This window comes from Anopheles marshallii, chromosome 2 (assembly GCF_943734725.1).
Source record: "Anopheles marshallii chromosome 2, idAnoMarsDA_429_01, whole genome shotgun sequence".
NCBI classification, from domain to species: Eukaryota; Metazoa; Arthropoda; class Insecta; order Diptera; family Culicidae; genus Anopheles; species Anopheles marshallii.
In genome coordinates this window covers 12,926,767-13,045,249 of record NC_071326.1, presented here as the reverse complement: position 1 = coordinate 13,045,249, position 118,483 = coordinate 12,926,767, and the positions used below count along the sequence as shown (strand labels likewise).

At 45.9% G+C, this 118,483-nt stretch overlaps 10 protein-coding genes across 10 annotated transcripts; 7 read left to right on the top strand and 3 right to left on the bottom strand.

Annotated features, from left to right (window-relative positions):
* Positions 1 to 938: 938 nt before the first annotated feature.
* Positions 939 to 8,931, top strand: LOC128709162 (uncharacterized). Its single transcript, XM_053804147.1, has 4 exons — positions 939 to 1,272; positions 1,358 to 1,537; positions 8,684 to 8,799; positions 8,863 to 8,931. Exons 1-4 carry the CDS (start codon positions 939 to 941, stop codon positions 8,929 to 8,931), a joined length of 699 nt encoding a protein of 232 aa, XP_053660122.1.
* Positions 8,932 to 10,622: 1,691 nt separating this feature from the next.
* On the bottom strand, positions 10,623 to 12,103 carry LOC128710158 (26S proteasome regulatory subunit 6B). The gene is made up of 4 exons (XM_053805200.1): positions 12,071 to 12,103; positions 11,885 to 11,968; positions 11,259 to 11,809; positions 10,623 to 11,193 (listed from the first exon to the last, which is right to left on the bottom strand). The coding sequence occupies exons 1-4, from the start codon at positions 12,101 to 12,103 to the stop codon at positions 10,623 to 10,625; spliced, it is 1,239 nt and encodes a 412-aa protein (XP_053661175.1).
* Positions 12,104 to 12,633: 530 nt separating this feature from the next.
* On the top strand, positions 12,634 to 13,728 carry LOC128707774 (surfeit locus protein 6 homolog). The gene is made up of 4 exons (XM_053802731.1): positions 12,634 to 12,736; positions 12,806 to 13,192; positions 13,255 to 13,409; positions 13,507 to 13,728. The coding sequence occupies exons 1-4, from the start codon at positions 12,634 to 12,636 to the stop codon at positions 13,726 to 13,728; spliced, it is 867 nt and encodes a 288-aa protein (XP_053658706.1).
* Positions 13,729 to 24,103: 10,375 nt separating this feature from the next.
* On the top strand, positions 24,104 to 32,798 carry LOC128707435 (serine/threonine-protein kinase par-1). Its single transcript, XM_053802388.1, has 14 exons — positions 24,104 to 24,790; positions 25,664 to 25,780; positions 25,869 to 25,932; positions 26,256 to 26,371; positions 26,455 to 26,625; positions 26,703 to 26,826; positions 26,891 to 27,132; positions 27,203 to 27,405; positions 27,488 to 28,025; positions 28,501 to 28,891; positions 28,970 to 29,227; positions 29,323 to 29,485; positions 29,598 to 30,594; positions 32,664 to 32,798. The coding sequence occupies exons 1-14, from the start codon at positions 24,104 to 24,106 to the stop codon at positions 32,796 to 32,798; spliced, it is 4,206 nt and encodes a 1,401-aa protein (XP_053658363.1).
* A 5,599-nt stretch (positions 32,799 to 38,397) lies between these two features.
* On the bottom strand, positions 38,398 to 39,904 carry LOC128707194 (TNF receptor-associated factor 6). Its single transcript, XM_053802143.1, has 4 exons — positions 39,854 to 39,904; positions 39,510 to 39,643; positions 39,132 to 39,432; positions 38,398 to 39,057 (listed from the first exon to the last, which is right to left on the bottom strand). The coding sequence occupies exons 1-4, from the start codon at positions 39,902 to 39,904 to the stop codon at positions 38,398 to 38,400; spliced, it is 1,146 nt and encodes a 381-aa protein (XP_053658118.1).
* A 502-nt stretch (positions 39,905 to 40,406) lies between these two features.
* On the top strand, positions 40,407 to 42,114 carry LOC128706800 (tyrosine--tRNA ligase, cytoplasmic). Its single transcript, XM_053801742.1, has 2 exons — positions 40,407 to 40,610; positions 40,693 to 42,114. Exons 1-2 carry the CDS (start codon positions 40,407 to 40,409, stop codon positions 42,112 to 42,114), a joined length of 1,626 nt encoding a protein of 541 aa, XP_053657717.1.
* Positions 42,115 to 42,577: 463 nt separating this feature from the next.
* LOC128718991 (elongation factor-like GTPase 1) lies at positions 42,578 to 62,230 on the top strand. Its single transcript, XM_053812611.1, has 3 exons — positions 42,578 to 45,056; positions 45,120 to 45,233; positions 61,857 to 62,230. The coding sequence occupies exons 1-3, from the start codon at positions 42,578 to 42,580 to the stop codon at positions 62,228 to 62,230; spliced, it is 2,967 nt and encodes a 988-aa protein (XP_053668586.1).
* On the top strand, positions 45,601 to 48,286 carry LOC128718992 (pre-rRNA 2'-O-ribose RNA methyltransferase FTSJ3). The gene is made up of 2 exons (XM_053812612.1): positions 45,601 to 47,948; positions 48,025 to 48,286. The coding sequence occupies exons 1-2, from the start codon at positions 45,601 to 45,603 to the stop codon at positions 48,284 to 48,286; spliced, it is 2,610 nt and encodes an 869-aa protein (XP_053668587.1).
* LOC128718993 (uncharacterized) lies at positions 51,065 to 99,085 on the bottom strand. Its single transcript, XM_053812614.1, has 5 exons — positions 98,066 to 99,085; positions 61,360 to 61,440; positions 61,073 to 61,134; positions 51,432 to 51,661; positions 51,065 to 51,348 (listed from the first exon to the last, which is right to left on the bottom strand). The coding sequence occupies exons 1-5, from the start codon at positions 99,083 to 99,085 to the stop codon at positions 51,065 to 51,067; spliced, it is 1,677 nt and encodes a 558-aa protein (XP_053668589.1).
* Positions 53,019 to 53,723, top strand: LOC128718994 (uncharacterized). Its single transcript, XM_053812615.1, has 2 exons — positions 53,019 to 53,118; positions 53,212 to 53,723. Exons 1-2 carry the CDS (start codon positions 53,019 to 53,021, stop codon positions 53,721 to 53,723), a joined length of 612 nt encoding a protein of 203 aa, XP_053668590.1.
* Positions 99,086 to 118,483: the final 19,398 nt, after the last annotated feature.

Sequence of the window (118,483 nt, the reverse complement as noted above, 5' to 3'; positions counted from 1 at the left end):
CGATGGAGCAGCCCAGTCGCTCGTGAACTGCCGTCATCGTAGTAACCCTAGACACCGTGTTCGGGCAGGGTCGCTCGGTTTAATCGTATACATCGTCAGCATTAAATTACTTCCGCGCGGTGTCTTCATCTGGCGTTGTGTTAGGTTTGCTACTTCTCTCTGTAAGATGAGAATGAAAACAACCGTGTGAAGTGTGTCGATTAAATGAAACGAAAAAAAAGTATTAAAACCTCAAAAACCATCAAAATAAATCGCACACACGTGTTTACGTGCCTCTGGAGGAGAGTTCACCTTCGGTGTGTATGTGTGTGTGCGCTTGTGACAAAAGTTTGTGTCGCTGTGTGTGCTCCCAAGAACGGTAAAAATTGATTGATTCAGCAAATGGGACGTGAATGTTTATCAGAGATCGGACGCACACAGCAAAGCGGGAAGCGCGTTCGAGCGTCACCGGAAGAAAATTGCTCTCGAGGTTGCTACTATTGACATAGGCAGAGGAAACCATACCTCCAAACAAAAACAAAAACAAAAAACACCGAAAAAAGCCCACACGCCGGGACCCACCGGAAGGTGGGTGGGATGGCAAACCAATAAAAGTTATCTTCAGAAAACAATTGGGACTCCGTCCTTCCCGTGCCTTGTGCCTGTGATGTGATGAATGGGTGAGCACAGAATTTCCAATCGAAGCAACCACGGGACTGGTTGAAGTGAGCGCGTGCGAAGAAAGGGACGACCGTTTATTTAGTTTGTCGCTCTGTGTTGTAATCGTTTTGTTGTTGCTCTTGACGTTGCCAGCAGCTATTCAGGCACGTTCCTTTAGGCTTTCCCCATTGATTTTTTTGTTGCAGGCCTAGCTAATGAATATAGACACCGACATCAACAAACGGCAGGACGTGCGAAACCGTGTGGTTTTTTTAGGTGGTGAACAGTGAAGCGAAACAATGTTATTACAATTAGATGATGCTATTGAAGCGACGTCCTCGATCGAACGATTACAGCGTAGCGGTGGCAGGCAGTACCAGCAAACGAAGGACACCATTCTAGCGGACGGTCGGCGGAATGAAGCCATCAACAGTACCGTTCTCGGCAGGACAGGCCAGAACGCCACCAGGTCTACCGGTGGGCGAACGCACACGCACGTAACCGTTGCGATGGCACAGGGCAACACCACGCTGGCCGCGGGTCTCGTACCGAAGGTACCGACCGCCACCCTGACAGCCTCCACACCCACCGAACAACCTGCCCGTAAGGCAGACATATTAATCTATCCAACAGGTGAGTCATACGCTCCGTCCGTTCTTTTCTGGAACTCTTCAACTCACCTTACTTTCTTATCGGTGGTGGCGCACCCCTACCACAGTATCACCGGAAACGATCGTCGTACCGATCCTGTCCTGCATAGTGGGGTTTCCCATCTTTGCCCTGCTGGTCATCTGCTGTCTGCGACGCCGTGCGAAGATTGCCCGCGAACGTGACCGGCGGCGAAATTTCGATCTAAAGGCCAACACCATTACGCTGGTACGCTTCAATTCGCACCACCGTAAGTATTTTCCCTTTGTTTTCCTCCACCCACTGTTGAGGTTGTATAATGCTTGCTGTGTGCATGTAACACTCATGTTGACCAAAAAAAAAAATCGCTTCATGTCCTTGGCCTTCCGCCGAATGTGGGTTGTAAAAGTTTTTGGTGGTACCAGGAAACTATCATATCCCGTGGGTGGAAAATTAGTTCGAGGTTGTACCCGTGAAAACTTCCTCCCACATGTGGAGGAATAGAGTTGCGCTGTGCTAGAATAAACTTTACCTAACTGTGCCGTAGGGTCGGTTTCGTCGGAAGGAACAAAAAACAGAGACAAGTTAGTCTAACGAAACGAAACAACAAGCGAAACGAAACAGCGCTAGCGCTCCTCTTAACACTAGAACTACCAAGCGTGTTTTATTGCTGATATGCTTTACAAACTATTTCGAAACTCTGGGTTATGTTTTGTTTTTGTTTGGGGTTGGTAATAATGTTGAAATAGAATTTATGCTATTTAAATTTTATCCTACGCATTTAGCATCTTGCCCTTATTTGTTCATTCTAATAAAATCTTTAAAAAAACTATTAAATGTGAAAGTCATGCTTGTTACTAGCTACTTTAACTGTTTTGATCGCTTTTTCGCTATCCGTAATTCGGAAGCCACAGTGTGTTTCTAGTTCTAAGACCATCAGGCTTGCCTATCAGGTCTATAAGCTCATCTAAGGTTGTGGAAAAAATTATGGTGTCAATTTCACTTGGTAATACCTTGGCATAAATATACTTTTTGTAACTTTAACATTAGTTGGTCTAGTAAAGAGTTACTGAACTGGTATCGCTAGACTATCTCTTTAGGTCTGCTAAATATACTTTCTTCTTCATTATCGGCACAACAATCGGCTGTCATGTGAAGACCGGCGCCGCTACCAATACACCAACGGGTCGCCCCTATTCAATTGTCTTGGGCCAAAATGTCTCATAACGGATACCTCAAAAATTGAACGAAGAAATGCAAACTTTTCATCAGTTTGGGTCAAGAGAGTCTTTGACATTTTTAGAAATAAATTCAAACATTCAATGCACATTGAGTTCTCAAGATGAAGAAGCTACGAGTAAGCTGATTGTTGTAAGTGCGTACTGCGCTGGATTCATTCCCGATAACTAAAAGTCATGCAGAAATACTTCAGCAAAATTATTTAATTCCTCAAACATAAATGCGACTAGAAGAAACCATCCCAACCAAATTGACTGATTCGGTAGCTCTAGTGTTAAAATTGCCATCTCACTCAAGGGTAAGGGCTTTCACTAGACCAGAGCACAGCACTTCTGGTAGCAAAGAATTCGGATGATAGCGGAAATGGAAAGCATTCAGCCAAAAGTATGTTTCGGCCAAGGAATGTGGCACACGCTGGGACGCCCATTTGCATGTCGAAAGTTGGGGGCTCAGGCTCTCTCGGCTCAAAGCTTCGCAACACCCGGCACACCTTCCGCGTACATCGCGTCACGAAATAGTTCAATTAATTAAATTTTCATACAAAAGTTACTGTGGGCCGTTGCTGTGAAACTTTCGGTCGCTGCCTCAAGCAAATTGAATCAATTATTTTGCCGGTGAGTGGAAACAATTTTGTCAAACTTTTTTTTTTGCTATACTGTGCAGATACACGGTGGGTTGGTACCGAAACATCCAACCCGAACAGCCTGCCGACAACACGGCCGGTTTGCTCCATTAAACGCCTCATTGTCAACGTCAGCGTCTCGTGCTTATCAGGCCGGGTTTTGTCTTTCGATTACAGCGTGATTAGATAAAGTTTTCACTAGACGAAAGTTTTGCTGAAAATCTGCACCGACCAATGGACCAGAAGATCAGTCTCCTACTTGCCTGGCGGGTGGGTGGAGCAGCATCGCTTAAAAGTTGCCACCCGGGAGACCTGTCTGGTTTGCTTGCCGTGGAGTAGTGCGCTGAAACACGGAAGCACGGCAATCGTTAGCGATGTGGGCGAATCGGGCAAATGCGAAAAAGGCTAGCACATGAATCACATTTAATGGAAGACAATCCCGCCTGGGCTGGGCCAGGGTTGAGCAGCAAGTGTGCGCGAGCGTACGATGTGCGATGCCTTGATTGAGATTTATTATCTAGCGCAATGGATCCTTTATTTAGATTAACAGGAGTTTGACTTCAGTTCGGGTTTGGCGTTCCTTGACGTACCGCGGTTCTCATAACGAGCACGGGCGGTAAATTGTAAGTGATGTCCCGTCGAACGATAGTGCTGGTGTTAACAATTGTCCGTTGAACAGTGCGACATTTACCACACAAAATACGCACTGATACGAAGAGGAATGGTTTCGAATGACCGATTGTTATGGTTTAATGATGCAAACACTGCGTACATCTTAGTTATCTTTACCTCCAAAATCCACAATCCTTAGCAGTGTTGGATATTATAAGTGAGTTTATTAAACTCTTAAGCTTTCTTACTTATTTATCTGAAAGCCTGGGACTGTTTGCCGGCCTTGGTTTGCCCCAGAAGTCCTTTAAGCAGCTGAAGGTCGTGTGCCGTCATTAGAGGGTCCTAGATTATACCGACCTTTCTGGCACTTTATGGCCTTCTCTATTCAGCCTGGACGGACAAAATAGTCTTCAAGGGACTGTGATCTTCCGGTATCATTCGGAGAGATTATGTTTTCTATATTTTCTCTACATGAAGCGACCCGGTCGTATCCGTAACGGCAGGACTTGGAATGGAAATTTAAACGCAGCAACTTATAAATAAGGTTGAATAGCATACTTTAGTGGTCAGAAGTTTTCTTTTAATCGTATTCTTGATAAAAAAAAAAAATCTAAAAATCTACCAATTCGTATGTTATTGTAATGTTTGAATAGAAATGTTGAACACATGCGAGATGTTCCAGTAGTAATGCTCTTATCATGCAATTATAAGACCTTCCAATAATTATTTGGTACTGTTTTTAGTGACACCAGTCTTTAATGACAGAATTCTTAACTAACTCGAAGGTATCAAAACTCCAACCTATACTCTACTTAATCAGTAAACCAGATCCTTCACTGTTGCAATATTCTTTCAAATGAATTATCAGTTAGGCACTCGGCTACGGAACATCTCTTTTACCTAGCATCGTCAACTCTCTACCAAACTTTGCATTCATTTGTTAAAAAAGAGAGGAAAAAAACTCCATTTGATGCGAACTCCCGAGCTGCAATTACTGAGCGAAAAGGATTCGAAGGTAAACGTAATTGTTGGCCACTTGATTGAAAGTAAACAATCACCTTGATGGAGCCGGATTGAAAGTTGTGGAGAACAAAAACAGAGCGAAATACCAGCTCAGTGAACGATGAATCGTTCGTTTTCAAGTTTGTGACAGTGGTTTGGCTTTATGTTAAGAAGGGAAAGTGAGTTACACTACTTTAAAAAATTTTTGTTTTGTTTTGCTTAATTAATTTTTTGAGAAGCATCTGTAGTGAGGAATTATTCAAATCTGGCAACGACCTTCAAAAACTGTACGTGGTGAAGGGGAAGGGAGGGAGGGGAGTGCATGGAGAAAAAGCTCATAGGGTGGTGGGGTGGTCAATATCATAAAGAGGTCATTAATATCGGGTGAATCTCAAAAGAACTAGTAAATCCGGCTTCTTAACTAAATTATAATAAAAATGAGTCACTTAGGGTGTGAAGTTATTGAAGTATGGATTTATAGTTGTCTGCCATATGTCTAAAGGACCTTTTTTTCTATAGAATGAGTTTTAATTGCTGTAATACTTCGATATAAGTCCTACTTCTACACGTCGAGCACATTTCCGTTATGTGTTGGGTTTAACCTTCAACACACTCTATACTTATCAAATGGCGCATAATTTATGGTTCCGTCGAAGCTAATCACAAGCTCCTTAAATTAAACTTCCACGAAAAGCAATCCATTCAAAACGAGGTCTAGTGGAAAAGATTATCTTGATCCGTAAATGATATGGGTAGCGTTATAGCGCTTACTATACTCATACCCCCGAAACCACACAACTTCCTTCGACCAGCCGTTCGACGAAACCGCCAGCCGAACGGAAATTCTGCTCACGCACGCAGCTGTGGCACACGGCGATCCGGCAAAGTCCCGGTCCCGGTCGCATTAATGAGCAACCGATTGTTCGTGCGACGCGTTCACCGGCACCCCTAATGCTGATCGGATTAGCTTCGGTGCTGTAGTTCGTCCTCTAACGCGGGGTCGCGTTACCGACAGGACAGGACACGAGTTTTCCGCAGGAAAAATCCAAAGCTTTTGCTCAGTGCATACATTTTCATCTAGCAGCGGCCAAACGCAGACGAGCGAGTGTACATCCTCGCGCTTCATTGTGGTTGCATTCTCGGTAGCAAGCAGGCAGCGAGATAAAGGAACTCCATCTATCGTCCCGAATACGCAGCCCAATCCCCGATCCCGACCGGATTCGGTAATGAATGTGCAAATAAATAAATGAACAAGTATATAAATAATTGATTCACAGCCACCGGCATTAGCTACTTAACGGCAACGCACGCGTGGCATCCTGGCGCCGTTTTGATGTGGTGCGTGTGGGTGTGTGTTGCCTTTACGACAGCGCCAAAAACCTGGCTGGGAGGGGGAATGAAATAAAGGCCAGCCTCGTCTTACTTCAAAGCCCAGGCCTAGTGCGAGTGTGGTTAACGAAGTGGCAATTACTCCCATTTAGGTCGTGCTTTAAGGGATGGGATCTTCATTCTGTCCCCCCGTTCCCCTCCCACCCCTCCCACCGTTCTGTAGTGTTTTAATCCCCAGCTTCCGCAAACTTCCACCGGTGCGCTCACGTGTCGGGAATGGGAAACATCGCGGAGAAATTTCACGAGCAACTTGCCCATTATAAACATCGCATCGTTCTGAGCCAAAGCCGAGCCGGATTTTAGTGCATTAGGGCACAAGAATACTTTGTGGGCTGTTTGTTGGTTGTTTCGCGTACACAGAACTAGGGTACGCTGGCCATTATTATTATGCTAAAACGGTCGTCTATTTAGTTGCTCCGGGCTGGCGCCCAGAGTCGTGATCATACGGCGCACTGGCAATAACATATTTCTCCCCATTGAAGATGGGATTAGAATGAAGCATTGTTGTTCATTTGTTTGTTTGTTTGAGACACGATTCCAGTGTCATCCCGCTGCTACGTTGCTGCTGCTGCACTACAGCTGGCAATTGAACTGCCCTGGGCCAGTGGCCCCCGGATCGCTATCGTTCTAATGCTACACTGATTTAATTCCTCTTCAATCATACGTCGATACGCACCGAAAGCGGTTGTTAAAGTACGGAATGTACCGAGTGTATATAAAAGCAAAGGAAATGGAATCGTCCAGCTCCATTAGCATGTTAAGGAGCCGCCGGGCCGCCATTCCTCCCATCGGCGTTCCGGCTATTGATAATGGGGGGGAAGGGTTTTTCTTTCATTGTGTGTGTAAATTTACATCTGGCAGCAGAGATTCTGGACACGATGGATTGCAAAGTTTTTTTTTGGCAATTTTGCTTTCCGCACGGTTCGGTTGAAATCGTGACGATTGGCGTGCTCCGCCCCTCGGGGCGAGCTGAGTTTCGGTGTGAAAATCGCAATCGACACAAAAGGTTGAGGTTAACTTTTGAAGTTTTACATTGGGCTTCGTTGAAGCGGGAGGGTGATTTGGTTTCATAACTTTCGTAATCACTTAAGTAGTGGATGAATTGGAAGCATCGAATGCGGAGATTAAGTTATGCCTGGAAGCCTGGCTGGAACATCGACGTATCGACGGCTTACCGGTCGGCATTACGGCAGCCGGTCAGATGAAAAAGTAATTGTCAGCTTGGCGATCCAATGGGGTTGTTTTTGTGTCGGAGCGGTTGTAGACGAGCCGAAAAAAAAAACTTCGACATCATGACATCTGAGGGACATTGCGAGGGTTGGCTCAGTGTTCGATCAAAAACCATCCTCCAATGTTATCTTGGCGTGAAGGGCCGAAGACACCGAGGAGTTCATCCTTCTGGTGATGCTTTTTGATGGAGGACATTTTTGACCATATCCCAAATCGTTTCGGATCGGACGTTGTTAGGGTAAGAACTCTTCCCTTTCAGTGGTTGTTGTTCCATTGCGTCGTAATCGTCAACGCTTATCTTCTTAGTGCAGGACATAAAATACTCACAGGGTCACGGGTGTCGGGTCTTGGACTGTCGTCTGAATAAAATTTCGGCAGCTGTTGGTGTCGGATGATGTCGGCTTTGGCAGTACTACTTCCAGGGTATTTCCACTTCCCTGTTTGGCCAGTTGTCCTCTCGGTGGAACGCCAATCTATCTTCAGTATTAAGATCTCAGATCGACTTTATCTGATAGCTTTATCTCACGTTGAAAAGCTTCTTCGCTTCGGATTAAAGATTACAGACTTCAAGAGCACAATTCTTCAAACTCAATTACCTGACAATGTTCAAATTTACCGAATCACAGCGACAAATTCTGCCTTTTGCCTCACAGATCACATGGAATTCGGACGAAAAATCGCTCTAATAATTATGAATGTTAATCCTTAAGCAACTTCAGTTCAACTTTAGTAACATAATTACGAAACTCCCCGTTACATGCTGCGTAAATACAGGATTCAAATCGACCATTTAGCTTGTGGTAGCGCACGCTGAAAGAGCTCTAATTAAATTAGATTCAAAATGCAAAGCAAGTTCGCCCTTCCATTGAATACATCGCAAATTAACATTCGCCGGCCTGGCCCCGGCCGAATGGAAATGATGTGCGTCGGTGAGTTCGCAATTCCGAAGGGAGCAAACGATGCTATCCATCCATGCAGCGTTTGTGCGAACCGCGGAGCCGGTAGCATTTGTGGACCCATTCGTTCCTGTTCTGTTCGTTCCTTCGACAACAGGCTGGTTGTGTCGGGCCGGGGCAACATTTGTGTTCTATCCTTCGGCAAATCGCGCCCTCGCTTGGAACAGGATGGATGTGAACAAAGGCATTATTGTTGCGTTGTTGTTGTGGCAAGTGAATGGAAAGCATTCTTGGGACAGCATCTTTTAACGTGCTGGTCCCAATTCGGGATTATGAAGCGACTTGTAGTCTTGTCGGCTTTTCTTTCAAAGGAAATATTTGTTAGAAACTAATGCTTCACACGTTGTACGATTTTAACTCCTACCAGTCAGCAATCAGCGCTCCATCCTGCTACAGTCTGGTGACAGCTTGAGCCGTGGATATCCGTCGCTCGATCTGGACACGGTGTACGAGGAGAAGAGTGACACGCACTGCAGCAGTCAGGTAACTGTTCCACAGGGCGATTCGATCATACCGCTCAACTGACTCTTCTCTATCTCCGCTCAGCTCGACTCACCGGCCGCCCATATGCTACTGACGGACTCAGCGCCCGATACGGACAACGAACAGTGCTAGCAGTCCGAGAGTCCGGTCCGTTCGAGGGCTCCCAGCCCGGAACAGACCGGTCCGTTGCTGCCCGGCCGCACCAACACGATCACCGGCACGATCGCAACGGCAGCGTACGGCATGTACGGTAAGGATCGTGACGACACCGTGCTGGAGCTTGTGCGTGGCAAACGGAAACGGTTCCGAAACACCAAACACAAACGCTTGGCCGTATCGCACAGTGAAACTAATCTTACCGGGCTGGGGCGTAGCGCGGCGGATCGTAGTCCTGCGCGAGCACGTGATGGAATGAGCGGTAGCTGCAGTGGCAGTACCAGCCAAACAAACGCCAGCTTCGACGAAACGGGTAAGGATGGGAAACCGTCCAAGGTGCGGTACGGTTCGCGTAAAAAGGCACCACGTGTCCAGCGGCAACGGGAGGTGTGCGAAGGCATCAGGGCTCCGCTGTGGACCACACTCACCCATGCACAGACAATAAGCGATTATGAAATCTAGACATCTTACTGCTTTCGCATGGTACAGCACTGGTAGGCAAGATGTGCCGATGTCCGAAGAAGCGGAAAACGCAACCCATGTGTGCGTGTGGAGCACAAGGAATTGACTGGTAGATAGCAAATTGTGCAAGATTTCATACAGCCAAACAGCAACTTTACATGCGAATCAACCGTACGCCGTACGCAAGGATAATTAATGAATCATACTACTTCTAGTCAAATGCTGAACCATTGTTAATTATGAAACATTTATGTAGGCTAAGTGCGACATTAAACTCCATTGACACCAGTGACACAGAAACTACCGAACGGAGATGATGAGATTTGATGAGCAATAAGCGGACGCGGGTTAGGACAAGTAATTGCAAGGTGTAGCTAACATTGTTGAACCATTTAACAAATTGCTGATAAACTTTAAACCGAAACGTGGAAAACTTACAACCATTAAAACCGAACAGGCCAAACCAAAACCGCATAATAACAGCAAAGAGGACAAATAATCCTATTAATCGTTTGATTATACACGTGCAACAGTTGCTATATACATACATACATATATATATCTACATATATACCATGTTGGAATGATATATCTATACAATTTCGTTTGCGCTACATAAAGTTTGTATACTACCAAATTGAACGGTTTCCTTAAACTTTCGGCGTGCTGCTTGTTAGTATTGTACAGCTAAAGTTGTAGAGGAATTTTAAAAAGAAATATGAAAGTATGGCAATAGCACGGCAAGACTTAATACATGTACAATTTGAATACAAGAAAAGAATTAAAAACAAAACAAAAAAACAGCCAAACGTAAAGGCTCCTCTTCATCCAGTGTTTGAGGGCGAGCCATCGAGACGGGTCCGTTTGTGGTTTCAAAACAATGCTGCTATCGTAACTGTATGTATATGTAGTTTCATTACAAAACAATGCCAAAATAACAACTTTGTGGAACGTCAATGTTAAACAGGAGGAAAATTCTATATATATATATATATACACTCTTTCTCTCGGTACATAGATGTGTGTCTGTGTAAGAAGGTGTCCGTTTTGGGATTTTGGTTTTGGAATCGTGTCCGAAAATGTCAAACTGGAAGAACGAAATTAAGAGCATCAGTGCCAGACAAAATCATTTTATTCATACGAACCTAGATATGATTCGTGCAAACGAATCTAAACGAAAGGTAATACACCACAACGCACGCTTCCTACTTGTAGAACTCGTGCTCCGTTTCATCCTTTTTGATATTGTTTTTGTATCCCTTTTCAAAGTCCTTCGCTAGCACAATGTAACGATTTTCACGTACCGCGTGCATGCCCGCCTCCTGGCAGATAGCGTTAATGTCGGCACCGGAAATTTTGTCCGGCCGGGCAACGAAATCTTCCAGATCGACGTCCTCGGATAGATTCATCTTGGCGGTAATGGTGGAGAAGATCAGTCGCTTCTGTCGTCGATCCGGCAGCGGGAATTCAATCTTTCGATCGAGTCGACCCGGACGCAGCAGGGCAGGATCGAGCGTATCGGCACGGTTCGTTGCCATGATGACCTTCACATTGGTGGTTTGATCGAATCCATCCATCTGGTTGAGCAGCTCGAGCAGGATACGCTGTACCTCCCGATCAGCACCGGTCTGGGCATCGAAACGTTTCGTAGCGATGGCATCGATTTCGTCGATGAAGATGATGGCCGGTGAGTTTTCCTTCGCCAGACGGAACACATCACGCACCATACGGGGTCCCTCGCCGAGATACTTTTGCACAAACTCGGAACCAACCACACTGGTAAAGACGAAGGAAGGAAATGTTACGCTACCGTTTCCATTACCATTGAAATGATCACTTACCGAATGAAAGCAGCCGTTGTATGATGGGCGACAGCCTTGGCCAGCATTGTCTTACCGCATCCGGGTGGTCCGTACATGAGCACACCCCGCGGAGGATCAATACCGATTTGCTTGTACAGTTCGAAATGTGTTAGCGGCAGTTCGACCGCTTCGCGAATTTCTTGCTTCTGCATATCCATACCGCCGATGTCGGAATACTGTACATCCGGCTTCTCGTCCGCATTGAGCATGGAAATTGAACTATCTGCTTCCGGTGGCAGAACATCCACCAGCGCATTACTGTGTTTGTGCAGGGCGACGCTAGCCGATGGTTTCAGCAACTCCCGGTCGATGGTGGACAGAATGCGAACATAGTAGTTGGAACCCGTCGTCGAGCCAACGATACCGGTGTTTTGGTCGACCGCTTCCAGGAACTGACCAATTACGAGCGGAACCGACTGGATGCGTTTTACTTCTTCCTGCGCGTGCAGATATTCCTTCTTCAGATTACGCTGCTCATCCTTGATGTACTCCTCCTGAACCACTAAGAACTCGAGCATCTTCAGCAGTTTCTAGGTAGACAAAGAAATCATGGGAGTTTATTAGAAAATCCCATTCCATGGCTACGGCACATTCCATTAGCTTACTTTGTATTTTATGTACAGATCCTCCTCCTGGGGTTCTTCCAACGGGTTCACTACGTCCTTCATGGTTCGCGTATCGGACTCGTCCTGTGCGTTGGCAACCAAATGAGACCGTTATTGACGATGATGTATGCAAAGCAAGCACTGCACCGAATAAGCCAGCTGTTGCGACTACACCCTCGCACTTACCTTATCAGGAATTACCATCTCGGCGTCAATCATTTTCACTATTTTTTGTAAGTTAAACAAGCACAAGTCGAACAACGGCAACAAATATTGCAATGACTCGGATGATTTTTGACAGCCTGAGCGTGCGTCAGCTGTCGCTACAACAAAGCTTGACAGTTGTGTTCTTTGTTTATTGCCAAGGTTGATAGAAAGGGAAAATCGACAACGGATCTAAACTTTTTAATCATTCAGAGAACTCAAATTTTGTGTTGAAAAATGTCTAGAAAAGATGCTGTATTCTTGTTGATTGTTGAAATATTAGTTCAAAAACGAAGGCTCGATTTTCATTCGGTTTCAATTGGCCTACAATCATGGAGCGGATCGTATGTTCCCGGATCGCAAAGGTGCTTGTCATTTGCCTGTGCCCATCTCTATGCTACTGTCAATCGAGTCGAGTTTCCCGTTCAACGCTGCGTACGTTTTGTTTTGATTGGTACCACGCGGACGAAGATCGAATTGATGCCGGAATTTGGTATCTTTGAATAGAATTTATAGCTTGTGTACATTGCATCAAACTACCTAAAATGGGTAAGAAGGTTGCTCCCGAGCTAAAAACTCGCTTGCAAGCGATAAACGATGAAATGGAATTCTACATGGAACTGTTCAACATTCCGGAATCCAAAAACGGTATGTATCATAATGTAAAAATTAGACTGCAATTTCTTGCAACACCTTTCTTATTGCTTTGCTTCACAGACGATGATGATGAGTCCGACTATTTGTTGGATACCGATGATGAGGCCAAAAAACAGCATATGAAAAAGATGAAAGAAAGCGAAGAGGACAAGGAACACCGGTTGGAGGTCAAGAAAAATAAAATCGCCGGGAAGCATATGGGCCGCAAAAGCAAAGCGGGCACGGACAGCAACAAAGCCGAACGCAAGAAACTGAAAAAAGAAAAACTGTTGAAGGAAAAGCTAAAATCGATCAACATGATGGCCATAAAACAGGAGCGTGGCAAATTAATCGAACATAAGCCGCTGGATGTAAAGAAGGAAAAGAAACCGGAACCAATATTCAATGCGGAAGGAAAGATTGTGTTCTCCAGAGTTCAGTTGGACGAAAGCGATGTTCAGAAGAGAGGTAAGTTGCTGAGCTGCTCGGTTTCGAGCGAAGCGGTAATAACTTGCACTTTTACTCTTTAGGAATTGAAACGGATACGAAGAAACTGCTGAAGAAGGTCATTGACAACAAAAAACAGCTGGCCGAGTTGAAGCAATCGGGCGATTTAGAGAAGTACGCGGAAATAAAGAAGAAACAGGCATGGGAGAAAGCATTGGCAAAAACTGCCGGCCAAAAGGTAATGTTTAGCTGATTTGTGCATCCTGAGTAGGAGAGATCGTAAAGAAAGCGTTGCAATGATTAATATCTTCAATTCTGTTTTTTTTCTTCTATAGGTACGCGATAATCCGGAACTGCTGTCGAAGAAAATCATTCAGCGCAAGAAGCAGATTAAAAAATCAAAGGAAAATTGGAAGGAACGACAGCAAAAGGTCGAACATCAGCAAAACCAGCGGCAAAAGGAGCGAACGGCCAACCTGAAGGAACGTGCTCAAAAGAAAAAGAACACCAAGCTGAAGAAAATGGCCAAGAAGGGTCGAATTATACCTGGATTCTAGAAATATACGCGTTAAGTCGGCGGAAAATGATGCGGGGTTTGCGCTTTGTTTTTATATCGCACTTCCGCATCTTTAATGAGCGCGTGCCTATAGTTATCATTTCAAAGGGTGCGTCACATACGTGTGAAGTATTGCTAAGAATGTGAGCTCTGCCCTGGTGCGAGAAGCTTCTTCCTACGCTCTAAAATAACTAACTGCGCTTCCGTTTTTCCATCATGCACCGGTTGAATGAACTCTAAAAATATTGGTTTAAACGTACGTTTCCCTTTCCGTTCGTCATTTGAACGTACGTCATACGCTGTGCACGGTCGTTTCGCGTGCGACCTACAAGTAGCGTGCTCGAAAGAACACACTGGAGTGGAACAGGTCGTGTAAATGTTTAAGGACTTGTCGCTTTAATCGCTTTACACGCTCCACACGGCTCTGTCCTACTCTCGTTGCACTTGAGACACACACACACACTGAAGCAATATACACACCGCGCACCTTCCGCGTTCCCGTAGATGTCGCATCGTGCTATATTTAGCTGAGACAAGAGTATGTCTTTTTTCATTTCCTCGTTTGTCTTATTTATATTTAAACAGGATGAGCTAGATTCAGGACGTGTATTTTTATGGATATAGTAGACAACAACCAGGCGCGTGCTGACGCAGGCAATACTGCTTCGCACGCAGTGACAAAACATTCCGTTAAAGGAATGGCCGCAACGACCTAGAACAGACCAAGCTGCGATCATTTGCATACCATTGCAAGCCAGCCTGTTGGGCGCCCTACCGCATTGGCCCTTGGTGGCGCCGTGACCTCTCAATGGGTACGAGAGTGTCGTCGGTTTATTATCATCTTTACCCTGTCGGAACGGCAAATTGTCCACCACGTAATCACCAATCACCCTTCGGAAGGGCAGAACAACACGCGTCCCAGTGTGCTGCCGTGATCGAAGCAGGCACGGGTTGCTAAGGTAGGACGCAATGTTTCGCATTTCTCCTTTGTGCCGACGCGGTTTACGTCAACCGCGACCGGCACATCGAACACAACACAGGACGGGGGTGGAAATCAGTGGGTAGCCCTTGTCCCGCTATTCAGTGCGCATGCTGCAAAGACGAGGATTCGTACGTACTAGAGAGGATGAGTGTTTGGTTTGGCGCTGGTACGCCCGTACTACTACTCTTTCTATCTTTTGCTTTGGTTGATTGGGGATCGCTGCTACGAATAATCCCGGTACTGTCGTCCGCTGTTCTGACGTCATTACGCTGACACACTGTCTGCTCTCCCTCTCTTTCTTTCTCTTGCCATGTTCTCTCTAGTCTCTCTGTTCAGTACAATTGACGGCTGTATCGCGTATCAAGAGAGTGTGAAACTACGACCCAAGAGAAAACAGGAAATTGAGCGAGCAACCATGCGCCTCCATCGTGGTAGAAGAAATTTGATAATCACCCTGTCGAGGGGGTGAGTTGTGAAGGAGGTTTTTGGTTGGAAAAACAATGAACGATGATAGCAAAAAAAAAACAAGAGAGAGCATACCATGGCTAGGAGAGTTTGACGGCGAAAGAGAGCTACGGAGAGTCAAGTTGCTTCGGAGATTATATTAACTGGCCGGTTGCTTTGGTTCGCTTGATCATTCAAGAGCGTGGCAAGCCAAAATAAATCCCCCCCCCCCCAGCAGACGGTGGATTGAAAAGTGTGTGGAGTATGGTAGTTTTTTTTGTCACTACACATTACTATTAAAGTTTGGTTTGTTTTTATCGAAAGTTGAGAAATTTCGGATTGAATTTAATTGATGCGATATTAATTAATAATGTAATGTAATCAATTGACGCACACCATCCCACAACAGACGCTTAGTGGATTGAATTGAAGTGGATTGGGTTCATTCCATCCATCACAAAGCAATTTACGTAGCAACAGTAGGCTGACAGCGATAAAACAAAAAATAAACACGGTATCCATTGCAAAATATAGGTACACATGACGCGAGAGAAACATTCGGATGGCGGCCACCGTGAAGAAGGAAACTGTTTTTGCGAGAGGAACATTTCCCGTTTCGCTCCCACCCCGAACCTGGGTTTAGTGAGCGGTGTTGGTGTTACTCCATTGCCATTGTTATTGTCTGCCGTTGGCGAAGGCATCGAGCAACACTGAGCTGGGTGCGAGTGTGTTGTGAGCAGCGCTAAACTTTATCTCCTCCGCCGAAGGTCCGAGCGCGCGCTGGCTGGAGCGCAAAACCCCAAGCATTTTCGTGCAGCCTCAGTGCAGGTTTAACCGTCGGGGCTCGCGCGTGGATCACAGTAGGCTTCCGACCGAGATCCGACCGTTTGTCTGTTCCCGGTCCTTCGACAGCGAGGTGTCCTTCGCGCAACGGTCTGTGGCCCAGCCAGGGGAATACCCCGGGAAGGTGTCCAGCATCGCCACCGACTCTGTACCAATTTCACCACAGTGACACCAATCGTCGGTTTCGGCCGGTACGGCGTTGCGTACAATCACCGGGCCGTGTAAAAGTGCCGTGCATTACTGGAGGCGTGTGCTGGATGTGGAACACCAACAAAAAAAGGGTGAACCGCAAGGATTAAGTTCTGGTTAGGCATCGAAAATTGGGGTTGTTTTTGGAGCTAACGCAGCAGCATACATAATTGTTCCTTTTTTTGGCATTGCATTCGTCTTGAAGCTCGAAGCTTTTCGCGTGTGTGGGTGTGTGCGTGTGAAGAAAAGTGAGGAAAATACGAGTAAAAAGCAAGTGGGTGAAAAATTCATCAAAGTAGGCGAGAGTTGTGTGTTTTTTTTTGGTTTTTGGAACAGTGCAACATGAAACGGCCGTTATCGTAGACACCTGAAGGCGTGTTTTTTGAAAGAAAACCAACGTTAAAAGTCGCCAAGGAGACTCACATTCGGGGAAACATTGCCTCGAAAAGAAGGTAAAATATGTGAAAACCAGTCATCTGTTAATGCAAATTTTACACTCTACACTACGTTGGTTATCGTTTTGCGCAGAGCGAGAGACAGACGAAGCGTTAGTATGCCGTCGTGGTATTTTCCACGGGATGTCACCCATTTGCAACCAACTGGTGCGTTATGCACCAGTGTAAAGAGTAGTCAGGATCACTCAGACACCTCGGAAAAATGACTCCACATCGTGTAACTATTCGCTAAGACGTGACTGTGCCAGTACTATTGCAGTTGAAATCATCTTTTCCCCATAATCTTCTCAATGCTACATTGTCCGGAGCGTTCTGGTGGTTTGTGCCCCGTTGGTCCTTCCTATGGTTAACGATTTTCCGATCAGATCCGTTCGTTATTCATGCTCAGCACGATGAAGGGCCAGCAGAAGCGAACCAAAAAAAGAAACAAAAACGCACCCCGTCTCGTCGATTCGCAATCGATTTTCCTTCCCATTTACGCCACCTTCCATCCCTTGTCGCACAATCACGCTCTCTCTCGCTCTCTGTCTCTTTCTCTCTCTCCTACTCTCTTTCCTCCCCGCTGGAGAAAACACACGAAACACCGAGTTTCACCTAGTTATGGTGCATCAACTCCACTTATTCGCTCCCTTTTTCCGTCTCGCCCCCCCCCCCCCCCCCTCAAAAAAAAAACACTGCCCATTTTCCATCGCTTTTCCGTTGTTGTACTGTGTCCCCCGTCTTCCCTCCCCTTCCTTCCCCGAACAGCCGGCTCTGGTTGGGAGCAACTAAGCAGGAGAACACTAAACAACGGTATGCTGCTATGTTTGCAAAGCTCGCGCGACCGAAGCAGATCCGCTCCAGCAGTGGGTGGCATCGCGTACGGTGCGGAAGCGAGACGCAAGATTAAAAGAAAACCCATTAACCATCGCAGCTCGTTGTCTCGCTTACTCCGTTTACTTTCTGCTCACTATCGCTCTCGCTTACTCCCTCTCTTTCTCTCGCTCTATCTTTCACTCTCCCTCTCCCGGTCTTACAAGCTCGATCTTTCAGCGCCGCCTTGCGAAATGGTGCAAATCTGGCTGGAAATCTTTCACCCAAAACCCCCCGAAAAAAACACTTTTCAAGATTGTTTGAAACAATTTTTTGGAGGTTAAGTTTTCCTTTTTTTTTGTTGTTTGCAATGACTCCCTTCATTTGCCTTCCACCTTCACCCCCGTTCCTACCAAAGCCTGATGGAGGTGCCTGGTGGCGCATGGAATAAGCGGCTCCACAACCTCGTCTCCATGTTCCCCATTGTGCTTGCGCTGGTGGAAGAAACAGTTTTTTTTCTTCTATTTGCTCCCTGGGTGATGATTCACAAGTGCCATTTTCCGTTGCGTCTTCAACAAGTTTTACGCACTTTGCTGTTTTATAAGGGATGGTGGGGGTGGGAACGGGGGGTAACATTTTTACCCATGGCCCATATTAACGTGTGGGTGTGAATGTGTTTCTTTTGGGGTGAGGGATCGATGCTTATCTGGTGGAGAAATGTAAGTTTGCCCCCGGGGGGACACTTGATGCAAATGTGATACGCTGAAGGAATCCAGCCCATTGAGGAGCATTACATAATTGTGAATCATGTTTTCATCAGAATTCACCAAATGAAAAAGTGTCCTTTTATGGGTAGCCTCTTTTGCAAAGTTTCGATTTACAACAACTGCCTTCTCGTTCGTGGAACACCACCTATTACGCCACGCCACTCCAATGGCTTACAGCAGGTAACAACAGCCGCCGCCGGCTATATTAGCTGGAATTGCAAAGGTTTCGCAATCTATCTTCGCCGCAAAGCACAAAAATCACATTCTCAAACACGGTTTCTGTAAAGGAAAACAAAAACCCCCACACACACACACACAGCCCCGTGCGCTACCGGCAAACGCGAATAGCGCGCACATGTGTTCACGCCGTGATCCGGAGGCAATGGATGCGCGCGTCAAATCGTGCGTCTTGCCGGCAGTTTGTGTTTCCCGGGTCCTTCTCCACCCTTCGCCCATCGTCTGTGTTTGCACGGCGTTCTGTTAGCCTCACGCGCACACAGCACCGTGGGCAAACGAAACATTACCACACAGACGCGCCGGTGTGCGACACCGGCAGCTTCTTTCTCAACACACCACAGCCACGGATCTGACGACAACCGGGCGGCCGTCACTGTAATGGACACAGGCGCGTGTTGGTGTGGATGCGTTGCTGTTGCTGGTTCGTGAATAGGAATTCCCTTTATCGGCAAAAACGGGGTCGTACTTTCGTCGGTGGTTTGATTCAATCATAACCGACGGCGGGATGCGCGTGTGATTGTTGGAGAGCGTGTAACACGTGCGCTTGGTCGGAAGATCGCAGTTGGCGGTGACGGTAGCACTGCCAAACCGCTTGTGTCACATATGTCACCTCTGGCGGAACTGCTCGCAAGGTGGAAGTGTGCGCTGCTAGTGTTGGATCAGTCATTTTAGTTCCCTCCGCTCTGGACATACGATCGCACACAGCATATTGTTTACGTGCATCCATAAAGCAGCATCCGCCAAACCCCGTGCTTCCGGACTAAAGTCTGCCCGCGATTGTTCGGTGTGTGTGTGTGTGCGCGCGTCCGTGTGCTTCAGTTTCAGGCATTTTTGTGTTCTCCCTTTATAATGCTGCCGGGGTTTGAGTTTGTTTAGTTTAGACGTGCAGAACACGCTCGTTAATAGGATGACTGATGGGAAGGTAGCGTGTGAGCAAGGGGATGCGGGGATGCTAACCCCCATACGTTGGGGGGGGAGGGTTGGGGAGGGAGCGAATGTGTGCAATGTCAAGTGTGTTGGTGGTTAATAGAGAAGTTGGGAGAAGGGGGAGAGTTGAGTGTGAGGGAGAAGGGGACAAGAGGGGGGAGGAGGGGGGGGAGACCAGTGTGACGCAGTGCCCCGACCGCTAAAATCGTTTACCTACGTCAATCGGGTACGGAATCGCGCCGCTACCATTCGTCAGTCCGAACGCGCGCGCAAAGAGAGTCATTCCGTACCGCGAGCGTGTGTGTGTGTGTGTGTGTACCGCGACTAAGAAGAAGAAAGACGTCGAATGGGGAGCAAATACAGCCCGCCAACCTCCCGCACACCCTCCCATTCCGCACTATGTATGTTTCGCTTTACGTACGCGGGTAGACACGGTGGGTGCGCGCAGTGGACGTGAGCGCGGAGCATGTGTACATATTGAGCGGTGTTGCTTGCATGCGGTAAGCAAACCGTACGTAAACTTACCATGCTTACGTATACGCAAGGGTGTATACACACACACAGGCGGGGAGGGCACGAAATTACACGATGCAAGAGAGTGACGCCGGTTCAAACAAAACTCATCATCATCATCGGGAACGGTTGGCGGTACGAAAGGGCACACACAGTCTGACGGGGCTCTAGCTGCATGCAGTTGTTGTGTTGGATAGTTAGCAGCCTGCTTTGCTTTCGGCTGGTTGACATTAGTAGCGTAGTGCATCACCACGCATCATCGGCGGTCGGGAGGTGTTGCCTGGCGCTGGAAGACGGTTAGAAGCGAAAGATGTACGTGTGAATGACCTCCCGGTGTGTGTTTTGGTGCAGGGTACGGAAGGTGTTTGGAGAATACGAACTCTCTTTTAGTTTAAAGTACCACACATTACGATCAACAATGGTGAAGAATGTCGCGCGAGTGAGTGTGTCGCATTGCTATAATATCTTCCGACAGTCTCGAGCCCACGCGACCCCTACCGAAACGGTGGTGATAAAGTGACCATATACAGGAAAGCAGATTTATTTTTGGCATCCTCCTCCTCCTTCTGCTCTAAACAATTCCGGCGGCAGTTTCCGTCTTTCGTGCCAGCACGATCTCTGTTGTGTTCCACAAATGTCACGGCGGGCTGCTGTTATACCGCTACCTCTAATTGGGTTGCCAACAAATCGAAACAAACGAAGCAAAACGTAGCAGAACAACAACAACAAAAAACGGACAGTGAAGAACATGAAAGTGTACACAGAACCCAAGCCCCCTCTCTACCCTCCCCAGTCTTCCCCCATCCACCCCCTCGCCCAAGCCCAAGATATCGCGTTCCTGCCCTCGTAATCGATATTCGATCTTTTCGCGATGTGATGTCAACAGCGAAAACTCATTCGAGTGTGTGGAAGTTTTCTTGGTTGGTGTTGTTTGTTTTGTTTTGTTTTGCTCGGTGTCCACCCACGGGAATATGTTCCGCTTCGGGGTGGACAGTGTATCAGTTGTAAGAGCAACATACCATTGCAAACGTTCGCGTCTTAAAGGAAGGAAAAATGGTTGAGCAGCAGGAGAAAGCGATTCTTCACAACTGACGCAGACGAAGCATCATAGATCGCACTAGATGGCAACCGTGTGCAGGAACGGATTTGACGCAAATTCGGGCAAAACACATGCGATATAAATCATGCCCATGGCTGGCGGTGTTGGTCAACGAACGAGTTCGAGTGGGTCTGGCATATAGGTGATGTTCCGTACCGTGGGACTCTTCCTTCTCCTAAGTGAGGGAAGAATCTGAATGAATCATTGAAACGCATAAAGGACTCTGAACCTTTATTATGAAGATTTATGAATCATCATCAGATTCAAGAGTCATTCCAGATTCAGATTCATACTCTGGAGAAGTCTCTAAGAATTTATGATTCTTCCTCTCATTCTTTCTCTCTTTTTCTCTCTTTCTATCTCGAACTTTTTCGATTAATTAATCATGGAAGATTCTTGATTCTCTTAGAATTGATTGATTGACCTCTCCTGTTGACTCGCCAGGCTCAGGTCATTACATTGGCTTTAGTTGCTCCTAAACCCTCAAGGATTCATGAATCCTCTGAGGTTTGAATCTTTTGGAGCGTCGACTCAAGATTCAAGTAGACTCAGTAGATCGACTTCAGTAGACTTCAAGTTGTCTACCAGTTGTGGGTAACAGGTTGATGATTGCAACTGCCAGGACAATTCGGAAGTTAACCCGGGATTAATCGTCCTTAGGGCGGCACATCGGACTCTGCTCCGGATTGTTTTTGCACTGGGACCCGATTGCGGAGTCGTGGGAGATTCGTCACTCCATTCCGGATTTCCCATCACTAATTTCTACCCTTGGCAAACCATGCTTAAAGCAGGCTGGGCAGAAATCTGTCCACTTGAAATCACATCCCCGCGAACCGTGTTTTGTTTCATTAACCGGTGTTGGCTGTGCGGTTAGGTATACCTGGCAGTTTTGGGACGCCTCGTGCCACTAGGTGGGTTTTTTTTGTTTGTTTGTTCTCGATTACCGTGCCGTTTGTCCGTTGTGTGCGTTGTTGGACGTGCCGATAAGATAACACATGGGAATGCTCTTATTGAGCTGAGAGTTGAGTTTTTTTTTTATTTGGGCAATTTTTGTTATTGTTGTTGATATTTACTTTTACTATCATCGCACGAAACGTCGTCGACTGGCGGGACGGTCCGCTGAGGGGGAGAGGTAAACAGTAAGCTCAATCGGTCTGATAAGAGACAGCAGGAAACCTATGCTGCCTATCTATTTTTTAATGTGTAGCTATGTGACCATAGTCGTACGGTCGCCACACGTCTTTCTCCTTCCTTCCGAGGAGAGAGGCATTGAATTTAACCTGAAACTGCGCATCCAACTGTACGATGATGGTTTTGATAACGCAACGCAATGGCAATTAACTTTGCTTAAGGGCAAAAGTGTTTGTATGATATCAATTAATATCACTACCTTCCTTTAAAATGTCAGCTTTGAGTACATACAGCTCAACCTAGTCAATATGAATAGTTAGCTATGTTAGCAGCATTATTAGTGTGTGGCTATATTCGGGATGTTGGTAGATATATCGTCACATTACATAAACTACATCTGATAGCAGAGTACCTCAAGTAACGGAGAATTGGTATCTATGCGCAAATAAGTACACTGATAAGATAAATATCTCTGGTCTACCGCAACTATTCTATGGACTCTATTAGTGTTGGGTGACTCTGATTCAGATTCTGGAGCATTAATGAATATTTGAACTGTACGAATGCATCTGAATTATTATTCATGAGATGATGAGTTCCAAGATTCTTGAATTCTCCAAGATCCAAAGAAAGGAGCTTATCCGTTATATATCTCCCTTTTGATCTTCATTTGCCAAGAAATGGTGGAAACAGGCCAAGGGACTAGATCCGCCATTGCTCTGAGGAATCATGAATCTCTTGAGAGTCTACACCTGATTTGAATGTTTCCTCACTAAAGATTCATATGAATGACTCTTCTCAAAAGATTCCTTAAGCACAGCACTAGTGTATATGTATTTATTTTTATTTGAATCGTTTAATGCTCTCCCAACTCCAAGAGACCTTGGAGCCTTGGACCTTGGAAATATGAAACTAAATATTAAACTGACGTATTGAACCTTTTTAGTATATTGAGTATTGTAGTTGATATTATTCTTCAAATGTACAAGGATTTGTGTTTATATTTTCATATTTACTTTTACATTTTGTATTGCTAATTTATAATATCATAATATAATACTGCATCGTAAAATAATCCTGAAAGTATCAGGCCATTCTTCACGGAAAAACAATGTTCCTTATTATAAAACAAACGTTGCTAGAATAGCTAGCCAACTCTTTTAAAGATTAAGTGCAAGATTAAGTGCAAGATTAAAGCACTTTCACGTTCCACATCTTAAATCTTATTTAAATCACTGTACGTAATTGAGCCTTACCTTTCTTTAAAAATTGGTAGCAAGTTGCAGTGCTCAGCAGTTGCGAATTCTTGGATTGTTTTTAGCTCATTGCTACAAACTCCAGTAATTATTGAGAGGTCAGTTTTAGATCTTAAAGTATCCGAGTTATCCGAGACAACGCCATGTAAAATGTCAGCAAGGTTAACAAGGGATAAAGAATTTCGGACGGAAGGCCCCAAATGAAAAATAAGAGCTGCATGTGACTTACGAGCCACCCTTTGCCAACAATTGGGTTTGTTAGATAAACCGTAATGTTAATATAAAATTATGGCTATCGTTAAGTTCTGAACTAAAGGAGTATTGCTATCGCCAGACTAATTGTTAATTTGTAGCAGAATGCAAGTTTTTATATAGTTTTTTAGGTTTTTTTCTTATTTAAATACTAATTATTAATCAATGTGCGTCATTTTTCTCTCTTTCCACATCTAGCCTGCATAATGGAACACATCTGCAACGGAGAAGTTGCCTACATTTGAAACGTTGCCCATTTTGTGACATGCCAAGGATTTAACGGAGCGACGCCAAGCACGGGGCCCAACGCGAAACCGAAAACCCAAATTCGTTTGTTCTAGGGCTTCCCAGCCCGACCGGACGTGCGGTGAAAGTGTTTTGCGGGTACAGAATCGATACACCGACCGGTACGGTGGTGGAATCAACGCCTGAAACGAGCCCAACCGCCGCCACCGACCGGGCGGATCTTGCTGTTGCGAGACGAGACCGATGGGCGAATATGGCACACTGGACACAAACACCATCACCAGCAGTAGCAGTGCGTCCTCACTTACGTCAATTCTGATGCCGATGCCAATGTCGATGGCAGCAGCCCCACCCACCTCCGCAGCAATGTCGGTAACCGCTACCGGTAAACCGACTCCATCTTGTTCCTCCTCCACGGCGGCCCCCACCGGCGGTGTACCGTCCGTCGCGATGGTACTGGCGGCCGCAGCAGCAGCAGCAGCAAACACCACTACAACGAACCAAATGCCGTGCAATCACGTCCAAACCTCAGCGTCTTCGTCGTCGGTGGAATCCGACAGCTACCATTTTTATCACAAATCCACTGCCGGTGGAAACGGTGGAAGTAACGGTCTGCCCGGGGTCGGCGGTGGCACCGCCGGCGCCAGTTCCGCCGGTGGCCATCATCACAATGGTGCGGGCAAGGGCAGTGGGAGGGGTGGCGCGGGCCACGAATCTACGTCATCGGCTGGCGGTGGTGGGGGTATGCCACGACCGTCCGTGGTAGCTGGTGGTGGCACCGGTAGCAACACCGGCGGTAGTTCGAGCGGCAGCGGACGAGTTAAGTGCAAGGATCCGATACGTGTCGGTTTCTATGAAATCGAGAAAACGATTGGCAAGGGTAACTTTGCCGTGGTGAAACTGGCACGCCATCGAATTACCAAAAACGAGGTACGTACTACGGCCGGCAAACGATACTATTCTTAAGTACTTCTCAAAACGACTTATGTACGTACGTGTCGGCCACCACTTAGAACGTGCTGTCAACAAATTCCTAGACAAAAGCGGGAGACACGCTTAAATGAATGTGCATCCTTATGATGGAACTCTTCAGGGACCAATTAATACCTGCCGCAGTCGGGGGCCACCGTCTGTCCGTCCATTTGGAAAACAACGGTTCGGGATGTCTAAAGCCCAAATTGCGTGCAAAAAAGGAAAGGGAAAGTGAGTCCCGCCTTCAAAGAACTTTCACTTCTGTTGGCCAATCGAAAGGTTCAGTAGCATCCGATTAGTTCGTCCGCACTGGTGCTGTGTTTTCGTGCTGCGTGAGCCGTTCTCGGAGGTTATTTTCCAAGAATGACTTCCATGAACATAAAGTGCTTCCGACAGGAAAATAGAAGAATGTAATTAGTTTGACTATTTCGGGAACGGCCGTAGCATGGGCGAATAGAGTTTTGGATGCCTTGGTCAACCTGGATGTACTTGGCGGTATTTCTTTTTCGGAATATACGAAAGATGGATGAATGCTTCAATTATGCGTGTTGCTTGATGATGATAGGATACGATCTATAACGCGTAGGAGTAGAGCAATGTTGGACCAACATTTTCAGGATTCTCGCGAAACACTGCCTAATCTTAGTTGTTTAAGGACGGTTTCCGAACACAAGAGATACTTTTAGCTCCGTTGGAGATTCCTGGACATGCATCAAGATCTGTTTGTTTGTGTTGCTATTGAGGAGAGGGCGCGAGCACCTCGCTATATAATCGTTGATGTGTAATTATTAATGAAGTATCTTAATGTCTTACGATTTCTTCCATTAACAGGTAGCAATTAAAATTATTGACAAATCCCAGCTCGATCCGGGCAACCTGCAGAAGGTGTATCGCGAGGTTGAGATTATGAAACGCTTAGACCACCCGCACGTCATTAAATTGTACCAGGTGCGTCAGCCGAACCGGGTCCTGTAGACGCCCGACAAGTGCAGACGAAATTAATATGCAGCTAAGTTTCGCTTTCGTTTCGTTACAGGTTATGGAAACGCAGAGCATGATTTACATAGTCTCGGAGTATGCTAGTCAGGGGGAAATTTTTGGTAAGTTTTCGTCCGACCGTTACGTGCAGGGCACTCAGGCAGAAGCTTTCGTGGTCGTGGACGTTTATGAATTTGTTACCGATTCGAACAGCAGATTAGTCGCAAATGCAGATTTCGGTAACAAGTTCGTTCGTTTTACGATCAATTCAAAGTTTCTCGACGTGCATTAGTAATTAAGGTCACGGGGAACTGGCCCAACCGCTGGCTGCTGTTCGCCCCTTTTTTTTTTCTAAGGTTCCAGGCCACGATTGTTTGGTGGTTTGCACTAATGTGCTTATTTAGTTACCATACCATTCGCATTCCTTTGCCACCCTCGCTTTCAGATTACATCGCAAAGTATGGACGACTTAATGAACGTGCAGCTAGAAATAAGTTTTGGCAGATCTTATCCGCCGTAGAATATTGTCACAATAAGGGAATAGTACACAGAGATCTTAAGGTGGGTTGAAGCCGCGTTGCCTAGCGACCTTTCACCGTGACGATTAATCACATTGCGTCGCAACGTGTTTCCCGTGTTTGTAGGCTGAGAATCTACTGCTAGATTCTAAGATGGACATCAAAATAGCGGACTTTGGGTTTTCCAACTTTTACAAAAAGGGAGAACTGCTTGCCACGTGGTGCGGTTCCCCGCCGTATGCTGCCCCGGAGGTGTTCGAGGGTAAGCGCTACACCGGGCCGGAAATTGACATATGGGTAAGTGGAAGCCGGGTTTTTGTTGTTGTGGCGGGGGTTTGGCTAGAGTGGCATTACCCCATTCGCTTTGCTTCCAGTCACTGGGAGTGGTGCTGTACGTGCTGGTATGCGGAGCATTGCCTTTCGACGGTTCAACGCTACAGTCGCTCCGTGATCGTGTACTGTCTGGCCGTTTTCGGATCCCGTTTTTCATGAGCTCTGGTGAGTAATGGACATTGCAATTCCCTGTTTCTGCTTTACCAATGTACCGATGTACCCGCCGCAGACTGTGAATCCCTCATCCGGAAGATGCTCGTACTGGACCCGTCCCGGCGTTTCTCAATCGACCAAATCAAGCGACACCGTTGGATGATGGTGGAGCTTATCGACACGCCGAAGATTAGCAGTATCGTCATCAATGGTAATGTCAGCGAAGTGAGTGCACTGGAGACGGAACCGAACGAACAGATACTGAAGATCATGCAGAACTTGGGAATCGATATTCTCAAGACGCGGGAGAGCCTCAAGGTGCGTGCTCATAGCAAGACACCCGTCACAGGATCTCTGGCCAGGGTTTAACCCAAACGTCTTCTCTTAGCTTCACAGCTACGATCACTACACGGCATTCTATCTGCTGCTGCTGGAAAGACTGAAGAGCCGCACGATGTCGCACGAGAGTGGGAACGCCGTCGCTGGTTGTGTTGGTGGCGGGAAATCGGCCATACATGAAACGCAACGCCGCCGTCCCAGTAACGTTGCCGAACAGGCAATGCGAAAACTTGCGATCAGTACGCAACACAAGTAAGTGTGTTAACCCGTTCGTCGCATGTCATCTTGGTCATCTTCAAACTCACATTACCTCGGTTTGTTTTGCTACGCCTAGGGCTGACCAATCCGGTTCCTCGCCGAAACATCAGCAACAAATCTCACCCGCTATATCGTCCGGCATGAGCAATCAGAGTTCGGAAACGCTGCACGGGTTGCTTAGCGCCCAGGTGGGCTCGGGCGTAACCGGTGCGCTACCGACGATGGCGCCCGGCGTTATAATGCTGCGTGATACGAGCATCCGCGAGCAGCAACCGGTGCTGAAGGATAGCTCCTACTTTCGCGGTGTCTCGTACACATCCAGCTCGGGGTTTACGGATGCGTCGCTGTACCAGCTGGCATCGTTACGGGAGCGCGACTGCAGCTCCACATATCTTACCGGGTCCGGTGCGGTGGGGTTGTTACCGTCGTCCCTATCGTCGAACGTAGCGGCAACGCTGGCGGCGTCGGCCACATCCCGGGAGAGCAGCTCAATAGTGCTGCGCGAGTCGGGCATCCTATCCAACCGCATCTCCTCGACGCGGCTGCTGTCGAGCAACATCGATAAGCGGATTCTGCAGCAAAGTACGGAGGATTGTCGCCGGTTGCTGCAGCAGGTAAGTTTAACCTCACTGTAAAGCGGACGGTGTCGTAGTCGTAGCGTAAGCGTAGTCTTACTTTGCACGAAGGTCGTAAGTACGTTGACTTATAGATACGTTAGCCAGTAAGTAGGAACAGACAACAAATGGAAGCACTATTGCAAGTCTCTTACGGACAGATTATCTCGGCTGGTAGAAGGCGTTTAGTTACTAGTTGAGTAGTGTAGAACTGGAGGAAAAAGACTTAATAAAGGAATAAAAGATCCTTTGATGTACGTAATCATTTCTTATGTTTGTTTTATGAGTTTTACCATTCAGAAGGTTAGACAATTTCTCCAGTAGGACGTAACGATTACCAGCGTATCTAATATCACCCGTTGTGGAACATTGTAGAATCACTGTGGTTAGTAGTAGTAGCTGTGCAGTAAAGTAACGCACCATTTACCTGGAAACGATTTAAAATGCTTCGTTTGTTTGTATGCTTCGTTTCAAGGCTCGTCCCGTGTCGATGGGTGAATCGAATCGGTATACGAAACCACCGTCCCATTCGCCGGTAAACAACGATCTCCACCAAGCGTCTCAACCGCAGCAGTCCACAGTAACGCCCTCAATACCCCAGTCGCAACGCTACTCGGATCCGCTGAACGGCTTCAGCAAAGACTATCTAACGAACGCATCGTCCGCAGCGAACGAAACGTCTATCACGGTACCGCCGTTCAAGGACTACATCAACAACATGCAGACCTATTCGTACCTTCAGCATTACGAACCGAACCTGACCGTTACCAGCTCGTCGGCGAGCGGTCACACAGCGCCACAGCCCACATCCATTACGGCACAGTACAGCTCCAGCACCGACGAAGGATGTGAGACAGATCTGGGAGGTGAGAATGATCGTATGCGGTGGGTGGGTTTCTGGAATGCCGTTCACAAACAGTGGTGGTTTTGGATTCTCTTTTTAGACGAGGATGTTCAACAATCAATCGACAAGTCAATTCAGCGGCTCAACTCCTTCGCCAGCTCTAGCTCGTCCAGTGGAGTCGTCACCAACATTCATCCGAAGAGCTTAAGTCAAAATTTGAGCTGCGATTCGTCGCGCAGCAACTTTTCGACCTTCGAAAGTCTGGATCTCAACTTATCCGATTGTGCCGAGCTGGCGGGCAGCTTACCGTCCTGTACGGCCACCACGGAAGCGTATGAAGGTGTAGCGAAAGATGAAGGTGGTTACCACTACTTGCTGTTCTGACTGCTAACTGTTTGTTGTGTGTGGTTGGGACTGGCGTTGACTAAACTGATTAATATGCCTTCGTTTTAGCTTCATTTCGTGCCGTCACGAGTTCGGCCTGCATCAATCAACCGCAGTGTGTGTACGCGATGTCGGATAAGGTGGTTAGTTCGTTCCTGAGAGCCAACACGGTGTACCAGGATGTGCATAACGGTGACCATCGCAGTATTACCCGTTCGCCTGTTGATTTCCGGTAATGTTCTGCAATGTTCGGCTGTAAGCTACCCAATAAGTAACGCTTTCTTTTTTTCTTTTTCGGTGGTTTTCGGTTTTTCTTTCTTTTTTTTCGGTCCATATTCACACAGTGAGGGTCGACGTGCCAGTGATGGGCTGGTTACGCAAGGTCTTGTGCACGCATCGGAGAATCCGCTCAATTCTCCGGTTGCGTTCAACAGCCAGCGGTTGAATGAAACGTGCAAGGCGAAAGGTGTGCTGGAGCTTCATCTGCTGCAAAAGGAGGCGGCCCAGCTGAAGGTGAAGTATCAGGCGAACGTGCCGCAGGACGAGCTCAATGTGCGCCAGCTACAGCACAGCCAGTTCCGGGTGAATCCGCTCGAGGGTCTCATCCTGAAGTCGTTGTCGGCCTCATCGCACAGCAGCGCCTGTCTCGACCCGTCGAACGGTGGCAATGCCGGCTACTACAACAAGGTGGCCGACTACGTTGGGCTATCGCTGGGCATGAAGGCGGCAACGGTGGCGGCTGCAGGCGGTACCGACCAGCAGATGGGGAAGCTCGAGGCGGAGCAGCTACTGCTGCGGGCAGGCGTCGCTCGCTCGGACCAGCTAAGTGCTGCCGCCGTACAGCAGCTGCAGCAGAAGCCTCCGCTGCAGCAGCAGCTGATGCAGCACCGGTTGCTGCAGCAGAAGCGGCAGATACTGCAGAAGCAGGGTGCGATGGAGGCGGGCCTGAGCCGCAGACAGATGCTGCGGCAGCACAGCTATAAGATCGCACAGCAAACGCAAATCCTGCCGCCGCTACCGTACGGTGAGCTGGCCGAATCGGTTGACGGGGCCGGGTATCCGACGCTCCAGTCGGTACGCGAAACGGCCATCCTCGAAACCGAACCGAGCCAGGGTTTGAAAGATCCGCTAGATCTTTACACCCATCTGCACGCGCACCATTCGCACCTGCACCATCAGCAGCAGCAGCAGCAGCAACAGCACGCCGCCGCACATCTGGCGTCCGATCGGGGCACACTCTGCTCCTGGAGCACGTTGCCGAGTTCGATGAAAACGTGCCAAATCAGCGAAGGAACATCCGCCACGGACAGCCCATGGAATGTGGCTGCCCTCTACCACCAGGTACATACCACACAAAAGTAGTAGACACCGCTGTGCTAGAACCGTTCATATACCGGCACCATTACCCCGCGCGTTATCATCATTAGCCACATCATTGTCCACCATTGTCCGGGGCCCGGGTGCTTTTTTGTGGGCGCATTGTCCTTCCCTCATTAGATCTTAGTCCGCAAAACCGGCATTCTTAGGGCGGGCCGTTATGTCGGTTCCTCTTTAGATGCTGGTGTGTGAGTGTGTGTGTGTGTGTGTGTTTTGTTTTTTTCGCTACATGGCAACATGGTTACCGTTGTCCGAAGCACTTAAGCACATAACCAACGGATACCAACGATGGCCAGTTGCGCTGGTATAGCGGCACGCTCGCACGGGACTGGCGTTAGAGTGGAAACCGCCCATGCTTAACGCCATCGAATGTAGATACAGCAGCGGTGTGTTTATAGATGCCCTAGGCCCCAGCAGTAGCTGAACCGTTTTGTTTGTGTATTGCTAGTGAACAACATTACTCGTCCGTTTGTTTGAATCCGTAGCTGTTAGATGATACAATTACATAGTACATGCATAGTTTGTTCGTTCGCCATGTTCATTTCTTTGTTTGCCTAATAAGCTAGGGTGTTGCAATGCGTAACGATAAACATAATTAACAGTACTAATAAAACATTTTTGACCGTCCTACTGATAAACAGCCATGTTAAGGCGAGTACAGTGCAGGGGTGTCGGTTGAACAGGCACGAGAACAACACACTAACTGTACACGAATAATTTGTAGCAAATGTGCAACGTTGGCGATTTGTTGGGACATATGAACGTAACGCACAGCAAGCAAAAGACGGTTTGAATGTGTTCGATAAAGTATTTCTGGTTCGAAGTAATTGTTAATGCCTTTTTTTTGTTTTTGGACGCTCTTGTGACGATTGTTAGGACAGCAAATCAGTATTACCCAGTTTGCCATCAAGAAATGCTTTGGATTGGCTTCTACATTTCTTAAGTGAACACTTTTTTTTTTGTTTTCCTCATTCTGCACGAAACCACCAGCTATGCAGGGTTTACACAGCCAATCGGACATCGTATATCCACTAGATGTCGTCATCAACAGTAAACTCACAATTCGGCAGCGTAAATCCAACAATGGCGTTGACAACTTTGAAACGATCATCGTAAATACCTTATTTGGTTGTTTCGTTTTCTTTTCATTCTGGCCTATCAAATTGACTTCACTCCCTTGTTTTTATTTACGAAGTAATTGAGATTTCATTTTAGTGAAATTATATTTTTCAAGTTTAAAATTACCAAATGCAACCTTTTTATTTTACACTCTTATTCTCTTTATTATTCTCTCATTTGCTTTACAAATCCAGATATACTAAAGCAAACTTCAATGCAACTTCAATCTGATGTACTTCAACAAACCCAGATATAATAGAGATTTTTTAGTATATCTGGGTTTATTGAAGTTTGCTGAAAAATATTCAAAAATTTAATATTATTTTTTTAAAGGTGGAGAATATTGCTTATAATATTGCAATATTAACCATTTTTTTAACTATGGTATTGAATTAGGTAGGCCAAATAAGATATTTACGGTAAAAGATGTAAAGTTTGCAATGCCATTGTTGGATTTACGCTGCCAAATCGAGGGTTTACGGTGACAAAGTGACTGTGAAAACCCTGTAGTGATTTACTTGTTTATTGCCAACTGTTTTGCCAACGTTTGATCATTTAGTTTTCGTTCCGTTTGTCTTTCCCGATTCTAGTGCTTTACTTTATGTGTTTTGTTTCATTCATTCCGGTAAGGAGCTGCACCCCTTTCTTTGTTTGTCCGTAGCAAAACCGAAACGCTGCTACAATTAGTTTCGTAAAGGCTGCGCCATAGTTTGTTGTTTACTGTAGCTTTCGGTGTGTTTTTCTCGTTAGGTCGTGTTGTAAAGTAACAATATATCATACTGATCATTAGCAAAGCAAACGGTAACCATTATAAACCAAACCGACAACAAAAACAATCGATTATTATCATCACGCAACAACCAAATACCGACAAAATGAAGCGAGCATTCGTTCCGTGTTATCGTCCCTCACAGAATGTGCCGCCCGGCCCGTTATATACCACATCGCAATGGATCACACCGCACACGTCCACGATCCAGCACTCAATGCAACTGCCCCTGAGTGAAAGCCCCATACCGGAGCTTGCCGAACAGATGGAGTCTATTTGAGCGGTGTGAGTGTTTTTTTTTTTTTGGTTGGGGGTTTGGGGCTGCGCGCGTACGAACGGTACGCCATAGCGATGTAAAGTGAGAGTGAGACGCTGCTGAGGTTGGGTTGTATGCGAAATTAAACGCTAGTTCGATGATAGCAAGAATTAGCACGTGCTTCAATAGTAATCCTTAAGCGGATGAGGTAGCAAATTTGATCTAACAGCCGTAAGCACATTCGTCTTGGAGCTCACTCAAGATAAATTAGACAATAGCAAGTGTTGGTTTGGCTGCGGACTGCGAAGTGTTTCTACCAGCTGGTCACGGATTGTTTTATTTTTTGCTACTAGCTACAAAAAAACGAGTACTTCGCATCATAGGTAAATTTTAGGCGTACCGGCACAACAGCCCAATTATTATCGTATTCTCGTCAAATTACTTTGAAGCGAAACAGGCATTACATGCATTACTGTAACAAGTCAATACGAGACTGGTTCAATGTCAATTTTATGAAATTGAAGTAACGTAATGGAAGCGGCAAGGTGTAAGATTAACATTAATCATAGAACAAAACGAATACAATATTGCAAAAAAACATACAAATTACAATCATATACTCGCATAAAAGAAAACATACACCCCTCCTAGAGCACACCCCGCCAGAGATAGAAAGAGAGAGATAGAGAGAGAGAGAGCGAGGATCGTTTAGCGAACTGCTTTCGTTTTACAAGGAATTCGAGCACTAAAGGGTGGAAGGTGTCCAGCTAATCGAATCGCTCCACGAACTGTAGCTCCCGCGACTGATCCAATTCACCAACGGGAATGTCTCTGCGATAGGTGAATAAGCACCAACGGCGATTGCAATTTTATTGTAGTTGATCATCCCCACCATGGGAGAATCAGCGCACCCAAGCTGGTCAAACTTTGGCGCTTCTGTGTGTTTGGTTCGGCATTATTCCGGAGATGGATCCGGAGATCCATCCAAGTCAAGTAAATGCTCGTCGTACGTCGGTTTTATTCACACGCATGGCAGTAGTTGTTCAGGATTTACATTTACGATGTGATACTCTACGAATCTAGTCGATAAATGATTGATAGCACGGTGTTCCATAAGTCCAACCAGAGTTTGATGCAGTAAAAGAGAGAGAGAGAGAGAGATAGAGAAGAATCATCTTTTGGGCCCCGTAAGGTGTGGGCTGTACCGCTTTAGGGAAGTGTCATCAAAGTGTATTACGAGAGCGCGTTGTTACCAAATGTTGCAATCCGTTAAGGTAATTTAATTATGGGTTTCTGTGTTGCAACGTGTGTAATTCTAATTTATAGTTAATTTTCGTTTTAGAAAATTTTATTTAAAAAAAACTGCCTGCCATCGTCAAAGTCGTGTTTAGGTTTTATTCGTTCTGTAAGCAATTATGTTCTTGTATCGTGCAAAAAGATTAGAAAAAAAGAAAGATGGAGAGAGAGAGAGAGAGAGAGAGAGAGAGAGAGAAAGAGAAGTTTTAACGAGTGAATAATTACGAATATGTGTTTGTTTTTGTTATTGAATGTATTTTGTTTTATTTTAGCTTTAATTGTTTAATTAAGTTAGTCATTCCAGTACGTTTATGATCATAAAAGAGAATTAATAGAAGAAAGGAGGATTTGTTCACTATTCATTTTTGCTATTGGTATGGTAATGATTGAGGTTTGAGCGAGGATGCGTCAATTCATCTCATACAATCGCGCCCGTAAACAATTCAGCGTCCAGCGTGTAAAGTGCTAATTAAAAAAAAAACAAACAAACAAACAAAATGTCTGCATGTTTTACTACAACTACGGCCGTATAAAATCGATCGATTTTTTTTTTGTGAATCCTTTTGTCGTTGCGAAGTTACGGGTGGCGCCTTACAGCACGCTGTAGTTCTGTTCACAACGTTAGCAAAACATTAAGCGAATAACGTACCAACTGCCAAGCATTTACACATAGCAAAGAGGAAGAAAAACAAACCTATTTAACGTATCGATGTCGCTTTTTGGTCGCTGGAACAGGTGGCGGGACTTTTGTAGAGCTTTTAGAAATACAGTGACGGGCACCACCGTAGCAATCACGTCAACGTTGTGAAGTTTGTGAATGACTCTCGAATCTAATCGTGCATCGATAGAACACATCGAAATTGTATTCCCCCGAACGTATTCGTCTGGCCCCGCCACTAGTGTGCGTAGAAGAAAGGTGCATTTTGTTGTTGTTGTGTTTGTAGTGCGAACAAGCAAGCGGTGAGAGCAAAACATTGATGCATCACCGTGTGTCGGCGTCAGGAATTTACTAATCTATACTGTGTAAACCGAAGCAATGCGAACAAATGAATAACCAAGGGACCGGATGTCGGTTTGAACGAAACAACTTTAGTAAAACTAGTAAACCACATACAAACACTCACGCATACATTCTCACGTACAATAATTCCCCGGCAAAACATGCTAGACAAATATCCTAAAGAAAAATGGAGAACAACCATGTAAAAAAACACACACACACGTGTCACGTGGAGCCAGTGAAGTAAAACACTGGCAGGAAGTCGCGATACCCACCATCTACACACGCGCCCAGAATGGAAATGCCGCCAATACAATATATCTAGTCATATCAACCAATACACACGTGCATATAATACATATTACGAAACGGAGGTAAACAAAAATCATTGTAGGACAGACAAGTACGGTCGTGCACCAGAAGTTACATTTCATCATTTCGATAGCGGAGACATATTCATAGGAACGGGGGACCCTTCGGGCCAAACCCAATACCATTGTAGCAGCGTTAGAGTGGAAGCGTAGATTTCGTAGTAATTACACATAAAGCCTAGTGCAAAGGTTTAGCGTCGTCCACATTTACTCTAGTCAAAAGTATGAAACTGTAAGCAAAGAAGTTGGCGGATAAAAAGGAAAAAAAGAACACAAAAAACATACACACACATATATATATATATATATATATATACTAGAAAACAATGGCTCCCCCTTGCGGAAAGGGAGAGCACAACAATAGTAAAAGTGCGCTTGAGTGTATGCGCCCTCTAGCATCTAGAGTAGAGCAACCATATGCAATCAATACTGACAACGAGAGTGAAACAATCGTTTGATAACAATTTGCACATTGCATCACGATAAGTGAGTGTGTGTGTGTTTGTGTATTGCGTAAAACTCGAAACACTCGCCCCCAACCGTCCCATATTTGAGGCAAAACGTGGGCGATGACAGTGCAATGAACAAACAACCGGGCGTCTCCATGAGCGCTTTTGAATTGGCGGGAAAATTGATCGGTTGTGTTGAAAGCATTAACGCACGCACACGCACACCCACATGGTGTAACATGTGAAATGTGCAGTATTTTTCGATTAGCGAGCGAACGTGTAGAGTAGGGTTACAATTTTGGGTCTATTAAAGCGGCCACGCGGTTGATTGGTACATGGGACCGCTGGTACACGCGGATGTACGCTGTAGATACGTGTTGTGAAACGCATCGTAACGAATAATCATGATAATGGCATTACATTCAATTAAATCTCCTTCCCCCCTCCCAAAAAAACACACACACACACATCTCTCCCATCTTCCCCCGTCCCAAAAGGCATCGGATAGGAAAACATTTAGTCGCTATAATTAAACGAAGTAAAACTACAGGAATCGTTTCCATAGAGACAGGCGGTTTTGATCAAGTTAGCAAATGAAGCAACCAATAAAGAAAAAAAATGCTAAATAGATAATGTCCGAACGTATTTCGTTACTGGGGGAAAAAAAGAAACAGAAGAAAAATAAAAACACTTAGAGCCATTGGTGGAGTAGCGAAACACTAGCGTAGCGCAGCAAGTAAAGTATTAGCAAAAGCAGCATATTTTGTGTGTGCGTGTACCCGACACAGATTTGCAAATTGTGCATCCATTGCGTATCGAAACCATGTGCATTGTGCACCGTTTTGCAGTCGCCGGGCTGTGCACAATCGACCGTTCATACATGTGTTCCACCAAAGGTATGCACAAAAGCACAACACAAACAAAATTCAAGCAGACGCCATTGAATGTCTGCTGACGAAAGAACCAAAACACACTCACTGGCTAGCTGGAATGCGCAAAACAGAAAATAAACAGGATGCGAATATCCTTTCAAGTCGATCTCCAAAATGCAGTTCGTTGAGGGCACGTGGAAAAAAAAACAAGGAACCATCATTATCTCGTCACTTTACGTACAACAAACTCACAAATACATATACAATAGCAGCCTAAACATACTAAGCAAACAGAGAGAGAGAATAAGAGAGAAGAAAATCCCACTACAAAACAGTCAATCGCAAGTGATAACAGAACATAAACGTTTGTGCTGCACTGGGGAGGGAAGATCTAGCGGAAGATGAAAAACGGATGCCACAACATTGAACTAGACGAGCGGGAAAGTATGCGAGATGGAAATTGAAGTGTAAGGCGGAACAGTTGCGTGGAAATGCAACAAAATGGATAGACACACCCGGATCAGGACGCAAGGTGGCAAGTGGGATGTGAACGAACACATATTGGTTATTTAGTAACATTACATTTACAGGAAACGAAAACAATAACATTACCCTAGATCATGTTTGTAAGGAAAGCAAAAACCGAGAAAAATACAATTAAACCGTAGACTAGTTATAAATTACTTGATATACATTTTTTTCACAAGGAAATATACTTATAATCACGGACAAATAAAGAAATATTGTGAACGGGACATGATGATGCAGTTTTGTGTAAAGGTGGGAGGGCAAAGAAAAACTCCCTCCCATGGGGAAAATGGGCATAAACTTTTCTTTCTACTGTTGGCTGAGTCAAACTTTTGAGAAGGATGGGAACGCGCGCATATTTCCGTTACACTGGGTTGGAATACACTTTTATTACTTTTACCCTTTGCCCTGTTCTGTATCACGTTCTAAAATTCCTGTATTCTTGTATATTAACATCTAAATTTTTGTTAACAAAAAAGCGTTCAGAACGATTGGTAGGTTTGTTTGTTTGTTTGTTTGCGTTTCTGGTTCCGGTCTGATGGTGTGGATGGCATAATGGAAAGGATACGACAAAGAATGCTACGGGAACGGATCACCAAGTGATAAATAATACAGACTTTTGAAGACTGCAACTCCAACCAATTATTGTTGTTGGGAAGCATCTGGGGAGGGCAGGATATTATAATACCATTCAATGAAGGTTTGGCACGTCCGTTAAGTACTAAGAGCTTGAGCTACCGGTTACGCGGTGGATGTCCTACGTACTGCCTAACTAAATCTACAGATCTTCGGCCTCTTCTACATCGACGTGTATAGGCCCACATGTAAAGCAACTATCTTCTAAGACAATGCACAAGAATACACAAATATACTCGCTCGACATATATCGCTAGTCATAAAAGGGGATTTTTTGCGTTTGTGTTCAACACATTTTGGAATGGGCAATACTTGCATTTGAATACTTTTTTAAGCGAGATAGAGAGAAAGGGAGATACGTGCATAGGGCAGATCAATACCGAACCAACTTCTCATCATCGGTACGCGTGTGTGTGTGTGTGTGTGTGTTGGTGGAATGTGTAGTTGTTGGCCGTTCCGTAAAAAAACTTGTTACACAATGTTCATCTGTATCTTAATCACCACCGTATTATTGTCGGCAAACTTTGCAAAAATGTCCTTAATTTTAGCAAACTCCAAAAATCCAAACCCACGCGGACTGATGTCCTGGTTCGGTCGGTGGAATGCAAGTATTTCCGGCTTCGACATGATCGTATCATGCTGCGAAAGTTCGGGTGAGCGTACGTTCAACAGCGTTATCTTTATACGACCCTTGAATGGCCACTCGAGATGATAATCGTTCTCTGACTGCATCAGGTGCACGTGCAGCCCGATCGAGTCTTTTGTGCGCGGGGACACATTGATGCGGGCGCAAAATTTGTATCCATGCGGCGAAGTGTACGCTTCGCCGCTGTAAAACATGCAGTTACTGTTCGCTAGCATGGAATCGATTTTGTTGGAAAAATCTTCCAACTTCCACAGCAACACACCACCACTGTACCGAGGATCGATCTCGTGATTGATTTTGGTTAGCTGGATCTCCTGCTTGGATAGTTTGATGCGGAGAATGTGCACTTCCTGCTCGAGAATTACGATACGCTCGTACATTGAGCGAACCAGCTCGTTGGTACTCATTTCCGGCACACTGTTCTTGGCCGGTGGATCCCAAAACTTGTACCGATCACTGCTTCCCGTGTACGTTTCCAAGAGTAGCTGCAAATAGGGAGAAAGGGTTTGAATTAACACCAGCCCCTGATCATTATGCTTCTGTTCTGTGGGAAAACTACCTGTAAATGCTGCTGACAGTCGGAAGCAATGTGCGCGTTAAGTGCATCTTCATCCGCAGCAACAAACTTGCACTTTATCCGTGCGAAAGGACACGGTTGGCTTTGACGAGACATCGCGAATGGGCACTGGCGCAGATGCGTATCAATTTCGGTGGGTGAAAACTGATCGACACAGCCTCGCATTGAATTCGGGCACGGTTTCTTGATTTGCGATATTTCACGCCGCGTACAGTTGTCCGGAAATATGTCGCACTTGATGTCGAGCGGTTCGTTGTCCAAGGGGCAGTTGGAGTTTTTCTCACTACACAGTGTAACGAACAAACGAAACAACTCATTAAATGTGATTATTTTGAAAGCGTTACAAGCCAAAAGATATACTTCAACCAATCCGTAATGCATTTCCGACAGAACCGATGGCCGCACTTGGTGAGGATGGGCTCGTTCAGCCAGCAGTAGCAGATGGGACATTCATATCGGGCTTCAAGCGTTCCATCGTCCGCTTTGGCAGCACTCTGCGGGAAGATTATAATGATCATAAAAGGGGTGAGTAATGCAATAAAATTTGTCCGTGCATTCCGAAGGTAGCATCCGTCTAGGCCATATCAAACGGTCTAGCGAGCAGTTGTTATATGAGTCATCTTGATACATCCGGGAACACACGACGAAGACCCCACATACGAGGATTTGACAAAACACTTAATCCGGCTCCGGCACTCCCTTACCTGCAAACAATTTTCCTCGGCGGATACTTCTCTTTTCACGGGTCTACTCATTTCTTATCATAATTAGTGTACGAAAATATTGCACCAAACAAAGCGATTTGTGTATTTTCCGTTTGTCAACTATTTTGTGTTGTGCATGGTCCCACGGTCGATACGAAAGATGTGATATATATGCATTTTGACAGCTGTTTGTTTATCATATTTTTATATATTTCACTGTAAAACTTAGTACAAGTTTAATTCAATTTCGATTTTGAGTAAAACAATGTGCAAATATTCCAATTGTATTGATCAACAAAAATTAGAAAAATAAAAAATTAACATCGGCAGCTTCTCTTTAGACACCTTGGGCAAGAATGACGGAGTTGTCACTGCAAACGTGTACAACATTCCGCTGATTTCGTTCGCTCTTCCTGGCCGTCTCGGAAACTTGGTGTGACGATCGCATTAATCAGCGATCTTTGCCATTAATTCCAAAGGCTTTGCATCGCGTGCATTGCAATTCTTCCGTTCGGACGTAGTGCAAATTGTGGGGTACTAAACGTGCATCAGAATGGCCGCTGCATTAACACCAGAGGAGAAGGAGCATCTGATCACTCGCAACCTGCAGGAGGTGCTGGGACAGGATAATCTCCGCGCGATCCTGAAGGAGCGTGATCTTAAAATATACTGGGGCACGGCTACTACCGGCAAACCGCACATTGCTTACTTCGTGCCGATGTCGAAGGTGGCCGACTTTCTTAAAGCCGGTTGTGAAGTGAGTGAAATAAAACACCGACCTTGCATAAGCCTCAGTGGTCGAATGTTATCACTTTCACTGCGCTTATCTCTCGCCGCAGGTAACGATCCTGTTTGCAGATCTGCATGCGTATTTGGACAACATGAAGGCACCGTGGTCGCTGCTGAAGGAACGCACCAAGTACTACGAAGCGGTTATCAAGGCGATGCTTTCGTCACTGGGAGTCCCATTGGATAAGCTGCGGTTCGTGTGTGGCACGGACTATCAGCTGTCGAAGGAGTACACACTCGATGTGTACCGGTTGTCCTCGGTAGTGACGCAGCATGATGCCAAGAAGGCAGGTGCGGAGGTGGTTAAGCAGGTGGAACATCCTCTGATGTCCGGGATCTTGTATCCTGGGTTGCAGGCTCTGGACGAGGAGTACCTTAAAGTGGACGCTCAATTCGGTGGTGTGGATCAGCGTAAAATTTTCACCTTCGCTGAGAAGTACCTGCCTCAGTTGGGATATGCCAAACGCATCCATCTGATGAACCCGATGATCCCGGGACTGGCCGGTGGCAAGATGTCATCGAGCGAGGAGGACTCGAAAATTGATCTGCTCGACAGTGCGGCGAAGGTGAAGAGCAAGATCAAGAAAGCGTTTTGCGAGCCGGGTAATATCGAAGATAACGGGCTGCTGAAGTTTGTGAAGCACGTCATCTACCCGATGTTTAAGGAAGGTGAAGCATTCACGATCCATCGTAAGCCGGACTTTGGTGGAGACCTGGTGTTTGTGGAGTACGAAAAGCTGGAAGCATGCTTTGCCGCACAAGAACTGCATCCCGGCGATTTGAAGGCAGCTGTGGAGGTGTACATAAACCGTCTGTTGGAACCGATCCGGAAGTCGTTTGAGAGTGATTTCTATCGGGAACTAACCGAGCGTGCTTATCCTGCGCCGGTAAAAGTTGTGGCTGGAAAACAAGCAGCCGGAGGAAAGCAACAACAGGGCACGAATGCTACAGCGGCTGGAAACGGTGCTGCGGGTGAAAATACACCGGATAAGCTGGAACTGAAGGTGGGCCAAATCATGGACGCCGTGAAGCACCCGGACGCCGATAGTCTCTGTGTGTTGACGGTTGATATCGGAGGCGGTGAGCGGAAGGCGATCGTGAGCAATCTGATGTCTCACTACACACTGGAGCAACTCCGGGAACGGTTAGTGGTGGTGCTGACCAACATGAAGGCGTCCAAAATACGTGGCGTTGAAAGTGAGGGTTTGGTGTTGTACGCGGCCGGAGCGGAAAAATGTGAAGCATTGGCGGTGCCAGAAGATTCGAAAGTTGGCGAGCGAATTATTGTGGAAGGGTTCGACAATACGAGCAATCCGGTGCCACCACTAAACCCGAAGAAGAAGGTGTGGGACAAGATTCAGGCCGAACTGCACACCGGTACGGATGGAGAGGCATTGTGGAAGGAATTCTCACTGATGACTCTGAACGGTGATCGGGTGACTAGCACACTTGCTGGAGTCAGCATCAAGTAGGCTGAAGGTTGGAGCTTTGCTGAGTACCATGGCATTTCGCAGCTTAGCTGTTGCGCTTTGAGAGATTTATTTTTTGATCATTTTGTGTCCCGTCGATCGTTCGGATAAAGAAAAAGTGAGCGTTCACATTCGTTTCGTGTTTTGCAGAGTAATTTATTAAATTTGGCATCGCATACAATCGAAAGAGGCGTTTTTTTTTGTAATGAAGGAAAGAAATTTCCCTGGTTCTCTGCTGAGCTATTTGGATAACAAACAAATTGGCAACACTGCTTCCCATCTAGGCAGCACTGGTGAAATGTAAATAACAACAAGTGCACGTTGTGGGAAAACTGTCAAAATCAGCTGTTTTTAGCTGTTGGTAAATTGTTGTGTTGGCCGCGTAAAAGCGGTCCTTTTCCTTTGCTGCGAAAGTGAGAAATCGACAAAACTGTGATAGAAGTGTATTAATTGCATTAAGATAAACATGGTACGTGTGGATTTATCGAAATTAATACAGCTACAAACGAACGCTAGCCAGGTGCGAAACATCTGCATTCTGGCACATGTGGATCATGGCAAGACGACACTTGCCGATAGTTTGATTGCAAGCAATGGCATCATTTCCACGCGCTTGGCCGGAAAATTACGCTACATGGATAGCCGGCCCGATGAACAGGAGCGACAAATCACCATGAAAAGCAGTAGTATCGCGCTGTACTTTCGGAACGAATCAAACGAGAACAATACCACCGACGAATATTTGGTAAATTTGATCGATTCACCAGGGCACGTGGATTTTAGTAGCGAAGTTTCGACCGCCATTCGGCTGTGTGATGGAGCCATCATCGTTGTTGATGTGGTTGAGGGCGTTTGTCCCCAGACCCGTGTATGTTTGCAGCAGGCGTACAACGAGCAATTGTCGACCGTTTTGTTGTTGAACAAAGTCGATCGTTTGGTGCTGGAAAAGCGTCTCGAACCGGCAGAAGCGTACCAGCATCTGGCGCGGGTGCTGGAGCAGGTTAATGCCGTGGTGGGAAACCTTTTCGCGACGGATGTTTTTGCAAGGGAGCAAATTAGTACCGCAGTCGATCAAACATCCGCCCTGGAGGAGGCGGACGATTCCTTTCTGTACTATTCACCCCAGCAGGGCAACGTACTGTTCGGATCGGCTCTCGACGGATGGGCATTCGATTTGGCAACCTTTGCCCGGCTATACCAGGGAAAGCTGGAAGGTGTAACGGACAGTGGAGCCCTGTTGAACGCGTTGTGGGGTGACTATTTTTATTCTCCCCGTAAAAAAGCGATCGAATCTGGTGCAACCGAAAAAGGCCGTAAACCACTCTTCGTACAGCTGGTTCTAGAGAATCTGTGGAATATTTACGCGCTGGTAGAAAATCGAGACGAAGCCAAACTACGTGCCATCTCGGAACGTTGCGGCGTGGTACAGAATGGGCGCGATTTGCGGCACGCTGATGGACGAATTCCCGTACGGAATCTGCTCTCCGGGTGGTTGCCAATGGAACGATCACTGCTGGGGGCGGTTTGTCGTTCGGTTCCCAACCCAAGCGGTATTAGTGAGATGAAGGCTGAAAAGCTACTGTGCTCTAGGTTGGCCGATTTCGGATCTTATCCACCGGAAACCCAAGTACTAAAGCAGGACATTATGCATTGCGCTGCGGACAGTGAACGGTTGATTGTGTTCGTTTCAAAAATGTTTCCCATCGAGCATGGATCTCTGGCCGCAGCTAAGGACACGTTGGAACGGTTAACGAAGGCTCTTTCCTTAAGCGATGGAAGGGAAGCTGATGATGAGCACGATGGAGCAACGGAGATATTTCTTGCCTTCGCTAGAGTATACAGTGGGACACTTAGGAAAGGATCTCGTGTGTTTGTCATTGGACCGAAGTATGACCCACGGACGATGCACTCGAACGATAGTGATGCTATAAATCCGCACCTTGTCGAGATCGAGGTTGATAGTCTCTTTCTGCTGATGGGACGGCAGCTAGAACCGGTTGATTTGGTCCCGGCTGGCAATATAGTCGGAATAGGAGGTTTGCAAAACGTGGTCCTGAAGACGGCGACACTCAGCAACACGCGGTTCTGTCCACCGTTTGTCGATCTTCCCTTGATAGCGACACCGATCCTGCGAGTTGCCGTTGAACCGAAGGATATTCAAAAAATGCCTCAACTTGTACGTGGACTAAAGCTTCTCAATCAAGCCGATGCGTGTGTCGAGGTGCGTGTTCAAGAGAGTGGCGAACACGTCCTACTGACCCTAGGTGAAGTACACCTGGAACGGTGCATAAAGGATCTGCAGGAAACGTACGCCAAGATAAAGCTAAACGTATCGAAACCGATCGTACCGTTCAAGGAAACAATTGTGCCGTTCGTGCCAACTTCGGAGGATAACCCGGAGGAAGAAATAGCGAAGGACAGAGAGAAAGATAAAACCGTTACCCTTCAGACGCCAAATCGTCAATGTACAATAAAACTAGTAGCGATGCCAATTTCACACGAGGTGGTGGATCTGCTAAACGCTAACGAATCGGTGCTGAAAGCGTACGTTAGAGCACACGAAGTTAAACAAAATCTTCCACAAGCGCTGCAGGATTCAATCCGTGAGCTCAGATCAAATCTGATAAAACATTTACCCGAAACGGTTCCGTTCGATCGCATTTGGTCCTTAGGGCCGAAGAAATGTGGTACTAATCTGCTGATTAATTGTACCGATTTCAAGCACACTTCCGTGTGGTACGGAAATGAGGCAGACGAACGACAAACAGATGATCCGCGGACTCAGTACGAGTCGTCATTTTTGAACGGGTTCCAGATGGCATCCTTAGCCGGACCATTGTGCGATGAACCGATGCAAGGTGTTTGCTTTTTAGTCGAACGCTGGGAGGTTGATGTAACGATTGGGGTGGATCTTGCGTCTGTTGCTTCTCACGGACCACTCTCGGGTATGTATGATATAAGAAGAATTAAAATGGAAGCATTTGGTGACCGATTCTCACGATCTACAGGACAAATCATGTCAGCGGTTAAGGAGGGATGTAAAAAGGCTTTCCAAAATCAACCCCAGCGGCTGGTTCATCCAATGTACAGTTGCAATATAACCGTAAAATCGGACGTACTCGGTAAGTTTGTATTGCTGTTGTCTTTTTCGTGTAAATAATATCGTTAAAATTTATAACAACCAAAGGGGAATATATTTTGAAATTATTCGTGTTGTTGTCATCGTGGATGGCAACACTGTCGGTTTGTTTGAGATTCCTACCCCTTGTCGCGAGTAGGAGCTATTCTGTCAAAATGTATTTTTCCGAGCTGTCAAAACGAGCACATGGTTTGTTGTCGATAGAAACAAACGGCGACGATCGAAAGTTCCTCTACTTTTGCCGACCCGGGAAGTGAAAACGTGTGTTAAAAGTGGATAATATTATAATTCTACGTTTTCGTCAGTGCCGTTTGTAGTTGTAAAGCTAACTCATCTAATCCACCAGAAAGATGGGAAAGAAAGGAAAAGTAGGAAAGGATCGGCGCGATAAGTTCTACAAACTAGCGAAAGAATCCGGGTACAGGTCGCGTGCCGCCTTCAAGTTGATCCAGCTGAATCGGCGTTTCGGATTTTTGCAGCAATCACAAGTATGTCTCGATCTGTGTGCCGCCCCGGGCGGTTGGATGCAAGTGGCCAAGCAAAACATGCCAGTTTCCAGCATTGTAATCGGTGTGGATCTGCACCCGATCAAGAATGTACCGGGTTGTATCAGTCTTATCGGGGATATTACAAGCGACAAAACTAAGGCAGATTTGGCTAAGGAACTGAAGACCTGGAAAGTGGACGTTGTGCTGAACGATGGTGCTCCGAATGTGGGTAAAAATTGGCTGCACGATGCATACCAGCAGGTCTGTTTGACGCTTAGCGCTGTGAAGTTGGCGACACATTTCTTGCGACCGGGCGGATGGTTCATCACGAAGGTGTTCCGCTCGAAGGATTACAATGCGTTGATCTGGGTACTGAAGCAGCTGTTCCGCAAGGTGCATGCCACCAAACCGTCCGCATCGCGTAAGGAGTCCGCTGAAATCTTCGTCGTGTGTCAGTACTTTAAGGCGCCGGATAAGATTGATCCTCGCTTTTTGGATTCGAAGTACGTGTTCGAAGAGTTGGACATTCAGTCAACGGACATTTCGTCGAGTAACATTCTTAAAGATTTGGAGCGTAAGACGGCCAAGAAGCCGAAGGTGGAAGGATACGATGGTATGGATGTGAGGAAGATCGTCACCGCGCTGGAGTACATGCAGAACGATAAACCACTGGCCCTGTTGAGCCGGGTAACGGAAATTACTTTCACAGCCAAGGATGAGGCGATTGCAAACCACCCCCGTACGACCACAGAACTGAAGGAATGTTGCAAAGACATTAAGATTCTTGGGCGTAAGGATATAAAGGAACTGTTGCGCTGGCATAAATTGTTAAGCCCAGAGTTTGTAAAATCGAGCGATGAGAAGCCGGACGACAATAAAAAGAAAGGCGAAGGCAAGGATGGTTCGAAGGATGATGATGAGACGGATGTGGATGAGGACATAGTGGAGTTGAAACAGATTGAAAAAGAAATTGCCTCCCTGCAGGTTGAAGAGGAACGTAATTCGAAGCGAAAGCGCAAGAAGACTAACAAGGAGCGTTCGAAATTGAACGAGAAGCTTAGCCTCAAGATGGTCATCAAGGGTGACGCAGGACCGACTGAACAGGGTGAGGATTTAGTGTTCTCGCTAAAGGATGTTGGTACCAAGCAGCAGCTGGAGAGCATGCTCGACCAACCTCCCGATACTGTGGTGGAGGATGAAGAAATGTCGGACGATGAAAGTAAAGACGATAGGTACATACGGTATGATCGTGAAACGAAGGGGGATCTGTTTGAGGATGATACACTGCTTGCCAAAACAGCCGACAGCGATTCGGAAATAGATTCGGATTTCGACGAGAAAGGATTGGCAATGGGCTCTGATGAGGGAGAATTGAGCTTCGAAGAGGATGAAGATTATAAGGATCCCTCGGATGATGAAGATCGCAATCCGTTGATAACCGATCTGGACTATCGGAACAAAGCGGACAAGCGAGTCCAGCGGGCACAGCTGTGGTATGAGCAGGATGCTTTCAAAAAGCATAACCTTGATACGAACGATGAAGAGGTGGATTTCGATTTGGACAAGTTGATCGAGGCGTACAAGAAGTCCGGCGTGAAGGTACTCGGTGCGGAGAAGGATGAAAAGAGTAAGGAACCGCTTGGCAAAAAGGCACGCCGACGAGCAAAGCATGACTTGGACAAGACGGAGTCGAGCGATAACGAAACGAGCAGCTCTTCGGATGAGGAAGAAGATCCACTGGAGGCGAAGGTGGGCACGATAGTACACAAGATGGTCGAAACAGTCGGCGACAAGAAAAGTGGATTTGAGATTGTTTCCTCGGAAAAGGTGCGCAAGCAGAAAAAGGTCAAACTAAGCGAAGAGGAGCTGGCGCTGGGACAGATGCTAATCACGGGAAAGAAGATGCGCCGTGATATCATTGATTCCGCGTTCAATCGGTATATGTTCAATGACGCCAATCTGCCGGATTGGTTCGTGGAAGATGAGCTGAATACGATGAAACGGCAACTGCCCGTACCGGATGAGGTGGTTGACCAGTACCGCAAATCGAAGGATGAGTTTAACGTACGCACGATCAAAAAGGTAATGGAAGCGAAGGCGCGCAAAAAGCGACATCTAACGAAGCGTTTGGAGAAGATCAAGAAAAAGGCGGAAACGATCATGGAGAACGTGGACAACTCGAACCAGGAGAAGGTTCGTCTGCTGAAGAAGTAAGTAGCGAGAATGTGGTATATCTTTTATTTAGAACTTAACAGTTACTAACCATTCGAATGCTTTTCATTCCAGGCTCTACAAAAAGGCGGACGCAAAGAAGAAGGATGTGACGTACGTCGTGGCGAAGAAGACGGGCGTTAGTGGCAAGAAGGTGCGCCGTCCGAAGGGTGTGGAAGGCCGGTTTAAGGTAGTCGATCCTCGCATGAAGAAGGATCGCCGGGGCGAAATGGCGAAAGACAAACGTTCCAAGAAATTTGGCAAGGGTTCTGGTAAAGGCAAGGGTAAAGGAATGGCAAAGGGAAAGGCAAAAGCTGGCGTAGGTCGACAGAAGTGATGTGTGTAGCGTATTTGAAGAATTATTGCACGAAGAGAGCAATTCACTTCAACGAAATATAAATGTTAAATAAAACTACCTACACTTAGCCGTTACTTTTAGTTCATGTACAGTCGAATTTATTGTTTCCTTTGAGTTGTGTACATTCCTAGTCCCGGAGATTATCAGTGCCTCCAAAATAGAATAACGATCCAGAATATTGCCAAAACTTCCAGCTGTAATGAGAACATGCTTGCCTTCGAGGGTGTCTTTCGTACGTTAGAATCCTTGGTGATTGGTATGATCTTGGGCGACAAGGTAGAATGGATGGACGAAGTGTTCGATCGTACCACAATGCTCACGACAGTCGTCGAAGAACCCGTTTGGGAATGTTTTGTTGCCTGTGGTGAAGCTTTCCCGCCAGAGCTTTTCGATGCACCATCAGCAGTAACGGATGGCGTTGCCGATTTCGGTGCTGGTTTGTCGGACATTTTAACGGTCGACAGCTGTCCCTCAATGCCGTTTGTAACTATGCACTGGCTCAATACCTTCCAGCCTTCACATATGTGACTGCCCGCAAAGGAACAACCCATGTGATAGTTCCAAATACCGTCGGTAGTGTAGTTCACCTGGAAACACTGATACTTGCTTGCCGCAGGCACCTTCCCGAGGGATGGATTGTGCGGGTTCAGCAAAAGATGGGTCATGTTAACTACTGCATTGCTACATTCGACTAGCCCGGCAGAATTAAGGCATTTGTTGTAGTTGTTGATCGATTGACAGAATTTGCAGCTCACTGCAGCAGCTGGAAGGCAAGCGGGACATTTAGCGTACAACACGGAAAATAGGGTCTTAATGAGAGAAGTACCTTCGTTGGTGAATATGCCGACCAGCGGCAGTAGAACGCAGATGAACGCATGCCAATTGCGCAACATCACGGATGTGAATTGGAACTAACGCAGCAACACCGTCCTCGCGCGAGAGTACGCGCTGTAGTTGATGCGATCGATGTACGTACCGCGGCCAACGTGTGCGAAGTTGCATGAACAGAATTTGTTGTTTGGTGTTGATACTCCGGTTTCAGTTGGGAAAAAATACAATCATTGTGGTTGTTTCTTTCAAGTTTACCATGCGAGTCATTACAATCCACGGGCTCTAATTAACCACGTTGAAGGTGTTTTCCTCATTAGGGATGTTTGTTCACCAATTTCATTAGAAACGTGGAACTTTCGGTTCGTTTTTTTTCGTATATCGCGTTTTTATTAATAATATTGTTACTAATTTTACGTTAGTCTTACGCATCTAGCATTGTAATTAAATAGTGTGTGGGGGTTTTGTGTTTTTTCTCGCTAGTTTAATTATTTGTTTTAACTTTCTCTCGCTTTATCCTTCGCTGCATAATTCCTTCTTATTTCTTCTTATATTCCTTCTTATTCTTCTGCTGCTTATTCCTTCGCTGCATAAACATTAGTGGTAGAAAAGTGTCAGTAAAATCTTTCCTTCGTCGTCACGTTTACGTTTTAAAACGCTTCGATGTCGATACGACCCCGTTTCAGTTGCTCACATTACCATGCTTTTAATGTTAATATGCTTACATCAACAATGCTTTCCCCCCTTTTAATAGCGGATAGCCGCGGATGCGTGGAAATGTTTGAAAATACTATTTACAACAAGAATGCGAACAATCTTCCATCAACCATCCTGCTTAGGCATACTCTCTCCGTACCAGGAGGGGGGCCTTCCGTAGTATGTAGTAATAGCAAAAATACTACCGTAAAACAAAAATCGATTCGTTAAAACAAAAATATATCTTTTTTTCCGGTACCACATTGCAAATGTTCGAACGCCATCCGGCGGCCTCCGTGTGGGCGCACGCCAGCCCCAAACCAATTTCGCCCCTTGTTCGCGAAGGTGGGTTCGTTGGGTTGCTTAATTCTCTTTATTGTATTGTAAATTTAAAACAAATAAATAGTAGAATATTAATAAATAGGCAAGTTTTGGGAGAGAAATTGGGTGGCAGCACAGTTCAAGCGCCGCCTAATGTTCTACCGTAATCTACCGGCGATCTCGTTCTTTCCATCACTGGTGGCCATCGTTTTGTTTTCGTACTGGTGCGCACATTAACATCCTTTCCTTCGGTTAAAATTCTGTTCCCAACCTGCTGTTCCCGTTTTTGGCGCAGTAGCGATGAAAAGAAAGAGATATCGGAACAGATCGGACAGGTGAGTTGCACCGTCCTGTGCTGTACCGTGAACCGGACCATAGCTGAAAACGATTTCAAGATGGTGACCGTTCGTCTGCTCGATCGTACGATCGCGATCGCGGAACCGTTTTTTTGCGTCTGTGTGTCCTAGTAGCTACCGTTCGATTACTGGCGGTGTAATGGAATGAATGGGCGTGTAATATGGGGGTGCAATTGCTGTCCGTATGGGTGCATTGATTAAAACGGATAGTTACGACTTGCTCTGTACGACTACTAACCTGGCGCCAGGTCTTTCTTGCATACGAATATAATTAACTATCGACAAATAAATAATGGAAAATAGCATTCGAGTTCGATGGGAATGAGAGGCTCTCGGAGGTACAAACTAAAGGACAGTGAATGAACGAGATGGAGATGAGGATGATTAAGTTATACGCGTGTAGGACACTACCGGGGATGCGGGCGGCTGCTCACGATCCCCATTTCCAACTGGCATGGTGAGCGGTTTGTCTTAACGTTTGTGTCGAATAGTGTCGCCATCGCGTCAAAGCCAAGCACCACATGCCCACGACATGGTGTAGTCGGTGGAAAACGGTTTAAGCTTCGTTGGCCAGTGCCGCCGGATCCGTGGTGCTCTGGTACGTCCGGGAGACGGATTCAGTCTCGTTGTCAACGGCAGCACTGATGGCGGCAGAGTTCGCACGGTACGACGATACCGGCTGTCGCGATGGGATCTTCCACTTGTTGTACACGTTGGCGGGCGTTTTGGCTGGCTTCGAGGCGTAGTAGCTGGAGGTTTCCGGTGGTACGCACAGCATACCGTACACGTTGATACCGGGCAGTCCGGCGTACGTTGGCTGATCGTGAGCCAACGGTCCCTCTGCGCGGTGAGAATGAGGTCAGGTTTAGTTTTTGCTTTTGCATTTGCCATCAGAACAATCGATAAATGCTGCCCAAACTTACCGAGCCGATAGTGTGGCGGGCATTTGCAGATAACCAGATAGTGCGACTTGCCGGTTCGAGTGTTTTGCAGCGCGAGAATCGACCAGTCCTTCGGTGCACGGCAATCGCGCAGCTCGTTCGTGTTTTCGCACGTCTTCGCCAACGTAATGGCCCGCTTCTGCTGATTGCCAACGAGCTTGATCGTGTGGTTGTCGTCTTCGTTCAAACTAGCCGAGCAGGGATCGCGGTATCTGGTATTGCGAGAAAATGGGGCGATACAAAATGTGGAGAATGAGCTGGATATTTAAAAGACTCAATGGCAAGATCGGAAGAATTCGATGTAGCGAGATTGTGTGAGGTATGTTAGTAGATAAGGCTACACAAGAGTTATAGTAGCAATGACGAACTTCACATGACATAACTAATAACTAATACGATGTGTGAACCATTCCTCCTTGCGGAAGGTAAAATCAGAAAAAAAAAAAATCAGGGCAAACCAAGATTTCCTGAGGTTCTAACGCCAGCTAGACCTTCAATTTCTGGAAGAGCCGTTTCAAACGTCCATGATCGAGCGCTACCCAAGCTCTCAACTACTTAACATTATTACGTTACCTGAGTAGGTCTTTAAGGCCACTTTTGTGCCATGAGGAAATAATTAAAAGATTTTTTTATGAATTAGTCGCCTGTTGTCATTCCAATGACGTGTCCAGAACACCGAAATCTTATACGTTATTCGACTAATTGCATAACTAGCAGTAATCGTCATCAGTGCAGCTTCTCCATTGTTATTCTGAGACTTTTATCGTGCTAAAAGCCCTTCTGACTATCTTCCTTTCGCATGCGGGCTAAAGGATTTTCGTGAACTTTGGACAAAGTTCATGTCCCAGAGGTATATAAGAGTGAGGACTTTATAATTTTTTTTATAATCCAAGCTGCGATCGTGACAACTAGAATTTTGAGAGAAGTTTCTACAGGCTCTAGAATAACGGGTTGGTTGCCATATCCCTTGGACGTATCTGTTGGAACCACCCCCGTGTAGTTGGAACTCCAATACGAATACGTTGGGACTGAACTCCAGTACGTTGGAACTGATCGTCCCAATACCTCTTGTAACTCGCCTTACGAACTCGGATTCTAATCCAAGATTAAACCAAATTTACTACATTCCCACTCCAATTCAATCTCAATTCGCAGCTTGTGCTGTTGATCTCATTTGGAATACTTCGATGATGATATACTACGGGGGGTTTTCTAGTTAAGGTGGTATATTTGACACCATTTCTGAATGCTTTTCAAGCTAACCTCAGCGATCTTCTCAGGTATTTTATGACCTTCGCAAGAGTCTATCACATAATATTTTAGAACCATTTCTCCTAGGCACAGTGTGTGTTGGGTTAATGTACATGTGTCACCGATCGGTAGACTTCACCTTCAGCAATGATTCATGGCTCCCATTTCCCTGTTGACATTCTTTCTTCTAAAACGAAACCGTCTGTTCAAACAACCGGCATGCATCCCAGTATTGGTAACATTAGGCTGTACCGATGACGAAATTCTAAATACACCATGATCACAGTGCCGTTAGCCATAGTTTCAGTTTTTCGGCAAATGTCTTCGAAGCAACAGGTGGTCCAACGCTCGGTGTCCTCTGGGGATGCTGGGCGCCTTACTGTGTCGCTGCTCGTTGCAGTGTGTCTCGTTGGCAGTGGTATGTAATTGAATTTGAAGGTGTATGCGTGTGTGTTTGTGTCTGTGTTTGTTGGTTCTCTGACGACACGTTGTGTATCTGTTCCGTTTGCAGCGTTGGCACTGAACTGTAAAATATGTCAATCGACCGGCGATTACGAGGCCTGTCTGCGTAGTCCGTCCGCACCGTGCACGGTACCGCTGGTCAACACAACGCATCTGTTTCTGACCTCAGCAAACCCGACACTGCGTAACGTTACGTACCAGGGTGTACCGATGTTCCAGTGTTTCCAGGTGAACTACACCGTTGGGCCGATGTGGCACTATCAGATGGGGTGCACCTACATCAACACCAAGATCTGTGAGGGTTGGCGAGCGGCGAGCAAATGTCTTACCACCACGTCGAACGTGATGGGCGTACCGGGCCGGGTGAAGGTTCCACACATTGCCGATTACAACCCGCACGGCCCACCAGTCCTGCCGCACACGAACGGTGTTGTGCAGCCGTCGGTGACCGGGATGAAGCGCAGCTCCAAATCGGCTTCCGGTAGGAGTGCCGTACTGGTGGAATGTCTCATGCTGACCATGGTGGTGGGTTGGGCAATCCGAAAGGTGCTAGGATACTAATAGTTGTACTGGTGTAATGTAGCGAATACTGCGGACGACTGGGTATTGCAGGATATCTCTTTTCGTAGAGCGAAAGGTACGTTATCAACTTGGGCGCAAATAATCAATTTGAATAAAACTTAAGAAACAACCCCAGAGGGGAGTTAAACGGTTAAGTTGTATTATTTTTTCCACGTGATCTACTAAGATGTTAGTCGACGCCGTCGACGTCCAGAAGTGTGCTAATCGTCACGGATACGACAAAACGTATGTTTGTTGGTGAATTAGAAAGCTTCTTGTAGCAAGCCCCTGTCCATGTGGTGCACAATTGTATCGAAAGTATTTCTCCATTTGATCGCTGTGCTTACCATCAGATCATGCTGTTAAACGATCCTCAGACTGCTTCTATGAGTGTACCGAACTCCTCTGCTCCTTCGTCTCCCGCTTTACCCCCCCAACCAAGGGTGTACATTTTGAACCAATTATTAATCGACCGCTTTCCATCGTGCGTGTGCCCCATCGATGGCCCTGTAGTAATGTTCATTAACTTCGGCTTGGCGATCGATCGAAATCGATGCGCCCCGTGCACTGGATTCCAGGTCACCGGAATCCGGGTTCGGCCAATCGAACACTTACTTCCGGTCATTGAATCCGATCGGGTACCGATCGTTGCGGCACCCGCGCTTCAATGCTCCACCGAATCGTAATCACCAGCGTGTGTGTTCCGTCGAACAGGTGTGTACCATTTTGTGGGTGGTTTTTTTTTGTTGTTGTTGTGTAGTTCCATACTTACGATCACCACCTTGCCAAGCCAGGAATGGGAGGGGAGGAATTTCTTCACCCCTTGCTTGTATCGGCCGGAAGGCGAACGTTTCCCCGTACGTGGTGTAGGCCCAGTAACCTGGTTGGCTACGGGACGCAGGCTATTGTAACCAATTTTCCACAATAAACACACACACACACACACACACACACACACACACACACACACACACACACACACACACACACACACATGTGGCGTTAAAGCCATGATGGTGGCGAAGTTTGCGAGATGGCTCGACGCATTTTCCATTCTTCAAAAACCCAATTTTCCGGACCACAAAATGTTCAAAGGGAGAAATTTTTGCATACGGCCACTGTACACTGTGCCGGTGTGCTAAACTAATAGCCTTCGTGGTGCAATTCGATTCGATTATGAATTTCGACTCTCACATCACGATGAGCGATAGGATTGTGGTACGCCGGGGGCAAGATGAGTGAGTGATCGCAACAAATCGAATAACGAAAATAATAAACACACACACACACACACGGCACAAAGAAATCAAACAATTTGAAGTGTTGGGAAAGCTGGGAAGGCATTCTCTCGCTCTCCATTCGGTGGAAAAATGTTGGTGAAGGCATTGTGAAGGCTTATTAAATAGATCTTTCGCACCACAAAAGCCCTCCCCGCCCCAAACCAAAAGTGATTTGAAATTTTTGGATTAAAACGATAAGAAAGATGGATAATTATGATTTCCGGACCCGGTGTAAGGTAATTGCGATGTGTTTTTTTTTGTTATAGCAATTTTAAATTAAACAATATAATGCTACCAAACAATGCAATGGCATCTTTGAGATGGCAAACCGTATTATACAGAGGTTTCCATTAAACGTTTTGTAGCTTTAAAAAATGTATAAATCATATCTTAATGTGTGGAATATGATATCGATCAAATGGACACCTTGGCACCGAATCGTTACCCCGAAATTACCAACCTCTGGAGCACAGGTCGGACTGAATCGTTTGCTTGCTTATTGTTGACTTTGAGCTTAGAGATCTGCACATTTACGAAACTCTCCAGTAGAAAGTTTCGCCGGGTCACTTGATCTTGTGGCAAGTTGACATCACGAAAGAACCATGTCCGGAAGTTGCTTGGGCAGTATGTTGATTCGTACATTATGTGGCACGTAGAACTGTCTTGAGGGAACTAAAGATGGGGCATATATTTCATTCGAAGGGTTCGAAAATATGAGTCAAAGTGTTAGAATAAAGATTAATCTCTTTAACTTACTTAATATATAACATATTTCAACAACTTTAAGCAAAGGAGGGAAGAACGGCAAAAAAAGATTGATTTTTTTTTTCTTCAGAACCATATTTTCCCAAGTTCCAAAAACGTTATCAATTCACTTTCCTATGGTAGCAACTCATTCACTGCGAATTAAAAATGTCAGCAGTAATTTAACTCATTAACTTCTCGCGACGACCTCACGATTTAAATCATAACGAACTCATGTGTGAGTTAACGCAGGATTTAACTCTTCGTGGCGATCTTCAACTCATGAATTAAATCTTGAGTTAGCTCATGTCAGGATTTAACTCTTGTCGACTCACAATTGAGTTAACTCAAGATTTAAATCATGGGCTAAAGGTCGCCGTGAAGAGTAAAATCGTGAATTAACTCACACAAGGATTTAAATCATGAGTTAAAGGTCACTGTGAAGAGTGAAATCAAAGTGGTTTTGAATGATTTAATTCTCAGCGAATAAGTTAAATAAAAAAGAGTTAAAAAAGAATACTCTTCTTGGTGATTTGAATTAACTCACTCTCTTCTTCTTCTTTATCGACACAACAACCTCAAGAGTTCTAGGCCTGTTCTTGAATTTTGAATTTTTTAACTCACTCTCTAGAATTATTTAATTCATTGCTTCATTCTGAATCCGTGTGCACAAGCCTAATTGGTACCAAAATTATCCAAAAACGTCTTCTGTTTCTTTTGCCGGAATTGTTCTCTGTTGTTGATGGTTGGTGATTGATCATTTTCTTATTTAGTCATCCAGAAATTAATCTCCTCTAAGAAGAGGGGGTTTGTGGCAACATTTGGGTCGTTATCTGTAACTATTCTAAAGCCCAACCGATGAAAAATTCCTGGATGAAGTTGATCTTCAATTCAATTCTTCCAAGTCATCCAAGTCTCGAAGTTGCACTCCACTAACTTCAGAGTTTTGGAGTGCGACTTGTAGAATCGACTGTTTTGAGCGCATGTGCTTCTAATAATTTTAGCATGTAACAACAACGATATACTCGTAATAAACTCTCAGAATTAGGCCATCCACATTAGATTCTCTTTGCTCTATTAAACTTTAAATTTTAAATAGTCAGCAGTGTGTCAGCTGATCATGCAAACAACTAGTTATTCGTTTAACCATTTGCAATAAGCATCGTTTGCTCTTGGTAAACTATCCACTTGAGGTAAGTCAATTATTAAGATGCTCAGCCTCCAAATCATTAGAGTCGTCTAGCTAACAAACACCCTGCGGGATCGTTCTTCTATTCACCGGTTGGAGGTCACACCCCCCGTACGGGAGAGAAAGCACTCGCCGCGAGGAATTTGTTTTCACTGATTATTATTTTAGCGCATCCATTAAGGATGCCCTCACGATGGTTCGCGGCATGGGGTTTTTGCGCCTCCAGCGTACGCCAACTGTCGGATGGGACGGTTTTCCCATGGGGAGCGCTGGGCATGTGGCGAATAATTGCCGATCATACACCGGGCAGCTCGCATTGATCGATGGTGGTGGTGCATTCATTTCCCGCCTTCGGTGCGAAAAGCCCCAGTGCCGGGAATCAATCGGGAAATCGATAGCTTCAGGGTTGAACGTTGGTAACGGGGGGTGAGGTACGATAGTTGTGAAATTAGTCACGATCGCAATGGGGCAGATTCGTCATCTGTTGCAACGATATATGCCCCACTGTGTGCGCCCGATGATTGATGTTGTGTAAGCGTAGTTGTGGCATTGCATTGCATTGTGGCGCTGGACAAATACGCTTTTGCTTTGTATGCGAAGGTTAAGGAGCGATTGATTTTTATGATGTTTTACCCCGATCCTAGAAAGTCCGGTTAGGGTTAAATGAATCTTTTCACCCGGGGCAAATGGTTGCCATTTGCCATTTGCATTCCCCACGTTTGTGTGCGGGGATGTTTAATTAATGTGTAAATTATAATTTCTGCCAATGATCCGCGGTTCATTGCCTGCTTTTCCATCGGATGGATTAGTGCGCTCAGTGCGATCAAGTTCGTGCGATTTATTTTAATGAGTCAATGGCACCGTCGATCGATCGGCGGTATGCATAAACATGGGCATTAAAATAGGTGTGCTATCTGGTACATTATCGGAGGCATTTTTGCATGTTGCAGTGTACTATCTGGTGTGGAAGGTGCTGATGAAATTTAATTGGTAGCTTGTACCGTTTGCAGGCGCCACACTAAACCTCGTATGCAGCGCGAAACGTTGCCCTGTGGGAGTTTTTTTTTTTTTTTGTCGGAGCCACCGACAAAAACTTCTGCATAGCGTTGATGTATCACTGCACACGGCGCCCAAACTGACCAATCTGGGACGGGTCGTTGGACGGCAAATGGTGTCGAAACCCAAGGTACGTCCGGATGGTACGCTCACTCACCAAACATCCCGATATGCTAATACGCGAGCATATATTTACACAATCGGATTAGCGTGGTGAAACAACGGCGTTCAAAAACTGGAGCTCTTGGACGATGGTGATCAGCAAAGTCCACACACTGTTGGGCACTGCGGCTGGTTAATAAGCAGCTGTTCGACGGAACAGGAGCGGATGGGGATTGTAATCACATGCTGTAAACGTTGTGCCATCCTTCTGCTCACCCTGACACTTGGTTTTGTTTGCAAGCGCTTCCACCTTCCGGGTTTGTTCGGGGACACCATCGAATCTAAATCGCCTCTCCCCCATGGTGGAAAATGAGGCTGCTACCCGTGTTCGTGGTGCGCCGGGACAGCTTTCATTATCCCGCGCAGCGCACCGTTGCAAACCGAGCGTTCTTGTTGTGCCTTGTACGATCGTGTTCTTATCCGCGTGCAAGGCGCTCTTAAACCTTTTCCGCTTGGTCGTGAAGATGTCGCGATCACAGTGCGGCAGGCTGGGAAGGCAAACATATTGCATATTACATAAACATTATCGTACGGCTTGGTGCAATGTTTTTGGGCTTGATGATGATCGTGGTGGTGGCGCAGCGGGCCGTGTGTGTTCCTTTGCACACGCTGAGCGTGTAGTTTCGGTGTAATTGAACCTGGCAGGGGTCCGCTTTCATTAGACCCCAGAGCCGCAGTAGGTTAAGTGTGCTACGGCAGGCACTTCCCGCGTCCCCGAGTGTATTCTGAAATATAGATTTTAACGGAATTCTGTGGCGCAGAAGGACAATCTTCCAACGCGAGGTGAATTGGAAGTTTTGCATTCCCGGCTGCAGGAAGGAAAGGTTGGATGATCGTATTGTAACCTGACCCGTGGCAGGGCAGTGGTTCGGTGTGGCCACCCAAAACGAAGTGTTTCCCAAGTGCATTCCGGTGCCAGTTTCCTTGTGTCTGGTGGGTCGTGTTTCCTGGTGATTTAATTAAATACGTGACCGTTGGATACACCGGCGGGGAACATTAGCAGAATTCGCTTCGTCCATTGTCGTGCGCACCCAGTGGGATATTCCCTCCTGGCATGTAATGCTAATAAACATTAGAAACATCACAATAAAATGGTCCCTTGTGTAAGGTCTAGCGAGAGAGAGAGAGAGAGAGAGAGAGATGCCGTAGAGGGTAACAGGAGGGTCATCGTTACAGATTTATTACTAAAACGATCGCTTATGCTGTAAGTATGCAATGGTAACGTCTAGTAATGGATCTTGTACTAGCAAAATTATTAACATTCCCAGGAGCGTAGATCATTTACATAAGCACCATTGTACGGGAGGCATATTTCATCCTCGATCGTGTACTACAGTGCCAGTTACAATTTAGTGTGCTTTTCACCCTTTCGGCTGTGTTCAAATGGTATCTGCGGAATGGCGCATACATTACAATGTCCAATGCCTCTGCACACTTGCACACTGGTAGTAATGCAATCGATCAGAGTCGATAAATCGACACGGGTCTTGTTTACTGCAGCGCGCAAGGTTCATTGAAATTTGAGGCAACTATTAACCGGATTGGTTCGGACCTGCGATAAACCTGTCCGGACACTAATTCGATTACCGTGTGGCAAGATTTATGGGATCGGTTGTTGGGGCAGGGTGCCGGTAACCAACCCGGCCCAGACATGAATTCATACGCTTCCCATTCCACTGCACGTCAATGGCAAGAAATTCAATAAACGCCATAACTGTACCCAAGGGCCTCTCCGCTTTTGTTGTCAGCTTTTTTTTCACCCCTCTGTTGTTTTTCCATCCCCTCCTCACGCCCTCGCTTTTGGAAGGGCGGTTTACTTTTTTTTTCGCGTGTGAGAAACGCTCCAAGCATACAAGGGAAGTTCAGTTCATCGCTGATGCGCGCCTGTCATACATCATGTTTAGCAGCTTGTTTAGCTCTTGCACAAAGCATAATGAGTACAGGGGGGGGGGGGGGGGGGGGGGCTCCAATGCGGGGTTTGCAACGGTACGGACCGGCCACGGGACCACGGGATGATGTTTCGAAACGCCAGCAAAAACTCGCACGGAAACGGGGCCCCCACCGTGGGTGTTTTGTGGCCGCATGGTGACGGTCCGAAAAGACCGTGAAGCTTCGGAAATGCTTCGAAGCATGATTGATGAGGGTAATTGCTTTCTGCACCATCACCAGCCCAACAACGTACCGTGAACGGTCCTTGTCTGGGGTGTGGTTCGGGTGGGAGCCGTTGGACGATCTGCTCCATGATTCTTCCCTCGTGCGTTGGGAGATCTTCCCCCTGCCGGGACCGTCACGGCTTTTCGGTGCGGAAAGTGAAAACCAATTGCCTTGAAGAACCTAGTTCGAGGTACAGGAAGAACATTACATGGAGACATTTCGATCGGTCAGTATAGCTACAAGTTCCCATCAAGCATGGGTAATGTGGAGCTCGGTGAGAGCAATTCTAACAAACTCAACCATGTACACAGACGCTCGATCGGCCAAACCGTGCGCTCCAAGGCGTGGTAAATTAATCAACGATCAATCCGGCCTTCAGGGAAGGGTTTAAGTTCAAGGTCTTGATCTACAAATTCGCCACACGGCGAGGTCATTCGCTGGACGAATTAGTTCGATGACTTCACGATCAATGGTCGAACGGAAAACGAAATTAATCGTGGATACCCCGGGGGAAGGGGCATTCTAACCAGTCATGTCAATTGATGATGTGGACGAACGGTGTATTACTGCGTCCACGCGAAGCTCGTTACACTGACTACACGAAGAATTTTAATGGGTTCCAATAAGCTACGGGTAGGGTGTGTGTGTGTTTTGTGCTGGTTAGAACATTGGCAAGAATTCATCTCGTTTCCGAGCGCTTTCGTTCGTTGTTTGTTAGATGGGGTGAAACAACAACACCAAACAACCCAGAGACGTTCACTTACCTCGGTGGGCAGGCACACAGTGGCTGGGTGTAGTTGAGGCGCACGTAGACAGCATTGCAGACCTGCTCTCGCCACGGGTTTTTCGTAACGCGATGGGGCGGGATCCGACCGTGCCAGCATAAATCGGGGGAAAACAAAAGCGAAAAATGAGCAAAAAATAGAAAAAAACCAACACAAAAATCCATTGAATATTGATTAGAACACGCTCAACCGACGGCGCGGAAGCTTTCTAACGGTGTGCGCATCCGCGTATGCAGATGCCTGAGAGTGAGGCAGCATAAACCTACCTGCTGGATGGCGCATTCTGGCAGGAAGTAGATGTGCTGATTGTGCGGATAGTAATGGTACTTGGTCGGTGCGAGGCCAGTCTGTAAAGAGTGTGGAAGGTGGGTTTTTGTATCGATTAATTCTTCTGCCGAAGGGAGGCTGTCTGAGCAGGTGGCGCAGATGATGAAGGTGGATGCGGTTGGTGGATTTTTTCGGGATCGCTTTCCGTACTGCGCCCCTTTTTGGGGCTTAGAGCGTGTCGGGCGGGTGTGCGCTTTCCATATCTTAGCGTGTGAGAGACCGGGTAGCACGGTCTTTAACGGTGGTTCTTAGAGAATAGAGAAAGAATGAAACCCTCGCAGCTTGCAAACATAACTTTGTTTCTTGCAACCTTCTGCAGAAGAATGTGCGGATAAGCTTGTAGTTTTGTTTCTATCATCATAAGCAGCATTAAATAACGTTTTTATTCTCTCTCCCCTCCCCACCCCCCTTTCGGTTTGTCCATCTCATTTAACAGGCAAATTGTACGCGGTGATTGGACGGCGACATGGCCGCATCCAGTCGGCGGATCTGATTGAAGGCAGCGGCCAGTTTGATGTGACGGCCGTCATCCCGGTGATTGAGTCGTTCAATTTTGCGACCGAAATACGGAAGCAAACGTCCGGTCTGGCGATGCCCCAGCTCGTGTTCAGCCACTGGGAAACGGTCGATATCGATCCGCACTGGGTACCGTCGACGGAGGAGGAGTACCTGCAGTACGGCGAGAAGGCAGACTTCACGAATGTGGCCCGCGTGTACATGGATGCAATACGCGAACGTAAAGGTTTAGCGGTGGAACGGAAGCTGGTCGAGTTTGCCGAGAAGCAGCGTACACTATCGAAGAATAAGTAGTTAAGAGGGGCCACAAACGAAAGCTATCGTAAGTAACTTCGCTTGACTATTTGATGTTTGTGGACGCATTACAGGGTTTTTTGAGTTCCAGTGGCAAAGTTTAATCGATTTGTATATTTTTTTCCAAAGCAAACTAGAATATCGAGAGGTAGATGACAACCTTTTCACGATTTTGTTAGCATTCTGACAAGAACAAGACAGGACGGCTAGGCACAGAATCAACTACGTTTTGAACATCATCCAGAAAGTGGGATAGAATCATACATCTACCTCCACAGATTCCAGTTCTACTTATAAAAAATTCAACTCTGACTTCAACATCGTCGACTCCAACTCGAAAATCTTCTTGGACAGGGAAATTAAATGCTCGGTTTTTAATCTTCACACTCAATTCTACAATTCTTTTCGTTAATATATCACATGAAGCAGATAAGAGCAACTACATCATTTTAAATTTATGGAAGACGATCGAAATTCGCACTTTAAGAACACGCTGTTGATGTTTCCAAATAGAAACAAATATTCATATGACACAGTCGCAGATTGAGGAGGTAGTGTCGAATTCGATTGCTGATTACTTTTGAGTTCATTCCACAAATTTTGAAGTTCCTCATCTTTTTTTTCATAGTAAATAGACAAAAATAGGTGAGCGGACTTTCGAAGTCGTCTAAAATGTCACCTGTCTTGGGACAAAAGTCAGCACTGACAATAACATTGATGTTGAGATACGCGCTAGGGTGCTGGCTGCCAACCGGTCTTTATACAGTCTGAGGAAACTTCTCCACTCAAAACATATGACGCCACGAACGAAGCTGGGATTGAAGAGAACGTATATAGTTTCATTACTCACATACGAAACCCTCTTAGTTGCGTTCCAGAGGAAGATGCTCCGAAAGATGTTTGGCCCCATATGTGTGGAAGGACAATGGAGGAGCCGCTACGAATGACGAGCTCTATGAGCTGTACTATGAACTCACTATCGTACAGCGGATTAGACTCGCCAGGCTCCGGTGGGGTGGTCACGTCATGAGAATGACTCCGGACAATCCAGCCCGTAAAGTCCTTTTAGATCGTTTACATGGACAGAGGAGGCATAGTAGTCCGAAATTGAGATGGAGTGATGGCGAAGATGCGTCCGCCAGAAAGGGCGGGATAATGCATTAGTTGACGACGGAGCTTTACAGTGAGCGACTTAGAGGACTCCTGCAGCCAAGGCCAATACCGCGAAGCGGTTGTAGCGCCTAATAAGTAAGTAGGTAAGTAGTATATACAGTCAAGTCTCTCTAACCTGCTGAAGGGACCGCTATCATAGAGAGACTTGCAGCTTTGGGAAACAAACACACTTGGATGGTATACTATTTATGTATGGCAAAAGCCTTCAACCATACTCTATAAACGCAGCCAATGCGAGCTGTCATTGTCATATTAAAAATTTGTATTGCGTCTTTCGTTTTCATCTGATGTGGGATTCAGAAAAGGCCAATAACAATCATGTTTAACATTTCTCCTATCTCGACCTTAATGCTGCCGATTGTTTCAAATGCGAAATGTTATACGAAAGCGTATAAAATAGATCAAACCATCGCCGTTTTGTAGGTTCGTCTACAGCCTCAGTGCAGTTTGAGACCACAGCGATTCCACGATTATTTTCGGGACGGCATCCTTTAACGCGATGCTGACCTAGAAAGTGAAATGCCAAATGCTCGCACCAAACCGTACGTGACGGTTGTGTTGTGCCATCTGCGTTCGCATTCGCGGAAGGTGGATATTTGTGGTTTAATTTTCCGCACCGACTCGATCCGGCTCATTTTGTTCGGGCCGGGAATGTTCCGGGACACGCTAGCGCGCATTGTGGTTTGGGGCAGCAATCTTTCCCGCTATCACGTATCGCATTTCCGCTGACAAACTTTCCCTCCGGTGGTGATCTCGGTACGATGATGGAAATGAATGAAGATTCGCTTTCCTTCTTGTTACTGGAAGCAGCTGTGAAGAAGCTTGGAAAAGTTCGCGTCCGTTTGGGTTTGTTCTGGGATTAGAAATCATCACCATCACCGAGGGAGGGTGGGGCGGTGTGTTATGATCCCCTGCCACCCAGGTGCCTCTCGTTTGGAGGTGCTTCAGACTAATTATACGTGCATCGGACGTGGTGCGAGGCAATAACAGGCACCCGAACAGGCTGGGGAAGTACAGGCGCCCAAGCTCCCCATGCTTGAGTATGTCAATTAGCAACAGCAGTCACAATGCTGGGAGATGCAACCGCAGCAGACCGGAGCGTGTATTCGGGCTGGTACACGAGCCAGCATCATTCCCACACGCAACCGAATCCCACGTGTGTCCCAGTGTTGCCATTTGCCAGATTTTCCCATCGGGTCGGAAACGGTAATGTGGATAAGGCGACCGTGGATAATACACTGCCGCGCTCGGTGTTCACCTTGATTGGTTTCACTTTCACGTATCGATGCACGGATTTACATGCGCATCGCGCGCAAAAAAAGCTAATCTTCTGCAGAGGAGGGGACGTTGACAGGGAAAACGAAGTTGACACGGTGAAATGCGAGGGTTTTGGCTACAGCGTTAGAGCTGGTTAGAAGACGAAGACGAGGGCAAAACATTTCGCTTTCGATGACGGAGTCCCAACCTGGGGGTTGGCGAGTTTCCCTGGTAAGCCACGATCACCGTCCTCGCGTCACCGTTGACGTGCGCTACTGATAGGGTTATCTTGATGCGCCGTGAAGCGGGTACGCGATCACGACCCCGCTCGAGGCATTGAGCAGAACTCGCACAAATCACGCTCGGATGCGTACGGAAAACGGTGAACTTACTACCAACGCGCAGAAGAGCGCAAGGACGGAAGTTCGGGAACCTGATTTCACTCGGCAGCGCGTAACTTCTGCGGGCGAAAGTTAAGAAGAAAACCCTGTAAACTGAGGAGGACACGGGACAACCGGTAAGGTATGGCTAACGAGGCCCGTATCCGTAGCGGGCGCTTGTATGTCTTGAAGAATTGCCTCAGACCACTGGGTGTACGAGTGTACCCCCTGTGCGTTCGGGTGCGTTTTCTGGTTCCGCTGGGAGCGATGCCAATTAACGGTGCACGCGGGCAGAATGTCGTGGCCGCATAGTTCGCTGCGTTGCGCGGTATGTTTTGGGCTAATTAATGAGCTGCGTAATTGGGTGTAGGTTCCATGTCCAGCGTCAGGCGAACAGGCTGCAATGTATACCTTTGGCTCAAGAGTCGTCCAAAAGGAGGGAAACATTTGCTGCTGTTGGATAAATTACTAAGACATTGAGCAGCTGATGAGAAATGTCATTTATGTACTACGGGGGGAGGTATAGTTCCCGTGCAATGTAACCAAATTCTTGAGGTCCATAGGCTAGGTATTGTCACTTGACATGTACAGAGCAGCTAAATGGATTAGCAAACATTTTCTGGATCACTTCCAACTGAAGATAGACATCGAACCTCGGGTGGAATGTGATTCTCCGCTGGGCGCACGGGGAATGCGTCACATTCAATCGAGTGACATTCCTTCTGTTCCCATTCCAACATCCTCCAATGTTGATGTACACCCACCTTCCCGTACAGGATCGATTCGTGCCGGATCAATGTCCGGGGCCGTCCCAGCATTCTTGCACTGTTGGTCAAAGCAACACCTTCATCGCCGTGGTTGAAAATTACAAATTTCACACTCCCGAAGCCAAGATCGATCGTGATCTGCAAAGCGGACATCGATCCGTCCGGTTTGTCTCCGACACGATCGTGATCATTCCGTATCACGGGCCGGTGCATCGGCGCTGGGAGAAGACTGGCAAACCATGACCAACAGTCCTCCCGGGATGAAGCATGCTTAGACATGAGAACTGATCCCCTCCATTAAAAGCGCAACCGGCGCAATGTCCGCGAATGAGGTCTCTTTGGGGTATAGCGTTTCGCAGAGGGCGCAAAACTGTTACCATCGCGGCTGTGACAGTGACAGTGATTGGCAGTGGCAGTGACCACCGTCGATGTTAGCCACCGTTAACCCACTGCGGGCATTCGTGCAAAAAAAAAAAAAAACACGGCGGAACGGCGCGAGTACACACGGGGAGAACCCTGTGATTGATTTATGCCGACTCACATTACGACGCCCCGCGGTGCTCAGTTGGTGATGGGCGCGCACGTCCAGAAGCAGGGCGCATGGTGCGAGTTCCCGCACCAGCAATCCAGCGCTATGGGTCTAATTAATAACGTTAGCAAGCGTACGACATGATCTACGCCCGGGTCTGACATTGGGATCGGAAACCCGCGACGCTTCGGCCGTTTGACAGCAGTCGGCGCTAGTGTCATAATGACAGATCGTTAACCAATTATTTTATTAGCGTGTGGGCGATTTACTATCCCATTGGTGGGCGGCTTTTAATATTGCTGATGGCCACTGCTGTTCTCCAGTTCCAGTTTTTTTTTAAAGGCTAAACTTATCAGCCAGCGAAAGAGTTGATCCAGATTCTTTGTTATGCTTTTTGTTTTCTTCTTATTGTTATAATGCTATTGCTTATTTTTAATGATTGGTTTACCTTTTGTTCCAGTGATCTAGAAAGGTAAAGTTGGCGAAATTGCCCCAGCTCAGGGTGAGTTAGAAAAGTAAACATAGGCAACAGCGACAATGGCCCGGAAACTAAGTTGCTCGGTTACGTTCACAAGGAACGGAACACGGCTGAATCAATTCGTACGTTCCTTTAGAGTGTTTGCGGTCTCTTGCACAGGTGATGTGATTCGTTGCGGATGATCCGTACCCTGTGTTTAACCTTGATCGTATCGGATTAGTACGGACCGTAGTGAATGCAAACCGGAATGCTTACACCCGCGGACGGGTCCCCATCGCACCGGGTGACAGTTGGTCAGGTACACTTTCTACTCGCGTCGCGTTGGGCACCAGGAGGAACTTTTCTTCTCAGTGGGCCAAGGTGACGACAACGGTGTTGATGCGCGCACAAAGTTCATTGTGCCATTTACGCGAAGGTGTGCTACCGCCAGCACCACTATCACCTGCTGGTACCTAGCTTATGTGAACTATTGGTTCACGGTCGCGCTTATCCGTGTGAATCACGCGCGATGGTGCGGTGCTGCCGAGTGTGGTGGTGGGAAAATTTGAAACCAACTCGAGAAGATAATGGCATGCGAACAAACGTACCCCGTCGGTAGAAAATTAGCTCCATTTTTTTCACCTCCTCGGGTGAGAGTTTCCAACCCCCGCAACGGTTTTTTTTTACTCTGTATCGCATTTCCATAGGCCTGCTTCCGTACGTAGACGCATTTGGATTGAAAAAAAAAATCAGCAAACAGGGCAGACGTTACGAGCGCCAGGTGTTTCCAGAGATGCGTATCGGTCGTGGAAGTCACCCGTGGCGTGGTAAAGGAAAGAACGACCCTCGCTTCCCAAGCCCATTATCGGAAGCAAACACAGCGGGGCATGGCAGTTGTCGATCGGTTTGAGAACGTCTTGTTCACCCGCGCTGCTGATGCTTATTAACGGTTGCTAATTTATTCTTCACTTTCGCACGAACAAAAGGGTGCGCCACCAACTTTTCCTTTTGTTACGATTGCTCGGGAAAATGGTGTAAATTTGCTATATTTCATTGCTGTGAGAGCTATCAGTTGGCTGTAGGGAAGCGATGGTAATGGGTGGATCGCTATTTTTTTTTTACTATCTTAGTTTTGCGATCCAGCGCCAGATTGTGTGCATTATGGGAAGAGTCGGAGCAAAAGAGAGAACAGATTCTTCACACTTTAAGATGCGTCACTTATAATGGCAGGGCGTTGAAATTTTAATGCGTTGCTGTTAGTGAAAGTGATCGTGCTTTGTAGATGCATTGAATTTGGTTAATAGTCTTTTTTATTATTACTGGAAGACATTCAGTAAAAAAAAATATACAAAGAAATGGACGACATCTTGTATACGGGTAGTTCCAGAGAAACACTGTTAATGTGGATTGTGGAGACATATGGATCTCCTGAAATTCCGCGATTGTTAATTTCCTGAGCAATATCGTTTATCCTTGAATCTTAAAGAGTCTTTCCTCATCTTCCTGTAGTGTATTTAGCATATTGGATGACATTTTGAAAGGAATCAACATAAATTGATTGAAAATAGCTGGATATTTGATGGATCGCCTTGAAGACTTGATTTGCCTTTTTTTTTCCTTTGTCACAGCAACCTACCTTGTATCATGGCAACCACCTGCATATGTATGTCATATTGATACTCATGTTGTACAAAAACAATCAAAGTAATACATATTTTTCCTCCCCTCTTGCATATACTCCCCGTAGAAACAAACCAAACACAACCTTTTCGTGCAGCTCGTAGTGTAAATGCAAAACCCATGTACGGTACTAATCGTATCCAGCCGGGACCGTTGGTACCAGTGTTTTATCTTGGTCACTGTACACATTTCTCTTGTTTCTTTTATTGCAGTTTGTCCTCGCTGTCCCGTGTTCACGCCCGCAGGGGGAGAATGGTCGATCATTATTGCCCGGGTTGTTTGCAGTTGTCGAGTCAAATTACATCCAATGTACATGTGGGGCACGGTCACTTTGGAGAAAGAGGGAGAGGGGGAGGGAGGGGAGGGCAAGGAAGCGAAAGGACAATTTATGCGGTTCAATTTTCAATTACTTCTCCCGTGCGCAACCCGCTCTATCGATACCGCAGAACGTGTAGGTCAAGGTTTGACACACCTTCCGTACGGGCGTACAGCCCGAGTTAGACGATGCGAAAAATCTTTTCGGATGGCAAACCGGTACAGATGGAAGATTTTGCTTCGAAACAATCTGCTCCAAAGCGTTAGAGAGAGGGGCCGGTCAGATAAGCGGAGTAAGAAAATTGAGTATTTTGAAGGAAAAATCCATCAGCTCTGTGCGCCCGCGTTGCAGATAGCTTGCAGATAGCGCGGAAGGGCTTGTACATGCGGGAAGATTTATGGGATGCCAGCACAAAGCCGTGATCCGTGTGTCCCCGTTTCGGATCGCGCTACGAAGGTGCATTCGGTGAAGTTTAGAAGGGGGAGAAAGAGATGTGATCGCTCGTTTTTGTGTCATAATATTGCTAAACAAACTGATCCGCTTACTTTGTAAGGCAGAAGTGGCAGGCTAAAACCCACCACAACCACAACGAATGGGCAAGAACGCTGACGGTTGTTTGTGGTATGCTAAAGGACACAAAGCACAAGGCTTTTCAGTGGATATTGTGTAGCAATTGCATTCTTGACCTCTTGAAATATGCAGCATTTAGATGCATTCTGAATGCGACCAACGGATAAACGGCATCATTTCTACACAGCTGTGAACGTCTCACCCCTTCCCGACGCATTCTTAAGGATAGTGAAGATCCCTCTGCCCAGCAATAACGGATCCAGCAGTTGTCTCAAAGCGATGGACACAGAGGAAAAAAAGCCTAATGGAAAAACAGCAACTTACAATTGTTTTTTGTTCTCGGTGTTCCTCACCGTTTTCCTCGTCGGCTCGTTCTATAGTGGAATTTAAAATTCTAATTTTCCGCCAACATCAACTGGCCGCTAGTTTTACGGTCCACTGGGTCCGGAATGCATCCGGAACGGGTGGGGGAAATGTTTTATTAATAAAATTAATCTTGCGGGCTAATGCGAAAGCGGGCGTGGGCCAGTTTTAGTGCAATTTTAATTACATTTCCGCGGATTTGACATGGGAGAATGTTGCTGAGCATGAGTTTGTTTTTTGTTTGCCGGTTGCATTCTTGCCGGGGTGCTAGCATAACGCGGAAACAAGATAACTTGCCCGTTACTTGGCAAAGTGACCGAACGTGAACGCTGCAGAGTTGCAAATATAGGAGAATGTATTAAAAAACTCGTGAAATATAAGATACAATGATTAAAATTCTTATCCGTTAAGATCATCACGTATATTTAGCCAAATGTCACCTGAGGTTAAGCTAAACTTACTTGAAAGAATGAGTTACTTTGGTGTTCCTGTATTATTGCTGACTTCCAAATAAAATAAAAGAATCGTCACGTAAGACATGCACCTAGACTGCACTGATATTTGCTACATATGATCTTCAACTCCTCACCACGCTCCCTGTTCAAAACCGTGCAAAGGAAAACGGTTGCAATTCCTTCGGTGCGAAACCACCCTTGTCCGGGCGTGTGAGCGATGTGAACTCCGGCTGGACGTACGTACGGCTGGAACGAGCCACACGAGTAGGTGGATGTTTCTTAACGAGCTTCGAAGCATACCACATTGGTACCCTGCTCCGATGCTTCTGCTCCGGTGGATGTGATTACAAGTTCGCGATAGCCGGCCTGATCTTTCGCCGAGAACATGGGCGGGAATGGGCATGAAATTAATAATTAACTACCCATCAGTACACACCGGCCAAGGGGGCCGTCGACCCAACCCAAAGCCCTACCATGCACGTGTGTGATGATCGTGGGGACGCAAAATTATTGCCAATGGAGTCTCAATTACTGATATCATTGTGGCTGATTATTACTGTCGCTCGCTGTCGGGAGTAAATAGTGAACGTTAATGGGAAATGTGGATGAAAGCGAATGGAAACACCACAATGATACGATTGCCGTGGGTGACAACATGATACGTAGCACAGAACAGAAGTTACGAATGCGCCAAGTGCTCCGCAGCTCTGGGATGAATGTTGCGAATGTTTGTCACTGTTTTTGGAGCGTGTTTGAGCAACACAAAGCGCAAAGCATAGTAAGAGCCTAGATAGCTTTTGCGGTTTCTGTTGCTCATACGTAAATTTTTCAATCCGAAACAAACCCATTTGCTGCGGTTAGAATGATGATAACATGATAAGGTGTACACAAACTTTCCTTTGTGCCGGTGTGCTTCCCTAGAATAAAATGCCTCAATCATGACCCGGCCATTGTTTGGTTGAAATTTCTCCTGCGGTTGCTGTTGACCCACAATCTCGCCGTGCATACGGCAAGTCATAAATCAAACATTGTAACCGCCCATCGATGTGGGGGTTTCCGTTTCGTTAAGGAAATTGGCGCACGGCGGTTGACTAGCGTGAGCGCGCGCGCTCGATCACGTAATGAAGATCTGCATTTTTGGTGCAACGAAGGGTACAACGTCCCGAACGGGGTCTCCCAAATCAACCCACTGAACTTCGAACTGGCAGTCACACACAACGCCAGTGAGTGGGGGTTTGCGTTTGTTTTGTCCCGGACCTGCCACCGGGAGGTAGCAGCAGTCTCCGTGGGAGACTGGCAACAAGAAGAAATAAGTGAAATCAAATGTCACGATCAACGTATCGTGGGTTACGGTGGGGAAACGGAGATCTTTTTTTTTGCGTGTGTTTTTAAGTTTGCAGACAGATTCGTATTTCTGCATCGCACTCCACCTTTCCACCGGCGGGTTCGTTGTTTATTGCGGCGTCCAAGTCTTTCGTAGCAGAACGAACGTTTTTTTAGCTGGGGTGGGAAGTTTGTTTTTGCTTCAGCCTGCAGCCTGCAGCCTGCCAGGAACATTATTATTTTGAACCGATGAAAATAGACAAACAAAAAACGCGAAGGCAATGCAATAGAGCAATGCTTTCCATCTATCTATCTTTTCCCCCGCCATTGGCGCACGGGGGTTTCTGTTGCATGGTGCTGCTTCGTGTTCAGCACCACCGTCTGACAAATGAAGGGAGTTTGTTGCTTGTTTTTTGCTACGATAACAGCAGACGCTAACACACCAGGATCGATGACTGTGGCGGTTGTTGGCAAAACACGGTACATGATCGGTTCGATAGGCCGCTGCTCGCTGCTGTGGCCGCAGCTACTCGTGGTGTACTGCTAATGAACCGCTTGCGCTTGACATTGACTGCGGTGCAGTAGGTTTGGTCTTTGCTCTTATGCTTCGATTGGCTGTGGACACTATGGCGAAAAGGGTGGTAAACGGGTGGGCGGCAAAGTAGCAGATGTTACCACATATCGACTGGAAAGCTGTCGTTGGTGTCGTGAAGCTTGTGGCTGGGAGTTGGTTTTTAAGATGATACCAGGCGTTCGACAGAAGTTCTCAAGTTCCGTTAGATCAATTACAAACCAAAAAAAAAAAAAATGGTTCATCCACTGAGTGGGATCTTTTGATTACCGTTTGACGTGTCATTTCTTTGTGGGCGATTGTGGGCTGGGAGCTATTTGCACTGAGAGTTTTATTGTACAATTATTATTTTTTCCATCCCCGGCAATCTTTCTTGCGGTGAAACATTAACCTGAAGCACCTACTGTACTGTACAGTGCTGATGTTATCATTAAATTAGGTTTATAGGTCCCTGACAAACCGTTTCAACGCCACACATCCGAATTGAAAGATTTGCTCTACATACGCCATAAACATCTGATACCAATAATCACTTCCTCCGATCGTATGTTTCACTTTCAACGTTTAGCCAGCGGGCAGCCAGCTACCTAATGAACCCATGTTCCACGTGCAGCAGCGCATATGTATTACTTTCGCTGCTGCGTGACAGATCAATAGCCTGAAATCAGGTTTACCCGTCCGATCGAGTGCTCTGGTTGCCCTGCGGGCGCCGAAGTAACACGCACATGCACACATATATCGGTCAGACGGAGTCTGCGCGGTAGCTGCCTCGGTGGCAAAGATTACAGTGTTTACCAGTGTCTTAATAATCATCATCCCGAACATCAAGATCACCAGATCGCGCCCGGTTACAAATGAGCAGTGGAAAGAGGAAGACCAAAAACAAAAACAAAAACAATCGATTGCTTGCTTTATCCGGAAATTAATCGCCGACGACGGTACGCCCGTGGGGTCAAACACAGTCGAAGAGAAACGAGAGAAAAAAATTAATTAACCAATCGAAGCAACACACGGTCTCCGCACATCAATTAAAGCGACAGCGATCTGTCGTAAGAATCGTGTCCGGCCGGTGAAGTTTAAGTCACTCAGAACCAGCCTTCTTTTAAGCCCTGCGGGCAACTCCGAACATTCGGGACAGTTGGAAAAGGTGTCAATAATTGGTGGCGGCAGCGGAAAGCGCAAATCGTGGCCGATCGTGTGCCGATCTGATGTCTAAATTAGCGGACTTTTAGGAGGCGGTCAATCATCGTTCATTAATTACGGAGCCGATCGGGCTAGTTAATTGATGATGTAGGGGTTTAAGTTTTGTCCGCTTCGTTATACTATTTTGTCTATCTTTTTTCCAGTTGGAAGTAGAGGTTTTTGCTCATATGATTGCTCCAAAAGTACAGAAGCAGTGGGCGAACAATCATTACGGCTCGGTACGGCTGGGAATGAAGTGGGAAGGTCTAGATTTGTTTTTTTTTTGGCATATGATTTAAAATTTCTTTTTGCCACTTTACACCATATGTGCTGCCTGTGATCTAGTTGTCGAAAGCGACGGGGTCAGCTGATCCTGATGTATCGCTGGTTCGCATCTTGCAGAAGCACTGCTCAACTCGGCTTGATGAAGTGGTGGACTTTCATATTCGGGCCCTTCCCAACCGAACGGCTTCATTACGCTGTGTGAGCTTAATTGTTGTCTTTAGGTTATGCCTTTCCCTAGACAATGTCCGGCTCACAGCTCACCGTACTTAGGAAAACTGTTCACTGTAGCAGATGCTTCATTAGGCGCACAGAGAAGAACCATTTCTCTGTGTGTCTGCTGTAGTACAAACAAATGCTTCGAGCAAGTACGTGCACAAGTGCTCTGATACAACGAAAGCGTTCGTTTAAGTGGTGAAAAGCGCTTGAGATGTTTAAACTAACTTTACCCACAGTCACGGCTATCACTCCACTTGGAACCAGACGTTTAGACGACCTTTGTTCTTCGAGAGAGATATTTCTTTTCTCGCGTCCTTTTGTATATCAGTTAACCATTTAGCTTCGAATGATTTAAACAGTTTTTTTCTTCTTTTTATACCCTGGCGATGCTAAAGGAACACATCTCAACAATGCCACCAGGAACGTGCTTGTTCCGTTCCGGATGGTAAAGCAAATTTATGGTTATCCACGAGTGCGAAAACGACTCGTTATGCAGATATGCTGTCACTGCTCGATAGTGTGACCCGGTGCTAATTTATTTTCACGCCCAAATTTGGCCACACTCCTTCGAAGCAGCGGAAAACAATGACTTGCCGCGGATGGACAGATCACCCTCCCCACCGAAACCGAAACCCACAGGGGCGCCGTAAGTTCCAGCGTGCCAACGAAACCCATTAATCAACACCCCGTTTGGTCGGCGGACGGCGGCATCTTGGTGTCGGGTCGGGTTTGGTTGTTGTGAGCTGGAAGAGAAATAAATTAGACAGCTTTAGAGCTTCCGTACACGCGGGGCATCCGTGTTGAAATTGTGGAAGAAGGATGCTGTTCTCGTGCCGGCACGTGTTTAATCGTGGCCAGTACTGGTTGTCTTTCTTCGCCACCATCGGCACTCCGGGTGGCTGATTGGTGGGGAGTGTAGAATGGGCACAGAACCCGGCACCAGTGGTACAAAACTAAGGATGTAAGATAAGATCATCGGTTCTGCTTCTTCTTTTTTTTGCTCCTGCCCATCGGACAGAGAGGGCAGAGATCACCACCAGAGGTGCATAAATTACACACGAATTTGTTGTGAACGAGTTTAACAATCGGTGGCGGATTTATTGGGCTGCAAAGCGTGCCTCACGACGGGTGCCAAGAGAACGAACGAAGGCAGACATCGCGAAACAGTTATTCGTACATTGTGTTGTGCTCGGGCGGCGTGTTCGTGTGGAATGTTTTCGTACTGTGTTGGACACACATATGCCAAAAGCTGTGTTGGCAATGGCAAAGGATAATGATTTATGGTTTTGGGGTGTTTTAATGCGTGCCCGCGTGACTTGGCAGGGTCATAATGGCTTGCTCAATAGTTCTATTCAGCGGTGAATTTAATGATGCGATTTAATGTATTTATCTACTTTGTACCTTTATGATGTGTTTAAGTTTTTTTCTGATGTTTGTCCTTCAGCTGTGCATAACGAATTGATCAAACTGATTGACCTATTTCTTACTTAATTATATACTTTCTAAAGAAGTGAACGAATTTTTTTCCTTCGAAAAAAGTAAGCCTTCATGATATCGAGCCATCTTTGTATCGATGTCCCTCGATCTTGTGCCAGCTGGTGTGAGCATTAGTTAGGAAAGAGTTAATGTTAGTATTTACCTCATATTCGGCTATGTTTATCACCCCTCTTCAGACTCAAAATTTTGGAAAATCTTGATATTGATGAGTGGAAAATTATTGAAGAAGAAACTCCGTTCGAAGCAAGTTTCTTCTAAGATTGATCACTTCACAGGGGCTATCAGTCAGTTGGAAGTCTTCGGCAATGCGCTTATTTATCAGTCCATCTTCTCCTGTGAATTCTTGGCAAGATTAACCAAGGTCAGAAGTAGGTGGTAATGTTCGATAAATATTTTCCGAAAGGCACATGATCATATCCCAATTCTTCGCGAATTCCGATGGACACAAATTTTCCTTTTCGCTAATCGTCTAAAGTCTCGATTAACGAACATTGTCTTTCTTGTACCGATACTTCTTCACTGTTTGGATGACTTTGTTACGATGATGTCACTTTGCTCTAGATCTTCCCCTTTAGGCACTGCCACAATGCGAGGACATGTGTGTTGTTGAGGAGCCAAAAGTTCATTTCTGTGCGACGTTTTTGCCTTCCTCCAGAAGTTATAAGATACACACAGTTGCCACATCAACTATATCCCGAGGATACACATGCCTTTCCCCTTCCAAAAAAACGTCGTTAAGTCGAACAGATTGCATTATCTAGCAGACTAATTGATTCAAAATTAACGATAATGAATGATAAAATATTGACTCAGCAGAAACACCAATCTAGTGGTACAATTCAAATGATATCCACAAATGTTGTGCCACAAAATGTAGGCCAAAAAAGAACAGACTTTACAGAATGTGGTTAAACCGCAAGTGAGGATTAACTTTGGCTCATATTTCGCATCCCAACTGCCCATTCATCATCTGCCGGACCTGGCCGGGAAACCGCACGTGGAACAATAATCCGCCAATGTTGTTGATTAAAATGGAGCAATTTGTTTGCTGGCATGTTTTCTCCAACCAAAGTTTCGTTTGTTCGACACCGCTGGTGTGGGGAGAAAAAAGAACCCGACTAAGTTTCAAGCCACCATAAACGCTGGTACGCCTTTTTCTTGTCGTGTAACATATTTTCGCTTTATCTATTTCACCCGACCCCGAACGTTTGTTGGAATCTTAGCAAAATGTGCTACGATAAATAGGACCACAATCGGCAACGATTGGCCAATGTTTGTGGCTGTTGTTGTGGTGGTGAACAATTCCCAAACAGTGCCCGCAGGTTGGTGGTGGAATGTTTACACGCAATAGGGGAAATAAACCATCGCAGGGAATAACATCCAGCATTAAGCGACGATCGACGCTCGTTTGTTCGATTTTGTTAGCCCATGCTTATGCTAATTTATTTATCGCTTCCTCACCATAAAAAAGCAGATCACTGCGCGGATCTCTGCTTTAATGCAAGCGCCACGAGCTGGTGCAATGACTCTATTTCTATGCGCTTCGTACACGCTACGGTTGATTGCCCCCCGAAGTACCGCGCTCGTATTTCTCCCGCACAAGACAGATCGTACAGCGTGCAGTAGAAATTTGCATGCAACGATCGTTTTGCTGGCGACGGGGCTGAAAGCTTCCCCCGCGTTCTGGCTTCCACCATTTCATATCGCAACGGAAACGAATTTCAATTACGATGATAACGATCAGCATAGCCGTCACCATTGTCTTCCCAGCCCCCCCCTTCGATCGGACGTCGGGATGATCATCATCATCATCGCACGTTTGCAAAATCATCGATCGATTGCCACCACGAAATACAGCATAAGGATGCTGGTACCGCTGTGCATGCATGCCGGCGATCGATAGAATTAATGCATTCAAACGCGACCAAAAACTGGCAGAATGCTGGACGGTTAGGGCAGACATGATGGGACGGTGGGTTCGTAAAATACCAATAGCTCCATTATTTGCGCCAACAGCACACTGTTGGCTACGGTTCATATATTTTGTTCGCTCGATACCATGCGAGTATCTACCAGCGATCGTCATTGCTGCTAGAAAAAAAAAAAACAGTAAAGGAAACACAATCCAGCGATCCGGTGGAAAAGCCAAACAAAGCTACAATAAAAGAAAAGGCGGAAGATTAGCCACGGTCTCCAATAGCCGCAGCGTCGTTTGGTTTCGATCGGAGTTCTCGGTTCGAACTGTAGGCATGTTGTAGGTAGCCCTGGCCGTTCCCGTCCATGCCGTACAAATGGTAGATAAACAAAGTCCACGCCGGTGGTGGACGAAGTTTATTGATTGTTTGATTTATTGGACCAACTCATCATATTGAAAAACATGGTACGTGAGATGGTACGGTATTGAATTATGAATGCTGGAGGAATATGCTTTGGCTCCCGTACAGCTTTACGCCACTGCGGAAAACTGTGCACTGTGCAACCGGTAGTTGCCGGAAGCTGTCTTGCGTTAGGTTTGGAGCTCGGAGCGGCGCGTGACAAATGAATAAAAGTGCTATGGCTGGGAACTTCACTGCAGACGACTGGAGGTTAAATTAAATTTTAGAGAGGCGCTGCTACTTGGAACAACATCGTGATCGTGAGCAGTGTCCCAGTTAGTTGTGCATTGTCATCTTTGCCCTGCTTAAACATTGATCCAGTTTTGTTTTTCTACTACATAAAATCAATTTCAAGTAGGACAGCGCGATGAATCATCAAAATTGATTGACAAATGAATAAAAGTTGTCAATAAAGTGTTTACACACAAATAAGTTTTTTTTTGGCGAAGGGTTTTGCAGTGATGACCCAGAAAGTTGTGCCATTAATCAAACAAATTTTGGATGTGCAAAGTAGTACACAAAGTTCTCCTAAACAAATCCCCGACCATCGCCATCATCACAGAGAGACCGCCTGGTTGTTTGAGCGTTACAAAGCCATCCAACCACATCCATACGTACGTGTGGTACGTGATACGATCATCATCAGCTCGATCGTCGACAGATCGGGACCGCCGGCAAATACAAAACGCTAATACATTGTAAAAGCGAGCGATTATTTTGCATATAAAACGTATGCGCTTGCAGCTGCTCCCGGCACGATAGAACGCCTCGGTTTGTGGAAACGATTTAATCGAAACCGGGCGATCAAGGAAGATCCATCCGACCGGGCACGTACGCCTCAGGGATATGGGTTGGAAAGCAATTTGTTTTCCATCCCGCCACGGTACCAACGGTGCCGGAAAGCGCGGTTCTGCCCTTCCAGGCCGAGAAGATTTTGCGCCCCGGCGGTACAAACGGTTCTGCGGTCGGCAGATGCCACGTCCCACGCCCGTACGACTCGGTTGATCTAAAGGTAGTGCATTCTTTCCTAGCTACCACAATTTAATTGTAACATTGGCAGCAAACCGCACATTACAACGTTTTACCGGCAATCGGGGTTCGGGGTTTTGGGGTGCAACAATTCTTGTGGCGGAACTTCTGGTCTGTGTTGGGTTGGGTTGGTTGGCTCCGGCAAAGGAGTCTTTTGATCCATTGGGGACGCAGGAGTAGCACGGAGATGGGATCGGTTGGCGATTTCTGTGCTATTTTGTTTGCTTCACCGTGGAGCACAATCGCACAATATGAAGGAATCTCCATCGACACAGCTGCTGCAGTTCAATGGCAGTGTTGCTGATTTTTTGTTCTCTCCTTCACCTTGATCGAGCCTGCTAATTCTGGTTCACCATCACTATTTTTGCTCTGCTTTAGAATGCCGGCAGGGGAGAAGAAACATTAAATCACGCATCAGCATCAGTGGCGGGATGGATTGTGGAGTGCGGGCAATTCCAACAACAATTGAACCATGCTTATAAACTATGAGGAAAATCTTTGGAAGATGCATACAGCACGGCCAAAAAAAAACAGAATAGAAGCATAAAAGAGGTTTCTCTCGCCAGCTGGAACGAGATCGGGGTGCGAACGGTACGATAACCCTGTGCGCCGACCGAAAGCTACCGCAGCAAGTAAACTCTCTCGCCCTGGACATAATGATGCAAATTCCCCGTGATCCCATTTGTTCTCGTTCGCTCGGGATGATGCTGATGCTGAAGATCGATCTTTAAGACGGGTGTCTCCGATTCAAACGTTCGAAGATGAAAAGGAAATCTTGAATGGAGTATGTTTCGTACCGATCGCACAAGAGGATGAAGATAATGTTACGCGCTTGAGCATGGTTACATTGTGGACCTTTTCTTAAAGCGCATAAAGGATGGTTATTTTGGGTTAGTTTTACTTTTTCGTCTGGCAGAAGGTCGTCAGCTGGAGCGGTAGGACGCGTACAGCTTGGTCGGATTTGATCAACTCGTGCGTATTTTCTCTTTCTCTCTGTGTCTGTGAAAGGGCATGTGGCAATTGAAATAATGCCGATGAAGCCAGCACATCATATGGCGGGCCTGAGGGTACTGGAACCGGTGTTTAAAAAATGTGTATCGAACATTGGGATGATCTTAGAAGGTAACGGTTGTACGAAACATGCGTTATGTTTTACACCGAGCAGAGCCAAACCAAAACCGTTGCTTGGGATGGTTCATGTGATGTAAGTGGGTATGTTTGATTGATGTTGTAAAATGGCGTTGTTTCACCGCAAGAATATTTATCTGGTTGTTGTGTGCTATAGCTCAATCAGGGTGGTTTGTGATTTTATATTGTGTGTTCCTATATTGTGGAGCAGATCTTCAAAGCGATGTTATTCTTAGAGTCTTGATTCTTCGCGAAGGAAGACATTTTTGTATGGTGCATTTAAATGCGAGACTGCGGATGTTATGCGATCAGTAACCGGGTTCGGTAGCTTTCTCAAGATGTTCGATCAATCTCGTGCACTTTCTATCTATGTTGCACACAAATGCCATCTGTCTTCGGCCGTTATCCCATCGCGTAACGTGTCAGCAGTGAACGAACGACTAGATAAACAATCCTGAATTGTGAACGGACAGCAGGACTGAATCTCCATTTTCCCTGCCTATACAAAACACGACCCTGGTTAAAAGACGCACAACACGTGCGCATTTACAGTCGCGATCGTGCTGACAACACGTTAACTTATGAGCACCGTCTCTGGTGCGTTTATATGGCTAGGTTTTGGACATGCACCGGACATCATTCAACCGGTGGAGGACCATTCGGATTGCTTGCACTGTACTAGACGCACGACAAGAGGCCCCGTGTAGGTAAGTCGATGGCCACAGGAATGACACACACGCTCAACAAGCTCTCTTGATCTCGAGAAATCAGACTCGTGGTACAGCTCGACCTATCTTAGCGATCGTTTGTGCCATTACCGAAAGAGTGAGTACAATGGGAGGATGGAGAAAAAAAAAACATAACACTAAGTCGGTTTTATTTTCTGTCGGCTTCCGTCCGGTGGCGTCTTAATTACTCCATTCAATTACTGCAGTAGCTCGAGCCACTTGTGGGGCATGCAGTTGAAAGATGTTGAAAGCATGTGGTCAACTATGCGACTTGGTACACTAAATGTTGATTTTTTTGTGCTTGTTTGCCTCTGCGAAAGTAGCTTCTCTAAACTGTTTATTGTTAGTGTTTATAAACAATAAAGAGCACTCCCGATATAATAGATAAATTTTAGGAGTACTTTAAATACTTTAACACTCATTGCTTTACGAAATCGAAACAATTTACCACAGAAAGCAACCATGAAGTCATTACGCTAGTAGCGCACGCGAAATGAAATTAATTTGACCTTGTTACTGAGAACTGTAGTCTATGACTTTTCATATGGCCCGTTGCATACTGTCAGACAATACTGCACTTAATTCCAGCAGTTATAATACGATTCAAATTGCTTTAAATTGTGCAGCTTGCGTAGCGTAGGCGCGCGATACCATTTATTCCATCCCCAACCGCGCAAAAGCGGATTAATTAAAACCATTTTTTTTTTCTAAGATCGCGGCGAGCAAAATTAAAAAGAGCAAAATAAAAAACGGCTAAACCGACAGTAGAGAGTGCTGCGGGGTCGGCAAATGAGGGCTGCTGTCCCTTTCTTTAAGCGATCACCGTGGTTCCGGGCGCGCGTTTCTATGCGAGAGACTTTGCGTTGAATTTACTTTCTTTCTCGGGCCCTCATTTCACCGTTTGTGCCCTCAGCGCGCCATGGATGCTGTACCTTCAGGGCCCATCGATGCAGGCTCAAGATAAATGGCAAAAAATTAAATGGACAATTTAGCAGACAGTCTGCCCCCGCTCTCGGGGGCAAATGAAACATAACACGCGCAGGAACGGGGAGCTACCAGCGTTTGCACTCTAATTATGTGTCTGCGTCCGTGGGGGCACGGGGCCTATGGAGCATATAAATGTGCAAAAGAGTTGAATGAGCAAACAAAAAAAAAACAGATCGTCTATTGCATTCTCTCCCTTTTCTCTGATGCTGTACGCAGGCCATAAACGCACGGCGCTTAACGTGGAGTGCTCCGAGCGGGTGTAGTGATTAGGGATTTAAGTCTCGGGGTTTGTGGGCGGTTTATGTGTTCGCTAATGATGGTTTCCTTTGACTTAGAACACTACGCCTGGTCCATGCCGGAGGATAACTTCCCGAGCGCTGCCACCCGAGTTACAGAGAGGTTGCGTTGGTTGCTGATCTCTGTTACTTACGCTCGCCAGCACACCATCCCCATCCACCACGGCAAACTTCATCCGCGTTAGGTCGCGTTAGGCGAAAGCATCGATTTTGCTTTCGTTTCTATCGCTTACCTGCAAAAGGAAACATAAAAATGAAACATCAGTACACGGCGGTAAGCGCAAAACAAGGGAAGAAATGCATCACAAACACGACAGCGAAATATGGCAGGAAGATTTAAAGTGGTGGCGTAGATTACGTTTTTCCTTTCCACGCAACGCACAAACGGAAGCGTGAAAGGAAAATTAAATACTGCACCGGAAAAATGTTTGATGTAAGTAAGCGGCCGCACGCAGCAGCTAGCCTTCGGTGCGCTTTGAATGCTAATGTGCTAATGATAGGGATTTCGGAACGGGGGGAAGTAAAGCTCTGGTTGAAAGGTACAAAGCTATACGTGCAGCAAAACATGATAAAACCCTTCCCGTGCTTATTCTTGGAAGAAAACGGAAAGTGGTTCTTGGTTTAGCGATTCTAACTAATCGCCTAATCACGTACAACGCGATGGTAACATGTTGCTGATGGGTGCGCGGTACGATGCTAACAAGGCACCCTTACCGTGCGGTTTAGTTGGCGAGTGTAATCTAAAGCGGTATGTATGATGGGGCGTGTTAATCAGCATGTATTTGATTACACTTTCCGGCAATTACGGAATTTTTAAATTTAATAGAATAATTAGCTGCAGCCCGATAAAGCTTACAAATTTGTGGGGTTAGTAACTTTTTTTCTGATATAAGTAACGTTTTCTCTGTTGATGCATAAACTGTTCTTCCTCTCCCATTTTTGCATAAACAGTTGCAAATAATTCAAGTAGAGGTAAATTTAATTTGGTGTCTAAACCGTAAAGAGCGGGGTTTTTTTCCATTGAAACACTCCTTCGCAATAATTAAGAATGCATTGCACATATTCTGAGTATGTTTTTGCCGAGTTCTACCAAAAAGTCGAAATTTCACCGATTGCTTGGATATTATCGTTGACCGATTTTCATTCAAATTTCATTTGCTATAGTTAATTATAGTACCATATGAACATTTCAGTCTATTCTATGCAATTTAGGTGTTGTCAATTATGTTTTCCTAAAATCCTAAATTTAAATCTTCTTGTTGTTGGTGATAACATAAAAAATTAAATCATTATATTAAACCTGCAAGAAATTATTATAAAGGTAATTTCTGCAAGACTTACAACTCCTCTATTTTGTTGGATGACTTGTGTCTCTCAGTGTCTTCTTGGGTACGCTTCCATACTTTAGTCTTTGGTTCGCTTGTAAAAATAGTCCATTGATCGATTAGCTTCAAAACCCTTTCCCATTCAAACGCTCACATCCTTAAAATTGGTTTCCGTCTGACATACGATCATTGCTGATCTCGTTGAAATGATCCTTTTTTTTCAAGCCCGTCGGCGCACACCATTTTTACATTCCCCAATTGTGCCTCTCTGCGAGATAAAATGTTCCATTGTAGCTCCAAAAAAATAGGCCGTCACATTTACCCATTTTCACGCGGAGAAGCGTTTGAACGGGAAAAATGCATCGTTAGCGGCTGCTAAGGTAGCCAGGAACTAGGTTTGTGCTATATTTATGAGCTGTTTTATGTTTTTTCTCTCGCTCGCTCCCCAATCAACCGAGCCAAACCGCGGGGCTGCTTTGGTTTGCAGGGGGGTTTCAGCTGAAAAATTTGATGCCAATCCCCGGCCATGCAGACCATCAACACATTATGTTTTCGTGGTTTATGCGCGTTGGCCGGTCGGGGGTTGTCCGGCCACCGTTTCCACTGCCTTGCGAGGTCCCTCGCCCGGTTGTCCGGATAAATCCAACAATACAGCCGCTGATGGAAAGCTGCCCCAAGAAAATCGAGAGAAAGGTGCTAATGATCTCATCATCCCCATCATCCTTACCGGGCTCTGGCATCGCGATGGCTTCAATACCCCGATGCGCACGGTTACCGAGACAATTACGATCGAAATCTGTACAGCCGATCAATGCGGTCGAATACCCGCTGCAAGTTGAGAGGAGAAATATTGTTTTTCTTTTCGTCGGGAAATGGTTTTTTTTTTGTGTTGGGACAGGTTGCAGTTCGGAGTTCGGTAGTAACGTTTTCGAATGCGAAGGAATCCTAATTTTTTATTCTAGTCTTCGCATTGAAATCCCTCCCAAAAGGGTAAGAAATATGATCACCCCCGCAAGGGATCAAAGTGAGTGGCTCAAAAAGGGAGAGGAAAAACAAAACCAACCATTTAATCTAAATCGGTCTCCGCTGAACAGTAATGAGTGTGGCCCACAGCGGGTCGCAACCATCGCTCGTTGCCCTGATGATTGTACTACGCGTGTCCAACGCGTTTCGAGGCGCCCGTTTGTGGTAAACCATCTCAATCCGAACCGATGGATAGTGAGAGCCGGACTGAACCACAACGGCTAACTGAATTATAGCTTGTTAATAGATAAATTTCATTAAACTTGTTCCCTTTCCGGAAACCACTTCCCACTGTCTTGGCAACCGTGGGCCAACGGGTGATGGGTCCTGTATCGGCAACATGCTATCGGCGATTATGCTGCTGGTAGTGTTAGTTTTTGCGTTGCCTTTTGATTCATCGTTTTGTTGTTCCTGGTGTTTTTTTTTTCCTCCTTCATCTCCAAAGGGACCACATGTTCTTCGACGACGATACCCGGCATCAGCATCAACCGGTTGAACAATAAACCTAACAGTACTTCCATCGGAGTACCTTCAACCACGCAAGTACGCACGCAAGGGCGTTGCTGCCCGGGGAGGAGGACAGGTGGCGCAGGTGGGAGTGGATAGAAACAGGCGAAAGTGGTACGTGGAGAGTAGCAAAATAACACTCGTATTATTGGCCGCGCTATCGGTGCGCGAGCGTCAAGACATGTGGCCGGGAAGATGACTTCCTCGTCGCTTGTGCGATCGTTGAAGTCTTTTGGCGCCAATCGTCGACGGTGGCAGCGTTGCGAGGCGGTTGAATTTAATGATAATCGCCCACAGTCATACAATCAATCAATGGAAGTTGGTGATGTGGCGATGGGTGGTTAGAAGCGTGGAGCCACCGAGCGCATGGAGCATTCCGAATTCCCTATCCCGTTGGATTGACCGGTCCATTGCACTGTGCCGCATATGAATAGCTGAAGAAGAGCGGTGAATTTCTTTACGCGAATTGCTCTGTTTTACGGAAGGAATCTTGAGCTTGGTCTGTGTTTTGGTTCGTGTTTAATGTTTAATTTGAAACACTTTCATGCTCACATTGAAGATGCACAGTGGAGAGAATCTTAAGAGTGCTTCGAGTACAGCAACTATTTGTCACGATCATATTTAAATTTATTGAACCGATTCAAACTGAATTTGTACGTTGAAATTTTCCAGTTATTTAACTAGAATATACGAAATTTCTCTCCGGAATTCTCGCAATTGTTTTGAGCAGAGCTGTGTAATTAATATTCATTTTCCACTCAACTGTAATCCATACGCCCGATAGTGATGGTGATCGCACGCTACCCAACGATTGTTGTGATTTGCATAATTGTTAAAGTGAAATGATTAATCAAGACGATCGGAGCATAATTTTTTCACTATCAATATTCGTTATTTCTAGCGCGTACAGCTGAACGATCATCATTCGGGTCAATTATGTTGCACTCCACTGTAGCAAACAGTGATTGTTGCCGTTAATTGACCAGAAATGCCCGAATACGTACCGATCGTTTCGATGCAGCGATCGATATCGTACGCCTGCCGAGCGAAATGTTCGCCTTTTGCGGAGAAAATGGAAATATGTCTAAAACACTTTGACCACGCGGGTGTGCTAAATCGGGTTCCTCATCAAAGTGCAAACAGCAGCACCATAAGTATGTAGAAAAAAAAGAAACCCCAAAAACTAGTTGCTATCTTTCGTTGCAGAACACGCATCACAACCGGAAGGCTGGGACGCGCGCAGCGTGAAAGTGAAACTTGGCGGAAAATCTTTTACCTCGTCCAATCTGGTGCTTTTACTTTGCAGCAGCTTTCGATTGAATGGCCCAAGCAGCGCCCAAACGCTTTTCGCAGCAGTTAATGGTGATCGGTGTGTGTGTGCGTGGTGCGATGATTATCGGAAAGTGCGCTTATCGCAATCTATGACCCACCCCCCCCATCGATCGGTCCATTAGCCGCCCGATCATCAATCGGGTTGGGTCAGACTCGCCGGCTTAACAGGTGGTCCTCTGTCGATTGCGGCAAAACTGTACGGCAGAAAACTGATGCGATGCGCCGATACACATACCGGCATTATTGCTAAACGGGAAGAAAAAAAAAAACAGATCGCCCCGGCGGGCGAAGAACGAAAGTGAGAGCATGCCGCACTTGGCATATTGAACGGGGCAATAAATTAGCCGATTGATTTTTCACCTGTCCAAAGCGAGCGCGGAAGAGTGAGACTTGTTTAGCATCGGCCAAGCGTTACCAGGCGTGCCGAAAGCGAAGCGGTTTGGTTTGGATGTTGTTTCCCTGCCTTCCACGGAACGCGTTCCGTGCATTGCGAATAGCGAGCACAAGGCGGGATGAAGTTGAAGCTGCTATTCCAAAGTTCAGTCACGGAGTTTTTGGCATCACGGAAGCGTTTGCCAACCCACGCTGGCGAATTTCGACGTGGAAGCCGTACCACGTCTACACGTCTCGGATGGTTCATCGTTTCGACATCTCAATAGGTCGACGGCTGACCGGTGGATGGTTTGGCGTTTTGCATTGTGTTTATGATAATTTTTAACACCGCCTGCCAAAGGATCTGGCCGGTGGTGTGCGATGCGAATTCCGTGTCTGGTTTGCTTTCGATCGTAAATCAATCCAAAGCAGATGCGAAAGCTATCAGAAAACGTTCGCTTTCCATTCGATGGAGCTATTGGATATTGTGGGCAGAGGCCGCACTTCGGTAGCGCCTTTTGCGCTGATTGCTCTGTCCGGTAGTCGAATTCTGACAAGATAAACTGCTAACGTTTCATTGTGGGTAAAATAAAAACGCTGAATTGGTGGAACCTTTTTTTTTGGGGTTGTAACGTTAAGGGTTCCAAAACATTGCAAACGTTTATTGCCTTCGTACTGCTGTAGTATTTCTTCAAGGATTTTTGCCTTATTTTGCCAATACCCATTACGAGTTCGAGTGCGAACGCGCTGAACTTTGCGGTGTCGGACCACAGGTTAAGGAATCCGTAGGCAAATGAACTCAGGCTAATTAATTGATTGGTGAGCAGAAACGGTACGATCAGTGCTAACCACCGGTGCAGAGGTTATCGTCCTGAACGATGATGATGCTGTTTTTTCGGAAGCTGATCTCCTACCCACCGGGCAGTGCTTCGTTTATTGTGTATTCTTGATGATCAAACGGCGATTTGGCTCTGTTTGTTCTGGGTTGAACCCGATAAATTCCGATAATTTGCATCGTTACGGGGAGGTGTGTGTGAGTGTCTGTATACTTTTGCTTCTGAACTCTCCACCGTCATCTTCACTTTAGATGGTGAAAGAATGTTTGTAGCAACACTGATCAACGATAGCGTGAAATTGCTTCCGATTGATCTTCTGGTATCTTCTGGTATCCGTCACGAATGAGGTAAAAACAGAGTAATGAGATTTATGTGCAGACCGGTAGAACGCTTTCGTGGTGTGTTTACTTGCTGACATCAGTTAATGGTTGGTCTAATGGTTACAAATTGTTCTAGAACGTTGTGGAACTTTCTACGACATAGAGATGGAGCTCCAGAATTCGTTATTGAAAGTTAATTCTTTGCACCAACTCCTATGTAACTGCTGCGTATTTAAACATAGCCCGTATTGCCTTACCGCAACTGAAAGCAATGGTAGGTTGATCGTTGCATACGGTACTGAATGTTCAATTGAAACGAGCAAACTAGATCACAAATTCATGCTCCGAGCAGGCGATACACTTTCACTACCAAACCGATGCTTACTTATCAAACGCATTCGAAATATCATTTTTCCACTTTTCCCGCCCACCATCGTGGAGGTGTTCGCAATGTGGAGGAGGGGGGGGGGGGGGGAGACCAACCCCACAATCACCTCCATTCGCTACGGGGGGGTTGGAAAGCTGATGGTACTTTGTCTCAAATGAACCGCGAAGTGGAAAATGGATGGTCCGTGCGATGAAGATATGAAGATATGGTAAAATGGCAGAATTTCTAAACCAAAAACCCCGTTGACCGCTAATCAGGTCATTAGATTGTTTGGTCGCCACGGTTCGCGTAGTGCAACAATGGCCAGCAGGGCCCGAACGTGGGGGTTGCTTTTTTTCCATTCCAACCAATCATAACATTTTCTCTAACTTGCAAACGTTTGTGGGAAATGCACAAACATGAATCGACTCTATATGGAGAGAGCATGATCGGGTGTAGTCGCTATTGATATGATCAATTTCGTGCGATAATTCAAGGGTCCGAAGGGTTGCCTGTTCCGGGAAAACAAGACATTCGGTGCATATAAATCGTTTAAAATGCTTTAGATTATGCATCAGTTTGACCGTGCCGTGACACAGCATGGCTCGCTGTCGGGATCATACAAAACACGCAACACTCCAGCATGATCGTTATCCCTGCTATTGTATGGTGGACCTTCAATCGAAGGATCACCGCGCGAGATGCGGTAGATAACGGGTTATAATGGTGGTATCGTTGTACCTTCAAACCCTTACTAAGACTGACCAAAGATCGTACACAAACCGTAGCGAAACTCTTTCCTTCGGCTTTCATTTGACCTTCGGTTGATATTTTATGCTAATTCACCGTAAAAATTGGTGCCAACTCAGCGGTGGAACTGTTGAAGCAATCGTAATCGAAATATTTGTCTTCTTTCTCCCTAGCGTTGGGTTCTCACCAGGTGCATTCAGCTGGAAGACGGTCTTCAGCATCGGCTAAGGGTTGTATCACCCGTGCGCTGGGACCGTTAATTTGTAGAGTGGTGATTAAAACGATAATCACTACACAGTTAGGAAAGCAAGCAGTTCGGATTTAGTGTGGAAGGGAATTCGTGCAGTGCATGTGTGTGTGTGTATGTTTGGATAAATTGACCCAAAAACCTATTCCCCAGTGTGTGCAACGGGAAAATCTTTCGTTTCGTGCACAAGAACGTGATAGCTCAGAACATCAGGGCACGAGGAGTGGACCGACGGGATGAAGGGCAGCAAAATCAACAAAACGGAAGAGGTTTACATTTTTTCATGACTCAATTACGTTACGTTTGCGTTTCGGTTTCATCAAGTGTTTATGAGGGGGGGGGGGCTTTCCCGTGGTCAGCAGATCTTGTGCAGAGGCGAAGATTGGGAGATGGGAACGGAGTTGATCAGATGCGCATAGATTGTAGACGCGTTGCATTAGTTCCGACATGAATTGAACATTCACCAGTTCCGTTTCTGCTTTGTAGTCTTGCGCATACCAGAGAACGGTTCTGAGCTCGTCTGCGAGCGAGATTTAACGGACGCGTGTCATGTGAATTGATGTGCGTTTCAAATGTGGTCCGTTTCTCGTTGGCGAATTTTTTGCAACCAAATCGGCGGAATACACATGTGGAAATGAATGGATTTAAATTGCCTTACTAGCCTTTGCTTGGAGAGCAGCATGCAATATACAGGCCACAAGATGCGCTCGCTTTGGAAGCACTTCCAATACAGGGTTCGTCGCTTGTTTCCCAGTAATGTACGAAATCGCTGCGAATTCTTTTCATTCATTTTCTTCACACCCGTAAGGCTAAGTTGTAAATTTGTTATGGTTGAAAATAGAGGAAAATGTGAGAAAAAAGGAGAAGCGTGAAAAAAACAACAGCTCCCCGAAACAAACCCTAACAGCATATTAATAATGTTTTATGAGGTCAGATTTATGAGTCCTACGTGGTGGCAAGGTTGATTTCGTGGCTGGCTGCCCACTGCCCCAAAACCGTAAACGGTGACGAACGATCCCCTCCCCGACGGTCGGGAAGGAAGGTAGCGTAACGGATCGCGGCCCCGAAGTCGACCACCAGAAACTGACCCCAATTTTAATCACCCTAATCGGTTCGGTTCGGGTCTCGCGGAAGAAGTGTGGTAATAATAATTGTTCTGCGTACGTACGGTCGGTTTGATTCGCAGTGGTTGCCAATCTGCCACGGTCTCCGCTAAATATTTATCCCGCTCGCGAAAACAATAGCGGCTGCGTTGGCCACCACTCGCAAAAGCCACAATCTTTCACCGTTCTGACACGACGCAAGCCTTTCGCGAGCGCTCACAACAATTTCGATTCGGTTGTTTGGGTCAGCTATCTTGTGATGTGGTTTTGGAACGGATTTTTCTACGACCATTAACGCATCAAGAATGTTTTCCCGGGCGTTCGCGGCTCCAAAGTTTTGATCACCGTTCTGTGAAGTGAGCATTTCATTTTAATTACCGTTCCATCCCAAAACACAAAAGGCGGTGTGATTGGTGGGGGGAACCAGCCGGGGTACGAGGTACGAACGCTTTTGTTTGTGTTATTTATTTATTTATTTCTTTTCTTTTTGGTGCGATTGTGGACTGTAGCTGTGCCGTGGTTGCCGTTCCTATCTGGCGCATGCAGTTCCAGCTGTTGTTGAATCCCTTTTATGGGTCAACAGTTTAATGGTACACATGGCCCCACGAATCGCACCACAATGGCCTTGGTGAGCCAATCGTTCGTTACCGCTACGTTTTTATTCTATTGACGTAACGTCAAGAGTGGAGCTGTGGATGTGTGGTTTTTCTTTTTCGGCACATTTCCCAAGAAAGTTGTGCAATTCCTGGACGTTTTGTCTAAGCGCAGGAAAACACTATCTCACGGGTACGGAGCGAAAGCGTAGTTAAGAATGCTTCCGGTTGCTTGAATGTTGGCACACTGCGGATGCCGGTGGGAAAACCCCTTCAGAGCAGTATTGTGCCATAAAAGTGGCATTTGGTTTGTTGCTTTCGACAGTAGCATAAAGCTTTTTTTTTCGCGAGAAAAATAAAAAAAAACGGTAGTGAGAGAATTGTCAACGAATTACGATCATCCGGTGAGTTAAATGGATGGAGCCTAGAACATCCGCTTCATCTCACACTTGAATTACCAACAGTACATTCGTGGATTGAAAGATTGGACCAGTGAGTGGTAAAGACGATGATAATTCATTTGTTCTGTGCAGTGTTCTTCCAGAACGGATGCGTAGGAAATGATCTACGAATTCTTGATGATCTTCTGGAGGAGAAAAAACCCCCTTTTGGAACATCTCTGTACTGAAACTGTCATCATTAGGTGTGTACTTTTTGCTTGGGCTACCATTGACGTGAACGTACTTTAGGCGTACATCTCGACACAGCAAGCGAAAACCACAAAGGTGTGAACCAAAAGGTCGACATTAACCTGCCGATCGTTGGGAAATGTAGACGAACCTCGCCCAATAATGCAATGCGACAGAAATGGTTCTCATCATTTGTCCACACCGGCACTAACAATCATCATTAAGGTTTAATTTCAATCGCCGAGTAACGTTAATAACGCGACCGAGGTACGAAACTGTACGAGATCGTGTACGAGAAACGTTCCATTTCGCGCCTGGCTGTGTGACAGAGGATAAGCATCGTACAGCGCGTATCATTTAGAGGTGATACGTTTTTTTTTCTTCTATTTATACTTCGCCATAAACCCCTTTTCGCGACACTTGCGGGTTGGTAGCGATCGAAGATTGCGTAGCGAAGGACTTCAATGAGGCGAAGGTGACGAACATGGCGTGTCATCCGTGGGTTAATCGATCGCAACGCGGATTGAAGGTGGTGTGCGAGTGGTGAGAGCGGGCGCGATGTGCTCTCGTCGCCGTAAGATAAGTAGTAGTAGGCCGTTTCGAACGGTTATGCTGTAGATAAACATAAATCATCCGTCCCTAGCACGGTTATTATTACCATTATCATCGTTTCCCTGGTCAGTTTCGCCTGTGACGCGATCGTCCTATCATCTGTGTTTGAACCCCCACCATCGACGTGGTGGGAGCGCTAGTGAAAAAAACATTTCCATCCTTGCTTCATCTTCATACGATCGCAGCTCGGAATCTCATTGCAGTTTGAATAATTATTGGCAGAAATGAGGATCCCGGTCCCGAGCGTACCATTGCCATTTGAATTGCTAATCATAACGTTTCTCGGGAAAGCTTAGGATGAAAGGAAATCTATCACGGAAGAATGCTTTCGAATACGGGCGGCATTAAAATTCCTGCAAAAATCAATCCAAAGCACCCATTAATATGTCAGCTGCTGGTTGTACATCGGTGTGTGGGACGGGAAAATCAATTTTTCCATCGTTGATATTTGCTGCTGCCTGGAAATAGTCTGGAACAGTCTGGACGAAAAGATACCGCTTGCCTAGCGTAAGCAGTAAAAACAAAACGTTAACACTCGTTGAATGACAGCCGAAGCTTTACAACGTGTCGGCCGGTGCAGATAGAACATTCCTTTTCTTCTCAAGTATTTGTAGCCTGGTTCAAGAGAAAATTGCATTTATCAGGTATTTTGTTCTTTCCTGCGTTCTTTTTTTTTTTGTTAGAATCAACAAGTGTCAACTTGTCCCGCGGAATCAGAAAGGTTCTTTAAACTCTCATTCACAATCTGCAGAAACCAGCTTTTACAAAGAACGGGCAAGTGGTTCTATCCACTCTATCGGGTGATAATGCTGCCCTTCCAGAGCAGTTTTTCTTTTCCTTCCGCGGTGAAAATGGAAGTTAGAATGAATCGGGCAGCCGGTCGTTCATCATCTAGCCGCAAGCACATTAATTTGCAGGTTTGAAGACTATTAGTGGCCGGGGGATGCCGGCACGTTGCACCGACCGGCCGGTGGTATGTCGATCACCCGGTCGGAAGCCTGCGTAAACCCGTCCGCAAACGGCACATCGGTAAACATTTGTTACAACCGACAGCTCTACATCAGCTGCAAGCTTGCGCTGTGGATGCGCATCGATGTAACGAGTGAAGCAGCCAGGCACGCGAAACTGGATCCGACTGGACCGGTTCGTTGGTGGTTTCGATCACGGGGTGGATCTTTCGTTCTACGAATGGATGCGCTGACGAGGAAAGGGATTCGACCTTCGAATCGAACAGAACGGGAGCTCACCTTGCCCCAGCGGAGGCTGTCAGAAATCATTCAGGATGAAGCCATCTAAGGGTACTGCTAGTTTCGATCCAAGTGTGTGCGGTCGTGCCGATCAATTCGATTTATGTACATCAATTACTAGCTTAGTGGTAATGTACTGATCGTAATCTCATTCATTGGACGAGAAATAGAAAATGATGGACCTGCGATTGCTATTTTTACACCGAAAGAGATGCAGTCTTTCGTTGCTGTTGTCCATTACGCAACGCTTTTAAACATGTTATGTAAGAAAGTTTACATTCCGCATCCAACAGCCAACAACATTTTTGAATTACAACAACATTGCACTGCCTCCCATGCTCAGTGCGGATGAGAATAGGTAAACAATAAAGGTTAAGTGAAGCGATGGATCGTCTATGCAGCGAGGCAAAGAACGTAAGCACATCACAGAACAGTACCATGTGAATGTACATTTTATCGCTTCTTTCGGTGCCCTCGTTGTCCATTCCCGGATCACACAAAACGCTACTCACAAACGCTCCCCAACTGACGGAGGACCCGTACAAAATGAAATAATTAAAAGAGTGTGATTTTGATGGACCGTAATCGTCATAAAACTGGATCGTGCACACTTCGTTCTGCAGCGGCCCTTGTTGCTTGCAATCGCTCATGCACGAGCCACCATTACGGCGTGGTGTTTGGGACACGACAAAGCGACGGCACTTCCCCGTTTGGGAGAGTGCACCACGAAAGGGCGTTTATGATAAACGTTAAATTTTATGCTCAACCTCCGTGGCGTGTGAAGTGTGTCAGCGTTGTAGCAGGCAGGAATCGACATCGAAAAAAGCAGCGCCATCACCTGAAGCCGGGCCCGTGAGAGACGCTACCGAAACGGTGCCAACGTTCCAGTTGTCTTTACGGGCGGAACTACGAACCACCGGGCGTTCGTGGTGGAAACGCTGGAACACAGAGCACAGAGCCCGTGGTTTCGGTATCGAAGTATTAACCGGAAATGCGATGCCAAAACGGGGCGTGAACTGTCACTGTGCCTAGTTAACTGTAGCTTCAAGCTGATCGATATCAGACACCGAAGATCTCCGGGTGTCCGATTGCCCGAGGGCTACTTACACTGCGTGCCGATCACGTGTGGATGCAGTGTCTCGGGCAGCTGCGGTTTGCTTCATTGATATTGGAGATGGTTGTAAGCACATGCGTTGATGAGCATATAAGCGACCCGTCCGGCGCTGTTCCGGTTGGCTAGATTACATCGTACGCAACGGAATGGACGCTACGGTATTGGACGTTGATTAGCTGCCGGTCCGCTAGTCCCAGCGGTAGAGATGATGCGACGGTACACGTTTGATTAGATCATCCAATTTTGTTTAATTAAATTTAATTCGTAGCGTATCCCGGTATCTCCCGAAGCGGACAAAGGGGAACGGCTTAATTTCGAAACCATCGCCAATGGAGCGCTTGCAGAGGAGAAGTCGATTTTACCTACTCCAGCAGGCTATGCTGAACTTCTGAACAAATGGCACTAAATGTGGACCCAGCCGTTGGGCCTGTAGATCTAATGTGATTCTTTCGCTGGATCCACCAGAAGGCTTCTCCGGTGGCTACCCGATCATTATCCAATTAGGTGGTACCGTAGGCTGTGAAGGTGATCACCACAACCGCAGACACCACGAATGGTACGGTTTGGGTCATTCTTCATTCTGTCGGAATCCGTTCGGGAGTTGAAATGATTCTACACTCCGTCAGTGCCAGTCAATTACACTTCCTCCCTTCGCGCGGGAAGCGAACACCAGCGCGAACGGTTCGCGAAATGCGTACTATCCTCACCTAGTTCCAATCCAATTGCCTCCCAAGGGCGGAAAACCCCACCGGAATGATTGGCTTCGTTTGTTTACACATCACTTTGCTTGCTGTCCTTGCCGGAGTCGGTGGGCGATAATTGGACAGCAAAATTCACAGCTTGCGAGATAATATTCTGGCAAGATTTTGCCAAGCTGGCAGGAAGCAGGTGAATCGAATGGGAGGTGTCGAATAAGAACCCATGGGAGAGAAAAGAGCTAGGTGATTTGACAGCGATATGAAGGCAAGATGTACCGATTGGACAATAGAAACATCATCCAATTTCATAGTGGTTAGAAGGTTTAGAAATCTTGGCTGAAAAGGGGTCAAAATAATTGTAATGCATTGTAGTTTTCTAAAATTGGAGAGCAAAACATCCTGGCGAGTTCTGACTGGCGAATAACATTTCAAAATTTGAAGGGTGCCTCGCTGGACGTTTAGTGAGCTAACGGTCTTTTTGTTACTTTTGATTGCTTCACCGCTTGTAGAATATTGCCTTTTGTTAAGAAGATCATAAAAGTTGTTAGTGTCGGATAAGAAGATATGTCATTGGAATCAAATATTGAGGGGAACTTCGAGTTATTCTTCACATATAATACAGAGAATATTATTTTAGATATCCACAAAAAACACCTTTAATAAGCAGTTCAATATTAGCCCACGGAATGTATATAAAACTGACACATTGGTCATCGAGCAATAAAGTTCTGATGCTATGGAGAGCATAATTAAAGATTACGTAATGCCTTCCGTGCTCTGTTTACGCGGCAGCATAGAATAGACTGCAGGAGCTAATGATTTTACGAGCTTGTTGTTGACCTAGCCCAACAAACTTAGCTCCCCGGCATGCCTGAAACCGCCGCTAACTGTTCACATTCTTCGGCCCACTCGTCAGAAGGTTCTTTCCCCCTGGACAACACTGATAAAGCGGAGGAAAGCATCGTTCCACGGTTGCGGTTATGCGTCAAGCCCGTTTTGCATAAAGACCCTTTAGCGTAGCAGACGGTACTACTAGGCCGGTTCCGGCCCTGTGACGGAGTGACACAATTTCCTCCGCAAAGCAAGGCATCTTGCCCAGCATACTGTCAGCAATGACCACAACCTAACGGTGCCGCAGAAACTCAACCGCTGGGACGAACGACAGCGCGCGTTGTACAAATTACGGCGACCCGAGTAACAGTCTCAGCCTCGTAAATCTCGTCACCGTCAAGAACTCGGCCAGCGTTCTAGAGCAAAATTGCACGATCGCGCTCCGACGAGGCGAACTTCACAAACCAAGACCCGCCTACGGCTCATTATCGCTCGACAATCGTTTCCGTCTGCTGGTACTTGTGTCTGCACTCGTAAAGATCTGCATGCGGAAGACATTCGCTTCGGCCCGGTTGCACAATGCTACACAGTCACACCCCGGGGGTAGTGTGGCCTGTTGCTAGCGTCTAACATCCATCGGGACGGCCCGATACGGCCAGGGCGATAACGATTCAATAGATCATGGCGATTGATGTGTTCTGCTGCGCGCATGCTCAACAGATTGAAGTCATTGAAGATTTATCTGCCCACCTCCGTTCCGATCCTAACATGCATCGGGACGCCCCGGTAAAGGCGGTCGATTAATTAGCGTATCGTTGATCGCTGCAAAGCGGATCGCGTGATGGCGGCACTTTCTTTAGCTCGTGGTCAATATTCGCCGTAATGGAGCTGTTCTGCTCGAGGAAGTGTTCTGCTAGCCTTTTGGGATAGCTTCTTGATTAATTCCCTCCTGCATCGGGACAGCTCGGAGGGATGGTGAGTGAGTTCCAGTGTCCCAGGCAACGTTTGCCAAGCAGTGGAGCGGTCCAAAACAAGGAACCGACAAGGCAGGCTCGCTTTATCTTAATGCAACCGTCCAAAGGCGTCCACTTGCGTTGAGCACGGTGCCCGTTCGTTTCGGCAGCGATTCATTCGCTTGCATGAACCGTTAAGGAACCGTTCGATATGCTGAGCTAACGAGGTGGAAGCGGACGACGATTGCGGCGCGTAGAAAGCCACAAACCCGGGTACGGTACACGGACGGGGGGAACCGAAACGTGGTTGTGCAGTTAGCCAGGTGGCTTCCCGCATTTCATCTTCCACCCCTTGACACAGCTAGTTTTAGATGGTCCCGTGCCCAGTCCAGACTATCCGGTCGGGTTTGGTTGTTTCTGTTGTTGGTCTGTTTGTTTTGTGGGCTTAAATGGGGGCTTTGCAAAAATAAACGCACTTACCGGCAAACAAGCTGCCGCCGCATCCCTCTGTTTGTGGGTGAGTGTGTGCAAGAAGAATGTTGCCCCGACGCACCAAGAGTACAACTTTCATCGGAATGAATCGGCGTGGGGATCATAAATTTAATCCCATTCCCCCAGGCATAGTGCACGGGACCAACCTACTTTTTTGCGTACCCGAGAATAGATATAGGTGAGCTGGCTGCTGATTTGTTCTAAATTTTAACCAGCCCCGCTTAATGATGTTGCAATTCATTAGACGCTTTATGGCAGCCGGCAGCGTACGGTTAAAGTGCTTTAAGTTGTTCTTCGCCATCGTTAGGGGTGAGAATGAATTGGGGATTGTTTTGCAATAATTTGCTCTCGGCGCAGGTTAAAATGTACCAGTTTTATGGGGGTACTTTAGCCATTGCGCAATGGTGTGGATTTAGAACTCGAACTGTCACGCCGTTATTGAGGTTAGGTTTGCATAGCTCTTCCCGGGTCAATAAAGAGCGGTGGACCTGTTGGCTCGTAGCAGTGGCGCGTACCAGAACCCAGCTGCTTTGCTGGGAAGGTTTTACACGTGGTGAGAACCACAACGACTTGTCCCGTTTACGGATTGACCTGTCGCGTCATTTGAGCAGTTTTTGTGTGTGTGTGATTCGTTCTCGTTTCGACAGCTCACGAACATTTCTAGAGCGCGGGAACGTTTATGAAGTTTCCAGTCGGTCTAGTTTGGTTCGATTCTGGACCATTCGGTCGTTGAAAACTTAAAGAAGATGGGAAAAATTAGGTTACAATTTTAAACGAATTTGTCGCATTCCCTCTAATAGACCACCGCGTATCGCGTTCCTTGATGGGTCACCGAATATTTAGCAATGTGTTTTTTCCCCCCTGATCGTTTAAAGATGCTGGAAAACAAAACAAAAATTGCCATCTCATCGAAGACCTACCTTATCTTTATTGTTCCCGACCGGTCCGGCGATGGTTCCGTTTTCGGTGGCCGGTATCGCTACAGCCGGCGATGTTTGCTGCGAGATCTGGTTGCTACTGCTGGCCACGGCATTGCTGCTTACACTGACCTTGTTCACGTTGACCGTGCTCGGTCCGACGCTCGCAGTGGTGGTGGGTTTGCTGGCTGCTGCCTGTGCTGCGGCCGCCGCGGCCGATAGCTTGTTCTTGTTTTTGTTCGAGCTGTTTTTGTGCGACAGACGGCGTGGCGTACTGGCACGAATCGGTGCCGCCGCCGTAGTCAACTCGACTGTAGTGTTACGACCGACAGAAGACTCCGTCGATCCGGACGATCCGTAAGCGGCACTGGTGGCAACGGTGGAGCTTCCCCGGTTGGAGGTAGAGGTGGCCGTTGTTGTGGTTGTAGTGCTGCTGCTGCTGCTGCTACTAGTCACGCTGACAGAACTGGCCGTGGATGGTTTCGTTACTTCCTTGAGCGATTCCTTCGGCTTGGTGGGCGTGCTGGTTAGTGCGGCCGCCTTGGGCAGATCGGAAGTGGTTGAAGCGGACGTGATGTCTCGGTTTGATGCCACATCGGTCACGAGTGTTTCGGTCGCGGTGCTGGAAGAAACGGCCACCGTCGACGTTCCCGCGGTCGTTGTCGGGACGGTGGACGCACGCGGCGTGCTGAGCGCTTCTTCGCCGCGAAACGCGTCGGGCAGCTCGTGTTCTGCGACGTCACGCTTCCGGCGCCAGTTGCTACCGAACGTGTGCGCCTGCAGATCGCTGATCAGCTGCCGATACTGTGGATTGTTGAGGAAGAGTTGATCGATCGAGAGGAAATCGTACCCGTCATCATCGCTCTTCAGCTCACGATCGTCACCGGTGTCGGAGTCGAGCCGCACGGTCGGTGCATCCTCCGATTCCGACTGCCGGGCCTTCGCGCTGCTTGGCGATGGTATCGCGAGCGTTCCCACCACGAGCAGCTGCAGCAGCACCAACCACTTTTGACAGGTCACCATTGCGCAGCGGGGATTTCTTTGGGATGCGGATCACGAGATGCGGATCTGAAGCAGTGGATGCGCAAACCCGGAATGACACTTTTCACGACAACGGCTAATTATATTCCAGCCAGCAGCGGCAACGGTTGCGAGCGAGAGGAAATCGTTTTATGGGTGCAGTTTTTAGCGCAAAAAGTTGAAAGGTGACGTTAGACACACACGGGCACGAAGTCACTAGCGGCTTAACAGCAGTTCCACATTGTCTCACGATGGAGTTGGGCCCGGGACTGGGGGGAGGGTGGTGAAATAATGAAAACGGCTCCGTATCTTAAATCGGGTTTTACCGCCCTCCAGATCCAGATGATGGAGAAAGATCGAGCAAATGGTGCAATTTCCACGGTGACGTTCCAAGGAGTGACGGTGGGTTCTGTGAAATGAACGGGTGGAAAAAAAGGTAAATAGAGAACAAAATTATAGGTTAGTCTTGGCTGTTAAAAATTATGATGATGATGACGATGAGAAACGGCACTGTAGATTTTGTGGATCATGGCCAGATTAGGAGCGATGGCGAAAAAGGACTGGGAAGAACCGGGGCAAAAAGACAAGCAAAACAGACAGTTTGTAGACACGTTTTGGGTTAAAGGCCCTTCATTTTCTTATCCGCACGCCCCATTCTTATCGAGACACGCCGCATCCAACCATCTTGCGGGATAACATTTGGACACTAGTCAAAACGCACCGTTTATCGATGCCATTATGATAAGATAATGAGTGCGAGGGCCTTGTGAAATGAAGCTGTGGCGTTTTTATGGTTTAATTTTCACTGTCGGGCTAGAATGGCTTTGTGGGTGGATGAATGGTTTTAATTCGGATTGTTTTGCCTTCTCGAGCATGTCCATTTGGGGTTGTGATGATGATCACACGAAATGGGGTAGTTTGTGTGGATCTTACAAACTCTAATCGTTGTTTGTTGTTGTTTCTCATCGAGGAGTCTTTTTTTTACTTATTCATAGACATATTGAAAACTTAATTTTCATCAGCTTTTCATTGTAACACGGGGGAAAAATGCAAGTGAAAGCGTAAGAAAACAAAAATGCTATCACCTCCGTAAATTGTATGGGTGACATTTTCGAGTCAGTGAACGGCAACGAAATCAGACCGCGATCGACGACAACGACCTAAATCTTGAACGCCACTTTCAGGTCAGACCTGCTGCAGCCGGCTGTTACGAACCGTTCCCCTTTTTCGTCGCGTAAGTAACACATCAAATCAAATCGTTACTTCCGCACATCGCCATACCGGTCTTGCTGAAGCGTAACCACGGTCGTCCTTGTATGCAAGCAATTCGCCCCCCGCCCTCCCCATCACCGAGTACGATCGGGTTTTGCTAGGTCGATCTGGAATCACCATTCCAGATCGAGATCCATTTGCGTACTCTAGTTGTTTAATTGACTTGTCATGCTGCCGGCAGTTGGAGTTAGATTTTTTTCCTCCCTGCCGCTTTTGCTGTTTTTTTTTGTTCCCTCCTATGCTTTAGCAGTCGCTCAAGAGGGGATCATCTCATCGAGATACGCATTCGACGCACGGTTCTCGAATCGTTGGCACGCGCTCGGGTAGTTGCTTCAGGTGGTCTTGGTTGGCTGAATGGTCCGAATTGAACGCATTTTTTTTTTGCAACCATAAAAAGGCGCCACAATTTTACAGGGTTTTCCAGGGGTGCTCAAGTGACAGAGTTGGAGGCGTTTCTAGACTCTTTTCGTGGAGGTAGATCTGGTATCCTTCACACTTTCGGGATCGTTCAGCTTTGCATATGTGTTAATTGAGAACTTTATCATTAAGTGGAAAGAATTCAAGATTTACTTTGTCACATTTCAGTTCAATTTGAAAAGAATCCATAAATAGCTCCAACTATTCCGCTTGTGCTGGAAAACCCCTGTAAATAGAGCACTATTTGTGTGCCAAAGGTTTTTATGACCTTCAATCAATTGTCGCTTGCCTTGCCTGAGTGCTCTCTTCTGTGTTAAGTGGAATCAAGAGGTTTCAGATTCTCCGCCTAAGTAAAAACTATAACCCAATACATTGGCCTTATTTTTTTCGCCCCGTTTTGATATAAACTTCTCAAAAGCTACATGTCAAATGAGTACCTTGCTCGGTACGTTCGTGTCGGTGCGTGGTGCGTTTACCAATCGCACCAGCCCTTCCGAAACGGGTGAAATTTCTATTCCTTAATTATGTACAACCTGCATGTTATCCAGCGGAACAGACAAGACGATACACGCGTTATACACGACGAATAATAAAAACATAAGCTACATTCCCAATGTTACTCCCTTAAAAAATTGTAGATCACACAATCGACGGATCGGTCGGTAGGTCAACCGGAAAACGCCCCATTTTCACACGTTGTAGACATTTTAATTAGCGTGGAATTGGGTTCGAGGGTTACCCGCCTACGCACAAACTCGGTAATTGCTCCAGCGGAGAAGTGAAGTTTGCTGCCTTTTTATAATTAATTAGGCCGCAGATGATTGTTTGTGGCAGGGCAAGGCACGGTTGATGCTTTTTGTTTCTGTTTTTTTTTTCTTCTGCCAATGGATGGATAGAGCGTGCAAATTGGTTTCTGGAACCTTTTTTTGCATCAATTATTGACTCTGGTTTGATAACAATTATGTGTTGTCTTTTGCAGAAAAATTTCCGTATAATTGATTGTTTATTTGCTCTCAACAATTGATTGATCCATTCAGGACGTGACCTTGAAAAGCTTCAGGGGTGATTTTATCCTACGAAGTAATCATCTGAAGTCAATTGCTTTGGGTGAAAACATGCACACAAAAAAAAACAATGCTTGCTTTGACCTATATTTGCCGCTTCTAAACGTCATCAAGTTCCAGTGCCCTTACTGCACCGAAGGTAATAAATCACATCTTCAACTGAGCTGGAACGATATTCATTGCCATCCAATAGCACCTGCTCGTATGAAGCATCGAACCATTAAACAATACTACTCCCTAGGTCCGAACCCTAGGTCAAGGGGCCATAATGCGCTCGGAAGTTGGTAGTGCCGCCGGTAGAACTCAGCTCACGTTACAGCTGGATGGACATTTTTATGGATATACCTCTCACGCATTTTACGACCATTGAAGACAGACCGTTTAATAGTGTAGCAGTAGCAAGAAGCATTTTATTTACGACCCACTTCGTCACAGCATCCCATTTCTCGCTGTCCCTGCCCAGATCGATAGAAAAAACGAGAAGCCACCACTGCAATGGTGCTTTCACCAGCTTTGAAAATAAAATTCAAATCAAATTGAATGGAAACAAACTGGCATCGGACGAGTGCTCATCTACCAGGAAAGGGAGGAGGGGGGAGGGGGAGAGGTATGCATTCTCTTTTACGCAACTGTCTTAAACGGCGGAAATAAGAGCGCCGGTGAAGGTGTCGGTATAAATGTGGTTCCAACAAATTGAGGCAAGAATTTTCACATGGAACCACAAAACCTGTTTCCTCGCGTTTGCTGTGGCACGATGGGGGGAAAAACAGCTTTTCTAGCCGAACAGGTGTCAAGAGTGGCGTAAAATATGTGTTGCGCTTACCGCTCGCCATTCGATGATCGTTTCGATTGAGCTCATAAATTTGGATCTTCCGAATGAATCCCAACCGCCCGTTTGGGGTGGGAAGGTGGGCGCCACCGATCGGTTCGTGATTGCGTGCCGTAATCGATTGGTGATCATGGCGAGGGCCCTCGAGTGGTTTGAATTCACGCTTCTCGTTAGCGCTGTTTACGGTTGGTTCTTGTTAGCATAAGCTTGCGGCGGATATTGCAGGAAACGTCGTCGGTAGTGAAAAATGGTTCCGTCGGTGCTCATGACGAGTTAATGAGGAACAAATTTATGGATGATATAGATATTTCCCTACATTCGTTAAAACGCATCCAATGACGCTTGCGGCTATTCGGAACATGTTTGAACTTTGCGCTCCATTCCATTCGAGAAATGAGATAATTATGAAAATAGAAGGAAAAGTCGACGGCCTTTTGTAGGCGCAAAACAGCAATCACATACACAACCGTATGCATGAAGTTGTAGTGTAAAAAATGTGTTCAAACCAACACGAAACCACGCCACGCTCGTCGCTCAGCTGCGAAGCATCCGTTGGAAGCTAAGGAGCAGCAAGAAGGAGAAAACAGAAAGAATCTCGCGGTCAATTGCGAGGGCGAAGCGCAATTAGATCGCAGTTTTTCGCTCTTCCATCCCGGGCGTGTGTGTATCACGGTTAGATTTTCAATGTCCGATTCCGAAGTTTTGCAGTTATGGTTGCGGGCCATTGCTGGCATTTGGCGTTTCGGTTGGGCACGGGATGGGAAAATTGGATTTTCCTTCCCCGAGTGTAGCAGCAACGCGCGGGCAATCGGTGAAGACTCTTGCTGGCTTTTCGTGTTGAGTGCAGTTCCTGGCCTAGCCTATGGGGGGAGTACCGTGCATTGGTGAGATGAATTTTACGATCATGATGATCATGATTACAGCCGTGGCAGTGGGTGGTTCGTTTGCCTCGGCACGTCATAATTTGGGTTGTGTATAGGCAACAGAAACACAAAAACTGAAAGTTGGACCAAAATGTGGTCTTGAACCTTTCCTTTGGGGTTCATAGGTTTGGCAGAATGGGAAATGGAAGCTGATGGGAGTTTGCATAAATCCATGCAGCCGTAATACATTCATCAAGATAGTGGAAGCGGTGTAAGCAGTAAGTGCGTGGCGTTTAATCTACTGAGCAGATGACATTTAATTCCATTCTGAAGATGTAATCTGAGGTTATTAAAATAATTTCGTTTATTTAAGTTTGTTTCTTGGAGCACGTGGTTGCTTTATCACCCGTTTCATTCAAAAATTAAGAACGAAAATAAGACAACAAATCAATAGCACGAACACAGCATAATGTAGTTGAATTCTACCCCGAAAACTAGTTAAAACCCATTTCCAGCTTGCTCGCCAACTCCACGATCTTATCTTGACTAAATAGAAAACAATCCCTGTCTTTATGTTAATGAGCCTGGTGTAAACTTCCCGTCCAGAGTCCAGATTGTTTTATCTCTTCATTTAGCTGTCATGATTGCGCCCAACATCTTCATCTTCGGAACGATTGTGTTATGAACCGAAATGTCTTTCTCTCGTTGCCGGAAGTCCGTTGCGGTACTGGCAGCCGCAGCTTCTCCCGTCTGTTTGTCAGGCAGGGGGAGGTTAGATCGGGCGAAAAGCAAACAGACAACGGTCGGAAAAATGCAGTGGGCAAACATAAAGTAGCCCAAGAATCTCGTCTCTCGTCGAGGGAACACTTTTTCGGGGTTGATGGCTTGGCATTCATTTGTTTGCGCATTTATCATATCCCATGACGAAACGGTGTTTGGCGTTGGTTGGACGCTCGTATCGAGTGTCGTATCAGACACAGTACTATTACCGCTTCGACAAATGATTACAGAGCCAGGTTGGGTGTGCGAAACGATACGAGAAACTACTGCTATGTGCTTCATTATTTGCGCATTTTAAGTCGAGCACAGTTGGTTTCTGCCGCAAATCACTCAGGAGCACATTGGGAAGATTTATGTCTTTTGGACGGTCAGTGGGGCAGACCCCACTTTTTTTATAAAAAGTACTAATTAAACCGCTCACCACAGGTCCAGAAGTGAGCATTAAGTTTTATCATGTTTTAAGCAACCTCATCGCAACTTCATCGTGACCGTTTGGCAAACAGTTATTAAAATTGTAATCAAGCAACGTGTGTGCATTTTATTTGCACTGAATGATGAATATGTGCTGGAATATTACTGTTTTTTTTTCTGCTAATTACCACCGGATCTATCCGGCTGAATGCATCTCGCAACGCTTATAGTAATCCCCCGGGGTTGAGATAAGCCCGAACAGGACCGGTCAGATAAATTATTCATAAAACACGCGCCCAATGCCAAATGGTGTTGTGCCGTTAAATTGTTTACCATTTAAAAAGGCGGCCATTTGATTAGCCGTTTTCACTCCATCGCGGCTTTGCAAGTCTCTCGTTTAGGATCGCTTAAGGCAACTGTTTGTATGTTTGGTCAGTGTCAGTGTGTTTGCATACAGTTTGACACCTTTCGTGAACGTGTTTGCCGAGCATATTGGCAACATGAGCGATGGGGCGGCTTTGGCGGATCTTCGCTTTCGTAAAATTTGGCGCCCGATCCGATCCGTGCTTGATCTTGTTTTACACCCCGATACACATCGGTACGCGAAGAATTTGTCAGCACACCGCACTGGTCCCGTTGCAGCTTTCACCAGGCAGAAGAAAATGTGTCGAAAATACGGCGACGGTGGCAAATATTGACGATGAATTTCATGCACCGTAACCGAGTGTGCGGTGTTCTTTTCGAGCATTGGGTGTGTGTGCTGTGTGTTATTTAGTTTTGGCATCATTTTGGGTCATTTTTTTGTTGTTGCCCTTTAAGGTGCCAAATTGCTGCTCTATCATTTTTAGCTCCGTTCCGTTGCGCATTCGTGACTGACTCGTCTATTACACCTTGTATTTTGTTGTTTGTTTCCTCAACCCCAAATTCTCAGCCCAAACAAACTAGCGGTACAGTGGAAAAGGGGAAAAATATGGCACAATGGTACAAGCTTACCGATGGTTAAAGATTCGCATTATCTCACCAAACGACGCTTCATCTGATCGCGGTCATATTTTTGGAAGGGTTCTGTTTTTTCTTACTTCCCCACGTTTTTTTTTTGGTCATCGGCAAATTGAACCGCCGTCAAGTGACCGAAGAAAAGCGGTCCGTAAAGTGTTAAATGCTTGCGCCCGAATCTTTCTCTTTCGGGCGCATGCGTCATTTGTACGTGCGAAGATCATAATTCGGTCATCTCGTACCGTGCGATCGAGTACAATGCGGCGTACCACACCGTCAGATGTCAGTGCGGTTCGTTAGGTTGTTGCGATGTTGGATCGAAACAATTGATGTCAGCTTAGAAACGGTGGCGCGAAAAATCGGAACGCCGGAAAATATTGCTCCGGGTAGAAAAGAAAACCACCACCGCGATCGGTAATCGGTAAATCGAAGATCGATCGATACATTTACGGTGGGAAGAGCGAAAGAGAGAGTATTTGTGCGCCACGGTACTTGGCGGGCGAGGTGGGTTTTCCTCTCGGCATTGAAGTTTCTTTTCGTTTTCGGGCCACGGAAATCGGGGACAATTCCAATATTGTCCGGTAGCGGCAATTGTAAGGCACTTACGGATGCGTTTGTTGATTTTGTGGTTATTGTACTGTTTATTTCCCCCAAAATGGTTTAACATCAATCCACCGTGTAACGCTTAGCCTCATTCGCCTGGCCAAACAGAGAATTCGACAACGTTCGTTGCAAAATATTGAGCGGCATTCATCGTTTGAATATGCGGAATAGTTCGGAACCAGTTCGACCTACCGCATGGACCCAAAACAAGGGTAGTTTCCGCGGTAGATTAACAGGCTTTATTGGTAATAAAATTGGTCCGGATCACTGGCGCGGTGGAGTATTTCGACAGAACTCGGTTAAGCTACGCGGGTTGTAACCATCTGGATCGAATTTCGCTTTGACACAAAACCATAAACGAAACTCGTCGATCTGGCGGCGCTTGGATGGTGAACGATTTAAGCGTTTTTAAATGAAAGATGAACTTGGAGCACCTATTTTCGCAGTGCCGTAGCTGGTGGAACGGTAAGAAGTTGTGTGCGGAATCGGTTTACGATCGTAACGAATTTATGATCCATTTTATTGCAATATGAACAGTTTTACACATACACGCACGAATGGCGAACTGTGGGGTAGCTACAACATTTGTTGTTGCCTCTCGTTGCAAAAAAAAAACTGTTGAAAACAATTCACGGCTTCCGAAAAGTGGTGAAAGCTTACCATGCAAAAGCCCGAATATTGCGGCATCTATCAACAAGCCCACCGGTTGTTTAATGGTTCTGCCAAACTATCATACTGTTTGTCCGCACGCCAACATAAATTATTCAACATTATACGGTTTTATCACTCGACCGTTTTTACTAGACGTCTCCAGTTTTGTGCACGAGTGAAAGTGCCATTATGGGACCGGGGATCGTTTGCTTTGATAATTGTATTAAAATTTAGCGTCCCGTAAGCTTTAGAGCAACAAAAAAAAACCAGGCAATGAATAACGTTATAAAGTTTTATGCTTCGTTGTTGTGTTTTGCATAATAGTGAGCTTGGTTTACGCGTTGGTAACAGCTTAAAGTGTATGTAAATTCAAACTGAGGTGATTTACGACAATTTTTTTTTAAACAATTCAAAATACAAATCGTCATTTTAAATGTAGACCGTAGTAATGAAAATGCTCTCATCACAAGACTTAACTGCTGTCGAACAAACAACGCGAGCTCAATAAAACATTCCTTGTTATGTCTTGCCCTAATGGCTAGAAGCATGCACATCCTGAGCGTTGCTATTGATCTAATTCACCACTATCCCACATGCGATCGGCTCACCGCGGATCGAATTCGACACATTGAGAACAATTTGCTCGCATTGTCGCCACGATCAAGCCTCGCCTAAAGAAGTCAATTTTCTGCCACATTACATCGAATAAGCTACACCGATTGAATCTCCGCTTCGATCGTACCATCGCCATCGGTTACCGGCGACGGGGTTGAGAGGACAAACGCCTGGGGGGGGAGACATTAAAGCAAGAGTGGACAAGCAGCAACGATGAGGTTGGTCTGTGTTGAAGATGAGTGTTGAACGTATAAAACTAGATGGAACAAGTGGTTCCTTTTGTGCGGGCTTCTGGTTCTTGGACGAAGAATACACGACTGAAGACGTTCCCGCACATCATGCGATAGGGAAATGAGATGGATATTGCTTGTTTTTATAATTGTTGGTTGGAATATTATTAAGTTTATCGTTTTAGCTTTCCTTCCGTTGTAAAATGTAGGGCTCAGCTGATCCAGCACGGCACTTTGATGTGATGCGATTAATTTATGCCGTTTTGGGCCATTCAAACCAGTGAGCTTAATTAATTTCGTGTTCGGCTTTGCATGCTAATCGGAAATTGCATTCTCTCATGTGGATAAGAATCGTTTACCGAACCGAGAACAATTTGTACCAGACTGTTGACATTTCTTTGCTTTTATGAACCATCAGGGCGAATAATAAAACAACGAACAATCATAACTATTGCGTGAACGGAAGTGGTATCTCGTGAGATGATCTGTTGCACCAACGTTTACTACCACAGCTTAGTGGACAACTTCGCGTAAGGGTGAGGTCCAATAAAATAAAGCCAAGTGGAAAAACAGAACAAAAAAGCAACCAACCATTGGCCGTGGAAAGGCAGGAGCAGGTATTTATTGGTGTTGCTTCGTTTTTTCCCAAGATTTATGGCACTTAACCTAAACGTGAGCATGTGTTGCTATTGGTTACAGCGATACGTTTTTACAACCATGCCCCTTCATAAGCCCTCACACAGGACGGTGTAGAGGTTTAATTAATATTTGTAATTGTTCTACTATCGCGATGGAGACCCTTTTTTGCAGGCTGGGCCCATCCGTGCTGGACGCATCTTAAGTGCGCTAGGAATTGATTTTAGCCTTTTTTTATCATCTAGCATAAATGGACACAAATACGCACTCATACACCTAGACACAAAGTACACAGTGATTAATTAAGATTCTGCGCATCGATAATTCTTGTTTTGCTGACAGCGACCGCAGTGGTGGAAGATGGTAGAAGAAGGAACGGCCAACGGAGGGGTTCGTCGCTTATTAACTTTGAGGGAATCTTTCGTTTTGTTTGCATTGCGCGAACAAACTGTTCTGCAGGTGCATTATCCCAACCTACCTTGTGTATGTTAAGTGTGCAGAATAGATGTTTCACTCTTTCTCTCTCTGACTTTTCACCAATTCAATTCTGATATCCAAGTGTAATTTCCGTTACTACACTTTATTCGATAACGATGTTTGCCATTGCCAATTAAGCACAAATTCTACGCATCAGACACGGGATGAAGGTGGCTATTCATTCGGTCTTGCTTAATGGGAACACTTTTTGTGGCAATATTTACCAAACCGACACACACACACAGTTTAACCAAGTAACAAGCGAACACTGGAATAATGCTAAACGATGTACCAATTGTAATTGAACACGATTCCAACACGTTGTTGAAATTATTCTTCTGCTTGCTGGTGAGATAATTACACAGGACGGAGAGTTTTATAACCGATTTATCAACACTCTACGAACATTTGGACTGTAAATTGTGTGTGTGTGTATTAAAGGGATATTCGCACTTTGCACTGTTTTTGCACCAAACGATGATGAAGTAATGGGTTAACCGTGTGTGACAACTTCGAATGCGAAAAGTTATGACCAACTGGTACGAAAGAAAAACCAATTTTCCCGTTCTCCAAGCACACAAGGCGTGCCACTGGTTCGCAAACCTTGTGTCGATCCGTGAGTCGATAATACGAGTCGAGAAAGGAGTACGTGGGACTGAACGACGCGCGCACGTGCACTCTGGCCAACGACAGCTGGAAAACTGAAAGCCCGGTAGGTACGCGGTCCACCGTCCAGGGTTCCCGTGCCGGATCCAATCCAACCCGGGGAAGCGTACTCCGTTAGCTTGTTTCCGAGGCTTGCAGTCGATGATACCGTCAGCGAGTACGCCGCCGATGACGGCGATGATGAAGATGATGATGATGATGACGCTGATGATTGCACTGATGGCACGATGCTGCCCGATGGCGCTAATGCTGGCGCTCTTTCTCCAACCCGGTGCCCGGATCTTGAAATAATCAGTGCGAGAGTGGGAAAGTGGTCTAACGGTTGAGCCACCGCGAATGAACACGAATGAACTCGCGCACTATGTTTCGCGAAAGGGGTTGTAAGAGAACGGGTGGAAAATAAGGGGGAAGGAAAGTGAAAAAAGTGAGCTATGAATGAAATGCGGATGGCTAGTGTACGCGCGCACGATCACCCGGGCGCTGATCGTGGTAAGTGTAATGGAGAAAAGAGACCCGCTGAACAGAGCCGTGAAAAGAAAGGTATGGCGAAAGAGAAGGCAAGCGTTCAATGCTGGTCGAGCTTGCTGATGATGATGGTAATGATTTGTGCGCGAGAAGAGAAAAAAAGGTTATGCTGTGATAATGAAACGGAGCCGAGCGAAACGATGCGAATGATTGTGGAGAAAAGAGATGGAGTAGCATAATTTCTTTCTTGTTTGAGAAGAAAAGAAACATAAGAAAGGAATTGCGGGAGAGCGTGGAAAAGAGAACGAGAGTAAAACCTAATGCTGATGTTGATTTAGAGAACGAGCATGAAGCTAACCGCATACTATGCGTTTGTTCCCTCTTTGTCCGATCTACTTTCTTCATCTCTTTCTCCGTCGATCAAACGTTTCTCTCTCGCTCTTTCTTTGCATCGTTCGGTGCACTAGGGGTTGCAGTAGTACAAATCGATGCAATGCAATGTATGTTTGCGAATCTCTCATATGTTGCCTCCACCTCTCCATAGCCTCTCTCATATGTTGTACGTTGCCCTCTCTCTCAGGTCTCAATGCATGATTTAGTAGTGTTTTTTTTTTCGATGCTAGTCATATAATCTCATCTGGATTTTAAAGATGAGCATAAAGCTGCGCACATTGGAAATAGAAATAATAAAACATAAAGCGCACAACAACGCGAAAGCTCAACGCAAGCCTGTACCTCAAGGAGGCTTTTGCGCTAGTGCGCTAGTTGGGTGCTGCTAGAGGATGCTAGGAAAACGGCGTGGCAAACGTGGGGAATGTAGAGAAAAAAAAAACCACTCCCGTAACCACTCGGCACCACAATGGGCCGCATTCTTCGCTCACGCGTACTTGTGCCTAGTGCAAATTAACCTGTTTTTTTGTGATGTCAAAATTTGCATCACAACAAAACGCACAATTCCGGCTGGAAAATGGCATTTCACGACCGGCCGTGTTGGGAATGTGAAGTATGTGTTTCGGTTTTTTTTTCTGCGAAAACGTTAAATGCATGATCCACGAGGAAATTTCTTTCTCTACACGAGTATGAACCGTGTGACAATAGCTACGATGTTCGTGGAACAGTAGTTGAGAGCGATGTTGCAGGAACATTATTTTCAACTTTAAAATGAAAGTGGCGATGTTTAAGAGTGTCAATTGTTCATTAATGTAGCATATTTTTAATATTTGAAAACCGATAATTAACAAAGAAATTAGATACTGTTGTGCACATTAATAAATTTGATCAGAAGATCACCATTGAAGATGGTAGAACAAGAGGCGTACATGCTTAAGCTGAGCTGGAGATAGACTGTCAATTGCATATTGTAGTGTTGGAGTCTACAAAATCTTTGGTAATTCTACACTGAGATGAACATTTGTCCAATATAGAGCTTTGCGAACAATCGGATCCTTAAAGCATTCTGCTGTAAATGAAGCTCTTTAGATAGCATTAACTTTTAATGGTTTTTGAAATATTTCCCTTGAGTCTAAAATTAGGCCAAGAATTGCAGTTTCGCAAGGCACTAAGGCGTCAGCAATTGTTTTGTCATGTATTAAACGGAACCATTTTCCCGACAACATTATTACGGGGCATTACTTAATTCGAACCCGCTTTAAACTTTCATGTCCATTAACGTCATCACAATGTTCTGTTCAGCAATGTAAAACCGGTAATTTTGCTAGCAAAACCACCAGAGTGCTGTTATTTTTGCAATGAATATTAAGTGTTCTTAAATCTCCCAAATGCACCCGGAGAAAATGAATTACTACAGGGTTTTCTAGTGCAAACAAAATTTGTAATAAATTCTCAAAATTGTTTTCAGGCTGAACTGAAATTTGAGGCAGTAGATCTGCAATTCTTACTACTTACTAAAACTTTTGTTAAATGAAATTTATGCTGTTGAATGTTGTCACTGCTTAAAGTTTTGTAAATATGTAAATTAAGAACCTTTTAAACAAAATCGAATTCAATATTCCAAAATTCCTAGAATATGGAAATGATTTTAGATCATATATTATAATTCAACTTGAACAGAATTCAAAGGCATGGCTTCAATTTAAAGGGCCACTGGAACCCCTGCAAATCCAAACATCCAATGCATAACGTTAACCTGCCACCGGGCGAAGTTCTTTGTCGTAAATTTCGTCATAAAAGCTGACGCTTTCTACCGGTATTTTGAATGCGGAAGTACATATTTTAATGATTCTTTCTTTTTTTGCAGCAAAGTCCTCACCTTTTCAAGTCTCGTACCTTCTTTCTTTCTCTCTCTATTTTGCTTCATATCGCTTCATGATATGTATCGTTTCAAGCGAATTGTTAGTTTTATTTCTTCAATTTGCGCACCAACATCTTCCTTTCGTTGGTCGCTGGCCAAACTGGCCAAACACGGCCTCTGCTTCGTATCGCATCGTTAAGTGTCGCTGAAAGTGCCCGATTGTATGGAAATTTGGTTCCACCAAAAACATTCCGCGAACGACATTTATGCTGCAATGTGGCGGTGGGTTGGCGTTAAGGCCATCGGTGGGTATTTCTCCCGCTTGGGGTGTCAAAACAAAAATAATTTTTATTTCCTGCGCGTATTTTCCCCCCTCTCTGGTGGTGCAGGGTTTTACCATTGCATTGTAATTACCACTTTAAATGGTGGGATTGTGTCTTGCAAGGTAAATAAAATAAAACGAACATTAAAATGCAGATTGCAACGCGTCGATTTACAGGCAGGACATGAAAAAATTGAACACAACACACAATTGACAAATGCTTCGATCCCCTTGCCCGATGGGAACCATCCGATATGTGTACCGGAAATGGTTCACCACGAAACGGCACATCTCGATACGCATTACCGTGCACTCCTGTTTTACCTTTGATCGGTAATTTCTTGAATCGGACAGTATGCATGTCCCCCTTGTCGTCATGTATGGGTGCTGTATTGTGATCACGCGTGTATCTTCTCCAAATCTCCGAACTCCAGCCTCAACCTACCAAGAAGAGAAAGTGTGAAAACACTTTGTGGTTTTTCGCTTTTTGTGTGTGTGTGTGTGGTTGCTACCCTTACCTTTAGCAGTACTCAAGCTTCCGACGGTGCATCTATGCATCGAATTGTTTGTTTGTCATTAAATATAGAAGCAAACCAGGTTGCGGCACGCGGCCTCCGATGTATAAACAAACAAAGCATGAAAAAAAGCGTTGGCGTTGGCATGCGGACGTGCTTCGGGCGGGTGGACCGCAAACAAAAAGCGATCTCGACAAAGCGATCTTTAAATGCATGCTTCCTCCACTCTCCCCCACACCCACCGCCACCACCTCCATGGGTTCCTTCTTCCCATCGTGTACATGAAAGCTGCCAGAAGTATCTCGGATTACTTAGCCGAAAAACAAAACGTTCCGATCGTGCGCCCGAAAGCGCAACTTCACTTCCCATTTGCGCGACCGGAAGCACCCTGTAATGTAAGGGTCATTGGCGGAAGGGGGGCTACATAGAAGTGCAGCTTTAGAGAAAGGGCTCGATTGCGTGTGATCGAGGTCCGTAGGGCCGTAATGGACATCACCCGAAGGCCGGGGTTAATGATCAAAATGGTAATGCGAGTTTATTAATTAATCTTACATTACAATCACACAGTTTAGAGCCCTGCGGGTTTTCCAAATGGACAGCGGAATGGCATTTTGAAGCAACATCAGCGGGAGCGGTTGCAGCGTTTAACAGCAAGAGGTGAATTGAACAGATGCGCTCGGGGTGAGATTTCGATTTCGTCAGCGGCACTTTTCCCCAACTACCGGCGGTGTTGATCATCCCGATGGAGTTTTCCTTTGCCTAATCGTTGCACTGCAGTGCCACGGGCTCCCAGCGAAGCAGTAGGGTTTTCTACACTTTGCCCCAAAATTGCAACCATTATGTTAAATCGTCCCTTACCGCCGTGTTGGCCGTGTCGTGAAAGTAAAAGCAAACGATTAGACAAACATATCTAGCGCCCATTGTCCTCGCAAATGAGCGCTTTTGGGGTGGTTTGATAATTTCCCTTGAAATCGGAAGTAATGAAAGAGGTGTACTGCAGGTGAAAAGATTCGCGACGATTTCTTCACTTTCGGGCAATTGTTTTACGGCAGCGGTGGTTAGTTTAGTGTGGTAGTTTTTTGCAATGGTTTTAATAACTACCTTAATGTACTGAATCGCATTGGCAGTTGGTAGTTTTGTTTGGTGATCTGTCGGAAGTGATCGTAAGAATAGTCGGTTTCCGGTCCAAATGGTATATCCGGGAATTATGTAGCGATTAGAAATCTTTCGGCACTCAGGCTGTAATTTTGATAGTATTTAAACATATTCAACTTTTTTCGAAAACAAATTTCAAACGTTTTTGAACGCAATAAAAATATGTATAGTAATACGAAATGTTCTCTGATCTTCTACGTAACGTTTCAAGCACAAACTGCCTCATTCTGTATCAAAATGGCTGAAATATTCATTTTTTTCAAATAGGCTGCAACATTATGCAGAATTTCTTAAGATTAGGAAAGGAAATTCATCATTTTCTTATGGTTGTAAATGACAGGAAAATCAATAAAACCATTTGAAGTCTTCATGAATCAACCGTAGATTTTTGCAAATAAACGATCTTTGAGTGTAATTTCATTATTTTTTGTTGATTTAGACCATGTTGCCACTATACAAACCGACATGTTCATATAGTTATCCTAGGAGCATTAGCATAGAAAACTTCTATGAAGCGACAATCGTAGGCTGCTGGGATTGAACTTACAAAACACACCAGTGAGCGGGAGAAGTTTTACGGAATGCGTCTACCGTGTTTTGCCATTTGAGCGACAAATTGACCTCTAAAGTTCAGAAAAAAGTGCGTACAGATCCTACGAAAGATGAAGAACGAAATTGGACCATTACCTCAGTATTATGGGAAAATTGTTTGGGGTATATAGCGATATGCTTTTATGTAAGAACAACCATTTTCTATTCCAAAAGAAAAGTCAACTCAAAATCCGTTCAATAAAAATACTGACCGAGTTGAACAGATGTGATACAGGTTTTTGTTTTGTTGTTTGGTCCATACCATCGTTCAATAATTATTTAACACTGATGCTTATCAAATTTTCGAACATTAGATAACGGGTTTTAATAATTCCTAACCCATTGAAGCAAACCAGTTCAGACGAGTGATCTGTAATTAAACCCTCTGTCCGAAACAAGTTATCGGGCAGAAAAAGAAGCAGAATACACATCGTTTGACGCTAAAAAACATGCCAAACAAACAAAATAATTGTCCAATCCGGTGCCTCGTTTCATAAAGTAACTGGTCCAATTTGGGACTTTACCACCACCTTGACAAAAAATCTCGCTACCAGATGGTAACGGTTGCACGGGTAATAGATCACCAAGCTAGACCGATCGATGGCTTAATCGGTTGTTGAGCGATGCTACTGCGCTAACGATATCCGTTCGATCGATATCTCACCTCATTTTGCTATTCTTTTCATTTTGCGAAAGCAACTCCAGCCCGCATGGATTCGCCCAACAGCATAACGCAGTCGGAAATTGACCACGGTCATGGAATTTATAGCGTCCTCGACCAACGCCACTTCCCCATGCACATCGGGCACCCATTTGTGTTTCTTCTTCATCGAGTAACTGTTTACGACCCCTCATCAGGCCTGTTTGAAGAGCAATAACGATGATAGGAGCGTTTCAGTGGTACTTGGGCAGAAAAGCAAAACAAAACCGAGCTCTTAAGCGCGATTCTTTGTTTAATCTTTTTCGATTGGTCATCTTAAGCACATCCTCCGCGTCTAGTGCGGTCGGTGCGTTCGTGTGTAATCAAACCTTCCTTCCTGACACAAATAGCTATTGATAATGGTAGATTTTCAACCGAGAATTCGATTATGCTAATAAGTTCGGCGTATTGTTTCCGTTAAATAGTGGAGACGTTCCGAATAGTTAACTCAAGATTGGCTCCAAATCGGTCAAATTAGATTTAGTCTAGCTTTACTCCACTCACGAATGCTACTCATTCTGAGTTGTAATCTTAACAGTTCTCTTTCCTTCTTTTTTGCTGGCAAGAACGGTAGGAATACATTAACAATTACCGCTAACTGCAAACGAGAGGAGCGTGGTGCAGCAGTGAAGGAAAACAGGAAGCTAATTAATTAAGAGGTACATGCGCACGACGAGGTACATGGCAGCAGTGTAGGCGCCGTATCGTGATTGTAGTCGGTGTCCGCTTTTGGTCAACCACCAGAATAAAACTGAAGAATAAACACGTTGTTTTCGTTGTTATAACCTGAGAATTAATACAGAGTAACAGATTCTACGATTCGTTGGTTAGTGATTACATAAAGCTAGATGTCATAATATTATTGTTCCTTGCTTCAAGAGAAAATTCAAATGCAACAGAGCTTACTGCTAATGTCCTCAGCAAGATGAGGACAATATCTCCTTCCCTAAACTGTGTTACTTACTGCAACATATCAGCGATCACCGCAGCGAATGTTTGTTTTGCAGGAATGTTACGCAAAACTTTGCTCTTGGCACAGTTCGATCGCAACAACTGCCATTAAGTTTGCAGAACGCATCTACGCGTAGCCAATCGACAACGGGAAGTGGGAAACCGGTAGAAGCTTAAAATCGGCTACCATGCGCACACCGTTTCCGTAGTATCCTAACATGGGCCGCTGGTATGAAAATGGAAGTTTTGCGGACTTATGTTATGAGCGTTTTCTTACCCTTGCCTCGGCAAATCTGACGATTTAACAAATTGCAATCGCGTATCCAATTAGAGCAGATTAACGTGGTGTTAATGTTGGTGCTAAAAAAAACCAGTAAATAGAGGTGTGAACAGTTAATGTTAGCTTTTAAGGGTGAGAAAAACTGTTTTTCCTTTGAAAATTCAAAGCAATGTTCGTCACATGCTATGAATATGGAAAATAATTCAGTAACCTTCTATGAAACATATAGGATCGATTACTGGATTGTGGAATAAACATTCAAGCTAACGTGATTCTATATTAATCTTTATTCGCACAACAAAAGCCTTTTAAAAATTCTAATGTCGGTTGAATTGGATGAGATAGCTAGTTGCAAATTTTTGACCGTAGAGGGCGCTATATCGAACGACTAAATTGCTCTGGTCAAGGATTTTTGAAATACTGCTAAAATGTTTTATTGTTCAAAAAAGTTCTTAACATGTTATGCATTATTTGTTATTTGATTTTTTTATAAGAATTATTTGTGCGTCATGTGGGAAGATGCCGATCTTGCAAGTCACTGGAACCTAAGCGTTCTAAAGTTCTCAACGAAACTGGTCACCTGGAATACTACGGAATAAATTAGAAAAGCTAAACATTTACAAGGGTTGAAAGACGAAACATCGCTTATCAGTACAGATGATCCGATGTCAGCCAAAGCTCTCGAAATTCTAAAACTGGTGGGATGTTCGAATGTAACATTTTCTCATTGATGCCTATCTCGGTGCCTGATCGGTTTTGGGGTCCATCCGTAACTTCAGCCCCACAACCGATCGTGCGTGAAGCAGATAAGATAAAGATGAGCAAGTACTTTCGTTTGTCTGCGTCCTAAAACTATCCACTTTCTAACACCTGCTCCCCCCCAACGGCCAGATAGCCACCAACAGTGAAGTTCCTACAAAGCCGCTAGTAGAGGAGTGTCTTGCCTGGAGTACGTACTGCGCCCAATATTAGGGTTAAGCGCTGCACACGGTGCACTTCAGCGGTTACGATAAGAAGCGGGTCGAGTGCGCTAGATGAAAGCCAACGAAAGTTACCCTTCAAACGAAGGAAGGAAATCTTTAATTGAACCCTTCAGCGCACCGTTCCGGGCGGGAAAGGATTCGACCGAATCCCATTCCCATTTCCATGGAAAAGGTCACGCCGGGCGTCTCTGTCTACGTTACGGTATTGCATCGTGATTGCACTGCCAGCGTACTATCGGATCCGGGCAGTATCTTGCTGCAATTCTGCACCCTTGCCGCTTTGCTTGTCAGCGCTGTAGCTCAAAAATGTCATTCAGAATGGGGAACGGTGTGCACGTTCCGGAGCGCCGAAAGGATGGATTCCCCAGATTTCCCTGGAAAGCTCTCGTGCGCTACCACGCTCGGTGTTGGCTCGGTGCAGCAGCCAAGCGAATGGGCTACGAGCGCGACTGGAAGCCTAGGTTCAGATCGGAAGCGTGCGTTTGCACGATGGACACTCCATAAATCGGATACGACAGGTAATTCGAGTTAGTTCGAGAGCTTGCTGCGGTCGACTGAGGCTTGTGGCCGCAGCAGCATCACCGCCGAATGGTCATTAGCATTGAAATAGACTTTCCACTTTCTGACCCCAGCCTGGCAAGAAGCCTGCCTGGGAAAAACATTACGAGAAACAAAACG

Bases quoted from the DNA above. Each gene is read 5' to 3' on its own strand.
- LOC128709162 (XM_053804147.1), top strand. From the start codon at position 939: ATGTTATTACAATTAGATGATGCTATTGAAGCGACGTCCTCGATCGAA. The intron at 1,273-1,357 runs GTGAGTCATACG...CCCCTACCACAG, and splicing joins CATATTAATCTATCCAACAG to TATCACCGGAAACGATCGTC. The intron at 8,800-8,862 runs GTAACTGTTCCA...ATCTCCGCTCAG, and splicing joins ACACGCACTGCAGCAGTCAG to CTCGACTCACCGGCCGCCCA.
- LOC128710158 (XM_053805200.1), bottom strand. From the start codon at position 12,103: ATGATTGACGCCGAGATGGTAATTCCTGATAAG. The intron at 11,969-12,070 runs GTAAGTGCGAGG...GCCAACGCACAG, and splicing joins AGATGGTAATTCCTGATAAG to GACGAGTCCGATACGCGAAC. The intron at 11,194-11,258 runs GTAAGTGATCAT...CGTCTTTACCAG, and splicing joins ACAACGGCTGCTTTCATTCG to TGTGGTTGGTTCCGAGTTTG.
- LOC128707774 (XM_053802731.1), top strand. From the start codon at position 12,634: ATGGGTAAGAAGGTTGCTCCCGAGCTAAAAACTCGCTTGCAAGCGATA. The intron at 12,737-12,805 runs GTATGTATCATA...TTTGCTTCACAG, and splicing joins CATTCCGGAATCCAAAAACG to ACGATGATGATGAGTCCGAC. The intron at 13,410-13,506 runs GTAATGTTTAGC...TTTCTTCTATAG, and splicing joins CAAAAACTGCCGGCCAAAAG to GTACGCGATAATCCGGAACT.
- LOC128707435 (XM_053802388.1), top strand. From the start codon at position 24,104: ATGGGCGAATATGGCACACTGGACACAAACACCATCACCAGCAGTAGC. The intron at 25,781-25,868 runs GTGCGTCAGCCG...GTTTCGTTACAG, and splicing joins ACGTCATTAAATTGTACCAG to GTTATGGAAACGCAGAGCAT. The intron at 30,595-32,663 runs GTACATACCACA...CGTCCCTCACAG, and splicing joins TGGCTGCCCTCTACCACCAG to AATGTGCCGCCCGGCCCGTT.
- LOC128707194 (XM_053802143.1), bottom strand. From the start codon at position 39,904: ATGAGTAGACCCGTGAAAAGAGAAGTATCCGCCGAGGAAAATTGTTTG. The intron at 39,644-39,853 runs GTAAGGGAGTGC...ATCTTCCCGCAG, and splicing joins CCGAGGAAAATTGTTTGCAG to AGTGCTGCCAAAGCGGACGA. The intron at 39,058-39,131 runs GTAGTTTTCCCA...CCCTATTTGCAG, and splicing joins ACTGTCAGCAGCATTTACAG to CTACTCTTGGAAACGTACAC.
- LOC128706800 (XM_053801742.1), top strand. From the start codon at position 40,407: ATGGCCGCTGCATTAACACCAGAGGAGAAGGAGCATCTGATCACTCGC. The intron at 40,611-40,692 runs GTGAGTGAAATA...CTCTCGCCGCAG, and splicing joins TTCTTAAAGCCGGTTGTGAA to GTAACGATCCTGTTTGCAGA.
- LOC128718991 (XM_053812611.1), top strand. From the start codon at position 42,578: ATGGTACGTGTGGATTTATCGAAATTAATACAGCTACAAACGAACGCT. The intron at 45,057-45,119 runs GTATGTATGATA...CACGATCTACAG, and splicing joins TTCTCACGGACCACTCTCGG to GACAAATCATGTCAGCGGTT. The intron at 45,234-61,856 runs GTAAGTTTGTAT...CTCATTTAACAG, and splicing joins CGTAAAATCGGACGTACTCG to GCAAATTGTACGCGGTGATT.
- LOC128718992 (XM_053812612.1), top strand. From the start codon at position 45,601: ATGGGAAAGAAAGGAAAAGTAGGAAAGGATCGGCGCGATAAGTTCTAC. The intron at 47,949-48,024 runs GTAAGTAGCGAG...TTTTCATTCCAG, and splicing joins AAGGTTCGTCTGCTGAAGAA to GCTCTACAAAAAGGCGGACG.
- LOC128718994 (XM_053812615.1), top strand. From the start codon at position 53,019: ATGTCTTCGAAGCAACAGGTGGTCCAACGCTCGGTGTCCTCTGGGGAT. The intron at 53,119-53,211 runs GTATGTAATTGA...TTCCGTTTGCAG, and splicing joins AGTGTGTCTCGTTGGCAGTG to CGTTGGCACTGAACTGTAAA.
- LOC128718993 (XM_053812614.1), bottom strand. From the start codon at position 99,085: ATGGTGACCTGTCAAAAGTGGTTGGTGCTGCTGCAGCTGCTCGTGGTG. The intron at 61,441-98,065 runs GTAGGTCTTCGA...CACTCTTTACAG, and splicing joins TCGGGAACAATAAAGATAAG to ACTGGCCTCGCACCGACCAA. The intron at 61,135-61,359 runs GTAGGTTTATGC...TGGCGAGAGCAG, and splicing joins CAGAATGCGCCATCCAGCAG to GTCTGCAATGCTGTCTACGT.